The sequence below is a fragment of the Ranitomeya variabilis genome, chromosome 4 (genome assembly GCF_051348905.1).
Source record: "Ranitomeya variabilis isolate aRanVar5 chromosome 4, aRanVar5.hap1, whole genome shotgun sequence".
NCBI classification, from domain to species: Eukaryota; Metazoa; Chordata; class Amphibia; order Anura; family Dendrobatidae; genus Ranitomeya; species Ranitomeya variabilis.
The window spans coordinates 752941990-753085842 of NC_135235.1; the positions used below are offsets into that span (position 1 = coordinate 752941990).

Genomic DNA, 143853 nt, shown 5'->3' on the forward strand with positions numbered 1-143853 from the left:
CTTCTGTCTGCGCTGCTCTTCTGTCTGCGCCGCTCTTCTGTCTGCACCGTCCTCCTGTCTGTGCCGCTCTCCTGTCTGCTCCGCTCTTCTGTCTGCGCCTCTCTCCTGTCTGCTCCGCTCTTCTGTCTGCGCCCCTCTCCTGTCTGCTCCGGTCTCCTGTCTGCTCCGGTCTCCTGTCTGCTCCGGTCTCCTGTCTGCTCCGCTCTCCTGTCTGCTCCCCTCTCCTGTCTGCTCCGCTCTCCTGTCTGCGCTGTCCTCCTGTCTGCGGTATCCTTATTGCTGTAGATTTGCGGATTTCACTGACTTGACCTTAGTTGTCTTCATATTTAGGCTGCACATCCTGGTTTTACTGCTTTTTTTGCTCTTCATCATTTATATCTAACCGTACACTTTAGTCTTAAAGGGAAAATGTCATCATAAAATGATCTGTTATTTAAATCAGGATTTTGTATTAAATAGATTTTTTTTCATATTTTTTGGAATTTTATTTTCCCATATCACAACCTTTATTAACCCCTTTAAAAAAAATGCAATTCCGCCATTTTTTTTTTTTTGCGGTGTTCATTGCGTGGTAAAAATGACCTGGAAATATGATTGTCCACATCAATCTGATTACTGATACCTCCATTTTTTTCTCTATTTATCTAATGAAAAAAATTATTGAAATGTTGTAAAAAGTTTATTTTCTCTTTAGAACGTTCACCGATCGGAGGAATTAATTCATATTTTATTACACCGGATTTTACGAATGCAGCGATATGAAAAATGTTTATCTTTATTTTTCATGGGGGAACAGAATTAGAATTTTTATATATATTTTCTTTAAACTTTTACATTTTGAAAAACGTTTTTTTTTCTTGAATTTTTCCAATTTTTTTTAGATCACTCATACCATGTACTGCAATACGATGGTGGATCCTGAGTTATCAGCTGTGTTACCAGTCAGTATACTCCCGTCTGTGCTGATAAGTAGTCTGCTGAAAACTCTTCCTGAAAGTATCAGATTAAAATTAAAAATATTTTTGTTTTAATAAAGGTCTAGAAAAAAACATTGCCCCCAAAAAATTAAAGACAACCCCCCCCCCCCTGATTTAACAGTAGTTTTCTGATGATGGCTTCCCGGTAAGGACAGTCATCACTCGTGGCCTCATTGTACAAGAGACTGATGCTGTGTGAGTAAACTCATGATATCACTACCATAGATTTCCGTCTTTTGTGGTTTATTTGCGTCGATCTCTTGTGATAAATGAGGGAAAGTTTCTGTAGACCAGAGGTTACACGAGAAAAGACTCTCCAGAGAATACTAACTGATCAACTATCCAGAGGGTACTGACTGATCAACTCTCCAGAGGGTACTGTCTGATGAACTTTCCAGAGGATACTCACTGATCAACTCTGCAGAGGGTACTGACTGATGAACTCTCCAGAGGGTACTGGCTGACGAACTCTCCAGAGGGTACTGACTGATGAACTTTCCAGAGGATACTCACTGATCAACTCTGCAGAGGGTACTGACTGATGAACTCTCCAGAGGGTACTGACTGATGAACTCTCCAGAGGGTACTGACTGATGAACTTTCCAGAGGATACTGGCTGACGAACTCTCCAGAGGGTACTGACTGATGAATTCTCCAAAGGGTACTGACTGACCAACTCTCCAGAGGGTACTGGCTGACCAACTCTCCAGAGGGTACTGGCTGACGAACTCTCCAGAGGATACTGGCTGACGAACTCTCCAGAGGATACTGACTGACGAACTCTCCAGAGGGTACTGACTGATCAACTCTCCAAAGGGTACTGTCTGATCAACTCTCCAAAGGGTACTGACCGATCAACTCTCCAAAGGGTACTGTCTGATCAACTCTCCAAAGGGTACTGACCGATCAACTCTCCAAAGAGTACTGACTGATCAACTCTCCAGAGGATACTGGCTGATGAACTCTCCAGAGGATACTGACTGATGAACTCTCCAGAGGATACTGACTGATGAACTCTCCAGAGGATACTGACTGGTCACAGGGGTCTGATGACCCTCACCGATCCCCAGAGAATGGAGCATTGGCCCCAATGCATGGACCCCGATCCATTCCTTAAGGGGATTTTGTAGCCCATTATTGGGATTGTTGGGGTCAAGAAATTAACACTTGTCCTGTAAATAGGAGATGATTCGCCAGGGTGGGAATTATCAGCGCTCGTAACCTCCTCAATAAAAGGACCAGAAGGAAAAATCCTCCCCAAAATCCAGAAGGAACCAGAAGGTAAAAAAATTAGTGAAACAAGGGAGGGAAGGTGAAGGTGAGGAGACCGAGAGGAACCAGGAAGAAATCGGGTAGATGGAGGAAAAGGCCTGAAGGTGAGGAAACCACGGGAAGAAGAGGAGGTGAGGACCATAAGAGGAGGATGAGAAAGGAGGATAATAGAGGCAGAAACAGGGGAGGGGACTTCAAGTAATGAGGGAGTGATGGGAAGAAGGAGAGGAGTCTGGTCCTGGAGGGAAGAGGAAAATCAGCAGAAGGAGGAGAATCCAGAGAGGAAAGAGGAGAATATGGAGAGGGAGGAGGAACATCCAGAGAGGGAGGAGGAGAATATGGAAAGGGGGGGGGGGGAATCCAGAGAGGAAGGAGCATAATATGGAGAGTGAGGAGGAAAATGCAGAGAGGAAAGAGGAGAATATGGAGAGGGAGGAGGAGCATCCAGAGAGGGAGGAGGAGAATATGGAAAGGGAGAGAATCCAGAGAGGAATTAGCATAATATGGAGAGTGAGGAGGAAAATGCAGAGAGGAAAGAGGAGAATCCAGAGAGGAGAATATGGAGAGGGAGTAGAATATGGAGAGGGAGGAGGATCATCCGGAGAGGGAGGAGAATGCAGAGAGGAAGAAGAATCCAGAGAGGGAGGAGGATCATCCAGAGAGGCAGGAGAATATGGAGAGGAAAAAGAATCCAGAGAGGGAGGAGGATCATCCAGAGAGGCAGGAGAATATGGAGAGGAAAAAGAATCCAGAGAGGGAGGAGGATCATCCAGAGAGGGAGGAGAATATGGAGAGGGGGAAGAATCCATAGAGGGAGGAGCATCCAGAGAGGGAGGAGCAGAATATGGAGAGGGAGGGGAATCCAGAGAGGGGAGGAGAATCCAGAGAGGGAGGAGTAGCATCCAGAGAGGGAGGAGAATATGGAGAGGGGAGAGAATCCAGAGAGGGGAGGAGGATCATCCGGAGAGGGAGGAGAATGCAGAGAGGAAGAAGAATCCAGAGAGGGAGGAGGATCATCCAGAGAGGCAGGAGAATATGGAGAGGAAAAAGAATCCAGAGAGGGAGGAGGATCATCCAGAAAGAGAGAATATGGAGAGGGGGAAGAATCCATAGAGGGAGGAGCATCCAGAGAGGGAGGAGCATAATATGGAGAGGGAGGGGGAAAATGCAGAGAGGAAAGAGGAGAATCCAGAGAGGGAGGAGAATCCAGAGATGAGAATATGGAGAGGCAGGAGGATCATCCAGAGAGGGAGGAGAATATGGAGAGGAAGAAGAATCCAGAGAGGGAGGAGAATATGGAGAGGGGAGTGAATCCAGAGAGGGGAGGAGAATCCAGAGAGGGAGGAGAATATGGAGAGGGGAGAGAATCCAGAGAGGGGAGGAGAATCCAGAGAGGGAGGAGAATATGGAAAGGGGAGAGAATCCAGACAGGGAGAAGCATCCAGAGAGGGAGGAGAATATGGAGAGGGGAGGAGAATCCAGAGAGGGAGGATGAGCATCCAGAGAGGGAGGAGAATATGGAGAGGGGAGAGAATCCATAGAGGGAGGAGGAGCATCCAGAAAGGGGGAGGAGAAGCCAGAGAGTGGGGAGGAGAATCAGGAGAGGGAGGACAACATTGAGAGTGAGGAGGAGAATCCAGAGAAGGAGTGTTAACAGGTGTGAGAATGCAATAGCGCAGACAATGAGGAGACAGCGGGGCTTACACCAACAACTAATTATACTGGTCAACGCAATTTTTCTGGCAAAAGGTTTTAAAACATTTTAAGTCAAGTTTGGCTGCTGATTACGAATATGAACTCCGTTTTTGGCTATCACATCAGGATTTCGAGATATTTTCAATTTTTGATGAAAATTACTCCTATCTAATGTTTTATGATAAAAACACATGATTTTCAGTACTACATTGTATATTTTTAATCAAGGAATAACAAAGATTACAAAGTCTATGTACAGCAAATCAAATATACTTACAGAATTAAACTACAAAATATAAAAACACAGATGAATGGCAAATGGCAGTTATTGGAACTTTCTTTTCTTGGCTGATCTGTGATGTACGGCTTCTGGGTTGTCTCTCACCAAGCTCCAGCAATAGTCGGCCATCATATGTGAGTCCCACCGGCCTTGATGCCGTTCTTCCATTGTTTTAATGTCCTGATGAAAACGCTCCCCTTGATCCTCGCTCACATCCCCAAATAGTGAATCTTGATCCTCATTCTCCATCCCAGAATTCGCAGACTCAGTAGTAGCTCTTCCACAATCTCTTCATAGTTGTCGGCTTTCTTATCCCCTAGAAAATTCAGCACCACATTACAAAATGCATTCCAAGCTCTTTCTTCTGTCTCATTCATTGATGTGATAACATTTGGTCTCTCATAAGTGTTCTTATTTGAGGTCCATCAAATATTCCAGCCTTTTTCTTCTCTTCACTAAGACCAGTAAAAGTTGAACATATATAGTTAGCATTCTCCACTGTGATTGAGAGCTTTGACGAACTGCTTCATCAATCCAAGTTTTATGTGTAAGGGAGGAAAGACAATGTCCTTCCTATCCACTCATGGATCATGGATGACATTCTTATCGCCAGATGCCACACTCTGTCGCTGAGGCCACTCAGTTTTCACCCAATGCTCTGCTGTAGCTCTACTGTCCCAGTAGCACAGAAAACAAGGGTGTTATCATAACAAATGGGAATTATGCATGTTCAAAGGAAACAAAGATATTCTCACATTTATTGGGAGACTAAATGAAAACTAAATTTACCTTAGTGAACCGTATAAACCGCCACTTTTCATACACTACTTATATTTATCATGGAATTCTTGAAAATGGGCTATACACCTGTAGCGCAAAAACGTGACGTGATAGAGAAATTATTTGAATTCCGCACCCTCAAATTAGTCTAAAACTGTTCTTAAAGTCCATGCCAGAAATGTTGTTTTTTTTTGTAGACCAGTTTATCAGATTAATACAATTACAGGGGGTCCTCGGCACAATATCAGGGGGCAGCACAAATGGTGAAGATGTTCCTAGGAGAACACAGTAATTCCGATGAGCAGGATACTGACCCGTTAGTCCTAATATCCCGACCTAAAGGGCGTCACTGTCACTGCCGGGCCCGTCATCACTGTGTAAGCCGCCCACTGCACAGGCCCTAACAAGGGTCGCCGATATGACCAGCTCAGCCGCCAGTCCCAGGCAGGATTCCCTTGGCACAGCGGCCGCCTTCGCTCCCTGAAGAAAGGGCTCGGCCCCCACTTTGTACCGTCTACACTGGAAGCGACGGCTCACACGGACGTCCCTCCGCAGCGCCTAGTCGTCGCTCTCTGAGCTGGGTCTGCGCACTCCGCTCAGCTCTCGCAGCTCTGGTCTCTTTGGGTCTTTACTTGGATCCGGTCTCTTGTAACCAGCTCGCTGCAGCGCATCTCCGTCCTCCGACAAATTCAGGAGCTAACACCTCCTCTTCACTGCCCTCCTGGGCCTTTATAGCTACCACCTGGTGTCTCCTCTAACCTTTTCTCCAAGGGAACACACATTTCACTCTTCAGTTCCTACTAATGCAATTATTTCTGCTTTCGCCAGCAGATGGGGCACTCCGAGACAACTCTGTTAGGCATTAACCATGCGCGTCTTCTCACTTGTCTATCTCCTGGGAGGAGGAGATCCAGAAGAGGAAGGAGGGGGATCAGGAGAGAGAAAGGAGGATCAGGAGAGGCAGGAAGATAATCAGGAGAGGGAGGAAGGAAGAGAACCAGGAAAGAAAGGAGCTGAATCAGGAGACTGAGGAGAATCAGGAGAGCGAGGAGGAGGAGAATCAGGAGATGACGGAGAGGGAGGAGGAGAGAGAAAGGAGGAGGATCAGGAGAGGCAGGAAGATAATCAGGAGAGGGAGGAAGGAAGAGAACCAGGAGAGAAAGGAGCTGAATCAGGAGAGCGAGGAGGAGGAGAATCAGGAGATGACGGAGGAGGGGAATCAGGAGAGGGAGGAGGAGAGAGAAAGGAGGAGGACCAGGAGAGGCAGGAAGATAATCAGGAGAGGGAGGAAGGAAGAGAACCAGGAGAGGAAGGAGGAGAATCAGGAGAGGGAGGAAAATCAGGAGAGCGAGGAGGAGGAGAATCAGGAGATCACGGAGGAGGGGAATCAGGAGAGGGAGGAAGAGAGAGAAAGGAGGAGGACCAGGAGAGGCAGGAAGATAATCAGGAGAGGAAGAGAATCAGGAGAGGAAGGTGGGGATCAAGAGAGGGAGGAGAAGAATCAGGAGAGGGAGGAGAATCAGGAGAGGGAGGAGGAGAATCAGGAGATGAAGGAGGAGGGGAATCAGGAGAGGGAGGAAGAGGATCAGGAGAGGGAGGAAGAGGATCAGGAGAGGAAGAGAATCAGGAGAGGAAGGTGGGGATCAAGAGAGGGAGAAGAATCAGGAGAGGGAGAATCAGGAGAGGAAGGAGAATCAGGAGAGGGAGGAGGAGAATCAGGAGAGGGAGGAAGAGGATCAGGAGAGGGAGGAAGAGGATCAGGAGAGGAAGAGAATCAGGAGAGGAAGGTGGGGATCAAGAGAGGGAGGAGAAGAATCAGGAGAGGGAGGGGGAGAATCAGGAGAGGAAGGAGGAGAATCAGGAAAGGGAGGGGAGAACCAGGAGAGGAAAGAGGAGGATCTGCAGAGGGAGGAGGAGAATTATGAGAATCAAGAGAGAAGGAAAAGGAGGAGGAAAATCAGGAGGGAGGAGGAGGAGGATCAGGAAAGGGAGAGGGAGAATAATGGAAGAGAATCAGGAGAGGGAGGAGAATCAGGAGAGGGAGGAGAATCAGGAGAGGGAGGAGAAGAATCCAAAGTGGGAGAAGGAAAATCAGGAGGTGAAAGAAGAGAATTGGAAGAAGAGAATCAGGAGATGGGAGGACGAGGATCGGCAGATGAAAAAGGAAAATCAGGAGAGGGAGGAAGAGAATCAGGAGAGGAAGAAGCAGAATCAGGAGGGGAAACAGGAGGATCAGGAGTGGTAGGAGAAACGGAAGAGGAAAGAAAAGAATCAGAAGGAAGAAGAGAATCGGGAGGAAGTTCAGGAGATGGATAAGGAGAATTGGGAGAGGGAGGAGGAGAATCCACAGTGGGAGGAGGAGAATCATGAGAGGGAAGAACAGAATCAGACAGGGAGGAGAATCGGGAGAGGGAGGAGGATTGGGAGAGAAGTGAGTGAAAGAGAGGCGTGGGGCAGAGAGGAGAAGGGGATAGAGAAGGGAAGAGAGGGGAAAAGAGGACAGGAGAAGAGAGGGGATGAGGAGAGGTGGAGAGGAGAGGGGAAGAGAGGAAGAGATGAGAGGAGGAAAGGAGAAGAGAGGGGGAAGAGAGGAGAGGGGAGGAAAGCGAGGAGAGGGAAAGAGAGGAGAGGGGAAAAGAGAAGGGAAGAGAGGTGGAGAGGAGGGAAGGAGAAGAGAGGACAGGGGAAAAGAGAGGAGAGGAAGAAAGAGAGGATAAAAAAGAGGAGAGGGGAAGAGAGGATAAAAGAGGGGAGAGGGGAATGAAGGAGGAGGAGAGCGGGGAGCTCCGCGGACCAAGAGCACAGGAGGGAAGAACAGCAGCGCACTGAGCTCTCAGCTCCGGGAAGGAGGAGCTCGGCCAGAGTGGGCGGAGTAACGGGTGGGGAGGTGTCAAGGAAGAAGGCGGGGCACGTGTGGAGCTGACAGTGGGCGGTGCTACCCATGGCTCCGCCCCGCGCTGACGTCAGGCTGCTCCTAGCGGTGGCGGCGGCGGTGTCGGCTCCGGCCCGGGCAGCAGTCAGGCCGCGGACATGGAGCTGGAGGAGGGCGGCCTGGTGTACCAGGAGGAGGCGGGCGGCGCGGCGGGGGCCGTCATGTCGGATCGGGTGTCCGGCCTCGCCGCCTCCATCTACCGGGAGCTGGAGCGGCTGATCGGCCGCTATGAGGAGGACGCGGTGAAGCAGCTGATGCCGCTGGTGGTGGCCGTGCTGGAGAACCTGGAAGCCGTGTGCGCCGAGAACCAGGAGCATGAGGTGGAGCTGGAGCTGCTGCGGGAGGACAACGAGCAACTGCTCACCCAGTACGAGCGGGAGAAGGCGCTGAGGAAGCACGCGGAGGAGGTGAGGGGCCGGGGAGGTGAGGGGCCGGGGAGGTGAGGGGCCGGAGAGGTGACCACCAGTGCTGCCCCTACAGAGAGGAGACCCCCGGTGCTGCCCCCCCGGAGAGGAGACCCCCGGTGCTGCCCCCCCGGAGAGGAGACCCCCGGTGCTGCCCCCCCGGAGAGGAGACCCCCGGTGCTGCCCCCCCGGAGAGGAGACCCCCGGTGCTGCCCCCCCGGAGAGGAGACCCCCGGTGCTGCCCCCCCGGAGAGGAGACCCCCGGTGCTGCCCCCCCGGAGAGGAGACCCCCGGTGCTGCCCCCCCGGAGAGGAGACCCCCGGTGCTGCCCCCCCGGAGAGGAGACCCCCGGTGCTGCCCCCCCGGAGAGGAGACCCCCGGTGCTGCCCCCCCGGAGAGGAGACCCCCGGTGCTGCCCCCCCGGAGAGGAGACCCCCGGTGCTGCCCCCCCGGAGAGGAGACCCCCGGTGCTGCCCCCCCGGAGAGGAGACCCCCGGTGCTGCCCCCCCGGAGAGGAGACCCCCGGTGCTGCCCCCCCGGAGAGGAGACCCCCGGTGCTGCCCCCCCGGAGAGGAGACCCCCGGTGCTGCCCCCCCGGAGAGGAGACCCCCGGTGCTGCCCCCCCGGAGAGGAGACCCCCGGTGCTGCCCCCCCGGAGAGGAGACCCCCGGTGCTGCCCCCCCGGAGAGGAGACCCCCGGTGCTGCCCCCCCGGAGAGGAGACCCCCGGTGCTGCCCCCCCGGAGAGGAGACCCCCGGTGCTGCCCCCCCGGAGAGGAGACCCCCGGTGCTGCCCCCCCGGAGAGGAGACCCCCGGTGCTGCCCCCCCGGAGAGGAGACCCCCGGTGCTGCCCCCCCGGAGAGGAGACCCCCGGTGCTGCCCCCCCGGAGAGGAGACCCCCGGTGCTGCCCCCCCGGAGAGGAGACCCCCGGTGCTGCCCCCCCGGAGAGGAGACCCCCGGTGCTGCCCCCCCGGAGAGGAGACCCCCGGTGCTGCCCCCCCGGAGAGGAGACCCCCGGTGCTGCCCCCCCGGAGAGGAGACCCCCGGTGCTGCCCCCCCGGAGAGGAGACCCCCGGTGCTGCCCCCCCGGAGAGGAGACCCCCGGTGCTGCCCCCCCGGAGAGGAGACCCCCGGTGCTGCCCCCCCGGAGAGGAGACCCCCGGTGCTGCCCCCCCGGAGAGGAGACCCCCGGTGCTGCCCCCCCGGAGAGGAGACCCCCGGTGCTGCCCCCCCGGAGAGGAGACCCCCGGTGCTGCCCCCCCGGAGAGGAGACCCCCGGTGCTGCCCCCCCGGAGAGGAGACCCCCGGTGCTGCCCCCCCGGAGAGGAGACCCCCGGTGCTGCCCCCCCGGAGAGGAGACCCCCGGTGCTGCCCCCCCGGAGAGGAGACCCCCGGTGCTGCCCCCCCGGAGAGGAGACCCCCGGTGCTGCCCCCCCGGAGAGGAGACCCCCGGTGCTGCCCCCCCGGAGAGGAGACCCCCGGTGCTGCCCCCCCGGAGAGGAGACCCCCGGTGCTGCCCCCCCGGAGAGGAGACCCCCGGTGCTGCCCCCCCGGAGAGGAGACCCCCGGTGCTGCCCCCCCGGAGAGGAGACCCCCGGTGCTGCCCCCCCGGAGAGGAGACCCCCGGTGCTGCCCCCCCGGAGAGGAGACCCCCGGTGCTGCCCCCCCGGAGAGGAGACCCCCGGTGCTGCCCCCCCGGAGAGGAGACCCCCGGTGCTGCCCCCCCGGAGAGGAGACCCCCGGTGCTGCCCCCCCGGAGAGGAGACCCCCGGTGCTGCCCCCCCGGAGAGGAGACCCCCGGTGCTGCCCCCCCGGAGAGGAGACCCCCGGTGCTGCCCCCCCGGAGAGGAGACCCCCGGTGCTGCCCCCCCGGAGAGGAGACCCCCGGTGCTGCCCCCCCGGAGAGGAGACCCCCGGTGCTGCCCCCCCGGAGAGGAGACCCCCGGTGCTGCCCCCCCGGAGAGGAGACCCCCGGTGCTGCCCCCCCGGAGAGGAGACCCCCGGTGCTGCCCCCCCGGAGAGGAGACCCCCGGTGCTGCCCCCCCGGAGAGGAGACCCCCGGTGCTGCCCCCCCGGAGAGGAGACCCCCGGTGCTGCCCCCCCGGAGAGGAGACCCCCGGTGCTGCCCCCCCGGAGAGGAGACCCCCGGTGCTGCCCCCCCGGAGAGGAGACCCCCGGTGCTGCCCCCCCGGAGAGGAGACCCCCGGTGCTGCCCCCCCGGAGAGGAGACCCCCGGTGCTGCCCCCCCGGAGAGGAGACCCCCGGTGCTGCCCCCCCGGAGAGGAGACCCCCGGTGCTGCCCCCCCGGAGAGGAGACCCCCGGTGCTGCCCCCCCGGAGAGGAGACCCCCGGTGCTGCCCCCCCGGAGAGGAGACCCCCGGTGCTGCCCCCCCGGAGAGGAGACCCCCGGTGCTGCCCCCCCGGAGAGGAGACCCCCGGTGCTGCCCCCCCGGAGAGGAGACCCCCGGTGCTGCCCCCCCGGAGAGGAGACCCCCGGTGCTGCCCCCCCGGAGAGGAGACCCCCGGTGCTGCCCCCCCGGAGAGGAGACCCCCGGTGCTGCCCCCCCGGAGAGGAGACCCCCGGTGCTGCCCCCCCGGAGAGGAGACCCCCGGTGCTGCCCCCCCGGAGAGGAGACCCCCGGTGCTGCCCCCCCGGAGAGGAGACCCCCGGTGCTGCCCCCCCGGAGAGGAGACCCCCGGTGCTGCCCCCCCGGAGAGGAGACCCCCGGTGCTGCCCCCCCGGAGAGGAGACCCCCGGTGCTGCCCCCCCGGAGAGGAGACCCCCGGTGCTGCCCCCCCGGAGAGGAGACCCCCGGTGCTGCCCCCCCGGAGAGGAGACCCCCGGTGCTGCCCCCCCGGAGAGGAGACCCCCGGTGCTGCCCCCCCGGAGAGGAGACCCCCGGTGCTGCCCCCCCGGAGAGGAGACCCCCGGTGCTGCCCCCCCGGAGAGGAGACCCCCGGTGCTGCCCCCCCGGAGAGGAGACCCCCGGTGCTGCCCCCCCGGAGAGGAGACCCCCGGTGCTGCCCCCCCGGAGAGGAGACCCCCGGTGCTGCCCCCCCGGAGAGGAGACCCCCGGTGCTGCCCCCCCGGAGAGGAGACCCCCGGTGCTGCCCCCCCGGAGAGGAGACCCCCGGTGCTGCCCCCCCGGAGAGGAGACCCCCGGTGCTGCCCCCCCGGAGAGGAGACCCCCGGTGCTGCCCCCCCGGAGAGGAGACCCCCGGTGCTGCCCCCCCGGAGAGGAGACCCCCGGTGCTGCCCCCCCGGAGAGGAGACCCCCGGTGCTGCCCCCCCGGAGAGGAGACCCCCGGTGCTGCCCCCCCGGAGAGGAGACCCCCGGTGCTGCCCCCCCGGAGAGGAGACCCCCGGTGCTGCCCCCCCGGAGAGGAGACCCCCGGTGCTGCCCCCCCGGAGAGGAGACCCCCGGTGCTGCCCCCCCGGAGAGGAGACCCCCGGTGCTGCCCCCCCGGAGAGGAGACCCCCGGTGCTGCCCCCCCGGAGAGGAGACCCCCGGTGCTGCCCCCCCGGAGAGGAGACCCCCGGTGCTGCCCCCCCGGAGAGGAGACCCCCGGTGCTGCCCCCCCGGAGAGGAGACCCCCGGTGCTGCCCCCCCGGAGAGGAGACCCCCGGTGCTGCCCCCCCGGAGAGGAGACCCCCGGTGCTGCCCCCCCGGAGAGGAGACCCCCGGTGCTGCCCCCCCGGAGAGGAGACCCCCGGTGCTGCCCCCCCGGAGAGGAGACCCCCGGTGCTGCCCCCCCGGAGAGGAGACCCCCGGTGCTGCCCCCCCGGAGAGGAGACCCCCGGTGCTGCCCCCCCGGAGAGGAGACCCCCGGTGCTGCCCCCCCGGAGAGGAGACCCCCGGTGCTGCCCCCCCGGAGAGGAGACCCCCGGTGCTGCCCCCCCGGAGAGGAGACCCCCGGTGCTGCCCCCCCGGAGAGGAGACCCCCGGTGCTGCCCCCCCGGAGAGGAGACCCCCGGTGCTGCCCCCCCGGAGAGGAGACCCCCGGTGCTGCCCCCCCGGAGAGGAGACCCCCGGTGCTGCCCCCCCGGAGAGGAGACCCCCGGTGCTGCCCCCCCGGAGAGGAGACCCCCGGTGCTGCCCCCCCGGAGAGGAGACCCCCGGTGCTGCCCCCCCGGAGAGGAGACCCCCGGTGCTGCCCCCCCGGAGAGGAGACCCCCGGTGCTGCCCCCCCGGAGAGGAGACCCCCGGTGCTGCCCCCCCGGAGAGGAGACCCCCGGTGCTGCCCCCCCGGAGAGGAGACCCCCGGTGCTGCCCCCCCGGAGAGGAGACCCCCGGTGCTGCCCCCCCGGAGAGGAGACCCCCGGTGCTGCCCCCCCGGAGAGGAGACCCCCGGTGCTGCCCCCCCGGAGAGGAGACCCCCGGTGCTGCCCCCCCGGAGAGGAGACCCCCGGTGCTGCCCCCCCGGAGAGGAGACCCCCGGTGCTGCCCCCCCGGAGAGGAGACCCCCGGTGCTGCCCCCCCGGAGAGGAGACCCCCGGTGCTGCCCCCCCGGAGAGGAGACCCCCGGTGCTGCCCCCCCGGAGAGGAGACCCCCGGTGCTGCCCCCCCGGAGAGGAGACCCCCGGTGCTGCCCCCCCGGAGAGGAGACCCCCGGTGCTGCCCCCCCGGAGAGGAGACCCCCGGTGCTGCCCCCCCGGAGAGGAGACCCCCGGTGCTGCCCCCCCGGAGAGGAGACCCCCGGTGCTGCCCCCCCGGAGAGGAGACCCCCGGTGCTGCCCCCCCGGAGAGGAGACCCCCGGTGCTGCCCCCCCGGAGAGGAGACCCCCGGTGCTGCCCCCCCGGAGAGGAGACCCCCGGTGCTGCCCCCCCGGAGAGGAGACCCCCGGTGCTGCCCCCCCGGAGAGGAGACCCCCGGTGCTGCCCCCCCGGAGAGGAGACCCCCGGTGCTGCCCCCCCGGAGAGGAGACCCCCGGTGCTGCCCCCCCGGAGAGGAGACCCCCGGTGCTGCCCCCCCGGAGAGGAGACCCCCGGTGCTGCCCCCCCGGAGAGGAGACCCCCGGTGCTGCCCCCCCGGAGAGGAGACCCCCGGTGCTGCCCCCCCGGAGAGGAGACCCCCGGTGCTGCCCCCCCGGAGAGGAGACCCCCGGTGCTGCCCCCCCGGAGAGGAGACCCCCGGTGCTGCCCCCCCGGAGAGGAGACCCCCGGTGCTGCCCCCCCGGAGAGGAGACCCCCGGTGCTGCCCCCCCGGAGAGGAGACCCCCGGTGCTGCCCCCCCGGAGAGGAGACCCCCGGTGCTGCCCCCCCGGAGAGGAGACCCCCGGTGCTGCCCCCCCGGAGAGGAGACCCCCGGTGCTGCCCCCCCGGAGAGGAGACCCCCGGTGCTGCCCCCCCGGAGAGGAGACCCCCGGTGCTGCCCCCCCGGAGAGGAGACCCCCGGTGCTGCCCCCCCGGAGAGGAGACCCCCGGTGCTGCCCCCCCGGAGAGGAGACCCCCGGTGCTGCCCCCCCGGAGAGGAGACCCCCGGTGCTGCCCCCCCGGAGAGGAGACCCCCGGTGCTGCCCCCCCGGAGAGGAGACCCCCGGTGCTGCCCCCCCGGAGAGGAGACCCCCGGTGCTGCCCCCCCGGAGAGGAGACCCCCGGTGCTGCCCCCCCGGAGAGGAGACCCCCGGTGCTGCCCCCCCGGAGAGGAGACCCCCGGTGCTGCCCCCCCGGAGAGGAGACCCCCGGTGCTGCCCCCCCGGAGAGGAGACCCCCGGTGCTGCCCCCCCGGAGAGGAGACCCCCGGTGCTGCCCCCCCGGAGAGGAGACCCCCGGTGCTGCCCCCCCGGAGAGGAGACCCCCGGTGCTGCCCCCCCGGAGAGGAGACCCCCGGTGCTGCCCCCCCGGAGAGGAGACCCCCGGTGCTGCCCCCCCGGAGAGGAGACCCCCGGTGCTGCCCCCCCGGAGAGGAGACCCCCGGTGCTGCCCCCCCGGAGAGGAGACCCCCGGTGCTGCCCCCCCGGAGAGGAGACCCCCGGTGCTGCCCCCCCGGAGAGGAGACCCCCGGTGCTGCCCCCCCGGAGAGGAGACCCCCGGTGCTGCCCCCCCGGAGAGGAGACCCCCGGTGCTGCCCCCCCGGAGAGGAGACCCCCGGTGCTGCCCCCCCGGAGAGGAGACCCCCGGTGCTGCCCCCCCGGAGAGGAGACCCCCGGTGCTGCCCCCCCGGAGAGGAGACCCCCGGTGCTGCCCCCCCCCCGGAGAGGAGACCCCCGGTGCTGCCCCCCCCCCGGAGAGGAGACCCCCGGTGCTGCCCCCCCCCCGGAGAGGAGACCCCCGGTGCTGCCCCCCCCCCGGAGAGGAGACCCCCGGTGCTGCCCCCCCCCCGGAGAGGAGACCCCCGGTGCTGCCCCCCCCCCGGAGAGGAGACCCCCGGTGCTGCCCCCCCCCCGGAGAGGAGACCCCCGGTGCTGCCCCCCCCCCGGAGAGGAGACCCCCGGTGCTGCCCCCCCCCCGGAGAGGAGACCCCCGGTGCTGCCCCCCCCCCGGAGAGGAGACCCCCGGTGCTGCCCCCCCCCCGGAGAGGAGACCCCCGGTGCTGCCCCCCCCCCGGAGAGGAGACCCCCGGTGCTGCCCCCCCCCCGGAGAGGAGACCCCCGGTGCTGCCCCCCCCCCGGAGAGGAGACCCCCGGTGCTGCCCCCCCCCCGGAGAGGAGACCCCCGGTGCTGCCCCCCCCCCGGAGAGGAGACCCCCGGTGCTGCCCCCCCCCCGGAGAGGAGACCCCCGGTGCTGCCCCCCCCCCGGAGAGGAGACCCCCGGTGCTGCCCCCCCCCCGGAGAGGAGACCCCCGGTGCTGCCCCCCCCCCGGAGAGGAGACCCCCGGTGCTGCCCCCCCCCCGGAGAGGAGACCCCCGGTGCTGCCCCCCCCCCGGAGAGGAGACCCCCGGTGCTGCCCCCCCCCCGGAGAGGAGACCCCCGGTGCTGCCCCCCCCCCGGAGAGGAGACCCCCGGTGCTGCCCCCCCCCCGGAGAGGAGACCCCCGGTGCTGCCCCCCCCCCGGAGAGGAGACCCCCGGTGCTGCCCCCCCCCCGGAGAGGAGACCCCCGGTGCTGCCCCTCCGGAGAGGGGACCCCCGGTGCTGCCCCTCCGGAGAGGAGACCCCCGGTGCTGCCCCTCCGGAGAGGAGACCCCCGGTGCTGCCCCTCCGGAGAGGGGACCCCCGGTGCTGCCCCTCCGGAGAGGAGACCCCCGGTGCTGCCCCTCCGGAGAGGAGACCCCCGGTGCTGCCCCTCCGGAGAGGAGACCCCCGGTGCTGCCCCTCCGGAGAGGAGACCCCCGGTGCTGCCCCTCCGGAGAGGAGACCCCCGGTGCTGCCCCCCCGGAGAGGAGACCCCCGGTGCTGCCCCCCCGGAGAGGAGACCCCCGGTGCTGCCCCCCCGGAGAGGAGACCCCCGGTGCTGCCCCCCCGGAGAGGAGACCCCCGGTGCTGCCCCTCCGGAGAGGGGACCCCCGGTGCTGCCCCTCCAATACTGCAGCAGTGTGTGACACCCGGGGCCCCGCGCTCCTCACTGCTCCCCCAGTACAGGCCGGAGGAGGTGCGGAGGACGGAGTTGGGGGCTTTATCTTCCCAGACGGGGGCACCACGAGAATGGGTCACATCCAGCCCCGCACCCGTTACCTCACCGGCCCCCCAGGCCTGATGCCCCCGTGTACACGGAGGGGTCACCTCTGATAATGCCAGTGCCCCCCATAGCTATGTGCCCCCCAGTATACTGCCGTATCCGCCACTATACAGCTCCACATCCCCTGTCACTGTCTGCACCCCTGAAATAGTCAGTATAAGTACCCCGGACCCCCAAATCATGCCGCACAGCCAGTACAAGACCACCCAACCTGTGCTCAGTGTGTCGTCCTGTCGTGGTACAAGCCCCTCATAGCCCCATGTGCCCCCCGAGCCTGTCATGTAACGAGCTTGTGCCCCCCAACGTCATGGGTCCCCCTGTGATAATGACACTGCTGCTGCCACTCACTGGAGGGGGCTCTGCACTTACTGGGGTCCTCCATTATAGGGGGACAGGTGCACTTACTGGGGTCCTCCATTATCGGGGGACAGGTGCACTTACTGGGGTCCTCCATTATTGGGGGGCAGGTGCACTTAGTGGGGTCCTCCATTATTGGGGACAGGTGCACTTACTGGGGGCCTCCATTATTGGGGGACAGGTGCACTTACTGGGGTCCTCCATTATTGGGGACAGGTGCACTTACTGGGGTCCTCCATTATTGGGGGACAGGTGCACTTACTGGGGTCCTCCATTATTGGGGGACAGGTGCACTTACTGGGGTCCTCCATTATTGGGGGACAGGTGCACTTACTGGGGGCCTCCATTATTGGGGGACAGGTGCACTTACTGGGGTCCTCCATTATTGGGGGACAGGTGCACTTACTGGGGTCCTCCATTATTGGGGACAGGTGCACTTACTGGGGGCCTCCATTATTGGGGGACAGGTGCACTTACTGGGGTCCTCCATTATTGGGGGACAGGTGCACTTACTGGGGTCCTCCATTATTGGGGACAGGTGCACTTACTGGGGTCCTCCATTATTGGGGGACAGGTGCACTTACTGGGGTCCTCCATTATTGGGGACAGGTGCACTTACTGGGGTCCTCCATTATTGGGGGACAGGTGCACTTACTGGGGTCCTCCATTATTGGGGACAGGTGCACTTACTGGGGTCCTCCATTATTGGGGACAGGTGCACTTGCTGGGGGACAGGTCCACGTAGTGGGGTCCTCCATTATCGGGGGGATAGGTGCACTTAGTGGGGTCCTCCATTATTGGGGGGCAGGTGCACTTAGTGGGGTCCTCCATTATTGGGGGCAGGTGCACTTAGTGGGGTCCTCCATTATTGGGGGACACGTGCACTTAGTGGGGTCCTCCATTTTTGGGGGACACGTGCTCTTAGTGGGGTCCTCCATTATTGGGGGGCAGGTGCACTTAGTGGGGTCCTCCATTATTGGGGGCAGGTGCACTTAGTGGGGTCCTCCATTATTGGGGGACACGTGCACTTAGTGGGGTCCTCCATTTTTGGGGGACACGTGCACTTAGTGGGGTCCTCCATTATTGGGGGGCAGGTGCACTTACTGGCATCCTCCGTTATTGGGGTTCAGGTGCACTTACTGGGGTCCTCCATTTTTGGGGGGCAGGTGACCTTACTGGGGTCCTCCATTATTGGGGGCAGGTGACCTTACTGGGGGCCTCCATTATTGGGGGGCAGGTGCACTTACTGGCGTCCTCCATTATTGGGGGCAGGTGACCTTACTGGGGTCCTCCATTTTTGGGGGGCAGGTGACCTTACTGGGGTCCTCCATTATTGGGGGCAGGTGACCTTACTGGGGTCCTCCATTATTGGGGGCAGGTGACCTTACTGGGGTCCTCCATTATTGGGGGACAGGTGCACTTACTGGGGTCCTCCATTATTGGGGGACAGGTGCACTTACTGGGGTCCTCCATTATTGGGGGGCAGGTGCACTTACTGGCGTCCTCCATTATTGGGGGGCTGGTGCATCTCGTGGTCCTGGTGTATTGTGGCAGGCCGGAGGGCCCTCTTGGGACGTTTTTGTGGCCCCTGTTGATTCCGCTCTGAGGTCCATGTTGTCGCTTGTGTTGGGGGCTTTCTTCTCGGGACCCTCGCTCAGTAGTTTGGGCACATGAGCCGCTTTCATCCTCTGTGCTGCTGTGGTGACAAGAACGTTGGGCTGACTCCATATAAGCAGTAATATGGCCGCACAGTGGGGGAGGGTAAGGGGCGACTTATGGGAGCACACTGGGCGCAGACCACCTTATCTAGTAGAGGATCAGTACAGGAAGCACAACCCCCATCATCCCATCCTTCCTAAGGAAATCCCAGCAGCCGCACATTCCAGGCTCATCACAAGACTGTTCAGAGGAATGGCTGATAACAGGGAGCAATAGAGCGCACAGTAAATTGGGGCAGGGATGAGCAAGGAAAGTGGGGATGGGGACGATGAGATGGGATTGGCCACATGATGCCCCCTATATCCAGCAGCTCTGGAAGGAGCCCCCCAGAACCCCAACCTAAGGTGGGCAAGCTCCTAATGAGTCGCACGGGTCAGGGTGGGCTCATGCTGCACTTCAGGGGCTGAGGGTTTGTTACATTGTGTCTCCGGGGCCCAATACATAGTAACCGTTCAGGACAGAGGCCTTCACCTCCCAGCATCGTCTGGGCTGGATACAATGTAACAAACCCTCAGCTGTGACAAGGCTTCCAGCACAGTGTAGTTTTCAGCAGCGATCTGCTGGAGCGTGTCGGAACCTTGCTGAAGATGACGATTTCTAGCAATAAGTCTGTACCGGCCCTTTAATTAGCACTTGCTGTGCAATTATTCTGCCTTTTTCCTGTGACTCATGTGGGATCTGTCACCTCGCTGACCCGTCACCCCAACTCCACCCGAGGCCTCTCCCCACCGCTCCAGCTCTGCGCTGTGATCTGCCAGAGCCGCGTCCTGCACGGGACTCCTGATGTGGCACTGACGCCGTCACAGCTGCAGATCAGAGAGGGGCAGCAGTTCTACAAAGTCCTGTGCTGTCCACATATAGGAATATTCAGCAGGATTCTCTGCATAGTATCATACTAAGGAAGAGGCTGATAAGTCTTACAGCAAGGAACGGGTCCCCCCCCCCCCTGTGTGGGTCATACAGCCAATCATCTGCCCAGGTCATCTGTACTATACTCCAGAGCTGCACTCACTATTCTGCTGGTGTAGTCACTGTGTACATACATTACATTACTGATCCTCAGTTACATCCTGTATTATACTCCAGAGCTGCACTCACTATTCTGCTGGTGCAGTCACTGTGTACATACATTACATTACTGATCCTCAGTTACCTCCTGTATTATACTCCAGAGCTGCACTCACTATTCTGCTGGTGCAGTCACTGTGTACATACATTACTGATCCTGAGTAACATCCTGTATTATACTCCAGAGCTGCACTCACTATTCTGCTGGTGCAGTCACTGTGTACATACATTACTGATCCTGAGTAACATCCTGTATTATACTCCAGAGCTGCACTCACTATTCTGCTGGTGCAGTCACTGTGTACATACATTACTGATCCTGAGTAACATCCTGTATTATACTCCAGAGCTGCACTCACTATTCTGCTGGTGCAGTCACTGTGTACATACATTACATTACTGATCCTGAGTTACATCCTGTATTATACTCCAGAGCTGCGCTCACTATTCTGCTGGTGCAGTCACTGTGTACATACATTACTGATCCTGAGTAACATCCTGTATTATACTCCAGAGCTGCACTCACTATTCTGCTGGTGCAGTCACTGTGTACATACATTACATTACTGATCCTGAGTTACATCCTGTATTATACTCCAGAGCTGCGCTCACTATTCTGCTGGTGCAGTCACTGTGTACATACATTACTGATCCTGAGTAACATCCTGTATTATACTCCAGAGCTGCACTCACTATTCTGCTGGTGCAGTCACTGTGTATATACATTACATTACTGATCCTGAGTTACCTCCTGTATTATACTCCAGAGCTGCACTCACTATTCTGCTGGTGCAGTCACTGTGTACATACATTACATTACTGATCCTGAGTTACATCCTGTATTATACTCCAGAGCTGCACTCACTATTCTGCTGGTGCAGTCACTGTGTATATACATTACATTACTGATCCTGAGTTACATCCTGTATTATACCCCAGAGCTGCACTCACTATTTTGCTGGTGCAGTCACTGTGTACATACATTACTGATCCTGAGTTACATCCTGTATTATACCCCAGAGCTGCACTCGCTATTCTGCTGGTGCAGTCACTGTGTACATACATTACATTACTGATCATGAGTTACATCCTGTATTATACTCCAGAGCTGCACTCACTATTTTGCTGGTGCAGTCACTGTGTACATACATTACATTACTGATCCTGAGTTACATCCTGTATTATACTCCAGAGCTGCACTCACTATTTTGCTGGTGCAGTCACTGTGTACATACATTACTGATCCTGAGTTACATCCTGTATTATACCCCAGAGCTGCGCTCACTATTCTGCAGGTGCAGTCACTGTGTACATACATTACATTACTGATCCTGAGTTACATCCTGTATTATACCCCAGAGCTGTACTCCATATTCTGCTGGTGCAGTCACTGTGTACATACATTACATTACTGATCCTGAGTTACCTCCTGTATTATACCCCAGAGCTGCACTCACTATTCTGCTGGTGCAGTCACTGTGTACATACATTACTAATCCTGAGTTACATCCTGTATTATACTCCAGAGCTGCACTCACTATTCTGCTGGTGCAGTCACTGTGTACATACATTACATTACTGATCCTGAGTTACCTCCTGTATTATACTCCAGAGCTGCACTCACTATTCTGCTGGTGCAGTCACTGTGTACATACATTACATTACTGATCCTGAGTTACATCCTACATTATACCCCAGAGCTGTACTCCATATTCTGCTGGTGCAGTCACTGTGTACATACATTACATTACTGATCCTGAGTTACCTCCTGTATTATACCCCAGAGCTGCACTCACTATTCTGCTGGTGCAGTCACTGTGTACATACATTACTGATCCTGAGTTACATCCTGTATTATACTCCAGAGCTGCACTCACTATTCTGCTGGTGCAGTCACAGTGTACATACATTACATTACTGATCCTGAGTTACATCCTGTATTATACTCCAGAGCAGCACTCACTATTCTGCTGGTGCAGTCACTGTGTACATACATTACATTACTGATCCTGAGTTACATCTTGTATTATACTCCAGAGCAGCACTCACTATTCTGCTGGTGCAGTCACTGTGTACATACATTACATTACTGATCCTGAGTTACATCCTGTATTATACTCCAGAGCAGCACTCACTATTCTGCTGGTGCAGTCACTGTGTACATACATTACATTACTGATCCTGAGTTACATCTTGTATTATACTCCAGAGCTGCACTCAGTATTCTGCTGGTGCAGTCACTGTGTACATACATTACATTACTGATCCTGAGTTACCTCCTGTATTATACTCCAGAGCTGCACTCACTATTCTGCTGGTGCGGTCACTGTGTACATACATTACATTACTGATCCTGAGTTACCTCCTGTATTATACTCCAGAGCTGCACTCACTATTCTGCTGGTGCAGTCACTGTGTACATACATTACATTACTGATCCTGAGTTACCTCCTGTATTATACTCCAGAGCTGCACTCACTATTCTGCTGGTGCAGTCACTGTGTACATACATTACATTACTGATCCTGAGTTACATCCTGCATTATACCCCAGAGCTGTACTCAATATTCTGCTGGTGCAGTCACTGTGTACATACATTACATTACTGATCCTGATTTACTTCCTGTATTATACCCCAGAGCTGCACTCACTATTCTGCTGGTGCAGTCACTGTGTACATATATTACATTACTGATCCTGAGTTACATCCTGTATTATACTCCAGAGCTGCACTCACTATTCTGCTGGTGCAGTCACTGTGTACATACATTACTGATCCTGAGTTGCATCCTGTATTATACCCCAGAGCTGCACTCACTATTCTGCTGGTGCAGTCACTGTGTACATACATTACTGATCCTGAGTTACATCCTGTATTATACCCCAGAGCTGCACTCACTATTCTGCTGGTACAGTCACTGTGCACATACATTACTGATCCTGAGTTACCTCCTGTATTATACTCCAGAGCTGCACTCACTATTCTGCTGGTGCAGTCACTGTGTACATACATTACATTACTGATCCTGAGTTACATCCTGTATTATACTCCAGAGCTGCACTCACTATTCTGCTGGTGCAGTCACTGTGTACATACATTACTGATCCTGAGTTACATCCTGTATTATACTCCAGAGCTGCATTCACTATTCTGCTGGTACAGTCACTGTGTACATACATTACATTACTGATCCTGAGTTACATCCTGTATTATACCCCAGAGCTGCACTCACTATTCTGCTGGTGCAGTCACTGTGTACATACATTACTGATCCTGAGTTACATCCTGTATTATACTCCAGAGCTGCACTCACTATTCTGCTGGTACAGTCACTGTGTACATACATTACATTACTGATCCTGAGTTACATCCTGTATTATACCCCAGAGCTGCACTCACTATTCTGCTGGTGCAGTCACTGTGTACATACATTACATTACTGATCCTGAGTTACATCCTGTATTATACCCCAGAGCTGCACTCACTATTCTGCTGGTGCAATCACTGTGTACATACATTACTGATCCTGAGATACATCCTGTATTATACTCCAGAGCTGCACTCACTATTCTGCTGGTGCAGTCACTGTGTACATACATTACATTACTGATCCTGAGTTACCTCCTGTATTATACTCCAGAGCTGCACTCACTATTCTGCTGGTGCAGTCACTGTGTACATACATTACTGATCCTGAGTTACATCCTGTATTATACTCCAGAGCTGCACTCACTATTCTGCTGGTGCAGTCACTGTGTACATACATTACATTACTGATCCTGAGTTACATCCTGTATTATTCCCCAGAGCTGCACTCACTATTCTGCTGGTGCAGTCACTGTGTACATACATTACATTACTGATCCTGAGTTACATCCTGTATTATACTCCAGAGCTGCACTCACTATTCTGCTGGTGCAGTCACTGTGTACATACATTACATTACTGATCCTGAGTTACATCCTGTATTATACCCCAGAGCTGCACTCACTATTCTGCTGGTGCAGTCACTGTGTACATACATTACATTACTGATCCTAAGTTGCATCCTGTATTATACCCCAGAGCTGCACTCACTATTCTGCTGGTGCAGTCACTGTGTACATACATTACATTACTGATCCTGAGTTACATCCTGTATTATACTCCAGAGCTGCACTCACTATTCTGCTGGTGCAGTCACTGTGTACATACATTACATTACTGATCCTGAGTTACATCCTGTATTATACCCCAGAGCTGCACTCACTATTCTGCTGGTGCAGTCACTGTGTACATACATTACTGATCCTCAGTTACATCCTGTATTATACTCCAGAGCTGCACTCACTATTCTGCTGGTGCAGTCACTGTGTACATACATTACATTACTGATCCTGAGTTACATCCTGTATTATTCCCCAGAGCTGCACTCACTATTCTGCTGGTGCAGTCACTGTGTACATACATTACATTACTGATCCTGAGTTACATCCTGTATTATACTCCAGAGCTGCACTCACTATTCTGCTGGTGCAGTCACTGTGTACATACATTACTGATCCTGAGTTACATCCTGTATTATACCCCAGAGCTGCACTCACTATTCTGCTGGTGCAGTCACTGTGTACATACATTACATTACTGATCCTAAGTTACATCCTGTATTATACCCCAGAGCTGCACTCACTATTCTGCTGGTGCAGTCGCTGTGTACATACATTACATTACTGATCCTGAGTTACATCCTGTATTATACCCCAGAGCTGCACTCACTATTCTTCTGGTGCAGTCACTGTGTACATACATTACTGATCCTGAGTTACATCCTGTATTATACTCCAGAGCTGCACTCACTATTCTGCTGGTGCAGTCACTGTGTACATACATTACTGATCCTGAGTTACATCCTGTATTATACTCCAGAGCTGCACTCACTATTCTGCTGGTGCAGTCACTGTGTACATACATTACTGATCCTGAGTTACATCCTGTATTATACCCCAGAGCTGCACTCACTATTCTGCTGGTGCAGTCACTGTGTACATACATTACTGATCCTGAGTTACATCCTGTATTATACCCCAGAGCTGCACTCACTATTCTGCTGGTGCAGTCACTGTGCACATACATTACTGATCCTGAGTTACCTCCTGTATTATACTCCAGAGCTGCACTCACTATTCTGCTGGTGCAGTCACTGTGTACATACATTACATTACTGATCCTGAGTTACATCCTGTATTATACCCCAGAGCTGCACTCACTATTCTGCTGGTGCAGTCACTGTGTACATACATTACATTACTGATCCTGAGTTACATCCTATATTATACCCCAGAGCTGCACTCACTATTCTGCTGGTGCAGTCACTGTGTACATACATTACATTACTGATCCTGAGTTACATCCTGTATTATACCCCAGAGCTGCACTCACTATTCTGCTGGTGCAGTCACTGTGTACATACATTACATTACTGATCCTGAGTTACATCCTGTATTATACTCCAGAGCTGCACACACTATTCTGCTGGTGCAGTCACTGTGTACATACATTACATTACAGATCCTGGGTTACATCCTGTATTATACCCCAGAGCTGCACTCACTATTCTGCTGGTGCAGTCACTGTGTACATACATTACATTACTGATCCTGAGTTACATCCTGTATTATACCCCAGAGCTGCATTCACTATTCTGCTGGTACAGTCACTGTGTACATACATTACATTACTGATCCTGAGTTACATCCTGTATTATACCCCAGAGCTGCACTCACTATTCTGCTGGTGCAGTCACTGTGTACATACATTACATTACTGATCCTGAGTTACATCCTGTATTATACTCCAGAGCTGCACTCACTATTCTGCTGGTGCAGTCACTGTGTACATACATTACTGATCCTGAGTTACATCCTGTATTATACTCCAGAGCTGCATTCACTATTCTGCTGGTACAGTCACTGTGTACATACATTACATTACTGATCCTGAGTTACATCCTGTATTATACCCCAGAGCTGCACTCACTATTCTGCTGGTGCAGTCACTGTGTACATACATTACATTACTGATCCTGAGTTACATCCTGTATTATACTCCAGAGCTGCACTCACTATTCTGCTGGTGCAGTCACTGTGTATATACATTACTGATCCTGAGTTACCTCCTGTATTATACCCCAGAGCTGCACTCACTATTCTGCTGGTGCAGTCACTGTGTACATACATTACTGATCCTGAGTTACATCCTGTATTATACTCCAGAGCTGCATTCACTATTCTGCTGGTACAGTCACTGTGTACATACATTACATTACTGATCCTGAGTTACATCCTGTATTATACCCCAGAGCTGCACTCACTATTCTGCTGGTGCAGTCACTGTGTACATACATTACTGATCCTGAGTTACATCCTGTATTATACTCCAGAGCTGCACTCACTATTCTGCTGGTACAGTCACTGTGTACATACATTACATTACTGATCCTGAGATACATCCTGTATTATACTCCAGAGCTGCACTCACTATTCTGCTGGTGCAGTCACTGTGTACATACATTACATTACTGATCCTGAGTTACATCCTGTATTATACCCCAGAGCTGCACTCACTATTCTGCTGGTGCAGTCACTGTGTACATACATTACATTACTGATCCTGAGTTACCTCCTGTATTATACTCCAGAGCTGCACTCACTATTCTGCTGGTGCAGTCACTGTGTACATACATTACATTACTGATCCTGAGTTACCTCCTGTATTATACTCCAGAGCTGCACTCACTATTCTGCTGGTGCAGTCACTGTGTACATACATTACTGATCCTGAGTTACCTCCTGTATTATACTCCAGAGCTGCACTCACTATTCTGCTGGTGCAGTCACTGTGTACATACATTACATTACTGATCCTGAGTTACATCCTGTATTATACTCCAGAGCTGCACTCACTATTCTGCTGGTGCAGTCACTGTGTACATACATTACATTACTGATCCTGAGTTACATCCTGTATTATACTCCAGAGCTGCACTCACTATTCTGCTGGTGCAGTCACTGTGTACATACATTACTGATCCTGAGTTACATCCTGTATTATACTCCAGAGCTGCATTCACTATTCTGCTGGTACAGTCACTGTGTACATACATTACATTACTGATCCTGAGTTACATCCTGTATTATACCCCAGAGCTGCACTCACTATTCTGCTGGTGCAGTCACTGTGTACATACATTACATTACTGATCCTGAGTTACATCCTGTATTATACTCCAGAGCTGCACTCACTATTCTGCTGGTGCAGTCACTGTGTATATACATTACTGATCCTGAGTTACCTCCTGTATTATACCCCAGAGCTGCACTCACTATTCTGCTGGTGCAGTCACTGTGTACATACATTACTGATCCTGAGTTACATCCTGTATTATACTCCAGAGCTGCATTCACTATTCTGCTGGTACAGTCACTGTGTACATACATTACATTACTGATCCTGAGTTACATCCTGTATTATACCCCAGAGCTGCACTCACTATTCTGCTGGTGCAGTCACTGTGTACATACATTACTGATCCTGAGTTACCTCCTGTATTATACTCCAGAGCTGCACTCACTATTCTGCTGGTGCAGTCACTGTGTACATACATTACTGATCCTGAGTTACATCCTGTATTATACTCCAGAGCTGCACTCACTATTCTGCTGGTGCAGTCACTGTGTACATACATTACATTACTGATCCTGAGTTACATCCTGTATTATACCCCAGAGCTGCACTCACTATTCTGCTGGTGCAGTCACTGTGTACATACATTACATTACTGATCCTGAGTTACCTCCTGTATTATACTCCAGAGCTGCACTCACTATTCTGCTGGTGCAGTCACTGTGTACATACATTACATTACTGATCCTGAGTTACCTCCTGTATTATACTCCAGAGCTGCACTCACTATTCTGCTGGTGCAGTCACTGTGTACATACATTACTGATCCTGAGTTACATCCTGTATTATACTCCAGAGCTGCACTCACTATTCTGCTGGTGCAGTCACTGTGTACATACATTACATTACTGATCCTGAGTTACATCCTGTATTATTCCCCAGAGCTGCACTCACTATTCTGCTGGTGCAGTCACTGTGTACATACATTACATTACTGATCCTGAGTTACATCCTGTATTATACCCCAGAGCTGCACTCACTATTCTGCTGGTGCAGTCACTGTGTACATACATTACATTACTGATCCTAAGTTACATCCTGTATTATACCCCAGAGCTGCACTCACTATTCTGCTGGTGCAGTCACTGTGTACATACATTACATTGCTGATCATGAGTTACATCCTGTATTATACTCCAGAGCTGCACTCACTATTCTGCTGGTGCAGTCACTGTGTACATACATTACATTACTGATCCTGAGTTACATCCTGTATTATACCCCAGAGCTGCACTCACTATTCTGCTGGTGCAGTCACTGTGTACATACATTACTGATCCTCAGTTACATCCTGTATTATACTCCAGAGCTGCACTCACTATTCTGCTGGTGCAGTCACTGTGTACATACATTACATTACTGATCCTGAGTTACATCCTGTATTATTCCCCAGAGCTGCACTCACTATTCTGCTGGTGCAGTCACTGTGTACATACATTACATTACTGATCCTGAGTTACATCCTGTATTATACTCCAGAGCTGCACTCACTATTCTGCTGGTGCAGTCACTGTGTACATACATTACTGATCCTGAGTTACATCCTGTATTATACCCTAGAGCTGCACTCACTATTCTGCTGGTGCAGTCGCTGTGTACATACATTACATTACTGATCCTAAGTTACATCCTGTATTATACCCCAGAGCTGCACTCACTATTCTGCTGGTGCAGTCGCTGTGTACATACATTACATTACTGATCCTGAGTTACATCCTGTATTATACCCCAGAGCTGCACTCACTATTCTTCTGGTGCAGTCACTGTGTACATACATTACTGATCCTGAGTTACATCCTGTATTATACTCCAGAGCTGCACTCACTATTCTGCTGGTGCAGTCAATGTGTACATACATTACTGATCCTGAGTTACATCCTGTATTATACCCCAGAGCTGCACTCACTATTCTCTTGGTGCAGTCACTGTGTACATACATTACTGATCCTGAGTTACATCCTGTATTATACTCCAGAGCTGCACTCACTATTCTGCTGGTGCAGTCACTGTGTACATACATTACTGATCCTGAGTTACATCCTGTATTATACCCCAGAGCTGCACTCACTATTCTGCTGGTGCAGTCACTGTGTACATACATTACTGATCCTGAGTTACATCCTGTATTATACTCCAGAGCTGCACTCAGTATTCTGCTGGTGCTGTCACTGTGTACATACATTACATTACTGATCCTGAGTTACCTCCTGTATTATACTCCAGAGCTGCACTCACTATTCTGCTGGTGCAGTCACTGTGTACATACATTACATTACTGATCCTGAGTTACATCCTGTATTATACTCCAGAGCTGCACTCACTATTCTGCTGGTGCAGTCACTGTGTACATACATTACATTACTGATCCTGAGTTACATCCTGTATTATACCCCAGAGCTGCACTCACTATTCTGCTGGTGCAGTCACTGTGTACACACATTACATTACTGATCCTGAGTTACATCCTGTATTATACTCCAGAGCTGCACTCACTATTCTGCTGGTGCAGTCAATGTGTACATACATTACATTACTGATCCTGAGTTACATCCTGTATTATACTCCAGAGCTGCACTCACTATTCTGCTGGTGCAGTCACTGTGTACATACATTACATTACTGATCCTGAGTTACATCCTGTATTATACCCCAGAGCTGCACTCACTATTCTGCTGGTGCAGTCACTGTGTACACACATTACATTACTGATCCTGAGTTACATCCTGTATTATACTCCAGAGCTGCACTCACTATTCTGCTGGTGCAGTCAATGTGTACATACATTACTGATCCTGACTTACATCCTGTATTATACTCCAGAGCTGCACTCACTAGTGTTGGTAGCCTGCCTGTACCTCATGTGTTGGCCATTAATCACAATCTGTTGTCCTTATTTCGCCTCTTGGAGTTTCTGCTGTTAACCCTTCCCCGTCTGGAGCCTGCGGGTTAACCCTTCCCCGGCTGGAGCTTGCACTGTTAACCCCGTCCTCGGCTGGGGCCTGCGCTGTTTTTCCCTCAGACCTCCCTCCTTCCTACCGTTGAACGTCCCCATCATCTTCTGTCCTCCAAGGTGGGGGAACCTCGGCCTTGACCCATCATGTCTTCAGTGGTGGTAGGAGGGGTCCGCTGCTGTCAGAGACCACCCATTCTGTGAGATCAAAAGATCAGGCACAGCGACATCCAACATGCCCGACCCTTCTCTACCCGGGCGACCACAGAGAGGAGGGGGTGAGGACAAATTGAGGAGTTCCATATGACAACCCTTCCTGTCCACCGGTCCGGAATCTGTGATACCTGTCGGAGTGAAGGATCTTCCACCTCCGCAGCTTTACTATTCGCCTTGTGTTAATAATAGAGATGAACTGTTTTCTGTCTACAGCTCCTATGCAGAGCGGTGTGTGTCCATGGTTACAGACTGCAGTCACGTTACCCGAGCCCCAGGATAGCTCCATGGAGACGCATAGGACTGCAGAGGAGCTGTGGACACAAACTGGAGTTCTGCAAACACCATTGAATATACGTAATAACTATGCGAAAGTCTTCATCCCCCTGTATGTGACAGAGCGCACCAGTAGTGATCACAAACACTGTCAGCTGCCTGGGGAGGGGCTGCTGGGAGGGTCCCGCTTCCTGCTGTCATCTCCGCACTGTGCACAGCTCCCTGTCCCCCTTCCCTGCCAGTGGATGTCTCATGCTGCCGTCACTTGGTCATGGGCCGGGGGTGACGACCACATGGGACGCTTCCGCAGTCCAGGAAATCCCCACTTCAGGACTGAGGGGAGACTGGGGTGGGGGTTGGGACAGAGTGGAGTTTGGAGTGGGAGGTCTTGTGTGTCTGCATCGCTGTCTCGTGTTTGGCGGTCCATCTGCGTCGGTGTCCGGCGGTACGTCTGTGTCACGTGTCCGGTGGGCTGCTTGCGCTTAATAATCTGTACATATCGACGCTCTAGGATTGCACTTTTTCCCATTCTTCTACCCCAGAGTGACGATGGAGCCACTCACCTGTGCACCGACAGTCTCTCTTGTGTGCCGGCCGTCTCTCCTGTGCGTTTGCGGTCTCCTGTGCGCCGACGGTCTCTTCTTAGCGCCTTCGGTCATGGAGCCGGCCCTTCAGGTTCTCGGTGTGCCGTGTTTTCGGTGCCAGAACATTTTGTAGTTTATTTGGCCCTGGTGACAGCGACAGATTTGCTGCTGGGATAATACTGGACTCCTGGTGAAGTGAGGGGCGCAGCGGTGTGGGCCCGGGGGGCCGGCCAGGAATTTTCGCTCTGTCAGTTCCTATCACAATGGGTGGGATGACTGGCTCTGGGACTGCTGGTCTGGGACTTTCTAGAGCCCCGTGCAGGGGTCAGCGCAGGTTCATTGTGAGCAGTGACCCCCCGACCCCTGTGAGGGGCACCATACAAATAATTGACATTGCACTTCATATAATGCAATCACCCAGAGCTGCAATCAGAGTTCTGCTGCGATTCTGTTGGCTCTCAGGAGCTGTCACCTTCCGGTTCACAGCGTTGTGAGATGTTGGGTCATATTAACAAGCAGTAAAATACAGAAATAACATCACCCACAAGTTCTATGATTCCAGTAGATGGATTACCCAGTCATGTGACCGAGGGCGGATTGTGGGCCGCAAGGGCCGACAACGTGACAGTCAGAAGGCCTGTGCCTTGTGATGTGAACGCACGAGGTTCTGTGCAGAAGGGGCGAAGTTTGGAAGTTTCTGAGCCCAATATGGGGCTGAAGGGGTTAACCGATGCAGGAAATGACTGTGTATGGTCAGGAGCGTTATGCCCCCTAGTGGACAATCTGTATATGACACAGTTAACCCTGTGACACCCGCAGGGCTGCTCATTTAGGGGTGCAGGGGTTAATTATGATTTAATCGTCTTCTTTAACGAGTTTTCTTCTTTTCCTTCTCTGTAGAAATTCATCGAGTTTGAGGATTTGCAGGAGCAGGACAAGAAGGATCTGCAGCTCCGGGTGGAGTTATTGGAATCGCAAACCAGACAGCTGGAGCTGAAGGCGAAGAACTATGCGGATCAGAGTAAGAGCTACTATACGGGGCCATAACATTACTACCACCTGAGGCTCCACATTCCTCCACAGGTGTCCTGCGGTACGTGGTACGGCAGCAGGAGGTTCTGTGCACCCACCATTATGCCATGATGGGGCGCTGTGCAGTGTTGCTACGTGTCACCTCCACATCATACCAATTTGGGGTACAGTAGCTCTTCGATAGACTCGGACCAGACACCTTCCCTCTCAAGGCTCGCCGTGTGCCAGGAGTGCCCCTCCCCTATACCAGGCGCACCCCACAAGGTCTGCCATATACCAGACGCACCTTGCAAGACCTGCCTTGTATCAGGAGCACCTAATGAGGCTCGCCGTGTGCCAGGAGCACCCCTCCCCTATAACTGGAGCACATTGCAAGGCCTGCCGTGTACCAGGAGCACCCCTCCCCTATAACTGGAGCACATTGCAAGGCCCACCGTGTACTAGGAGCAGCTCTCCCCTATAACTGGAGCACATTGCAAGGCCTGCTGTGTGCCAGGAGCACCCCTCCCCTATAACTGGAGCACATTGCAAGGCCTGCCGTGTGCCAGGAGCACCCCTCCCCTATAACTGGAGCACATTGCAAGGCCTGCCGTGTGCCAGGAGCACCCCTCCCCTATAACTGGAGCACATTGCAAGGCCTGCCGTGTACCAGGAGCACCCCTCCCCTATAACTGGAGCACATTGCAAGGCCTGCCGTTTACCAAGGGCACTTCTCCCCTATAACGAGCACTTTGCAAGGCCTGCCGTGTGCCAGGAGCACCCCTCCCCTATAACTGGAGCACATTGCAAGGCCTGCCGTGTACCAGGAGCACCCCTCCCCTATAACGAGCTCATTGCAAGGCCCACCGTGTACCAGGAGCAGCTCTCCCCTATAACTGGAGCACCCCCCCCCCCTATAACTGGAGCTCATTGCAAGGCCCACCGTGTACCAGGAGCACCTCTCCCCTATAACTGGAGCACATTGCAAGGCCTGCTGTGTACCAGGAGTACCCCTCTCCTATAACTGGAGCACATTGCAAGGCCCACCGTGTACCAGGAGCACCTCTCCCCTATAACTGGAGCACATTGCAAGGCCTGCCGTGTACCAGGAGCACCCCTCTCCTATAACTGGAGCACATTGCAAGGCTTGCCGTGTATCAGGAGCACCCCTCCCCTATAACTGGAGCACATTGCAAGGCCCACCGTGTACCAGGAGCAGCTCTCCCCTGTAACTGGAGCACATTGCAAGGCCTGCTGTGTACCAGGAGCACCCCTCCCCTATAACGAGCACATTGCAAGGCCCACCGTGTACCAGGAGCAGCTCTCCCCTGTAACTGGAGCACATTGCAAGGCCCACCGTTTACCAGGAGCACCCATCCCCTATAATTGGAGCTCATTGCAAGGCCCACCGTGTACCAGCAGCACCTCTCCCCTATAACTGGAGCACATTGCAAGGCCTGCCGTGTACCAGGAGCACCCCTCCCCTATAACTGGAGCTCATTGCAAGGCCCACCGTGTACCAGGAGCAGCTCTCACCTATAACGAGCACATTGCAAGGCCTGCCGTGTACCAGGAGCACCTCTCCCCTATAACTGGAGCTCATTGCAAGGCCCACCGTGTACCAGGAGCAGCTCTCCCCTGTAACAAGCACATTGCAAGGCCCACCGTGTACCAGGAGCACCCCTCCCCTATAACTGGAGCTCATTGCAAGGCCCACTGTGTACCAGGAGCACCTCTCTCCTATAACTGGAGCACATTCCAAGGCCTGCCGTGTACCAGGAGCACCCTTCCCCTATACCTGGAGCACATTGTAAGGCCTGCCGTGTACCAGGAGCACCTCTTCCCTATAACTGGAGCACATTGCAAGGCCCACCGTGTACCAGGAGCACCCCTTCCCTATAACCGGAGCACATTGCAAGGCCCACTGTGTACCAGGAGCAACTGTCTCCTATAACTGGAGCACATTGCAAGGCCTGCCGTGTACCAGGAGCACCTCTTCCCTATAACTGGAGCACATTGCAAGGCCTGCCGTGTACCAGGAGCACCCCTTCCCTATAACTGGAGCACATTGCAAGGCCCACTGTGTACCAGGAGCACCCTTCCCCTATACCTGGAGCACATTGTAAGGCCTGCCGTGTACCAGGAGCACCTCTTCCCTATAACTGGAGCACATTGCAAGGCCTGCCGTGTACCAGGAGCACCCCTTCCCTATAACTGGAGCACATTGCAAGGCCTGCCGTGTACCAGGAGCACCTCTCTCCTATAACTGGAGCACATTCCAAGGCCTGCCGTGTACCAGGAGCACCCCTTCCCTATAACTGGAGCACATTGCAAGGCCCACTGTGTACCAGGAGCACCCTTCCCCTATACCTGGAGCACATTGTAAGGCCTGCCGTGTACCAGGAGCACCTCTTCCCTATAACTGGAGCACATTGCAAGGCCTGCCGTGTACCAGGAGCACCCTTCCCCTATACCTGGAGCACATTGTAAGGCCTGCCGTGTACCAGGAGCACCTCTCTCCTATAACTGGAGCACATTGCAAGGCCCACCGTGTACCAGGAGCACCCCTTCCCTATAACTGGAGCACATTGCAAGGCCCACTGTGTACCAGGAGCACCTGTCTCCTATAACTGGAGCACATTCCAAGGCCTGCTGTGTACCAGGAGCACCCCTTCCCTCTAACTGGAGCACATTGCAAAGCCCACTGTGTACCAGGAGCACCCTTCCCCTATACCTGGAGCACATTGTAAGGCCTGCCGTGTACCAGGAGCACCTCTTCCCTATAACTGGAGCACATTGCAAGGCCTGCCGTGTACCAGGAGCACCCCTTCCCTATAACTGGAGCACATTGCAAGGCCTGCCGTGTACCAGGACCACCCTTCCCCTATACCTGGAGCACATTGTAAGGCCTGCCGTGTACCAGGACCACCCTTCCCCTATACCTGGAGCAACCCCGTAAGCCCCGCCGTGTTACTCCTTCACCAGTTAGTGGTATTAATCTTGTGGCTGATGTGTGTGTGTGTGTATACAGACTACTTGCGCTCCCACCTTTCTTCTCCCCGCACTGACATTGCTCGCTTCTCGAGTCCTGTGATGTTCTCTGGATTTTCTCTTTTCAGTCAGTCGCCTGGAGGAGAGAGAAGCCGAGCTGAAGAAGGAGTACAACGCCTTGCACCAGCGCCATTCCGAGGTACGGCGGCCCCCGTGGCCCCTACACGTGCTCCTCACCGTCCCTGTACATTAGGAGTAGGCTCTCACTTTCTGTGTAGTATAGAATGGTGGGCTTCTAACAATCCCACCTCTTCCTGCAGATTATCCACAACTACATGGAGCACCTGGAGCGGAGCAAGCTGCAGCAGCTGCTGGGGGCCGAGCCGCTGGACCCCACCCTGCACAGCAAGATCAGGTACGGGGGAGGGGAGACAATGGCCCCAGTGTGTGGAAATCCCCCAACAATGCTGCGGCTGATGCAGAAAAGCCGGATGAATGATCGGAATTCATAGGGGCCGTCACCGGGGCACAATGCCGCCATTTAGGCTTCTTCTAAGAAGTTGTAAGTTGCAGGCTGTCAGTTTTATGCAGCCACAAGAGCGGCCCCGGGGCCCCTGTGTGCTATGTACAGGATGACGCCATCGCAGTGATGCCACCTGTATTGCCCAGAGTAACCAATCACAGTTCCAGTTTCATTTTGCTAGTGTAGCCAATCAGAGCTCAGGTGTCATTGCCCGTAGCCGCCAAACAGAACTCTGCTTTCATTTTACCCAATCAGAGCTTAGCTTTCATGTAGCCAGAGCAGCCTGTCAGAACTCAGGTTACATTGTCAAGGTTAGCCACTCAGAGCCCGGCTTTTATTGTCCAGAGCAACCAATCAGAGCCCAGCTTTCATTTTACCTCAGCAGTATAAGAGGTGACTGCGGCGGCCGACTTTTTCCTGTCAGTCGGAGTCTCCCTGCGGAGAGAGTGATGTGTGAGCACAACATGGCGTCCGGTGATGGTGGAGGCGATGGACACGCGGGGTCAGGGCCTGTGCGTGGCAGGGGCCCATGTGTGGCGGGGGCAGGGTGTGGCAGGGGCCCATGTGTGGCGGGGGCAGGGTGTGGCAGGGGCCCATGTGTGGCGGGGGCAGGGTGTGGCAGGGGCCCATGTGTGGCGGGGGCAGGGTGTGGCAGGGGCCCATGTGTGGCAGGGCATCTCTGCCTTTTTTTCTGGTGTTTTTGAATAGTTTTTGGAGGATTTCTAAGTCCTCTTTTTGTGGCTTTGCTGCCTCATAGCCCTACGTCCAGCCTGGTGTTTTGGAGTTGTAGTCTTGGAAGACATTGCCAGTCTTAACATACAATATCCTGGACAATGGGAGTGCGGTGAAATGACAGAAAATGACCTGATAACACGATTCTTCTTCTTCGGTGCTGTTACGTTGATAGACAGGTGAAGATTTGCTTTTTGCGTGGTGAGGTGATGTTCTTTCTGATACAAATGCAGCAGTACTATAAAGGATTATTTTTCTAATTGTTTTTCTTTTTTAATTTTTTATTTAATTTATATATCGTAATGTGTGTTTTGGGGGGGCACCGCACTGTGTGTGTGGGGGGGCCCATCATACTGTGTGTGTGTGGGAGGGCATCATACTGGGTATGGGGGCGCATCATACTGTGTATGTCGGGGGGGCCCATCATACTGTGTGTGGGTATGGAGGGGCGCATCATACTGTGTGTGTGTGGGGTCATCATACTGTGTGCGTGTGTGGGGGCTCATCATACTGTGTGCGTGTGGGGGGCCATCATACTGTGTGTGTGTGGAGAGGCGCATCATACTGTGTGTGTGTGGAGAGGCGCATCATACTGTGTGTGGAGAGGCGCATCATACTGTGTGTAGGGGGGCTGCATCATACTGTGTTTGGGAGCACATCATACTGTGTTTGGGGGCATCCTACTGTGTGTATGTGGGGGGGCGTATCATACTGTGTGTGGGGGGGCGTATCATACTGTGTGTGTGGGGGCACGTATCATACTGTGTGTGTGGGGGCGCGTATCATACTGTGTGTGTGGGGGCGCGTATCATACTGTGTGTGTGGGGGGGCGTATCATACTGTGTGTGTGGGGGGGCGTATCATACTGTGTGTGTGGGGGGGCGTATCATACTGTGTGTGTGGGGGGGCGTATCATACTGTGTGTGTGGGGGGGCGTATCATACTGTGTGTGTGGGGGGGCGTATCATACTGTGTGTGTGGGGGGCATCATACTGTGTGTGTGGGGGGGCGTATCATACTGTGTGTGTGGGGGGGCGTATCATACTGTGTGTGTTGGGGAGCCTCATACTGTGTGTGGGGGGATCATACTGTGTATGTGGGGGGGGCACATCATACTGTGTTTGGGAGCATCATGCTGTGTGTGGGGGGCTGCATCATACTGTGTGCGTATGGGGGGAGATTTGGATGTTTCGCACCCAGCAGTTCGCCCCCGGGTACATTTCTCCCTGTTTGTACCCTGTTTTGCCCCCAGAATTCTGTGTTTTTGAATGTTTCGCCAGTTTGTCCTTGTGGTTCATGAATTCCCATCCGTCATCAATCCACGTCACAAAAGTACTGTACAGAGTGCTGCACTTTTGTGACATGTTAAATCAACTGTTTCCACCTGACGTCACGTGGAACCGCTAGACTGCACTCCGTGACCCAAGGAGCTGCAGCTGCGATAGGTAAGTATCATCCTGGGGACCAAATGTGCGTGGCCGAAATGTACCTGGGGGCGAAACATCCTATAACTGTATGGGGGGGGGGGGGGGGGGGCGCGCATCATAATGTGTGGGGGGGTTGGAGGTAAACCCCGACCAGTTCAGGTATTTCATACGCTGTAGACAAGGCAGAAGAGTCGACGCCTTGGAAATGTGGAGCTGGGTAACGATATCATCAATACCATGTACAGCAAGAAGAAGAAATCAAGCCAGACATGTCACTGGAAGGATCATCTAGCTAGGACTAATGGACACATTATACGGAGAGAGCGATCACTGAAGATGACATGGTCGAAGACTAGAAGGAACAAGGTGAAGACGACCAGTGACCTGAAGGCTTTATACTATCAAGATACTGGCAGAGAAGACCCTGGTGGTCCTATCTAGGCTGTACAAGATCCATCTTCCTACAGAGCGTTCATCCATCATATCTCCATGGCTCAAGATCAAGCTGAAGGCTGCTAATAATAATAATCCCTGATGTAACTAATGATGTCCTTGATGCTGGAGACAATTGTGCTGTTATGTCGTTCCGTCCTGTGTTTTCTAGGATTCCATGACTTTTCTTTTGTGGTGTTACAGATGTATTACTGAGCACTGTTAGTCCCCGGTGCGCGGCGTTGCGTACCCCTGGTCCCTGACGCGCGGCGTTGCGTACCACTGGCCTGCTTTATGATGAGCATTTTGGTGCCCTGCGTGGTGACAGGTGTGATAGCAGCGGTCTGGAGGATGAGGTTTACAGTGCTCTGTGTGATGAGGGTTCTGTTGCTGTGCAATGGGCGCTCTGCGTGATGAGATGTTGCGATGCTCTGCACGATGAGGCATGTGGCACTCTGCTTTACGATGAGGCATGTGGTGCTCTGTGCTTTATGGTGAGGCATGTGGCGCTCTGTGCTTTATGATGAGGCATGTGGCGCTCTGTGCTTTATTATTATTATTATTATTATTATTATTGTTATAGCGCCATTTATTCCATGGCGCTTTACATGTGAGGAGGGGTATGCGTAATAAAAACAAGTACAATATTCTTAAACAATACAAGTCATAACAAGCTTTATGATGAGGCCTGTGGCACTCTGCTTTACGATGAGGCATGTTACATAGTTATTGAGGTTGAAGGAAGACTTTAAGTCCATCTAGTTCAACCCATAGCCTAACCTAACATGCCCTAACATGTTGATCCAGAGGAAGGCAAAAAAACCCATGTGGTAAGAGTAAAGGTACCTTCACACGAAACGACTTTGTAACGATATCGCTAGCGATCCGTGACGTTGCAGCGTCCCGGCTAGCGATATCGTTTCGTTTGACACGCAGCAGCGATCAGGATCCTGCTGTGATGTCGCTGGTCGCTGAATAAAGTCCAGAACTTTATTTGGTCGTCCGATCGCCGTGTATCGTTGTGTTTGAAAGCAAAAGCAACGATACCAGCGATGTTTTACACTGGTAACCAGGGTAAACATCGGGTTACCAAGCGCAGGGCCGCGCTTAGTAACCCGATGTTTACCCTGGTTACCAGCGTAAAAGTAAAAAAACCAAACAGTACATGCTCACCTGCGCGTCCCCCAGCGTCTGCTTCCTGACACTTACTGAGCGCCGGCCCTGCGCTTAGCAACCCGATGTTTACCCTGGTTACCCGGGGACCTCGGCATCGTTGGTCGCTGGAGAGCGGTCTGTGTGACAGCTCCCCAGCGATCAAACAGCAACGCTGCAGCGATCGGCATCGTGTGAAGGTACCTTAAGCTCCATCATGGGGAAAAAAATTCCTTCCCGACCCCACATACGGCAATCAGACTAGTTCCCTGGATCAACGCCTTAACAAGGAATCTAGTGTATATACCCTGTAACATTATACTTTTCCAGAAAGGTATCCAGTCCCCTCTTAAATTTAATTAATGAATCACTCATTACAACATCATACGGCAGAGAGTTCCATAGTCTCACTGCTCTTACAGTAAAGAATCCGCGTCTGTTATTATGCTTAAACCTTCTTTCCTCCAGACGTAGAGGATGCCCCCTTGTCCCTGTCTCAGGTCTATGATTAAAAAGATCATCAGAAAGGTCTTTGTACTGTCCCCTCATATATTTATACATTAACATAAGATCACCCCTTAGTCTTCGTTTTTCCAAACTAAATAGCCCCAAGTGTAATAACCTATCTTGGTATTGCAGACCCCCCAGTCCTCTAATAACCTTGGTCGCTCTTCTCTGCACCCGCTCCAGTTCAGCTATGTCTTTCTTATACACCGGAGACCAGAACTGTGCACAGTATTCTAAGTGTGGTCGCACTAGTGACTTGTATAGAGGTAAAATTATGTTCTCCTCATGAGCATCTATGCCTCTTTTAATACATCCCAAAATTTTATTTGCCTTTGTAGCAGCTGCCTGACACTGGCCACTGAATATGAGTTTGTCATTCACCCATACACCCAGGTCCTTTTCATTGACAGTTTTACCCAGAGTTTTAGAATTAAGCACATAGTTATACATCTTATTACTTCTACCCAAGTGCATGACCTTACATGTGGTGCTCTGTGCTTTACGGTGAGACATGTGGCGCTCTGTGCTTTACGATGACGCATGTGGCTCTGTGCTTTATGATGAGACATGTGGCTCTGTGCTTTATGATGAGACATGTGGTGCTCTGTGCTTTATGATGAGGCATGTGCCGCTCTGCTTTATGATGAGGCATGTGGCGCTCTGTGCTTTATGATGAGGCATGTGGCGCTCTGTGCTTTATGATGAGGCATGTGTCACTCTGTGCTTTATGATGAGGCATGTGGCGCTTTGTGATGAGGCATGTGGTGCTCTGTGCTTTATGATGAAGCATGTGGCGCTTTGTGATGAGGCATGTGGTGCTCTGTGCTTTATGATGAGGCCTGTGCCGCTCTGTGCTTTATGATGAGACGTGGTGCTCTGTGCTTTATGATGAGACATGTGGCTCTGTGCTTTATGATGAGGCATGTGGCGCTCTGTGCTTTATGATGAGGCATGTGGTGCTCTGTGCTTTATGATGAGGCATGTGGCGCTTTATGATGAGGCATGTGGCGCTCTGTGCTTTATGATGAGGCATGTGGCGCTTTATGATGAGGCATGTGGCGCTCTGTGCTTTATGATGAGGCATGTGGCGCTCTGCTTTATGATGGGGCATGTGGCGCTTTATGATGAGGCATGTGGCGCTCTGTGCTTTATGATGAGGCATGTGGCGCTTTATGATGAGACATGTGGCTCTGTGCTTTATGATGAGACATGTGCCGCTCTGTCCTTTATGATGAGACATGGTGCTCTGTGCTTTATGATGAGGCATGTGGCGCTTTATGATGAGGCATGTGGCGCTCTGTGCTTTATGATGAGGCATGTGGCGCTTTATGATGAGGCATGTGGCGCTCTGTGCTTTATGATGAGGCATGTGGCACTCTGTGCTTTATGATGAGGCATGTGGCGCTTTATGATGAGGCATGTGGTGCTCTGTGCTTTATGATGAGGCATGTGGTGCTCTGTGCTTTATGATGAGGCATGTGGCGCTTTATGATGAGGCATGTGGCGCTCTGTGCTTTATGATGAGGCATGTGGCGCTTTATGATGAGGCATGTGGCGCTCTGTGCTTTATGATGAGGCATGTGGCACTCTGTGCTTTATGATGAGGCATGTGGCGCTCTGTGCTTTATGATGAGGCATGTGGTGCTCTGTGCTTTATGATGAGGCATGTGGCGCTTTATGATGAGGCATGTGGCGCTCTGTGCTTTATGATGAGGCATGTGGCGCTTTATGATGAGGCATGTGGCGCTCTGTGCTTTATGATGAGGCATGTGGCGCTTTATGATGAGGCATGTGGCGCTCTGTGCTTTATGATGAGACATGTGCCGCTCTGTGCTTTATGATGGGGCATGTGGCGCTTTATGATGAGGCATGTGGCGCTCTGCTTTATGATGAGGCATGTGGCGCTCTGTGCTTTATGATGAGGCATGTGGCGCTTTATGATGAGACATGTGGCTCTGTGCTTTATGATGAGACATGTGCCGCTCTGTCCTTTATGATGAGACATGGTGCTCTGTGCTTTATGATGAGGCATGTGGCGCTTTATGATGAGGCATGTGGCGCTCTGTGCTTTATGATGAGGCATGTGGCGCTTTATGATGAGGCATGTGGCGCTCTGTGCTTTATGATGAGGCATGTGGCACTCTGCTTTATGATGAGGCATGTGGCGCTTTATGATGAGGCATATGGCGCTCTGTGCTTTATGATGAGGCATGTGGCGCTCTGTGCTTTATGATGAGGCATGTGGCGCTTTATGATGAGGCATGTGGCGCTCTGTGCTTTATGATGAGACATGTGCCGCTCTGTGCTTTATGATGGGGCATGTGGCGCTTTATGATGAGGCATGTGGCGCTCTGCTTTATGATGAGGCATGTGGCGCTCTGTGCTTTATGATGAGGCATGTGGCGCTTTATGATGAGACATGTGGCTCTGTGCTTTATGATGAGACATGTGCCGCTCTGTCCTTTATGATGAGACATGGTGCTCTGTGCTTTATGATGAGGCATGTGGCGCTTTATGATGAGGCATGTGGCGCTCTGTGCTTTATGATGAGGCATGTGGCGCTTTATGATGAGGCATGTGGCGCTCTGTGCTTTATGATGAGGCATGTGGCACTCTGTGCTTTATGATGAGGCATGTGGCGCTTTATGATGAGGCATATGGCGCTCTGTGCTTTATGATGAGGCATGTGGCGCTCTGTGCTTTATGATGAGGCATGTGGCGCTCTGTGCTTTATGATGAGGCATGTGGCGCTCTGCTTTATGATGAGGCATGTGGCGCTCTGTGCTTTATGATGAGGCATGTGGCGCTTTATGATGAGACATGTGGCTCTGTGCTTTATGATGAGACGTTGTGCTCTGTGCTTTATGATGAGGCATGTGGCGCTTTATGATGAGGCATGTGGCGCTTTATGATGAGACATGTGGCTCTGTGCTTTATGATGAGACATGTGCCGCTCTGTCCTTTATGATGAGACATGGTGCTCTGTGCTTTATGATGAGGCATGTGGCGCTTTATGATGAGGCATGTGGCGCTCTGTGCTTTGTGATGAGGCATGTGGCGCTTTATGATGAGGCATGTGGCGCTCTGTGCTTTATGATGAGGCATGTAGCACTCTGCTTTATGATGAGGCATGTGGCGCTCTGTGCTTTATGATGAGGCATGTGGCGCTTTATGATGAGGCATGTGGCGCTCTGTGCTTTATGATGAGGCATGTGGCGCTCTGCTTTATGATGAGGCATGTGGCGCTTTATGATGAGGCATGTGGCGCTCTGTGCTTTATGATGAGGCATGTGGCGCTTTATGATGAGGCATGTGGCGCTCTGTGCTTTATGATGAGGCATGTGGCGCTTTATGATGAGGCATGTGGCGCTCTGTGCTTTATGATGAGGCATGTGGCGCTTTATGATGAGACATGTGTCGCTTTGCTTTGATGAGGCATGTGGCGCTTTATGATGAGGCATGTGGCGCTCTGTGCTTTATGATGAGGCATGTGGTGCTCTGTGCGTTATGATGAGGCATGTGGTGCTCTGCGTTATGATGAGGCATGTGGTGCTTCATGACGAATGTTTTGCCTCTTTGCAGAATGGCGGTTGTGACAGTATGTGTGATGAGGTTTGCACCACTCGGGATGATACGGGTTCTGTTGCTCTGCACGGCGAGGGTCGCAGCGCTCTGCACGGCGAGGGTCGCAGCGCTCTGCACGGCGAGGGTCGCAGCGCTCTGCACGGCGAGGGTCGCAGCGCTCTGCACGGCGAGGGTCGCAGCGCTCTGCACGGCGAGGGTCGCAGCGCTCTGCACGGCGAGGGTCGCAGCGCTCTGCACGGCGAGGGTCGCAGCGCTCTGCACGGCGAGGGTCGCAGCACTCTGCACTGTATTCTGCTCCCCCCTCCCTCCTGCTCGCTCCCCTGACAGCTGATGTGCAGTGATTGGCTGCAGCCTGGCTCAGCCTCTCCTCAGCACTGAGGCGGGGGGATGATGTCATGGTCTGGGGCTGCTGCAGCGTCTGTCCATGGCATCGGCTGAATGACAGAGCCTCGGCAGAGCCCACGTACAACCCTTGTGTGCCGGGCGGCTTCCTTCATCCCGACGTGCCACCATGCCAGGGCAGGACCATGAGTCCCAGATGCATGCTTCTCTTTGTGTTTGGCTTTGTTGGCGGGGCGGTGGTCATTAATTCTGCCATCCTGGTGTCCCTGTCCGTCCTGCTGCTGGTGCACTTCTCCTTCTCTACGGGCCTGCCGGCCTTGACGGAGAACCTGCCGAGGATCCTCAGGTACCCAGACCTTGCCTGCTGCCGACGCTCACCCTTTCCACCCCATGCTGGCGTCTGCGGCTTGTGGCAGAGATCAGGGACTGATCTGCTCTGGGTTTTCCTGCAGTGTTTGGTTTCTGGATTTTCCCCAGGACGTCAGGTGCGATTTTCTGCTGGTGTCCGCGGGTGACGAGTGCTGCGTTCTCTTTTCCACATGCAGATGCTGGATTCTGCCTTTGTGCTGTCATGTTGGGAAGGTTTTGTGGTGTCACATAGTGGGGTGTATCGCGTGATGCCGGGGTCTGGGGGGGATCACTGGGTTTTCCTGCAGTGTTTGGTTTCTGGATTTTCCCCGGGACGTCAGGTGCGATTTTCTGCTGGTGTCTGCGGGTGACGAGTGCTGCGTTCTCTTTTCCACAGACAGATGCTGATTTCTGGATTCTGCCTTTGTGCTGTCATGTTGGGAAGGTTTTGTGGTGTCACATAGTGGGGTGTATCGCGTGATGCCAGGGTCCGGGGGGATCACTGGGTTTTCCTGCAGTGTTTGGTTTCAGGATTTTCCCCAGGACGTCAGGTGCGATTTTCTGCTGGTGTCCGCGGGTGACGAGTGCTGCGTTCTCTTTTCCACATGCAGATGCTGATTTCTGGATTCTGCCTTTGTGCTGTCATGTTGGGAAGGTTTTGTGGTGTCACATAGTGGGGTGTATCGCGTGATGCCAGGGTCCGGGGGGATCACTGGGTTTTCCTGCAGTGTTTGGTTTCAGGATTTTCCCCAGGACGTCAGGTGCGATTTTCTGCTGGTGTCCGCGGGTGACGAGTGCTGCGTTCTCTTTTCCACATGCAGATGCTGATTTCTGGATTCTGCCTTTGTGCTGTCATGTTGGGAAGGTTTTGTGGTGTCACATAGTGGGGTGTATCGCGTGATGCCGGGGTCTGGGGGGATCTGCCTGCCGTAGTCTGTGTACACAGAGGCTTTGTACTGTGCGATCTCGCGTCTTCGGGAAAGGACGAGACGTATATTGTTATACACAGCAGTGCAGCAGGGGACGACCCACGGGGGGCCCTGGGGGGCTGTTGGCTCCTGGAACCTCCCGTGGCCTCTTACACCATCACCGAGGGGCACTAACTTTTTGATAGTTTTGCAGCGTGATCAGTAAAACTATTTCTTCTGCTTAGATCTGACCTTGAGTTAAATGCCATCTTAAAGGGGTGGAGTGCTGGATCCAATAGAGGGGCAGGCAACTGACCTGAAATGCCTTTAAGGGTGTGTGTGTTGCAGTTGTAGATCTATTGATATATATTGGATAGGTGAACATTCCCCCTCGGGGGGGATTGATCCCGCACAACCAGTATCGCCTAGCTCCAGTCCTGGATGTTACATTTCACCGTTCTGGGGCATTGTGGGAGATCTGCTTGCACCAGTGCATTGTGGGGGATGTCCGCTGTGCTGGAGCGTTTTGGGGGTATGTCCTCTGTGCTGGAGAATTGTGGGAGATGTCTTCTGCACCATTGCATTGTGGGTGATGTCTGCTGAGCTGGTGCACATTTTGGATCTGTCCTCTGTGCCGGTGCGCACTAGGGGAGATGTTGGCGGCGATGGTGTGCTCTGGAGAGATGTATGTCCTGTCTGTGTGTTCTACGAGGGGATATCTGCCTTGCCAGTGCTCTCTGGGGGGCGAGATGTCTGCCATGGTGGTGCGCTCTGGAGGAGGGGGATGTCAGCTGTGCCGGTGTGCTGTGGGGGGGGAGAGATGTCTGCTGTGCCGGTGTGCTCTGGGGGAGGGGGGAGAGATGTCTGCTGTGTCGGTGTGCTCTGGGGGGGGGGGGGGAGGAGAAATGTCTGCTGTGCCGGTGTGCTCTGGGGGAGGGGGGAGAGATGTCTGCTGTGTCAGTGTGCTGTGGAGGAGGGGGATGTCTGCTGTGGTGGTGCGCACTGGAGGAGGGAGGTGTCTGCCTTGCCGGTGCGCTCTGGAGGAGGGGGATGTCTGCCGTGGTGGTGCGCTCTGGGGGGGTGTAAGACCCATTCTGGGTGGGTGGGTGGTGGTGAGCCGGGGCCGCTCTGGGGTTTCCATATTGTTAGATCATATCTGATCAGTACATGGTGCACTTTCCTCCCTTCTCGTTCGTCCCACCTGCTATGGATACACCGCCAGCAGGAGGCAACACAGACAGGATAAGGATTCAGGACGCTGGCGGCCCCCGCGCTCTGTCCACCCCCTGCCGCGCTCTGTCCACCCCCTCCCGCGCTCTGTCCACCCCCTCCCCTCCCGCGCTCTGTCCACCCCCTCCCCTCCCGCGCTCTGTCCACCCCCTCCCCTCCCGCGCTCTGTCCACCCCCTCCCCTCCCGCGCTCTGTCCACCCCCTCCCCTCCCGCGCTCTGTCCACCCCCTCCCCTCCCGCGCTCTGTCCACCCCCTCCCCTCCCGCGCTCTGTCCACCCCCCCGTCAAACCCCCGCTGTCTCCTGTAAGATGACGATTTGCATCAGTGACTGTAGACACATTGTCAGCTTCCTCCTCCTGCTGCAGCGGCTGCTCTGGATCCTGCTAGTCTGTCTGTGGCCGATTGTCTCCTTAGATGACACCTCCATACACAGCCCTGCTCTCAGGATCAGTTGTTGGGGATAAGACGAGGGCCCTTTCATCCCTTCTTGTGGTCAGTGAATGGGGACAGTTCTGATTGTATGAGGTCTACCCCGACCCGGTCCTGTTCCTACACCTGAGGGTTTGTTACCGTTGTATCCAGACTAGACGAGCAGAACACGTCGGCACAAATCGCTCTCTGGTCCTGGTAGTTTGGCACAATGTGTCAGTCTGCGGTGATTATCTGGAGGAGACTGGATGCAATTGTAACAAACCATCAGCTGTGACGTCTCCACTGACCCGTTGTGAGCCTGTATATAGCCCAACGTGGCACTAATGGCCGCTGTCTCTTGTCCCTATAAGGAAGGAGCGTCCCATCTCTTTGGGGATCTTCCCGCTGTCTCCTGGAGACTCCTTAGTCCTACCAGAAACCCGCGGAGCAGAGACGCCCGGAAATGGCCCCTGGAAGCTTCCAGATCCGGCTCACGCCCGCTGCAACGCCAGTCTGAAGGTGGTCACCTATAACGGCCCGGGGCGTAATACTGGAGGGTTGGCGACCCTGTATAACAGGGATGTCGGCTTTCATCTTTTCCCGCAGGACGAATTCTTCAATTTCAGCCAGACGGGGGCAAAGCCCACCGGCCCGGACCCCGACAACATGGTGCAAAAGGAACAAAAGGACGAGGTCATCATGAAGGCGAACCTGAAGAACAACAACGTCCAGAACGCCCAGAAGAACGAAGACGTCCAGGTGAACCAGGAGACCAGCACCGCCGCCACGGGTAGGTCCCACCTCAATATACCGCTGCTCGTGTTCATTGTCAGCGACTAACATTGTCTTCTCACAGCTGAGGGTCTGCTACAGTGTGGGCAGTGCAGACAGTCACATTTAATGTAAGGCTTCTCCCCAGCAGAGTGATTATCCAAGAGGATGCGCTCATTGACCGGCTCAAGGTCGCGGGCCACACACGGAGGTCGTGCTCGTCTGCGGCTTCCTTAATGCCTGATCTTTTAATGGATGGTGCACTATCGATTACATCTGCAGGAGGCGCCGCTGCGTCTGGCACAGGATGGAGAGGGCACACGTCCCAATTACTGACCGGGCTCATACCTGAGATGTTGGGAGTTGTAGTGGACTCTTGCCAAGGCTCCGCGCAGATAATTCTGCCCCCTTCTGGCGGAGCCGCGTCTTTCCATGCATATTGGTCTCTTTAAATGTTGCCTTTGCAAATATGGACAGCCCCTCTAAAACCTTCATTTTGTCAGGAAATGTCACCGTGTCCGTGTTTTACAGATACCAATGACAACGAGGAGAAATCTGAGGTGCAGTCCATCATCGAATCCACCCCGGAGCTGGACATGGACAAGGAGCGAGCCTATCAGATGACGAGGTGAGATGCTGTGTAACGGTATGGCGCAGGACACCAGGGGGCGACGTCATCGGGGCTGCCGCCATAGTGCGCTAACCCGTCCGCCGTCTCTTCCCAGCACTCCATCCAGAGGCATCGAGAACAAAGCGTTCGACCGCAACACGGAGTCGCTCTTCGAGGAGTTGTCCTCCGCGGGGACCGACCTGATCGGAGACGTGGATGAAGGGGCCGACCTGCTGGGTAATAATCTGTCATGTCAGCTTTCCTGCACCGCATATTACATGACATTTATGACTCCGATTGAGAACAACCAGAAGTGTTGTCTTAGGGACTCTGGCAGCGAGTGGGCTGTGATGTGCCTTAACCCTTTGATAATCCGGCCATTTTTGTTGCAGGGATGGGACGGGAGGTGGAGAACCTGATCCTGGAGAACACGCAGCTTCTGGAGACCAAGTACGTAGGCCGGGACCTACATTCACCCCGTCTGTATCCTCTCCCCACGTATAACCTCCTGTCCTGTGATAGGAACGCCCTGAATGTGGTGAAGAACGACCTGATCGGCAAGCTGGACCAGCTGATGTGCGAGAAGGACGTGCTGCAGGGCGAGCTGGACGCCGTGAAACAAGCCAAACAGAAGCTCGAGGAGAAGAACAAGGAGCTGGAGGAGGAGCTGAAGAAGTAAGTGCCCGCTTATTAATAAGTCATGTTATAGTCTGGGCGGGTGAGGCTCAAAAATGAATGATGCAAGTTACAGAAATCGGCTGATTTTTTTTTTTTCTTCCAGGGCTCGAGCAGAAACCGAGGAAGCGAAACAGAAATCAAAAGACGAAGACGATGTAAGTGTCTGATTCTGGGGGGCGCCATCTAACTTTGTAGTGTTCTCGCCTCCGCTGATCGATGCCCCTTCTCCCGGCGCAGAGCGACGTACCCACAGCTCAGAGAAAGCGATTCACGCGGGTGGAGATGGCGCGAGTACTGATGGAGCGGAACCAGTACAAGGAGCGACTGATGGAGCTACAGGAAGCCGTGAGGTGGACGGAGATGATCAGGTACGGAGCCATGTGGGCCTCAACCCCAGGGGAGATCAGGACCACCATGCTTGTGATACCACACACAGCCTGTATACAGGGGCGGCACTGTTTATGGAGAATCATCATGGCAGAGATGATCTTGGGGATTTTTTTTTTTTTGTCTTTTAGGGCATCGAGAGAAAATCCTGCCATGCAGGAGAAGAAGCGCTCCAGCATCTGGCAGTTGTGAGTAGCGGGTCCGTGCCCGCCATCAGTTGGCAGTCCCAGCCCGCGTGCGGCATTGTCCCACTAACGCCCTTCATTCCCGTTCTCAGCTTCAGCCGCCTCTTCAGTTCCTCCGGCACAACCACCAAGAAACCGGAGCTTCCCGTTAATGTCAAGTACAACGCGCCGACCTCGCACATCACGCCTTCCATCAAGAAGAAGAGCAGCGCCCTGGCCAAACTGCCCAGCGACAAGTCCAAAGCCTTCGACTTCCTCAGCGACGAGTGAGCAGCGAATACGGCTCGTAGACGTTGCATTGCTTATTGTGAAATCTCCCAGCATTCCCTGCTTGCTCTGGTGACTTGCATGCTGGGAAATGTAGTCTTTACACCTGGCTGTGTAGAAGAAACTAACTGCCCCCCTGCATTATAGGACCTCCACTAAGTATCTGTCCACCAACTTGCTGACGGTTTCCAGTGACCGCGTCGTAGCATTTTATCTCTTCTCTTTCAGCCTCTCGGGTGGCAGCGAGGCGTCTTCAGCCTCCAGGCGGGAGCAGAAGCGGGAGCAGTACCGGCAGATGAAGGCGCACGTCCAGAAGGAGGATGGCCGTGTGCAGGCGTTCGGCTGGAGTCTTCCTCAGAAGTACAAGCAGGTAATGGCTGACCCCGCTCACCACTTCTGGGCTGTGAAGACGTGGATGCCATCAATACACGGGTGTCATCTTATTGTAGGCGACCAACGGCGGCCAGAGCGACGGCAAAATGAAGAATTTACCCGTCCCAGTGTATCTCCGGCCCCTGGATGAGAAGGACACGTCCATGAAGGTGATTTCATATGCTCTAGTCCCATCCGGAGCTGCACTCACCCTTTTTTTTTGCGACTGATCGCCATGTTTTTTCGGTCACAGCTGTGGTGCGCCGTCGGCGTTAACCTTTCTGGTGGAAAGACCAGGGACGGCGGCTCCATTATCGGAGCAAGCGTCTTTTACAGTGACCTTGCCGGGTCAGAGACGGAGAGCCAAAAACCCAGAAGCGAATCCCAGAGCAGCCTGGAGAAACTGGAGCAAGAGCTGAAGGTAGAGCTCGTACTGTCCCCCCGCAGTTCAGTCCCCGGCCACCGGCAGCGCCGTTCTGATATACTGAGTCTTAAAGGAGCCATCCCTGTCATCGTGCAGGTGCAGCAGAAGGAGCTGCGGCATCAGGACGAGCTGTCCAGTCTGGTGTGGATCTGCACCAGTACCCATTCCTCCACCAAGGTCATCATCGTGGATGCCAACGAGCCGGGAAACATGCTGGACAGCTTTATCGTCTGCAACTCCCACGTGCTGTGCATCGCCAGCGTGCCAGGTGAGATGCCACCTAGTAATGCACAGATCCCGCCTGACCTCGGGGCTTGTTACAGGATGTCATTGTAACAAACCTTCAGCTGTGCAGGAAGTGATAACTTTCCTCATTAGGGGTGATGGAGACTGACTACCCATCAGGAGATTCCTCCAAGCTGGACGCCGACTCTGCTCAGACAGACAAGTCCTCCTTATCGGAGAGCCTGGCGAGCAGCAGCTCCTCCGGTGACGTCACTGGCGTCCGCGTAACCATCGCCTCCGCTGAAGACGCCGAGCCCATGGTATGCCAAACGCCAAGTGTTATCTCCCCAGAGTTGGAGAGTAAGCCAGGTAGGTGGGTAAGCCGGAGGGGCACCAGGTAATGCAGAGCCGCCCTGGTCAGGGTGCACGTGGTCCTCACTCTCGTCATGTCTGACAGACCCCGACTCCAGCAGTCCTGAGCTGGATGATAACGTGCCCACGGCAGAGGAGGCCACCGAGGCTACCGAGGCCGGCGACAGCCCCACAGACGACGTGGCCGACATCACGCAGGCGGGAATCTACACAGAGCATGTGTTCACGGACCCCCTGGGTGTACAGAACACGACGGATGACACCAGCTGCCCGGACAGGTAAGGGTTACACAGCGTGAAGGTGTCCGTGATCTAACGGCTATGCGGGGAGGATAACTCTCAGTATCCGTCCCCCCCAGTAACGAGTCCAACCTCTATAAAGACGGCGTGGCCACTTTACCCACCGAACAGGATCTGATGAGAGAGGAGGCCCAGAAGATGAACAGCCTGTTACCCACCATGTGGCTGGGGGCGCAGAACGGACAGTAAGTACCTTTCTTCTGTAGGGGGCGCCGCGGGACCACACCATTCTCGCATTCTCCAGTCTCAGTCGCATTAACCCCTTAACCTGTTTTCAACTTCCTGACCGGGCCATTTTTTTTCAATTCTGACCATTGTCACTTTTTGAGGTCATAACTGTGATTTTCTTGTGACATATTGTACTTCATGATAGCGGTAAAATTTCTTTGATATAACTTGCGTTTATTTGTGAAAAAAACGGAAATTTGGAGAAAATTTAGAAAATTTCGCAATTTTCAAACAGTTTTTATGCCCTTAACCCCTTCACCCCCAAGGGTGGTTTGCACGTTAATGACCGGGCCAATTTTTACAATTCTGACCACTGTCCCTTTATGAGGTTATAACTCTGGAACGCTTCAACGGATCTTGGCGATTCTGACATTGTTTTCTCGTGACATATTGTACTTCATGTTAGTGGTAAAATTTCTTCGATATAAGTTGCGTTTATTTGTGAAAAAAACGAATATTTGGCGAAAATTTTGAAAATTTCGCAATTTTCCAACTTTTAATTTTTATGCCCTTAAATCACAGACATATGTCACGCAAAATACTTAATAAGTAACATTTCCCACATGTCTACTTTACAGCAGCACAATTTTGGAACCAAAATTTTTTTTTGTGACGGAGTTATAAGGGTTAAAAGTTGACCAGCAATTTCTCATTTTTACAGCACCATTTTTTTTTAGGGACCACATCTCATTTGAAGTCATTTTGAGGGGTCTATATGATAGAAAATACCCAAGTGTGACACCATTCTAAAAACTGCACCCCTCAAGGTGCTCAAAACCATATTCAAGAAGTTTATTAACCCTTCAGGTGTTTCACAGGAATTTTTGGAATGTTTAAATAAAAATGAACATTTAACTTTTTTTCACACAAAATTTATTTCAGATCCAATTTGTTTTATTTTACCAAGGGTAACAGGAGAAAATAGACCCCAAAATTTGTTGTACAATTTGTCCTGAGTATGCTAATACCCCATATGTGGGTGTAAACCATTGTTTGGGCGCAGGGCAGAGCTTGGAAGGAAAGGAGCGCCATTTGACTTTTCAATGCAAAATTGACTGGAATTGAGATGGGACGCCATGTTGCATTTGGAGAGCCCCTGATGTGCCTAAACATTGAAACCCCCCACAAGTGACACCATTTTGGAAAGTAGACCCCCTAAGGAACTTATCTAGATGTGTGGTGAGCACTTTGACCCAACAAGTGCTTCACAGAAGTTTATAATGCAGAGCCGTAAAAATAAAAAATCATATTTTTTCACAAAAATGATCTTTTCGCCCCCAATTTTTTATTTTCCCAAGGGTAAGAGAAGAAAATTGGACCCCAAAAATTGTTGTGCAATTTGTCCTGAGTACGCCGATACCCCATATGTGGGTGTAAACCATTGTTTGGGCACAGGGCAGAGCTCGGAAGGGAAGGAGCGCCATTTGACTTTTCAATGCAAAATTGACTGGAATTGAGATGGGACGTCATGTTGCGTTTGGAGAGCCCCTGATGTGCCTAAACATTGAAACCCCACACAAGTGACACCATTTTGGAAAGTAGACCCCCTAAGGAACTTATCTAGATGTGTGGTGAGCACTTTGACCCAACAAGTGCTTCACAGAAGTTTATAATGCAGAGCCGTAAAAATAAAAAATCATATTTTTTCACAAAAATGATCTTTTCGCCCCCATTTTTTTATTTCCCCAAGGGTAAGAGAAGAAATTAGAGCACAAAAGTTGTTGTGCAATTTGTCCTGAGTACGACGATACCCCATATGTGGGGGTAAACCACTGTTTGGGCGCATAGCAGAGCTCGGAAGGGAAGGAGCGCTATTTTACTTTTCAATGCAAAATTGACTGGAATTAAGATGGGATGCCATGTCGCGTTTGGAGAGCCCCTGATGTGCCTAAACATTGAAACCCCCCCACAAGTGACACCATTTTGGAAAGTAGACCCCCTAAGGAACTTATCTAGATGTGTTTTGAGAGCTTTGAACCCCCAAGTGTTTCACTACAGTTTATAACGCAGAGCCGTGAAAATAAATTCTTTTTTTTTTTTCACAAAAATGATTTTTTAGCCCCCAGTTTTGTATTTTCACAAGGGTAACAGGATAAATTGGACCCCAAAATTTGTTGTCCAATTTGTCCTGAGTATGCTGATACCCGATATGTGGGGGGGAACCACTGTTTGGGCGCATGACAGAGCTCGGAAGGGAAGGAGCGCCATTTGGAATGCAGACTTAAATGGATTGGTCTGCAGGCGTCACGTTGCATTTGCAGAGCCCCTGATGTACCCAAACAGTACAAACCCCCCACAAGTGACCCCATATTGGAAACTAGACCCCCCAAGGAACTTATCTAGATGTGTTGTGAGAACTTTGAACCCCCAAGTGTTTCACTACAGTTTATAACGCAGAGCCGTGAAAATAAATTCTTTTTTTTTTTCACAAAAATGATTTTTTAGCCCCCAGTTTTGTATTTTCACAAGGGTAACAGGATAAATTGGACCCCAAAATTTGTTGTCCAATTTTTCCTGAGTATGCTGATACCCGATATGTGGGGGGGAACCACTGTTTGGGCGCACGGCAGAGCTCGGAAGGGAAGGAGCGCCATTTGGAATGCAGACTTAAATGGATTGGTCTGCAGGCGTCACGTTGCATTTGCAGAGCCCCTGATGTACCCAAACAGTACAAACCCCCCACAAGTGACCCCATATTGGAAACTAGACCCCCCAAGGAACTTATCTAGATGTGTTGTGAGAACTTTGAACCCCCAAGTGTTTCACTACAGTTTATAACGCAGAGCCGTGAAAATAAATTCTTTTTTTTTTTTTCACAAAAATGATTTTTTAGCCCCCAGTTTTGTATTTTCACAAGGGTATCAGGATAAATTGGACCCAAAAAGTTGTTGTCTAATTTGTCCTGAGTATGCTGATACCCCATATGTGGGGGGGAACCACTGTTTGGGCGCATGACAGAGCTCGGAAGGGAAGAAGCGCCATTTGGAATGCAGACTTAAATGGATTGGTCTGCAGGCGTCACGTTGCATTTGCAGAGCCCCTGATGTACGCAAACAGTACAAACCCCCCACAAGTGACCCCATATCGGAAATTAGACCCCCCAAGGAACTTATCTAGATGTGTTGTGAGAACTTTGAACCCCCAAGTGTTTCACTACAGTTTACAACGCAGAGCCGTGAAAATAAAAAATCTTTTTTTTCCCACAAAACTTATTTTTTGGCCCCCAGTTTTGTATTTTCCCAAGGGTAGCAGGAGAAATTGGACCCCAAAAGATGATGTCCAATTTGTCCTGAGTACGCTGATACCCCATATGTTGGGGTAAACCCCTGTTTGGGCACACGGGAGAGCTCGGAAGGGAAGGAGCACTGTTTTCCTTTTTCAACGCAGAATTGGCTGGAATTCAGATCGGATGCCATATCCCGTTTGGAAAGCCCCTGATGTGCCCGAACAGTGGAAACCCCCCAATTATAACTGATACCCTAATCCAAACACACCCCTTACCCTAATCCCAACAGTAACCCTAACCACTCCTCTAACCCAGACACACCCAACCCTATTCCCAACCGTAAATGTAATCCAAACCCTAACCCTATCTTTAGCCCCAACCCTAACTGTAGCCCCAACCCTAGCCCTAACCCTAGCAATAACCCTAGCCCTAACACTAGCCGTAACCCTAGCCCCAACCCTAGCCCCAACCCTAGCCCCAACCCTAGCCCCAACCCTAGCCCCAACCCTAGCCCCAACCCTAACCCTTGCCCTAACCCTAACCCTAGCCCTAACTCTAGTCCTAACTCTAGCCCTAACCCTAACCCTAATGGGAAAATGGAAATAAATACATTTTTTAATTTTTTTATTTTTCCCTAACTAAGGGGGTGATGAAGGGGGGTTTGATTTACTTTTATAGCGGGTTATTTAGCGGATTTTTATGATTGAGAGACGTCACACACTGAAAGACGCTTTTCATTGCAAAAAATATTTTTTTTGTTACCACATTTTGAGAGCTGTAATTTTTCCATATTTGAGTCCACAGAGTCATGTGAGATCTTGTTTTTTGCGGGACGAGTTGACGTTTTTATTGGTAACATTTTCGGACACGTGACATTTTTTGATCGCTTTTTATTCCGATTTTTGTGAGGCAGAGTGATCAAAAACCAGCTATTCATTAATTTCTTTTGGGGGAGGCGTTTATACCGTTCCACGTTTGGTAAAATTGATAAAGCAGTTTTATTCTTCGGGTCAGTACGATTACAGCGATATCTCATTTATATCTTTTTTTTATGTTTTGGCGCTTTTATACGATAAAAACTATTTTATAGAAAAAATAATTATTTTGGTATCGCTTTATTCTCAGGACTATAACTTTTTTATTTTTTTGCTGATGATGCTGTATGGTGGCTCGTTTTTTGCGGGACAAGATGACGTTTTCAGCGGTACCATGGTTATTTATATCAGTCTTTTTGATCGCGTGTTATTCCACTTTTTGTTCGGCGGTATGATAATAAAGCGTTGTTTTTTGCCTCGTTTTTTTTTTTTTTTTTCTTACGGTGTTTACTGAAGGGGTTAACTAGTGGGCCAGTTTTATAGGTCGGGTCGTTACGGACGCGGCGATACTAAATATGTGTACTTTTATTGTTTTTTTTATTTTATTTAGATAAAGAAATGTATTTATGGGAATAATATATTTTTTTTTTTTCCATTATTTTGGAATTTTTTTTTTTTTTTTACACATTTGGAAAATTTTTTTTTTACTTTTTTACTTTGCCCCAGGGGGGGACAATACAGATCGGTGATCTGCCAGTTTGCATAGCACTCTGACAGATCACCGATCTGCGAGAAGTGCAGGCTGCTTCACAGTGCCTGCTCTGAGCAGGCTTCTGTGAAGCCACCTCCCTCCCTGCAGGACCCGGATCCGCGGCCATCTTGGATCCGGGTCTGGAGCAGGCAGGGAGGGAGGTAAGACCCTCGCAGCAACGCAATTACATCGCGTTGCTGCGGGGGGCTCAGGGAAGCCCGCAGGGAGCCCCCTCCCTGCGCGATGCTTCCCTGCACCGCCGGCACATCGCGATCATGTTTGATCGCGGTGTGCCGGGGGTTAATGTGCCGGGGGCGGTCCGTGACCGCTCCTGGCACATAGTGCCGGATGTCAGCTGCGATATGCAGCTGACACCCGGCCGCGATCGGCCGCGCTCCCCCCGTGAGCGCGGCTGATCGCGTATGACGTACTATTCCGTCCTTGGGAAGTAGGGCCCACCCCACATGGACGGAAAAGTACGTCTAATGACAGAAAGGGGTTAAATTAGAGAGTCATATCACACAAAATAGTTAATAAATAACATTTCCCACATGCCTGCTTTACATTAGCACAATTTTGGAGACCTATTTATTTTTTTGTTGACCAGCGATTTCTTATTTTTACAATTTAACAAAATTTGCAAAACCATTTTTTTTTAGGGACCACCTCACACTTGAAGTGACTTTGAGGGGCCTATATGACAGAAAATGCCAAAAAGTGACACCATTCTAAAAACTGCACCCCTCAAGGTGCTCAAAAACACATGTAAGAAGTTTATTAACCCTTCAGGTGCTTCACAGGAATTTTTGAAATGTTTAAAAAATAAAATAAAATGAACATTTAACTTTTTTTCACAAAAATATTACATTAGACCCACATTTTTTCATTTCCCAAGGGTAATATGAGAAATTGGACCACAAAAGTTGTTGTACAATTTGTCCCGAGTACGCTGATACCCCATATGTGGGGGTAAACCACTGTTTGGGCGCACGGCAGAGCTCAGAAGGGAAGCAGCGCCAATTGGCTGGAATTGAGATTGGACACCATGTTGCGTTTGGAGAGTCCCTGATGTGCCTAAACAGTGGAAACCCCCCACAAGTGACTCCATTTTGGAAAGAAGACCCCCTAAGGAACTTATCTAGATGTGTGGTGAGCACTTTGAAGCCCCCAAGTTTGATGTAGTGCCATAAAAAAAAATCTTATTTGTTTCACAAAAATGATATTTTCGCCCCAAATTTTTTATTTTATCAAGAGTAACAGGAGAAATTGGACCCCAAAAGTTGTTGTCCAATTTGTCCTGAGTGCGCTGATACCCCATATGTGGGGGGGAACCACCGTTTGAGCGCATGGCAGAGCTCAGAAGGGAAGGAGCGCTGTTTGGAATGTAGACTTAGATGGAATGGTCTGCAGGCATCACGTAGCATTTGCAGAGCCCCCAATAGAAGCCCCCCACAAGTGACCCCATATTGAAAACTAGACCCCACCCAGGAACTTACTAGATGTGTTGTGAGAACTTTAAACCCCCAAGTGTTTAACTAAAGTTTATAAAGTAGAGCCGTGAAAATAAAACATTTTTTTCCACAAAAAATGATTTTTTTTTAGCCCCAAAATTTTTATTTTTACAAGGGTAACAGGAGAAATTGGACCCCAAAAGTTGTTGTGCAATTTGTCCTGAGTACGCTGATTCCCCATATGTGGGGGGACCACCATTTGGGCGCACGGCAGAGCTCGGAAGGGAAGGAGCGCCGTTTTTCAACGCAGAATTGGTTGGAATTGAGATCAGACACCATGTCGCGTTTGGAGAGCCCCTGATGTGCCTGAACAGTGGAAATCCCCCAATTCTAACTCCAACCCTAATCCAAACACATCCCTAACCCTAATCTCAACCATAAATCTAACCACACCCCTAACCCTGACAAACCCCTAACCCTAATCCCAACCGTAAATGTAATCCAAACCCTAACTTTAGCCCCAACCCTAACTTGAGCCCCAACCCTAACCCTAACTTTAGCCCCAACCCTAACCCTAATGGGAAAATGGAAATACATTTTTTTAAATTTTATTATTTTTCCCTAACTAAGGGGGTGATGAAGGAGGGTTTGATTTACTATTTATAGCAGGGTTTTTTTAGCGGATTTTTATGATTGGCAGCTGTCACACACTTGCGTCTCCACATTTTGAGAGCTATAATTTTTCCATATTTTGGTCCAGAGAGTCATGTGAGATCTTGTTTTTTGTGGGACGAGTTGACGTTTTTATTGATACCATTTTCGGGCACATGACATTTTTTGATTGCCTTTTATTCCAATTCTCAAATTTTTGTGGGGCAGAATGACCAAAAACCAGCAATTCGTGAGTTTCTTTTGGTGGGGGGGGGGGGGCGTTTATACCGTTTAGGCGTGTGGTAAAATGGATAAAGCAGTTTTATTCTTCGGGTCAGTACGATTACAGCGATACCTCATTCATAGCATTTTTTTATGTTTTGGCGCTTTTACACAATAAAAACTATTTTATATAAAAAATAACTGTTTTTGCATCGCTTTATTCTGAGAGGTAGGATTTTTTTTTATTTTTCTGCTGATGGAGCTGTATTGCAGCTTTTTTTTGTTTTTTGCGGGACAAGATGACGTTTTCAGCAGTACCATGGTTATTTATATCCGTCTTTTTGCACGGCGGTGTGATAATAAAGCGTTGTTTTTTTTTCCCTTAGTTTTTTTAATGGTGTTCACTGAAGGGGTTAACTAGTGGGATAGTTTTATAGAACCGGGGACAGCGATAATAATGTGTGCAAACTGTAAAGCGCTGCGGAATATGTTAGCGCTATATAAAAAGATTATTATTACAGGACGGGTCGTTACGGACACGGTGATACCAAATATGTGTACTTTTATTGTTTTATTTTTATTTGCATAAATGGATTTATTGGAAAAATATTTATTTTTTTCTTTATTTGGGGATTTTTTTTAATTTTTTTTTATACATTCTAATTTTTTTTTAACTTTATAACATTGTCCCAGGTTGGGACATTACTATATAAAGTCAGATCGCTGATCTGACACTTCGCATAGCACTGTGTCAGATCAGCGATCTGACAGGCAGCATAGGAGGCTTGCAGGTGCCGCAAGCCACCTCAGTAAGGGACCTGGAAGGACCCCGTGGCCATTTTGGTTACGGGGTCTCCATGGAGACCACTGGAACAACGTGATTGCATCGATGCCGCGGTTCCCGTAGAGCAGTACTAGTACGGCGCATGTCAGGAAGGGGTTAATGTTATGATCAGAAGGTGCTCAGTTCCTCTACAGCACTCCCGCAGGAGAAATGAGGTATTACACGGTTGTCTGTGCTCGGTCCTCCAGGTTCTCACTGTTTAGCTGCTCTGGTGCATTGCAGGACGTAGTGTTGGGGATTTCTGCAGCTGACGGACGGCCCCATACACATCTGACCTCTGGCTTTCTCCTGCAGCCTCTACGTCCATTCCTCCGTCACCCAGTGGAAGAAATGTCTCCTGCAGATCAAACTGAAGGACTCCATCCTGAGTATAGTGTGAGTACGGAGGGCGTGTGTATAATATATATATCTCTATATACAGTGGGGAAAATAAGTATTTGATACGCTGTCGATTTTGCAGTTTTCCCACCTACAAAGAATGAAGTGGTCTGTAATTTTTATGACCTGATAAAAATCCAAATTGTAGGATTCTTACACAATTACTTTGCATTTTATTGCATGAAATAAGTTACAGAGGTCAGACGTTTCCTGTAGTTCTTGACCAATTTTGCACCTGGCTGTGTGTTTTGGGTCATTGTCATCCTGGCAGACCCATCTTCAATGCCCTTACTGAGGGAAGGAGGTTGTTGGCCAAAATCTCACGATACATAACTCCATCCACCCTCCCTTCAATATGGTGCAGTCATCCTGTCCCCCTTTGCAGAGAAGCCGCTGGAAGGTTACAGGCGGCCGATCAGGCTTTGAGGTCGTCAGTGTCACCAGACGGGGGTCTCGGACAGTGACCCGGATCCTCCTGTGAGCGGCCGCCCATGCTGTCTCTACTGTCCCGTGTGCTTCGGGGCTCAGGCCAGAAGCCTGTCACTGCTGCCCGTGTTTTTGTGGCATCACGCAGCTAGGCAGACTTTGCATCTGAAGCAACATTTGACATCAAGAAATGTGACGTACACAAACTGGAGGAGGCCCCACCGACCACCGCTGACTCGCGAGGAGGGTCTGCAGTACTACAGGCCAATGCAGATCATCCGGCGCATGGACCTGAAGTCAGATCCGCTCTACAAGCAGAAGATTATTCACGGGTTCTGTCATCTTTATCATGGGCAGGAAGCTTGTTGTGTCGGTCTAGAATCTGGTATAAACTCCACAGATCACCTCTTCACAGCCTACCGAGAACATGGGTACACCTATACCCGCAGAGTCTCCGTGAAGGAAATCCTGGCCAAGTTTGCTGCTAATCACTGCAGATCTGGGAAAGGGGCCTATTCTGATGGAGCTTCAGACATACCGTTACCATGGACATAGTATGAGTGACCCTGGAGTTACCGAACAAGAGAAGAAATTCAGGAAGTGAGGAGTAAAAGTGACCCCATCACTCTGCTGAAGGACAGGATGCTCAACAACAACAACCTGTCCAATGTGGAGGAACTGAAGGAAATCGATGTTTAAGTGCGAAAAGAAATTGGGGAAGCCTCCCAGTTTACCACCACTGACCCAGAGCCCCCTCTGGAGGAACTAGGATATCACATTTATCACAACGAACCTACTTTTCAAGTGCGAGGTGCAAATCACAAATCTGTCAGCTAAACCTTCCATTTAGACCCACTTGCAATTGTTACCATCCACCTCTCGTGTCTCCCCTTTTCCTCATAGATTGTAAGCTTGCGAGCAGCAGGGCCCTCACTCCTCTCGGTATCTGTTTTGATCTGTGTTTATGGTTATGCTGTAATGTCTATTGTCTCTACAAGTCCCCTCTATAATCTAAAGCTCTGCGGAATATGTTGGCGCTATAGAAATAAAATTATTATTAAAAGCGGCTCTAACGTGGGATGTTTCCCCCCACCATGCTTCACGGTTGGGATGGTGTTCTTGGGGTTGTACTCATTCATCTTTTTTCTCCAAACATGGCAAGTGGAGTTGATACCAAAAAGGTCTATATTGGCGTCCTCTGACCACATGACCTTCTCCCATGGCTCCTCTGGATCATCCAGATTGTCATTGGCAAACTTCAAACGGACCTGGACATGTGCTGGTGGTAGCAGGGGAACCTTCTGAGCCCTGCAGGATTTTAATCCATGACGGCGCAGTGTGTTACTATCAGTAATGTTTGAGACTGTGGTCCCAGCTCGCTACAGGTCACTGACCAGGTCCTCCCGTGTAGTTGTGGGCTGATTCCTGACCTTTCTCAGAATCATTCTTTCCCCATGAGGCAAGTTTTTACATGGAACCTCAGACCGATGAAGATTGACAGTCATCTTGTGTTTCTTCCATTTTCTAATAATTGTGACAACAGCTGTTGCCTTCTCACCAAGCTGCAGAGGTGGAGGGGGCTGTAGGAGGGCAACAACCCAGCAGCAGGACCGCTGCTACCTCCTCCTTTGTGCAAGGAGCACTGCCAGAGCCCTGCAAAATGAACTTCAGCAGGCAGATATGTAGAATGTGGGATGTTAGTGTTCCCTTTATTTTTCGAGCTATGTGTGTATATATCAGTGTGTACAGATCTGCACTTCGTATCCGATCACCCTCACTCCTCCATTACAGACACGTGAAGGGCATCGTGCTGGTGGCCTTGGCTGACGGGACGCTGGCAATCTTCCATCGAGGCATTGGTAGGTATAATGCATGAGTCATCTGCTCCTTATTTGACCTGTCCCACATCCTGCGATGAATTGCAGCTGCATCCTATGCATCGGATCAGATTTTACCGTGTCCATCTGTGATTTACAAGAAATTTTTTTTTTCTTGTTGCAGACGGTCAGTGGGATTTATCGAACTACCACCTGTTGGACTTTGGCCGCCCGCACCACTCCATCCGCTGTATGACGGTGGTACACGAGAAGGTCTGGTGCGGGTACAGGAACAAGATCTACATCGTACAGCCCAAGACCATGAAGATAGAGGTAGGAGGCACCAATACCTGCCCGGTTACTGAGGGAAGGTAGAGGTGGTGTTGTTGGCTGAATCAGTGGAGGTAGCAGAAGTGACGGAAGGGGGGGTAGTGACGGTGATAGAAGGGGTGGAGGTAGAAAGGGAGGAAGTACTGGTGGCTATGGAGGTGAAGCCAGTAGAAGTGGGGGTTGACGAGATAGAAGTTGGGGTTGGTGCAGGTGGAAGTAGGCATAAGGGTATTGATGGTGAAGGTTGGGGTGGCAGGAGTTGATGCTCGCTGATTACCTGTAATCTTGGAGTAGAGGTCGGGTTGGGGGATGGTGTGGAGGGCTGGTTGGATGTTAGGGTGGAGGTCAGTTTGGAAGTTGGCGTGGCAGGAGCTTATACTCTGTGATCAGCTGTATATCTTGGGGTGGGTTGCGGGATTGATGTCGGGGTGGCAGGAGTTTATACTCGCTGATCAGCTATACATCTTGGGGTGGATTGTAGGTTTAATGTTGGGGTGGCAGGAGTTGATACTCGCGGATCAGGTGTACATCTTGGGGAGGATGTTGGGGTGGGTTGCGGGATTGATGTTGGGGTGGCAGGAGTTTATACTCGCTGATCAGCTATACATCTTGGGGTGGATTGTAGGTTTAATGTTGGGGTGGCAGGTGGGTTGGAGGTTGGGGTGGCAGGAGTTGATACTCGCGGATCAGGTGTACATCTTGGGGAGGATGTTAGGGTGGGTTGCGGGTTTGATGTCGGGGTGGCAGGAGTTTATACTCGCTGATCAGCTATACATCTTGGGGTGGATTGTAGGTTTAATGTTGGGGTGGCAGGAGTTGATACTCGCGGATCAGGTGTACATCTTGGGGAGGATGTTGGGGTGGGTTGCGGGATTGATGTCGGGGTGGCAGGAGTTTATACTCGCTGATCAGCTATACATCTTGGGGTGGATTGTAGGTTTAATGTTGGGGTGGCAGGTGGGTTGGAGGTTGGGGTGGCAGGAGTTGATACTCGCGGATCAGGTGTACATCTTGGGGAGGATGTTAGGGTGGGTTGCGGGTTTGATGTCGGGGTGGCAGGAGTTTATACTCGCTGATCAGCTATACATCTTGGGGTGGATTGTAGGTTTAATGTTGGGGTGGCAGGAGTTGATACTCGCGGATCAGGTGTACATCTTGGGGAGGATGTTGGGGTGGGTTGCGGGATTGATGTCGGGGTGGCAGGAGTTTATACTCGCTGATCAGCTATACATCTTGGGGTGGATTGTAGGTTTAATGTTGGGGTGGCAGGAGTTGATACTCGCGGATCAGGTGTCCATCTTGGGGAGGATGTTGGGGTGGGTTGCGGGTTTGATGTCGGGGTGGCAGGAGTTGATACTTGGTGATAGCTGGACATTTTTTCCTCCAGAAATCCTTTGACGCTCATCCTCGGAAGGAGAGCCAGGTCCGGCAGCTGGCCTGGGTGGGTGACGGTGTTTGGGTCTCCATCCGGCTGGACTCCACGCTGCGCCTCTACCACGCTCACACCAATCAGCATCTACAGGATGTGGACATAGAACCATATGTCAGTAAGATGCTCGGTGAGTCCCGGCCCCGCTTGGGACATTTCGGGTCGATGTGATGAGTTTTGTTGATTTCCGCTCCTGTTTTCTGACCGGTGTGTGTGTGATCTCCTTTTTCCAGGCACCGGGAAGCTCGGCTTCTCCTTCGTTAGAATAACCGCCTTGATGGTGTCTTGTAACCGCCTGTGGGTGGGCACCGGCAATGGTGTCATTATCTCCATACCCCTGACTGAAAGTAAGTGCCCCCTCCCTGACAGTGTGAAGCATTATATACACAAATGGATATAATGTCATCGGGAGAATAGTCCGTATCAGCCTTTGGGTGGGAACAGCACGTTTCCATTCGCTGACGGTGAGAATTGTAGCACAGCCTGTTAGTTGTAGCTTCTTATTCGGGTATTTGGGCTGAGTATAGAGGAAGATATCCGATAGGAGAGAGGCACGTGCCGCGCTCATCCATCTCCTTCTATGTTCGGGACCTGGTGGTGGTTACTTTCTCTGCTGCCGTTCTTCTGCCCCATGCAGGGTGAAATATGGCGTAGTGTTACACCTGAATGGTGACCTCTGGTTCTCACCCTTCTCCTCCCCTTACTGTCTCACTATAGCGGTAATTCTGCACCAGGGACGGTTACTTGGGTTAAGGGGTAAGTGACAGCACATCGCTCCGGCTTCTCCGAGTAGCCACTGGCTGTATAGATCACCCTCCTTTGTATGTTCCTGACATCTTCTTCTGGACGTCTCCTCCTCCCCCTTAATTGGCAGCAATCTTACGTATTACTAAACGGCTGGACGGTCTATTGTCCTCATGTGGCAGCTAATCCCGTAGTCGCTGTGTGTACACTGGTCACCACATCGTCATCTGCTGGCGCTTCTCATCCCGCACACCGCTCTCCTCTCAGATCTTCTCCCACTCTCATCGTTTCCTCATTCTAATGGATGTGTCTTGTCAATCTAGCATGTCTTCAGCTAGCGAAATCCTGCAGCACGCGGGGCGTGGGGGATGGCTGAAAATGGGGGATGAGGGATGGTGTGGATGGCGGAAGGTGAGAATCAGGGAAGGGTGGGGGATGAGGGGTGGCAGAAGGTGGGTGATGAGGGATGGCGTAATGTGGAGCTGAGGCGAGGATGAGGGATGGCCGAAGGTGGGGACGAGGGATGGCGGAAAGTGGGGAATGAGGCAAGGATGGGGGATGAGGGATAGCAGAAGGTGGGGTTGAGGAATGAGGTAAGGGGAGGGGTGGGTGGGGACGAGGGATGGCGGAAGACGGGAATGAGGGGTGGGTGAGGACGAGTGATGACGGAAGACTAGTGATGAGCTACTATACTCGTTCGGGTTTTCCCGAGCACGCTTGGGTGATCTGAGTATTTGACTACTCGGAGATTGTTTTCCTTGCCACAGCTGAATGATTTGTGGCTGCTAGACAGCTTGAATATATGTGGGGATTCCCTAGCAACCAGGCAACCCCCACATGTAATCAAGCTGGCTAGTAGCTGTAAATCTTACAGCTGCTGCAAGAAAAACAATTTCCAAGCAGTCCTAAATACTCGGAGACCCCCCGAGCAACGAGTATACTCGCTCATCACTACAGAAGACGGGAATGAGGGATGGGTGAGGATGAGGGATGAGTGGGGATGAGGGATGGTGGAAAGTGAACGAGGGAAGGGTGGGGACGAGGGATGGCAGAAACCAAGAATGAGGGAAGGGTGGGGATGAGGGATGGTAGAAAGTGAGAATGAGAGAAGGCGGGGATGAAGGATGGCAGAAGCGAGAAAGAGGGAAGGCGAGAATGAGGGATGGGATGGTGGGGAATAAAGATGGCGGAGAACTGAAATCAGGATGAAAACGGGTGAGGATGAGAAATGGTGAAGGAATTGGGTTGAGGAACAAGTGAGGATGTATGGTGAAGTGGCATGGCAGAGGGTGAACATGGTGATGAAAGGTTGAAGTGATGGTGTTTGCAGAAGGTGAGGTTGAGAGTGGGACTGTGGAGAAGGCCGTTTGGCTGAGGGTGGAGGACAGAATTGAGGCATGGTGGCAGATGAGAATGACCGATGGTGGTGGGTGAGGAGGAGGTCTATTACCTGGATGGCGTTTCATTCATCACAGCTCCAGGAATCTAGGCGTTTCTAGAAAAGCTCCTCACAAGATCTCTGAAGAGACCTCTGGCCGCTCATGCCATGGACCTTGCATGACCACTTTCCCACCAGTCGTCTGTCAGGCAGCTTGTGACCAGGACTGAGGCTGTGACGTCTCACACATTAAATCTTGATGGAAGAACGTAACCTCAGACCCACAGGGAGATTGAAGAAGGACGGATACGTAATGGTCTCCAAGCCTTGCACACATACCAGCTGTAGTCCCCTCACCTGTCCCGCCTCAGATGGTCGCTGTTGGCTTAGGCACCACATCACCAGTGTGGACACTGGTACCCAGACTAGTAGTAGACCAGTGCTAGATGAACAAATCACACATTCATTCCCTCCTTGCCTCTGCTCTCAGCATGCCCTTCTCATGATTTCAAGCTATGTCTTGAAATACTTAATGCCGACTGTTTCCCTCCAGCAGCGCTCCTCGAGGGCGATACCAGGTGTATTGATAGCGGAATGTTCCCTGCCTTGTGACAATTTACCCTTTTTGTTTTCTTTATATTCTAAAGCCAATAAAGCTCTGTCCGCCTCCGGCAATCGTCCAGGGAGCGTCATCCGCGTCTACGGTGACGAGAACAGCGACAAAGTCACGCCGGGAACCTTCATACCGTACTGCTCTATGGCGCACGCTCAGCTCTGCTTCCACGGGCATCGGGACGCCGTGAAATTCTTTGTGTCAGTGCCAGGTACTGATCCTGATATATTGGAGGAGGATGGGGGTAAAAAGGTAGAGCTCCTGTAATGGTGGCGCCATCTTATCTTCCAGGTCAGGTGATCCCACCGGCTGGCGGTAGCTCTCCAGATCTGACTGCAGACAAGGGCGCTGTGTCCCAGCAGGACGCCGCCGCACAGAAGTTCATGCTGGTGATGAGCGGTGGAGAGGGCTACATCGACTTTAGAATGGGTAAGGACGTACCACGGAGGGGCACCCCGACTGTAGGGCTGTATTTGTACCCTGCATCTGGTGGCATTTCCTCCTGACTCATGTCCTCTCCGCAGGTGACGACGGCACCGAATCCGAAGGCTTAGACGATTCCTTACAGTTTGAGCCCTCCATGGCCAAAATGGAGAGGAGTCACCTCATAGTCTGGCAAGTCATGTGCGCCAGCAGCGACTGAAGCCCCCCGACACCCCGTGCATGATGTGTATAGCTGCCGCATTATTTTTTTTTCCCCTCACTTTTATCTGATATTTTAACACTTCAATGACTGTAAAAACAGAACGCAAACAATGCGATCGCTGCGGCCCAACAACATGCATCAAATCGGGAGCATTCTGTCCTGGCACCCTGCGGGCGCTCCGAGACCCTGCGGACGCTCCGAGACCCTGCGGACGCTCCGAGACCCTGCGGACGCTCCGAGACCCTGCGGACGCTCCGAGACCCTGCGGACGCTCCGAGACCCTGCGGACGCTCCGGGACCCCCCAACCTGGATTTGATCTGCGCTGCCCTGTACTGTCCACCATATTCTCCGGTGTAAATGGTCTCGCGCCTCCATGAAACCTGACACCAACCTGCTTTATACTTTGAATATAATTTGAATTTTTAGTTTTTCATTCTTTTTGCTCGGACTCGATGGTTGAAAGTTTCGTTTATCGACCAGTCGTGGAGTTTTGTATTTGGTGGACAGAGCAGAGATGCGGTTGCTGCGTTCGGGTTTCCATGTAATATCAGACACCTTCCCAACACTGCTGCTTTCGCTCGAGAGCATGGAGGCGGACGATCCATGAGAGTCAGTCTCGTCATTCACCAGTGCGGTCTCCCTTTATGTATACATCCCACCATTGCTGCCATGCAATGATAAAATGCTGACTACGGTGGCCACCACTAGAGGGAGCTGAGGAGTAAGCTGGGAACTCTGCATTGCCTTGAGCTCCCTCTAGTGGTGGCTACAGGGAACGCATTGCCTTGAGCTCCCTCTAGTGGTGGCTACAGGTACTGTCTTGTATGTCAAGGCAGAGCATTTGGAGCTTTGTATCAGAAAAAATTGAGCTGAAAGAGGGAAGTGCAGAAACACAGGAGGGAGGGAGGTGGTCAGCAGACATCCATCACAATTGTACACCCGCCTGTAATCTGTAGCCACTAGATGATCGCGATCACGCGGGGGCGCTACGTCTTCCTTGATTTTGCTGCTAGAAAAAAAAAACTTAAGTTCCATTTTTTTTTTATTGAATATTCTATATATTTTTGTTTTAAGCCTATTGTGCGGTGTAACATAAAAGTAAAAAAAAAAAAAAATCTGACCCAGAATTACCAAAAATAAGTCTCAGAAAAAAAAAAAAGTTTCTATTTTCTTAATAGTTTTGCATAAAACTGCAAAATAAATCCGTCAGTATAGATTCCGTGCAGTATTGTCCGCGCTGCGTCCAGCACTTTACACGCCTTGTATATAAGACGCCTCCCTGGCTCATATCTTCCGGGGTGATGGACGGTCTCCATCTTTGTGTGTCGGTTCTTTTCTTCCAGTCCTGCGCACATTTTTATGACGCGAGTTCTGCCTGTATTTTATATATAAGATATTAACCTTTTATATACCAGCCTGAGACACTAACCCGTGTACAGACCTACAGACCCCGCACTCATTAACTCATTTTTTTGTTTTTATTATCCGAGTTGTGTCCACGTTGGCAGAAAAAAGGTAGATATTTATTGCGGTGAAATTCCAAAACGTACCAAAGGATAAAACGGAGCGCGGCACCACACGTCATCATTACAAATGAGAACATTATCACAGCTGCCTATCTAGTCTTCTCCGCCAATGTTAGCGCTCCGGCGGTGTGCCGTGGTCGGCACTGTCTCCAGCGGTGTGACGTGGTCGGCACCCTGTGTCTCCAGCGGTGTGACGTGGTCGGCACCCTGTGTCTCCAGCGGTGTGCCAGGGTTGGCGCCCCATCTCTTCACCTTTGTAGCCAGCGTTACCTTTTGTATTGTAGGGACATATTTATTTCCACGGTCGGCCCCTCGGGGTTAGAATGTAGCTTTGTACATGAGATGTATGTGTGTAAATATATATATCTATAAATATGTATATGAAATGATTCACAGCCACGACTCCGCTCTTCACTTGCTTTAGTCTCATTTCTTCCAAAAAAGAAAAGTAATTTTTTTTTATTTTTTTACAAATATTAAAATAATAATGGTGAAAGCCTCTGCTCGCCATCAGTGAGAGGGAAGGGTGAGATCCTGTCCTAATAGCATAATGTTTCCATTTAGTGGGGTAAGATGGGGACTATGACAATACTTCCTGGCCAGTGATGTATAAAGGGGTGGAGTGACATTGAATTTATCTATTTTTGGGGGGGTTGAGAGAATAAACAGCGACCTCCGCACCTTCTAGCGCACAGGCTCCTCCATGCTGAAGGCCAGAACCCAGGCAGGAAGTGTTGTCATAGGGGCTCAAGCTGCAGATACTGACGCTAGACGTAGGGGGTAAAAAGTCTGTCCTAACCGGTGCGCGAGCCAAGGTGGCTGCGGTGACGTGTTCCAGAAAAGGCCGCTCCCGGCTGTGCACAGACCTTTTATTATTGGTTACCATCCGCTATAAAAACAAGCTTTTTACATAAAGCCCCCCGCGTCTGCAGGCCCCCAGGGTCACAGCCGCTGCTTCTTACTGTGCATTGTCCGCTGGTGCAGCTCCAGTTCGTATTTATCGGGGAAGGTGATGTCGCAGAGGTGGCAGCGGGGGTCCGACTCCGTCATCTTCAGGGGCAGCTCCGCTAATAAGATGGTGGTGCCCGACAGGCTGACCGGACACTGGATCCTGCCCGCGTGTTTACCGTACTTAAAGCAGTTTCTTCCTTTGGGCCTGGGGTCGTCCTGCGGGATCCACGTGGAAGAAGTGGTGCCGTCCTGCGCGATCCACAGCTCCGAGCTGGAGGGCTCGTCCATGGCGTCTGTGGGAACATGGGAGAAGTGAGGGGTGCGTGGGGCACGGGGCGTGCGGCATCACACCAGGACGGACCCTCCCCATACAACACACATTACCTGAGGGCGGCTCTGGAACTTTAGGGGGCTCCGGCGCTCGCTCATCTGCACAGAAAAGCATCAGAGGGTGAGATAAGATCGGGGTCTCGCCGGCCCCCCATCATGTGTTACCTGGGGGCAGATCTGGAGTCTCCTCCTCCTCTTTGTTGCTGGTGTCACTATCCTCGCCATCATCTTTTCTTATTTCTTTCTGTTTCTCTGAAATAAAAGATGGCATGGAGGTTCCCGCTGCTGTGATCAGACCCCACGTCGGCGCTCTGCCGCTTGCACAGTACATAGAGGGGACGTCAGTCATCGACCTGGATCACCAGAGTTTCAATGTCTCCCCTCCCTTACATTCTATGTAGAGCGCGCTGGCCCTTTAATTGTGAATTGTCATCACTGGTGATTTCAGAGCGTCTCACCTATCGGTGGCGGGGGGCTCTGGAGATCATCGGGGTGGTCCTCATCAGCCTTATCTCCTGTAAGATAGAGGGTGTGATAGGAATAACTACTTCACCCAGTGTCCCCCTCCTGCAGTTGGTACAGCCCACGCTTGTCAGCAGCTTTATACCTGAGGAAGAATCTATTCTTTCGCTCTGGGGGGGTTCAGACAACGGTTCAATAAATTCATCTGCACAGAGAAGCGGCGAAAGTTAGAAACCGTCCGAACAATCACTGGAGTGACCGCTGCCACCGATCGTTACCTGAGGAGCAGCTCATCTCCAGGACCTCCATGTCTTGACAGCTGATCGCAACCTCTTTATCTGAGTGGAAACGGAAGACGAGAAGATCAGTGAGGGCCGACGCCGCCTGCACCGACCCCTCCACCAGTGCTCACCTGTGTGCGAAGGGGGCGCCGTGGGGGTCCGCACGTAGTCCAGGTGATCCTCGAAATCTGTGTCACCTATCAGTCACAGAGCAACACATTAAAGACATTTACTGTCCCCGACACCAGGGGGCGCCGCTCAGAGAACAGGTAAACCCCCGCTAACTGCTGCACCGACCACTGCTCCCCCTAGTGGAGGCTGCAGGATCAGACAACACCGACACATTGGTCTGCACAGGAGCTGCAAACACGACACGGGACTGGGCTGTCCGTCCTCTAATGGCCGCATCTGCAGGATTTGTGACGGAGCTCAGTACCGTCCAGGCTTGTGTACACAGACAGGGGCACCAGAGAGCACAGGGGAAGAACAGCGCCATTGTGACCCGCGCCTTCACTTACTGAAGCTCGGTCCCTGTTCACTCTGGGGCTCCGGCAAAAATTCACATTTCGTCCCATCTAGAATGACAAAACAAAAGCTGTAATCCCAGAAGGACCCCCAACCGACAGTGCTACAGAGGGCGCCGCGCACCGTGACCCCTCCCTACAGAGGGCGCCGCGCACCGTGACCCCTCCCTACAGAAGGCGCCGCGCACCGTGACCCCTCCCTGCAGAGGGCGCCGCGCACCGTGACCCCTCCCTACAGAGGGCGCCGCGCACCGTGACCCCTCCCTACAGAGGGCGCCGCGCACCGTGACCCCCTCCCTACAGAGGGCGCCGCGCACCGTGACCCCCTCCCTACAGAGGGCGCCGCGCACCGTGACCCCCTCCCTACAGAGGGCGCCGCGCACCGTGACCCCCTCCCTACAGAGGGCGCCGCGCACCGTGACCCCTCCCTACAGAGGGCGCCGCGCACCGTGACCCCTGCCTACAGAGGGCGCCGCGCACCGTGACCCCTCCCTACAGAGGGCGCCGCGCACCGTGACCCCTCCCTACAGAGGGCGCCGCACACCGTGACCCCTCCCTAGAGGGCGCCGCGCACAGTGACCCCTCCCTACAGAGGGCGCCGCGCACAGTGACCCCTCCCTACAGAGGGCGCCGCGCACAGTGACCCCTCCCTACAGAGGGCGCCGTGCAGCATCATACCTGAACTCCCGTTGAGCTGTAAGCTCTTAGGTTCTTCCACCATCACGTGCTTATACTGCTCCTCGTGGTCCTCGATGTAATCCCACTCATCCATGGAGAAGAACACCGCCACGTCTCCCACCTTAATGGGGACCTGAAACGCAGAGTTTACCCAGCTCACCTCCAAAAGACCAAGCCCCCGACCGCCCACCTGGCGGCCCACCCACCTCTCGTATCATGTTGTAAAACTTGCTGATGTGCGAGTTCTTCTTCACCACCGTCCACTCCTGCGAAACGCAAGAAAATGGCACCTGAGAGGTTCAGCTCACATACATGGACCCAAACGCCCCAAATACCCCCGGCCCATCATCACCCCGACCCCCCCGGGCCCGTCTCACCTCCCCGGTCAGCACCGACACGATCTCTGCGGTCTGGTTCAGCAGGCGAGTGGTCTTCTGCTTCTGGGATCGGGAGGTGAGAGGAGCCTCTGCCAAATGCTGCAGGAGGGAAACCTGGAACATGGAAAAAAAGTCATTGACCTGCAGTCCTGGGAGGGGTCCGACGCCGAGGACCCCAACACTCAAGATCTTAGGATCAGCGGCGGCCAACAGCTGCTCATATCTACAGAGATAATCGTCCTATGTCTGTTACCAGCGCCAACTGCCCCGAGGGCCGCCCCCTACCCAGGCCGCGTCTCTGCCTGTCGCCCGCACCCTACCCAAGCGCGTCTCTGCCTGTCGCCCGCCCCCCACCCAGGCCGCGTCTCCGCCTGTCGCCCGCCCCCCACCCAGGCCGCGTCTCCGCCTGTCGCCCTCCCCCCACCCATGCCGCGTCTCCGCCTGTCGCCCGCCCCCCACCCAGGCTGCGTCTCCGCCTGTCGCCCTCCCCCCACCCATGCCGCGTCTCCGCCTGTCACCCGCCCCCTTACCCGGGCCACGTCTCCGCCAATCGCCCACTTTTCCAGGCCTGTGTCTCTGCCTGTCGCCCACCCCCTACCCATGCCACGTCTCTACCTGTCGCCCACCCCCTACCCAGGCGCGTCTCCGCCTGTCACCCGCCCCCTTACCCGGGCCACGTCTCCGCCTATCGCCCACTTTTCCAGGCCTGTGTCTCTGCCTGTCGCCCACCCCCTACCCAGGCCGCGTCTCCGCCTGTCACCAGCCCCCTTACCTTGGCCATGTCTCCACCTATCGCCCACTTTCCCGGGCCTGTGTCTCTGCCTGTCGCCCACCTCCTCACCCAGGCCGCGTCTCCGCCTGTCACCCGCCCCCTTACCTTGGCCATGTCTCCACCTATCGCCCACTTTCCCGGGCCTGTGTCTCTGCCTGTCGCCCACCTCCTCACCCAGGCCGCGTCTCCGCCTGTCACCCGCCCCCTTACCTTGGCCATGTCTCCACCTATCGCCCACTTTCCCGGGCCTGTGTCTCTACCTGTCACCCACCCCCTACCCAGGCTGCGTCTCCGCCTGTCACCCACCCCCTTACCCAGGCCATGTCTCCACCTATCGCCCACTTTCCCGGGCCTGTGTCTCTGCCTGTCTCCCACCTCCTCACCCAGGCCGCGTCTCCTCCTGTCGCCCTCCCCCTTACCCAGGCGTCTCAACACCTCCAAGTTCAATCCTACAAGTAAAGCAGAGGATGCTGTACGCTATATCCAGTCTTTACTCTACTCACATCCGGAGCTGCATGCAGAGCAGATGTGAGTGCAGCTCCGGATGTGGCCAGTGCACACTGATGTTACTGGCTCACCAGCACGTTCTCCAGGGAACACAGCGCGCGTCTGTTCTCCTCGTTGATGTTGGCCGGAATTGGTAAGGACCAGTTGCAGCTGAGTTGGTCGGGTTTGGATTTGGGGTCTTTGTGCCCGGACTCCTTGCTGACGCTCGTGTGCCGACCATTGACGTCTAAGAGCCGCTCCTGTGCGGGCCCCTGGCTCCGGCCCTGCTTGGCACCTTGGCTCCGGTGCGCTCCTTCCCGCAGCCTCTTAGTACCGTCCATGGGGTCCTCCTTTTTCTGGGTGGGGGCTTTCACCATTGAGGCGTCCATATTGTTACTGTTAGCAGTGGTCCCGGACGTCTTGTCCTGTGCAGAGAGCGGCTTCCAGTCCGGCGGGGGTCTCGTGTAAATCCCAGGGAACAGGGTGGGGATGGCGTCAGGTTTCAGCACAATCCTGCTCCCCTGCGAGGTGTAACTGCCCGGCGCAAAGTGGGCAGAGCAAATGCGATACTTCCCTGTTCTCGCCTCAGTAAACACCTTGGTCGCAAAATTGTCGAGGTCCCCGAAATTCTGCCCGATCTGCTGGAGCCAGAGCTTAATGCGGCTGAGCTCCCGGGGGAAGACGTGCATGGAGAGCAGGGGGTTGGAGGCCTTCATCCCGGTGTAGTGGGTGCAGCCCTTCACAATGCAGCTCGGCATGGCCCCCACCTGGAGGAAGAGAGGAGACGTCAGTGATCGGGGAAGACCCGTTATAGCCAACCCCCCAGAGGGAAGGAAATGGGAGTCCACAGGCAATGCTACGCCACCACCTGAGGTCTCCCCCAAAAATCTACCAATGTCGCAACTGATAGTGATGGACTCTGCCGAGACAGGTAATCGGGGTATAGAGCCGTGATCAGGGAGCGCAAAGGGGCGGTAGGACGAGGAGAGGGGCGCAAAGGGGCAGAGGGACGAGGACAGGGGCGCTATGGGGCGGCGGGAAGAGGAGAGGGACACAAAGGAGCGGCAGGAAGAGGAGAGGGGCGCAATGGGGCAGCGGGAAGAGGAGAGGCACAAAGGGTCAGCAGGAAGAGGAGAGGGGCGCGATGGGGCGGCGGGAAGAGGAGAGGGGCACAAAGGAGTAGGCAGGAAGAGGAGAGGGGCGCAATGGGGCAGCGGGAAGAGGAGAGGGGCACAAAGGAGTAGGCAGGAAGAGGGGCGCAATGGGGCAGCGGGAAGAGGAGAGGCGCAAAGGGTCAGCAGGAAGAGGAGAGGGGCGCGATGGGGCGGCGGGAAGAGGAGAGGGACACAAAGGAGCGGCAGGAAGAGGAGAGGGGCGCAAAGGGGCGGTAGGACGAGGAGAGGGGCGAGGACAGGGGCGCAATGGAGCGGAGGGAAGAGGAGACGGGCGCAAAGGGACGAGGACAGGGGCGCAATGGAGCGGAGGGAAGAGGAGACGGGCGCAAAGGGACGAGGACAGGGGCGCGATGGGGCGGCGGGAAGAGGAGACGGGTGCAAAGGGGCAGCAGGACGAGGAGAGGGGGCAATGGGGCAGCAGGAAGAGGAGACGGGCGCAATAGGGCAGCAGGAAGAGGGGCGCAACGCGGCGGGAAGAGGAGAGGGGCGCAATGGGGCAGAGGGAAGAGGAGAGGGGCGTAATGGTGCAGCGGGAAGAGGAGAGGGGTGCAATGGGGCGGCGGGAAGAGAAGGGCGTGATGGGGAGGTGGGAAGAGGAGAGGGGCACAAAGGAGCGGCGGGAAAAGGAGAGGGGCACAAAGGAGCGGCGGGAAGAGGAGAGGGGCACAAAGGAGCGGCAGGAAGAGGAGAGGGGCGCAGTGGGGCAGCAGGAAGAGGAGAGGGGCACAAAGGAGTAGGCAGGAAGAGGAGAGGGGCGCAATGGGGCAGCGGGAAGAGGAGAGGCGCAAAGGGGCAGCAGGATGAAGAGAGGGGCGCAATGGGGCGGCGGGAAGAGAAGGGCGTGATGGGGCGGCTGGAAGAGGAGAGGGGCACAAAGGAGTAGGCAGGAAGAGAAGGGTGCAGTGGGGCGGCGGGAAGAGGAGAGGGGCGCAATGGAGCGGAGGGAAGAGGAGAGGGGAGCGATGGGGCGGCGTGAAGAGGAGAGGGGCGCAATGGAGCAGAGGAGAGGGGTGCAATAGGGCAGCGGGACGAGGAGAGGGGCGCAAAGAGGCGGCGGGAAGAGGAGAGGGGCACAAAGGAGTAGGCAGGAAGAGGAGAGGGGCGCAATGGAGCGGAGGGAAGAGGAGACGGGCGCAAAGGGACGAGGACAGGGGCGCGATGGGGCGGCGGGAAGAGGAGACGGGTGCAAAGGGGCAGCAGGACGAGGAGAGGGGGCAATGGGGCTGTGTCGAGGAGAGGGGCGCGATGGGGCAGCAGGAAGAGGAGACGGGAGCAATAGGGCAGCAGGAAGAGGGGCGCAACGCGGCAGCAAAAAGAAGGGCGGCGGGAAGAGGAGAGGGGCGCAATGGGGCAGCGGGAAGAGGAGAGGGGCGCAATGGGGCAGCGGGAAGAGGAGAGGGGCGCAATGGGGCAGCGGGAAGAGGAGAGGGGGGCACAAAGGAGCGGCAGGAGAAGGAGAGGGGCGCAGTGGGGCAGCGGGAAGAGGAGAGGGGCGCAATGGGGCGGCGGGAAGAGAAGGGCGTGATGGGGCGGTGGGAAGAGGAGAGGGGCACAAAGGAGCGGCAGGAAGAGGAGAGGGGCGCAGTGGGGCAGCGGGAAGAGGAGAGGGGCGCAATGGGGTGGCGGGAAGAGAAGGGCGTGATGGGGCGGCTGGAAGAGGAGAGGGGCACAAAGGAGTAGGCAGGAAGAGAAGGGCGCAGTGGGGCGGCGGGAAGAGGAGAGGGGCGCAGTGGGGCGGAGGGAAGAGGAGAGGGGCGCAGTGGGGCGGAGGGAAGAGGAGAGGGGCACAATGGGGCGGCGGGAAGAGAAGGGCGTGATGGGGCGGTGGGAAGAGGAGAGGGGCACAAAGGAGCGGCAGGAAGAGGAGAGGGGCGCAGTGGGGCAGCGGGAAGAGGAGAGGGGCAAAGGGGCAGCAGGATGAGGAGAGGGGCGCAATGGGGTGGCGGGAAGAGAAGGGCGTGATGGGGCGGCTGGAAGAGTAGAGGGGCACAAAGGAGTAGGCAGGAAGAGAAGGGCGCAATGGGGCGGCGGGAAGAGGAGAGGGGCGCAGTGGGGCGGCGGGAAGAGGAGAGGGGCGCAGTGGGGCGGAGGGAAGAGGAGAGGGGCGCAGTGGGGCGGAGGGAAGAGGAGAGGGGCGCAGTGGGGCGGCGGGAAGAGGAGAGGGGCGCAGTGGGGCGGAGGGAAGAGGAGAGGGGCGCAGTGGGGCGGAGGGAAGAGGAGAGGGGCGCAGTGGGGCGGAGGGAAGAGGAGAGGGGCACAAAGGAGTAGGCAGGAAGAGAGGGGCGCAATGGGGCAGTGGGAAGAGGAGAGGCACAAAGGGTCAGCAGGAAGAGGAGAGGGGCGCGATGGGGCAGCAGGAAGAGGAGAGGAGCGCAGTGGGGCAGCAGGAAGAGGAGAGGGGGCAAAAAGGAGCAGCGGGAGGAGGCAAAGGGCGCAAAGAGGGGGCGAGGGGAGCAAAGCAATAAGAGTTGCTACAAGCCACACAGAGGAGGCGCAATGATATCACGTGTAGTGATGCGGCCACAGAACCTGCGTTATTACGGGCACTGAGCTGCACACGTGACAGGCACTTGTCACCCGCCACAGAGAGAGCAGGCATGCTGAGACTTGTAGTTCCGTGTGATGACAGACCTGACCGTGGAGGCAGCAGCAGACGCAGGACTCGGTGCAGCAGCGGATAATTCCCGGAGACCGCAGGCGGGAGACAGGAGGAGGCGCAGCGGCCGCCCAGATGGACTCACAGCTCGGCCCTAATAGAACCACATCACCTGACATAAAGCAGCCAATGAACAGCCAGCTCCTGTCACGTGCTTAGAGAAAGCCAAGAAAAAAGAAGAATGAAAACAATTATAAAAGTGAAGGGAACCGGACTCCAGAAAAATGGCCGCCGACTGTAATACCAAAGAATGAACAGCAGATGGCGACAATGGGCAAAGCTGTCTACAGCGACTGAAGCCGGAGACACATCGTGCGCACACACGGCAGATGTATTGTAATAGCTGATGATGACCAGCAGGGGGAGACGATACCACACACTGTAATAGATGGTGATGACCAGCAGGGGGAGACGATACCACACACTGTAATAGATGGTGATGACCAGCAGAGGGAGCCGATACCACACACTGTAATAGATGGTGATGACCAGCAGGGGGAGCCGATACCACACACTGTAATAGCTGATGATGACCAGCAGAGGGAGACGATACCACACACTGTAATAGATGGTGATGACCAGCAGAGGGAGCCGATACCACACACTGTAATAGAGGATGATGACCAGCAGGGGGAGACGATACCACACACTGTAATAGATGATGATGACCAGCAGGGGGAGCTGATACCACACACTGTAATAGATGGTGATGACCAGCAGAGGGAGCCGATACCACACACTGTAATAGATGGTGATGACCAGCAGAGGGAGACGATACCACACACTGTAATAGATGGTGATGACCAGCAGGGGGAGCCGATACCACACACTGTAATAGATGATGACCAGCAGGGGGAGACGATACCACACACTGTAATAGATGGTGATGACCAGCAGGGGGAGACGATACCACACACTGTAATAGAGGATGATGACCAGCAGGGGGAGACGATACCACACACTGTAATAGATGATGATGACCAGCAGAGGGAGACGATACCACACACTGTAATAGATGATGATGACCAGCAGGGGGAGCCGATACCACACACTGTAATAGAGGATGATGACCAGCAGAGGGAGCCGATACCACACACTGTAATAGATGGTGATGACCAGCAGGGGGAGACGATACCACACACTGTAATAGATGATGATGACCAGCAGAGGGAGACGATACCACACACTGTAATAGATGATGATGACCAGCAGGGGGAGCCGATACCACACACTGTAATAGAGGATGATGACCAGCAGAGGGAGCCGATACCACACACTGTAATAGATGGTGATGACCAGCAGAGGGAGCCGATACCACACACTGTAATAGATGGTGATGACCAGCAGAGGGAGACGATACCACACACTGTAATAGATGGTGATGACCAGCAGGGGGAGCCGATACCACACACTGTAATAGATGATGACCAGCAGGGGGAGACGATACCACACACTGTAATAGATGATGATGACCAGCAGGGGGAGACGATACCACACACTGTAATAGATGGTGATGACCAGCAGGGGGAGACGATACCACACACTGTAATAGATGATGATGACCAGCAGGGGGAGACGATACCACACACTGTAATAGCTGATGATGACCAGCAGGGAGAGACGATACCACACACTGTAATAGCTGATGACCAGCAGAGGGAGATGATACCACACACTGTAATAGATGATGATGACCAGCAGGGAGAGACGATACCACACACTGTAATAGCTGATGATGACCAGCAGGGGGAGACGATACCACACACTGTAATAGATGATGATGACCAGCAGAGGGAGACGATACCACACACTGTAATAGATGATGATGACCAGCAGGGGGAGACGATACCACACACTGTAATAGATGATGATGACCAGCAGGGGGAGACGATACCACACACTGTAATAGATGATGATGACCAGCAGGGGGAGACGATACCACACACTGTAATAGATGATGATGACCAGCAGGGGGAGACGATATCACACTCTGTAATAGCTGATGATGACCAGCAGGGGGAGACGATACCACACACTGTAATAGCTGATGATGACCAGCAGAGGGAGACGATACCACACACTGTAATAGATGATGATGACCAGCAGAGGGAGACGATACCACACACTGTAATAGATGATGATGACCAGCAGAGGGAGCCGATACCACACACTGTAATAGAGGATGATGACCAGCAGGGGGAGACGATACCACACACTGTAATAGATGATGATGACCAGCAGGGGGAGACGATACCACACACTGTAATAGATGGTGATGACCAGCAGGGGGAGACGATACCACACACTGTAATAGATGATGATGACCAGCAGAGGGAGACGATACCACACACTGTAATAGATGATGATGACCAGCAGGGGGAGACGATACCACACACTGTAATAGGTGATGATGACCAGCAGGGGGAGCCGATACCACACACTGTAATAGCTGATGATGACCAGCAGGGGGAGACGATACCACACACTGTAATAGATGATGACCAGCAGGGGGAGACGATACCACACACTGTAATAGATGATGACCAGCAGAGGGAGACGATACCACACACTGTAATAGAGGATGATGACCAGCAGAGGGAGCCGATACCACACACTGTAATAGCTGATGATGACCAGCAGAGGGAGCCGATACCACACACTGTAATAGAGGATGATGACCACCAGGGGGAGACGATACCACACACTGTAATAGAGGATGATGACCAGCAGAGGGAGACGATACCACACACTGTAATAGAGGATGATGACCAGCAGAGGGAGACGATACCACACACTGTAATAGATGGTGATGACCAGCAGAGGGAGACGATACCACACACTGTAATAGATGATGATGACCAGCAGGGGGAGACGATACCATACACTGTAATAGATGATGATGACCAGCAGGGGGAGACGATACCACACACTGTAATAGATGATGATGACCAGCAGGGGGAGACGATACCACACACTGTAATAGAGGATGATGACCAGCAGAGGGAGCCGATACCACACACTGTAATAGATGATGATGACCAGCAGGGGGAGACAATACCACACACTGTAATAGATGATGATGACCAGCAGGGGGAGACGATACCACACACTGTAATAGCTGATGATGACCAGCAGGGGGAGACGATACCACACACTGTAATAGATGATGATGACCAGCAGGGGGAGACGATACCACACACTGTAATAGATGATGATGACCAGCAGGGGGAGACGATACCACACACTGTAATAGATGGTGATGACCAGCAGGGGGAGACGATACCACACACTGTAATAGATGATGATGACCAGCAGGGGGAGCCGATACCACACACTGTAATAGCTGATGATGACCAGCAGGGGGAGACGATACCACACACTGTAATAGATGATGATGACCAGCAGGGGGAGACGATACCACACACTGTAATAGATGATGATGACCAGCAGGGGGAGACGATACCACACACTGTAATAGATGATGATGACCAGCAGGGGGAGACGATACCACACACTGTAATAGATGATGATGACCAGCAGGGGGAGACGATACCACACACTGTAATAGATGACGATGACCAGCAGGGGGAGACGATACCACACACTGTAATAGCTGATGATGACCAGCAGGGGGAGATGATACCACACATGTAATAGATGATGATGACCAGCAGGGGGAGATGATACCACACACTGTAATAGAGGATGATGACCAGCAGGGGGAGACGATACCACACACTGTAATAGATGATGATGACCAGCAGGGGGAGACGATACCACACACTGTAATAGATGATGATGACCAGCAGGGGGAGACGATACCACACACTGTAATAGCTGATGACCAGCAGGGGGAGACGATACCACACACTGTAATAGAGGATGATGACCAGCAGGGGGAGACGATACCACACACTGTAATAGATGATGATGACCAGCAGAGGGAGACGATACCACACACTGTAATAGATGATGATGACCAGCAGGGGGAGACGATACCACACACTGTAATAGAGGATGATGACCAGCAGGGGGAGATGATACCACACACTGTAATAGAGGATGATGACCAGCAGGGGGAGACGATACCACACACTGTAATAGATGGTGATGACCAGCAGGGGGAGCCGATACCACACACTGTAATAGATGGTGATGACCAGCAGGGGGAGACGATACCATACACTGTAATAGATGATGATGACCAGCAGAGGGAGACGATACCACACACTGTAATAGCTGATGATGACCAGCAGGGGGAGACGATACCACACACTGTAATAGCTGATGATGACCAGCAGGGGGAGACGATACCACACACTGTAATAGATGATGATGACCAGCAGGGGGAGACGATACCACACACTGTAATAGATGATGATGACCAGCAGAGGGAGCCGATACCACACACTGTAATAGATGATGATGACCAGCAGGGGGAGACGATACCACACACTGTAATAGATGATGACCAGCAGGGAGAGACGATACCACACACTGTAATAGATGATGATGACCAGCAGGGGGAGCCGATACCACACACTGTAATAGCTGATGATGACCAGCAGGGGGAGACGATACCACACACTGTAATAGCTGATGATGACCAGCAGGGAGAGACGATACCACACACTGTAATAGATGATGATGACCAGCAGGGGGAGACGATACCACACACTGTAATAGATGATGATGACCAGCAGGGGGAGACGATACCACACACTGTAATAGATGATGATGACCAGCAGGGGGAGACGATACCACACACTGTAATAGCTGATGATGACCAGCAGGGGGAGACGATACCACACACTGTAATAGAGGATGATGACCAGCAGGGGGAGACGATACCACACACTGTAATAGATGGTGATGACCAGCAGGGGGAGACGATACCACACACTGTAATAGATGATGATGACCAGCAGGGGGAGACGATACCACACACTGTAATAGATGATGATGACCAGCAGGGGGAGACGATACCACACACTGTAATAGCTGATGATGACCAGCAGGGGGAGACGATACCACACACTGTAATAGAGGATGATGACCAGCAGGGGGAGACGATACCACACACTGTAATAGCTGATGATGACCAGCAGAGGGAGCCGATACCACACACTGTAATAGATGATGATGACCAGCAGGGGGAGACGATACCACACACTGTAATAGATGATGATGACCAGCAGAGGGAGCCGATACCACACACTGTAATAGATGATGATGACCAGCAGGGGGAGACGATACCACACACTGTAATAGATGATGACCAGCAGGGAGAGACGATACCACACACTGTAATAGATGATGATGACCAGCAGGGGGAGCCGATACCACACACTGTAATAGCTGATGATGACCAGCAGGGGGAGACGATACCACACACTGTAATAGCTGATGATGACCAGCAGGGAGAGACGATACCACACACTGTAATAGATGATGATGACCAGCAGGGGGAGACGATACCACACACTGTAATAGATGATGATGACCAGCAGGGGGAGACGATACCACACACTGTAATAGATGATGATGACCAGCAGGGGGAGACGATACCACACACTGTAATAGCTGATGATGACCAGCAGGGGGAGACGATACCACACACTGTAATAGAGGATGATGACCAGCAGGGGGAGACGATACCACACACTGTAATAGATGGTGATGACCAGCAGGGGGAGACGATACCACACACTGTAATAGATGATGATGACCAGCAGGGGGAGACGATACCACACACTGTAATAGATGATGATGACCAGCAGGGGGAGACGATACCACACACTGTAATAGCTGATGATGACCAGCAGGGGGAGACGATACCACACACTGTAATAGAGGATGATGACCAGCAGGGGGAGACGATACCACACACTGTAATAGATGATGATGACCAGCAGAGGGAGACGATACCACACACTGTAATAGAGGATGATGACCAGCAGGGGGAGATGATACCACACACTGTAATAGAGGATGATGACCAGCAGGGGGAGACGATACCACACACTGTAATAGATGGTGATGACCAGCAGGGGGAGCCGATACCACACACTGTAATAGATGGTGATGACCAGCAGGGGGAGCCGATACCACACACTGTAATAGATGGTGATGACCAGCAGGGGGAGACGATACCATACACTGTAATAGATGATGATGACCAGCAGAGGGAGACGATAACCACACACTGTAATAGATGATGATGACCAGCAGAGGGAGACGATACCACACACTGTAATAGCTGATGATGACCAGCAGGGGGAGACGATACCACACACTGTAATAGCTGATGATGACCAGCAGGGGGAGACGATACCACACACTGTAATAGATGATGATGACCAGCAGAGGGAGCCGATACCACACACTGTAATAGATGATGATGACCAGCAGAGGGAGACGATACCACACACTGTAATAGATGATGATGACCAGCAGGGGGAGCCGATACCACACACTGTAATAGCTGATGATGACCAGCAGGGGGAGACGATACCACACACTGTAATAGATGGTGATGACCAGCAGGGGGAGCCGATACCACACACTGTAATAGATGGTGATGACCAGCAGGGGGAGCCGATACCACACACTGTAATAGATGGTGATGACCAGCAGGGGGAGACGATACCATACACTGTAATAGATGATGATGACCAGCAGAGGGAGACGATACCACACACTGTAATAGATGATGATGACCAGCAGAGGGAGACGATACCGCACACTGTAATAGCTGATGATGACCAGCAGGGGGAGACGATACCACACACTGTAATAGATGATGATGACCAGCAGAGGGAGACGATACCACACACTGTAATAGATGATGATGACCAGCAGGGGGAGCCGATACCGCACACTGTAATAGCTGATGATGACCAGCAGGGGGAGACGATACCACACACTGTAATAGATGATGATGACCAGCAGAGGGAGACGATACCACACACTGTAATAGCTGATGATGACCAGCAGGGGGAGACGATACCACACACTGTAATAGCTGATGATGACCAGCAGGGGGAGACGATACCACACACTGTAATAGATGATGATGACCAGCAGAGGGAGCCGATACCACACACTGTAATAGATGATGATGACCAGCAGAGGGAGACGATACCACACACTGTAATAGATGATGATGACCAGCAGGGGGAGCCGATACCACACACTGTAATAGCTGATGATGACCAGCAGGGGGAGACGATTCCACACACTGTAATAGATGATGACCAGCAGGGGGAGCCGATACCACACACTGTAATAGATGATGACCAGCAGGGGGAGACGATACCACACACTGTAATAGATGATGATGACCAGCAGAGGGAGACGATACCACACACTGTAATAGAAGATGATGACCAGCAGAGGGAGACGATACCACACACTGTAATAGATGATGATGACCAGCAGGGGGATACGATACCACACACTGTAATAGATGATGATGACCAGCAGGGGGAGACGATACCACACACTGTAATAGCTGATGATGACCAGCAGGGGGATACGATACCACACACTGTAATAGAGGATGATGACCAGCAGAGGGAGACGATACCACACACTGTAATAGCTGATGATGACCAGCAGAGAGAGACGATACCACACACTGTAACAGCTGATGATGACCAGCAGGGGGAGATGATACCACACACTGTAATAGATGATGATGACCAGCAGAGGGAGACGATACCACACACTGTAACAGCTGATGATGACCAGCAGGGGGAGACGATACCACACACTGTAATAGATGATGATGACCAGCAGAGGGAGACGATACCACACACTGTAATAGATGATGATGACCAGCAGGGGGAGCCGATACCACACACTGTAATAGCTGATGATGACCAGCAGGGGGAGACGATACCACACACTGTAATAGATGATGATGACCAGCAGGGGGAGACGATACCACACACTGTAATAGATGATGATGACCAGCAGGGGGAGACGATACCACACACTGTAATAGATGATGATGACCAGCAGAGGGAGACGATACCACACACTGTAATAGAGGATGATGACCAGCAGGGAGAGACGATACCACACACTGTAATAGATGATGATGACCAGCAGAGGGAGACGATACCACACACTGTAATAGATGATGATGACCAGCAGAGGGAGCCGATACCACACACTGTAATAGATGGTGATGACCAGCAGGGGGAGACGATACCACACACTGTAATAGATGATGATGACCAGCAGAGGGAGACGATACCACACAGTGTAATAGACGATGATGACCAGCAGGGGGAGACGATACCACACACTGTAATAGATGGTGATGACCAGCAGGGGGAGACGATACCACACACTGTAATAGATGATGATGACCAGCAGAGGGAGACGATACCACACTCTGTAATAGATGATGATGACCAGCAGGGGGAGACGATACCACACACTGTAATAGAGGATGATGACCAGCAGGGGGAGACGATACCACACACTGTAATAGATGATGATGACCAGCAGGGGGAGACGATACCACACACTGTAATAGATGATGATGACCAGCAGGGGGAGACGATACCACACACTGTAATAGAGGATGATGACCAGCAGGGGGAGACGATACCACACACTGTAATAGATGATGATGACCAGCAGGGGGAGACGATACCACACACTGTAATAGATGATGATGACCAGCAGGGGGAGACGATACCACACACTGTAATAGATGATGATGACCAGCAGAGGGAGACGATACCACACACTGTAATAGATGATGATGACCAGCAGGGGGAGACGATACCACACACTGTAATAGATGATGATGACCAGCAGAGGGAGACGATACCACACACTGTAATAGATGGTGGTGACCAGCAGAGGGAGACGATACCACACACTGTAATAGCTGATGATGACCAGCAGAGGGAGACGATACCACACACTGTAATAGATGATGATGACCAGCAGGGGGAGCCGATACCACACACTGTAATAGCTGATGATGACCAGCAGAGGGAGACGATACCACACACTGTAATAGATGATGATGACCAGCAGAGGGAGACGATACCACACACTGTAATAGATGATGATGACCAGCAGGGGGAGACGATACCACACACTGTAATAGATGATGATGACCAGCAGAGGGAGACGATACCACACACTGTAATAGAGGATGATGACCAGCAGGGGGAGACGATACCACACACTGTAATAGATGATGATAACCAGCAGAGGGAGACGATACCACACACTGTAATAGAGGATGATGACCAGCAGGGAGAGACGATACCACACACTGTAATAGATGATGATGACCAGCAGAGGGAGACGATACCACACACTGTAATAGGTGATGATGACCAGCAGGGGGAGACGATACCACACACTGTAATAGAGGATGATGACCAGCAGGGGAAGACGATACCACACACTGTAATAGAGGATGATGACCAGCAGGGGAAGACGATACCACACACTGTAATAGATGATGATGACCAGCAGGGGGAGACGATACCACACACTGTAATAGAAGATGATGACCAGCAGAGGGAGACGATACCACACACTGTAATAGAGGATGATGACCAGCAGGGGGAGCCGATACCACACACTGTAATAGCTGATGATGACCAGCAGGGGGAGACGATACCACACACTGTAATAGAGGATGATGACCAGCAGGGGAAGACGATACCACACACTGTAATAGAGGATGATGACCAGCAGGGGGAGACGATACCACACACTGTAATAGCTGATGATGACCAGCAGAGGGAGACGATACCACACACTGTAATAGATGATGATGACCAGCAGGGGGAGACGATACCACACACTGTAATAGATGATGATGACCAGCAGGGGGAGACGATGCCACACACTGTAATAGAGGATGATGACCAGCAGAGGGAGACGATGCCACACACTGTAATAGCTGATGATGACCAGCAGGGGGAGACGATACCACACACTGTAATAGAGGATGATGACCAGCAGAGGGAGACGATGCCACACACTGTAATAGCTGATGATGACCAGCAGGGGGAGACGATACCACACACTGTAATAGGTGATGATGACCAGCAGGGGGAGACGATACCGCACACTGTAATAGATGATGATGACCAGCAGGGGGAGACGATACCACACACTGTAATAGATGGTGATGACCAGCAGGGGGAGACGATACCACACACTGTAATAGATGATGATGACCAGCAGAGGGAGACGATACCACACACTGTAAGGCTACGTTCACATTTGCGTTGTGCGCCGCAGCGTCAGCGCCGCAGCGCACAACGCAAACGAAAACGCGGCAAAACGCACGCTAAAACGCTGCGTTTTGCGCCGCATGCGTCCTTTTTGGCCGAAAGTTGGACGCAAAAAAAATGCAACTTGAAGCGTTTCTTGCGTCCAACGCTTGCGGCCATGCGGCGCAAAACGCAGCACAACGCATGTCCATGCGCCCCCATGTTAAGTATAGGGGCGCATGACGCATGCGGCGCCGCTGCGGCGCCCGACGCTGCGGCGCTGACCGCAAATGTGAACGTAGCTTAATAGAGGATGATGACCAGCAGGGGGAGACGATACCACACACTGTAATAGATGATGATGACCAGCAGAGGGAGACGATACCACACACTGTAATAGAAGATGATGACCAGCAGAGGGAGACGATACCACACACTGTAATAGATGATGATGACCAGCAGAGGGAGACGATACCACACACTGTAATAGAAGATGATGACCAGCAGAGGGAGACGATACCACACACTGTAATAGCTGATGATGACCAGCAGGGGGAGACGATACCACACACTGTAATAGAGGATGATGACCAGCAGAGGGAGACGATACCACACACTGTAATAGAGGATGATGACCAGCAGGGAGAGACGATACCACACACTGTAATAGATGATGATGACCAGCAGAGGGAGACGATACCACACACTGTAATAGGTGATGATGACCAGCAGGGGGAGACGATACCACACACTGTAATAGAGGATGATGACCAGCAGGGGAAGACGATACCACACACTGTAATAGAGGATGATGACCAGCAGGGGAAGACGATACCACACACTGTAATAGATGATGATGACCAGCAGGGGGAGACGATACCACACACTGTAATAGAAGATGATGACCAGCAGAGGGAGACGATACCACACACTGTAATAGCTGATGATGACCAGCAGGGGGAGACGATACCACACAGTGTAATAGATGATGATGACCAGCAGGGGGAGACGATACCACACACTGTAATAGCTGATGATGACCAGCAGGGGGAGACGATACCACACAGTGTAATAGATGATGATGACCAGCAGGGGGAGACGATACCACACACTGTAATAGATGATGATGACCAGCAGGGGGAGCCGATACCACACAGTGTAATAGATGATGATGACCAGCAGGGGGAGACGATACCACACACTGTAATAGATGATGATGACCAGCAGAGGGAGACGATACCACACACTGTAATAGATGATGATGACCAGCAGAGGGAGACGATACCACACACTGTAATAGAGGATGATGACCAGCAGGGGGAGACGATACCACACACTGTAATAGCTGATGATGACCAGCAGAGGGAGACGATACCACACACTGTAATAGATGATGATGACCAGCAGGGGGAGACGATACCACACACTGTAATAGATGATGATGACCAGCAGGGGGAGACGATGCCACACACTGTAATAGAGGATGATGACCAGCAGAGGGAGACGATGCCACACACTGTAATAGCTGATGATGACCAGCAGGGGGAGACGATACCACACACTGTAATAGAGGATGATGACCAGCAGAGGGAGACGATGCCACACACTGTAATAGCTGATGATGACCAGCAGGGGGAGACGATACCACACACTGTAATAGGTGATGATGACCAGCAGGGGGAGACGATACCGCACACTGTAATAGATGATGATGACCAGCAGGGGGAGACGATACCACACACTGTAATAGATGGTGATGACCAGCAGGGGGAGACGATACCACACACTGTAATAGCTGATGATGACCAGCAGGGGGAGACGATGCCACACACTGTAATAGAGGATGATGACCAGCAGAGGGAGACGATGCCACACACTGTAATAGCTGATGATGACCAGCAGAGGGAGACGATACCACACACTGTAATAGAGGATGATGACCAGCAGGGGGAGACGATACCACACACTGTAATAGAGGATGATGACCAGCAGGGGGAGACGATACCACACACTGTAATAGAGGATGATGACCAGCAGGGGGAGACGATACCACACACTGTAATAGATGATGATGACCAGCAGAGGGAGACGATACCACACACTGTAATAGATGATGATGACCAGCAGAGGGAGACGATACCACACACTGTAATAGATGGTGATGACCAGCAGGGGGAGATGATACCACACACTGTAATAGCTGATGATGACCAGCAGGGGGAGACGATACCACACACTGTAATAGATGATGGTGACCAGCAGGGGGAGACGATACCACACACTGTAATAGATGATGGTGACCAGCAGAGGGAGACGATACCACACACTGTAATAGAGGATGATGACCAGCAGGGGGAGACGATACCACACACTGTAATAGATGATGATGACCAGCAGGGGGAGACGATACCACACACTGTAATAGAGGATGATGACCAGCAGGGGGAGACGATACCACACACTGTAATAGATGATGATGACCAGCAGGGGGAGACGATACCACACAGTGTAATAGCTGATGATGACCAGCAGGGGGAGACGATACCACACACTGTAATAGATGATGATGACCAGCAGGGGGAGCCGATACCACACACTGTAATAGATGGTGATGACCAGCAGAGGGAGACGATACCACACACTGTAATAGCTGATGATGACCAGCAGGGGGAGCCGATACCACACACTGTAATAGATGGTGATGACCAGCAGAAGGAGACGATTCCACACACTGTAATAGATGATGACCAGCAGAGGGAGCCGATACCACACAGTGTAATAGATGATGATGACCAGCAGAGGGAGACGATACCACACACTGTAATAGATGATGATGACCAGCAGAGGGAGACGATACCACACACTGTAATAGGTGATGATGACCAGCAGGGGGAGACGATACCACACACTGTAATAGATGATGATGACCAGCAAGGGGAGACGATACCACACACTGTAATAGATGATGATGACCAGCAGAGGGAGCCGATACCACACACTGTAATAGCTGATGATGACCAGCAGGGGGAGACGATACCACACACTGTAATAGATGGTGATGACCAGCAGGGGGAGACGATACCACACACTGTAATAGATGATGATGACCAGCAGAGGGAGACGATACCACACACTGTAATAGAGGATGATGACCAGCAGGGGGAGACGATACCACACACTGTAATAGATGATGATGACCAGTAGGGGGAGACGATACCACACACTGTAATAGATGATGATGACCAGCAGGGGGAGACGATACCACACACTGTAATAGATGATGATGACCAGCAGGGGGAGACGATACCACACACTGTAATAGAGGATGATGACCAGCAGGGGGAGACGATACCACACACTGTAATAGATGATGATGACCAGCAGGGGGAGACGATACCACACACTGTAATAGATGATGATGACCAGCAGGGGGAGACGATACTACACACTGTAATAGATGATGATGACCAGCAGAGGGAGACGATACCACACACTGTAATAGATGATGATGACCAGCAGAGGGAGACGATACCACACACTGTAATAGATGATGATGACCAGCAGGGGGAGACGATACCACACACTGTAATAGATGATGATGACCAGCAGAGGGAGACGATACCACACACTGTAATAGATGATGATGACCAGCAGGGGGAGCCGATACCACACACTGTAATAGCTGATGATGACCAGCAGGGGGAGACGATACCACACACTGTAATAGATGATGATGACCAGCAGGGGGAGACGATACCACACACTGTAATAGATGATGATGACCAGCAGAGGGAGACGATACCACACACTGTAATAGATGATGATGACCAGCAGGGGGAGCCGATACCACACACTGTAATAGATGATGATGACCAGCAGAGGGAGACGATACCACACACTGTAATAGAGGATGATGACCAGCAGGGAGAGACGATACCACACACTGTAATAGATGATGATGACCAGCAGAGGGAGACGATACCACACACTGTAATAGATGATGATGACCAGCAGAGGGAGACGATACCACACACTGTAATAGATGATGATGACCAGCAGGGGGAGACGATACCACACACTGTAATAGATGATGATGACCAGCAGAGGGAGACGATACCACACACTGTAATAGAGGATGATGACCAGCAGGGAGAGACGATACCACACACTGTAATAGATGATGATGACCAGCAGAGGGAGACGATACCACACACTGTAATAGGTGATGATGACCAGCAGGGGGAGACGATACCACACACTGTAATAGATGATGGTGACCAGCAGGGGGAGACGATACCACACACTGTAATAGATGGTGATGACCAGCAGGGGGAGCCGATACCAAACACTGTAATAGAGGATGATGACCAGCAGGGGAAGACGATACCACACACTGTAATAGATGATGATGACCAGCAGGGGGAGACGATACCACACACTGTAATAGAAGATGATGACCAGCAGAGGGAGACGATACCACACACTGTAATAGCTGATGATGACCAGCAGGGGGAGACGATACCACACAGTGTAATAGATGATGATGACCAGCAGGGGGAGACGATACCACACACTGTAATAGCTGATGATGACCAGCAGGGGGAGACGATACCACACAGTGTAATAGATGATGATGACCAGCAGGGGGAGACGATACCACACACTGTAATAGATGATGATGACCAGCAGGGGGAGCCGATACCACACACTGTAATAGATGGTGATGACCAGCAGGGGGAGACGATACCACACACTGTAATAGATGATGATGACCAGCAGAGGGAGACGATACCACACACTGTAATAGATGATGATGACCAGCAGAGGGAGACGATACCACACACTGTAATAGAGGATGATGACCAGCAGGGGGAGACGATACCACACACTGTAATAGATGGTGATGACCAGCAGGGGGAGACGATACCACACACTGTAATAGATGATGATGACCAGCAGAGGGAGACGATACCACACACTGTAATAGATGATGATGACCAGCAGAGGGAGACGATACCACACACTGTAATAGCTGATGATGACCAGCAGGGGGAGACGATACCACACAGTGTAATAGCTGATGATGACCAGCAGGGGGAGACGATACCACACACTGTAATAGATGATGATGACCAGCAGGGGGAGACGATACCACACACTGTAATAGATGATGATGACCAGCAGAGGGAGCCGATACCACACACTGTAATAGATGATGATGACCAGCAGGGGGAGACGATACCACACACTGTAATAGATGGTGATGACCAGCAGGGGGAGACGATACCACACACTGTAATAGATGATGATGACCAGCAGAGGGAGACGATACCACACACTGTAATAGAGGATGATGACCAGCAGGGGGAGACGATACCACACACTGTAATAGAGGATGATGACCAGCAGGGGGAGACGATGCCACACACTGTAATAGATGATGATGACCAGCAGAGGGAGCCGATACCACACACTGTAATAGAGGATGATGACCAGCAGAGGGAGGCGATACCACACACTGTAATAGAGGATGATGACCAGCAGAGGGAGGCGATACCACACACTGTAATAGATGATGATGACCAGCAGGGGGAGACGATACCACACACTGTAATAGATGGTGATGACCAGCAGAGGGAGATGATACCGCACACTGTAATAGATGATGATGACCAGCAGGGGGAGCCGATACCACACACTGTAATAGATGATGATGACCAGCAGGGGGAGCCGATACCACACACTGTAATAGATGATGATGACCAGCAGAGGGAGACGATACCACACACTGTAATAGATGATGATGACCAGCAGGGGGAGCCGATACCACACACTGTAATAGATGGTGATGACCAGCAGGGGGAGACGATACCACACACTGTAATAGATGATGATGACCAGCAGGGGGAGACGATACCACACACTGTAATAGAGGATGATGACCAGCAGGGGGAGACGATACCACACACTGTAATAGATGATGATGACCAGCAGGGGGAGACGATACCACACACTGTAATAGATGATGATGACCAGCAGGGGGAGACGATACTACACACTGTAATAGATGATGATGACCAGCAGAGGGAGACGATACCACACACTGTAATAGATGATGATGACCAGCAGAGGGAGACGATACCACACACTGTAATAGATGATGATGACCAGCAGGGGGAGACGATACCACACACTGTAATAGATGGTGATGACCAGCAGGGGGAGACGATACCACACACTGTAATAGATGGTGATGACCAGCAGGGGGAGACGATACCACACACTGTAATAGATGATGATGACCAGCAGGGGGAGACGATACCACACACTGTAATAGATGATGATGACCAGCAGGGGGAGACGATACCACACACTGTAATAGATGATGATGACCAGCAGGGGGAGCCGATACCACACACTGTAATAGATGATGATGACCAGCAGGGGGAGACGATACCACACACTGTAATAGATGGTGATGACCAGCAGGGGGAGACGATACCACACACTGTAATAAATGATGATGACCAGCAGGGGGAGACGATACCACACACTGTAATAGATGGTGATGACCAGCAGAGGGAGACGATACCACACACTGTAATAGCTGATGATGACCAGCAGAAGGAGACGATTCCACACACTGTAATAGCTGATGATAACCAGCAGGGGGAGACGATACCACACTCTGTAATAGATGATGATGACCAGCAGGGGGAGACGATACCACACACTGTAATAGATGATGATGACCAGCAGGGGGAGCCGATACCACACACTGTAATAGATGATGATGACCAGCAGAGGGAGCCGATACCACACCGTGTAATAGCTGATGATGACCAGCAGGGGGAGACGATACCACACACTGTAATAGATGATGATGACCAGCAGGGGGAGACGATACCACACACTGTAATAGATGATGATGACCAGCAGGGGGAGCCGATACCACACACTGTAATAGATGATGATGACCAGTAGGGAGCCGATACCACACACTGTAATAGATGGTGATGACCAGCAGGGGGAGACGATACCACACACTGTAATAGATGATGATGACCAGCAGGGGGAGACGATACCACACACTGTAATAGATGATGACCAGCAGGGGGAGACGATACCACACACTGTAATAGAGGATGATGACCAGCAGGGGGAGACGATACCACACACTGTAATAGATGGTGATGACCAGCAGGGGGAGACGATACCACACACTGTAATAGATGATGATGACCAGCAGGGGGAGACGATACCACACACTGTAATAGATGATGATGACCAGCAGGGGGAGACGATACCACACACTGTAATAGATGATGATGACCAGCAGGGGGAGACGATACCACACACTGTAATAGATGATGATGACCAGCAGAGGGAGACGATACCACACACTGTAATAGCTGATGATGACCAGCAGGGGGAGACGATACCACACACTGTAATAGATGATGATGACCAGCAGAGGGAGACGATACCACACACTGTAATAGATGATGATGACCAGCAGAGGGAGACGATACCACACACTGTAATAGCTGATGATGACCAGCAGAGGGAGACGATACCACACACTGTAATAGATGATGATGACCAGCAGAGGGAGACGATACCACACACTGTAATAGATGATGATGACCAGCAGAGGGAGACGATACCACACACTGTAATAGATGATGATGACCAGCAGGGGGAGACGATACCACACACTGTAATAGATGGTGATGACCAGCAGGGGGAGCCGATACCACACACTGTAATAGATGGTGATGACCAGCAGGGGGAGACGATACCACACACTGTAATAGATGGTGATGACCAGCAGGGGGAGACGATACCACACACTGTAATAGATGATGATGACCAGCAGGGGGAGACGATACCACACACTGTAATAGATGGTGATGACCAGCAGAGGTAGACGATACCACACACTGTAATAGATGATGATGACCACCAGGGGGAGACGATACCACACACTGTAATAGATGATGATGACCAGCAGGGGGAGACGATACCACACACTGTAATAGAGGATGATGACCAGCAGGGGGAGCCGATACCACACACTGTAATAGATGATGATGACCAGCAGAGGGAGACGATACCACACACTGTAATAGATGATGATGACCAGCAGAGGGAGACGATACCACACACTGTAATAGATGGTGATGACCAGCAGGGGGAGACGATACCACACACTGTAATAGATGATGATGACCAGCAGGGGGAGACGATACCACACACTGTAATAGAGGATGATGACCAGCAGGGGGAGCCGATACCACACACTGTAATAGATGATGATGACCAGCAGAGGGAGACGATACCACACACTGTAATAGATGATGATGACCAGCAGAGGGAGACGATACCACACACTGTAATAGAGGATGATGACCAGCAGGGGGAGCCGATACCACACACTGTAATAGATGATGATGACCAGCAGAGGGAGACGATACTACACACTGTAATAGATGATGATGACCAGCAGGGGGAGACGATACCACCCATGTAATAGATGATGATGACCAGCAGAGGGAGACGATACCACACATGTAATAGATGATGATGACCAGCAGGGGGAGACGATACCACACACTGTAATAGATGATGATGACCAGCAGAGGGAGACGATACCACACACTGTAATAGATGATGATGACCAGCAGGGGAGACGATACCACACACTGTAATAGCTGATGATGACCAGCAGGGGGAGACGATACCACACACTGTAATAGATGGTGATGACCAGCAGAGGGAGACGATACCACACACTGTAATAGATGGTGATGACCAGCAGAGGGAGACGATACCACACACTGTAATAGATGATGATGACCAGCAGGGGGAGACGATACCACACACTGTAATAGATGATGATGACCAGCAGAGGGAGACGATACCACACACTGTAATAGAGGATGATGACCAGCAGGGGGAGACGATACCACACACTGTAATAGATGGTGATGACCAGCAGGGGGAGACGATACCACACACTGTAATAGATGGTGATGACCAGCAGAGGGAGACGATACCACACACTGTAATAGAGGATGATGAGCAGCAGAGGGAGACGATACCACACACTGTAATAGATGATGATGACCAGCAGGGGGAGACGATACCACACACTGTAATAGCTGATGATGACCAGCAGGGGGAGACGATACCACACACTGTAATAGAGGATGATGACCAGCAGAGGGAGACGATACCACACACTGTAATAGATGGTGATGACCAGCAGGGGGAGACGATACCACACACTGTAATAGATGATGGTGACCAGCAGGGGGAGACGATACCACACAGTGTAATAGAGGATGATGACCAGCAGAGGGAGACGATACCACACACTGTAATAGATGATGGTGACCAGCAGAGGGAGCCGATACCACACACTGTAATAGATGATGGTGACCAGCAGAGGGAGACGATACCACACACTGTAATAGAGGATGATGACCAGCAGAGGGAGACGATACCACACACTGTAATAGATGATGATGATGACCAGAAGGGGGAGACGATACCACACACTGTAATAGAGGATGATGACCAGCAGGGGGAGACGATACCACACACTGTAATAGATGGTGATGACCAGCAGGGGGAGACGATACCACACACTGTAATAGATGGTGATGACCAGCAGGGGGAGACGATACCACACACTGTAATAGATGATGATGACCAGCAGGGGGAGACGATACCACACACTGTAATAGCTGATGATGACCAGCAGGGGGAGACGAAACCACACACTGTAATAGATGATGATGACCAGCAGGGGGAGCCGATACCACACACTGTAATAGAGGATGATGACCAGCAGAGGGAGACGATACCACACACTGTAATAGAGGATGATGACCAGCAGAGGGAGACGATACCACACACTGTAATAGAGGATGATGACCAGCAGAGGGAGACGATACCACACACTGTAATAGATGATGATGACCAGCAGGGGGAGACGATACCACACACTGTAATAGCTGATGATGACCAGCAGGGGGAGACGAAACCACACACTGTAATAGATGATGATGACCAGCAGGGGGAGCCGATACCACACACTGTAATAGAGGATGATGACCAGCAGAGGGAGACGATACCACACACTGTAATAGAGGATGATGACCATCAGAGGGAGACGATACCACACACTGTAATAGAGGATGATGACCAGCAGAGGGAGACGATACCACACACTGTAATAGATGATGGTGACCAGCAGAGGGAGACGATTCCACACACTGTAATAGATGATGGTGACCAGCAGGGGGAGACGATACCACACACTGTAATAGATGATGATGACCAGCAGGGAGAGACGATACCACACACTGTAATAGATGATGATGACCAGCAGAGGGAGACGATACCACACACTGTAATAGATGATGATGACCAGCAGAGGGAGACGATACCACACACTGTAATAGATGGTGATGACCAGCAGGGGGAGACGATACCACACACTGTAATAGATGGTGATGACCAGCAGGGGGAGACGATACCACACACTGTAATAGCTGATGATGACCAGCAGAGGGAGACGATACCACACACTGTAATAGCTGATGATGACCAGCAGGGGGAGACGATACCACACACTGTAATAGATGATGATGACCAGCAGGGGGAGACGATACCACACACTGTAATAGATGATGATGACCAGCAGAGGAAGACGATACCACACACTGTAATAGATGATGATGACCAGCAGAGGGAGACGATACCACACACTGTAATAGATGATGATGACCAGCAGGGGGAGACGATACCACACACTGTAATAGATGATGGTGACCAGCAGGGGGAGACGATACCACACACTGTAATAGATGATGATGACCAGCAGGGGGAGACGATACCACACACTGTAATAGATGATGATGACCAGCAGGGGGAGACGATACCACACACTGTAATAGATGATGATGACCAGCAGAGGAAGACGATACCACACACTGTAATAGATGATGATGACCAGCAGAGGGAGACGATACCACACACTGTAATAGATGATGATGACCAGCAGGGGGAGACGATACCACACACTGTAATAGATGATGGTGACCAGCAGGGAGAGACGATACCACACACTGTAATAGATGATGATGACCAGCAGGGAGAGACGATACCACACACTGTAATAGATGATGGTGACCAGCAGGGGGAGACGATACCACACACTGTAATAGATGATGATGACCAGCAGGGAGAGACGATACCACACACTGTAATAGATGATGATGACCAGCAGAGGGAGACGATACCACACACTGTAATAGATGATGATGACCAGCAGAGGGAGCCGATACCACACACTGTAATAGAGGATGATGACCAGCAGGGGGAGCCGATACCACACACTGTAATAGATGATGATGACCAGCAGGGGGAGACGATACCACACAGTGTAATAGATGATGATGACCAGCAGGGGGAGCCGATACCACACACTGTAATAGCTGATGATGACCAGCAGGGGGAGACGATACCACACACTGTAATAGATGGTGATGACCAGCAGGGGGAGACGATACCACACACTGTAATAGATGGTGATGACCAGCAGGGGGAGACGATACCACACACTGTAATAGATGATGATGACCAGCAGAGGGAGACGATACCACACACTGTAATAGAGGATGATGACCAGCAGAGGGAGACGATACCACACACTGTAATAGAGGATGATGACCAGCAGGGGGAGACGATACCACACACTGTAATAGAGGATGATGACCAGCAGAGGGAGACGATACCACACACTGTAATAGAGGATGATGACCAGCAGAGGGAGACGATACCACACACTGTAATAGATGATGATGACCAGCAGGGAGAGACGATACCACACACTGTAATAGATGATGATGACCAGCAGGGGGAGACGATACCACACACTGTAATAGATGGTGATGACCAGCAGAGGGAGACGATACCACACACTGTAATAGCTGATGATGACCAGCAGGGGGAGACGATACCACACACTGTAATAGATGATGATGACCAGCAGGGGGAGACGATACCACACACTGTAATAGATGATGATGACCAGCAGGGGGAGCCGATACCACACACTGTAATAGATGATGATGACCAGCAGGGGGAGACGATACCACACACTGTAATAGGTGATGATGACCAGCAGGGGGAGACGATACCACACACTGTAATAGATGATGATGACCAGCAGGGGGAGATGATACCACACACTGTAATAGATGATGATGACCAGCAGAGGGAGACGATACCACACACTGTAATAGCTGATGATGACCAGCAGGGGGAGACGATACCACACACTGTAATAGAGGATGATGACCTGCAGGGGGAGACGATACCACACACTGTAATAGGTGATGATGACCAGCAGAGGGAGACGATACCATACAATGTAATAGATGATGGTGACCAGCAGGGGGAGACGATACCACACACTGTAATAGATGATGATAACCAGCAGAGGGAGACGATACCACACACTTTAATAGATGATGATGACCAGCAGAGGGAGACGATACCACACACTTTAATAGATGATGATGACCAGCAGAGGGAGACGATATCACACACTTTAATAGATGATGATGACCAGCAGAGGGAGACGATACCACACACTGTAATAGATGATGATGACCAGCAGAGGGAGACGATACCACACACTGTAATAGATGATGGTGACCAGCAGGGGGAGACGATACCACACACTGTAATAGATGATGATGACCAGCAGAGGGAGACGATACCACACACTGTAATAGATGATGATGACCAGCAGAGGGAGACGATACCACACACTGTAATAGATGATGATGACCAGCAGAGGGAGACGATACCACACACTGTAATAGATGATGGTGACCAGCAGAGGGAGACGATACCACACACTGTAATAGATGATGATGACCAGCAGGGAGAGACGATACCACACACTGTAATAGATGATGATGACCAGCAGGGGGAGACGATACCACACACTGTAATAGATGATGATGACCAGCAGGGGGAGACGATACCACACACTGTAATAGCTGATGATGACCAGCAGGGGGAGACGATACCACACACTGTAATAGCTGATGGTGACCAGCAGGGGGAGCCGATACCACACACTGTAATAGCTGATGATGACCAGCAGGGGGAGACGATACCACACACTGTAATAGATGATGATGACCAGCAGGGGGAGCCGATACCACACACTGTAATAGATGATGATGACCAGCAGGGGGAGCCGATACCACACACTGTAATAGATGATGATGACCAGCAGAGGGAGCCGATACCACACACTGTAATAGATGATGATGACCAGCAGAGGGAGCCGATACCACACACTGTAATAGAGGATGATGACCAGCAGGGGGAGACGATACCACACACTGTAATAGATGATGATGACCAGCAGGGGGAGACGATACCACACACTGTAATAGATGGTGATGACCAGCAGGGGGAGACGATACCACACACTGTAATAGATGATGGTGACCAGCAGGGGGAGACGATACCACACACTGTAATAGATGATGATGACCAGCAGAGGGAGACAATACCACACACTGTAATAGATGATGATGACCAGCAGGGGGAGCCGATACCACACACTGTAATAGATGATGATGACCAGCAGAGGGAGACGATACCACACACTGTAATAGATGATGGTGACCAGCAGGGGGAGACGATACCACACACTGTAATAGAGGATGGTGACCAGCAGGGGGAGACGATACCACACACTGTAATAGATGATGGTGACCAGCAGGGGGAGACGATACCACACACTGTAATAGATGATGATGACCAGCAGAGGGAGACGATACCACACACTGTAATAGATGATGATGACCAGCAGGGGGAGACGATACCACACACTGTAATAGATGATGATGACCAGCAGAGGGAGACGATACCACACACTGTAATAGATGATGATGACCAGCCAAGGACTTTAACGTTTTCTTGGCTGAATTGGTCTAATTATAATGCCCTGTATTTTATGCGGATACCCCACATGGACAGCCTGCGTTGGCGCATTTTTTGGCAAGCATACATTAACTATGCGTACAATGTACCGTAGTGCTGGACTCTGCGGCGCTTTATTTTGTGCAGGCGCCTGATAGTTGTCTTGCGCTCTATTCTATGCAGGCGCTTCATGGGGCCCAGTTTACGCAGGCACACTTTCACGCTCGGTGAGCATGTACTGATAATGTGCAACTATGTACAAAGACGCTGGATTCTGCTGCGCTGTACCCTGTGCAGGAGCCTTGAGTGGACCCGCGTCCCAGCATCTGCGCAATGGCGCTGGACTTTGTTGCGCTCCACTTCACGCTGGCGCCCTTTTCCTTGATGGGCATGTTATTGTGCACGTTAGGTTTGCAGAGTTGCACCACGCAGCCCCATGAGTCAGTAGGTCTGACATTGGGCACTATAACGTCTACTTTTTTTTTTCTGAGTGGATTGATTCTTATCTGGTTTTAATTATGTTTTAATATTTTGTGTGGTGTACCAATAAAATATACTAAAAATAAAAAGAAACACTGGCGCTACAGGCAGTTCCTGGGGAAGGAGCGATTGCTTTATGTAGAATGCGGCTGGTGAACACAACAGGTTCCGTGTGGACCTGTTAAATGTGTAGTGTAAATACTTGGAAAAAAATGATAGCGTTTCACCTGCGCTGTCTACAATACATGAGCAATAAAAAATAAATCTGTGTAATGGAGAGGATATAAATTCAAGAGCACTTACTCATTAAGGCCGGTTTCACACGTCAGTGGCTCCGGTACGTGAGGTGACAGTTTCCTCACGTACCGGAGACACTGACACACGTAGACCCATAAAAATCAATGCATCTGTGCAGATGTCATTGATTTTTTGCGGACCGTGTCTCCGTGTGCCAAACACGGAGACATGTCAGTGTTCGTGGGAGCGCACGGATTACACGGACCCAATAGAGTCAATGGGTCCGCGTAAAACACGGACCTCACACGGACATTCTCCGTCTGGGGTCCGTGTGCGTGCCGGAGACAGCGCTACAGTAAGCGCTGTCCCCCCCACATGGTGCTGAAGCCGGTATTCATATCTTCCCTGTAGCAGCGTTTGCTATAGAGAAAATATGAAGAATAGTGTTAAAAATAAAGATCCATGTGTCCGCCGCCCCCCCACCCCCTGTGCGCCCCCCCGCTGGTCAGAAAATACTTACCTCGCTCCTTCCTGGTCTGGCCGCGCCTCCTACTGTATGCGGTCACGTGGGGCCGATTATTTACAATCATGAATAGTCGGCTCCGCCCCTATGGGAGGTGGAGCCACATATTCATGACTGTAAATGATCGGGCCCACGTGACCGCATGCAGGAGAAGCCGCGGCCAGACCAGGAAGCAGCGAGGGAGGCGGGTAAGTATTTTCTGACCAGCGGGGGGGCGCACAGGGGGTGGGGGGGCGGCGGACACCTAAATCTTTATTTTTAACACTATTCTTCATATTTTCTCTGCAGCAAACGCTACTGCAGAGAGGATATGAATCGCAGCTTCAGCACCATGCAGAGTGGGTACCACACGCTCCGTGTGGTACCCACTCGCCATACGGGCGGCACACGTGTGCCGCACGTATGGCCTCCGTGAGTTCCCAGGCACACGGACACGGATAACTCCGGTACCGATTTATTCCGGTACCGGAATTATCTGGACGTGTGGGACAGCCCTAAGTAATCGTTGATGATGAGGTAGACTTTTTGATAAATCCTTATAGGTGCTAGTAGAGTAGAAAAAAAAGAAGCGAATGCTTTCATATTAATCAAATTCATAAATGTAGTAGAACAATGGGATATGGCATTTTTTACTCACACGGGTATGCGGTTGGAAAACGCAATTGCTTTGTGTCCACAATTATTGCTGGTGTCATGATGACTTTACAAGTGTGGTTTTATTGTATGTGATCTGGTTCTCACAATGCTGAGTGTACTTACTACTGATATCGTCAGGAGTAGAGCAGGGTTTCGTTGGTGGTGACCTGACGATATCAGTAGTAAGAAGCACAATCCTGCTCAGGCAGGGGAACAATGGCAAACTTCTGGGACAGTTTTCTCAGACACTCCCATCGTGACGGCACAAAGGCAAGGGGTGCTGTCACAAGAAGTGCAATGTTTGGGAAGATGCCGAGGGAGTACCTTGCAGATCGTACAAACGTCCTCCGTGATTCCTCTGTGCCTTTTAATTATTCGGTATCCAAGCTGGACACGTAGCATGAACTGGCTCCCTATGCCTTGGAGGTCCTGGCCTGCCCTGCTGCTAGCGTTCTGTCAGAGAGGGTTTTTAGCGCCGCTGGCGGAATTATAACTGATAAGCGCATCCGCCTGTCAACTGAAAATGCTGACTCTTATAAAACAAGGGCCGGATTGGGCAGGATTTCTGTACACCACCAAGAGAAAACAGCAAAACATAACCTCAAATACATTGTCTTTTTTGTGGAGGTTTATGGTCATGCACGTCTCCCCAACTACACATGGCTATCCGCTTCCTGATTTCGTCTGTTTGGTGTTTTCCTCCTTATCCTCATGCTCATCATCCACAACCAGCACAATACCAGGGTCAACGTATTCCGTGATGCAAAAGTCACTCAAGTTTTGTGCAAGGGTGTTTTTCAGATGCCCGTTACTAATTAGAAACCAAAATTTACTCCCCCAGGAGGAACTGTCATCAAAATGAGATGTACGTATATTTTTCCCATTTGCTCTTATATATTCCAGCTTTAATATCTCTGCACTGTCCTTTTATGGCCCAGTATATACCTCTACAATATGAAAATATTGAAATTCTATTATATATATATATATATTTTTTTTTAGATCCCTGTCTCTGAGCTGTTGCTAGGGACAAACATATCTCGTCGGACACAATCTGGCATTATATATATATGTGTATATATATATATATATATATATATATATATATATATATATATATATATATATATATACACCTGTGTTTGCCCCTCCCTTTTGTTATGTACTTCCATCGGTGGATTCACATGCTTTTTTTCAGTATGATTTATCTTTGTCTCCTCATTCTCCACCACTAGATCACCAGGCTTAACATCTTCTGTGCCACTACAGGCAGTCCATTTTTTGACAAGGGTGTCTATATGATGCCCATAGTATATTTTTAAAAAATGTATCCCCCTTGGGGAAATGTTTGTCAGCCCATGCACTGCGTGTATGGGCATTACAAGTCTATGAGTCACGCTCCTTTACATAGGGCCTATTTTTTCATGAGGCCTTCAGCAACGTCTCCTCATTCTCCACCACTAGATCACCACGCTTAACGTGTTCTGTGATGCTACAGGCAGTACAATTTTTACCAAGCCTGTCTATGATGTCCATTAAAGATTAAAAAATGTATCCCCCATGGTGAAATGTTTCTCAGCCCATGCACTTCGTGTATGGCCGTTACAAGCCTAGTAGACCCGCTCCTTTTCATTAGGCCTAGTTTTTAATGAGGCCTTCCTCCACCTCTCATCATTTTCCACCACTAGATCACCAGGGTTCACTTGTTCTGTGCTGCTACAGACAGTCAATATTTTGGCAAGGGTGTCTGTGGTCCCAATTAAATATTTTTTTACAAAAGTATCCCCCATGGGGAAATGTTTGTCAGTCCGTATGGGCATTACAAGTCTAGGAGACACACTCCTTTGTAATGGGACAGTTTTTTTTTTTATGAGGCCCTCCTCCATGTTTCTTCCAAAGGGGAATGGTGGAGTGCAAAATTGGGTCAAGGCAGAACTTGCATTCAAATGCATAAGGAAACAGTATGGCAGGACGCCACCAAAATGGCGTGAAACTCTGACAACATTGCTTACAGCTGTGACTTTGGAGTCAGAAATGCCTCCAGGGGCAATTCCCCATGATGTTCCCATGTCATTTGAGCAGTGTTTCCATGATTTTCAGACGTTTTTAGACCTTAAAAGGACCCCTGGGAAGGATCGCGGTACAAATACTTGGGTTTCCCATAGACTTACATTGGGCTCGTTGCTCGGGTCGAGTACCTGAGTATTCCAATTTGCTCGACCTGAGCAACGAGCACCCAAGCATTTTATTGCTCGCTCATCACTAGGTGTAATTCATCCCCTTAGGATCTAGGTCTAAGGTGAAAATATAGTAAATGAGTCACCCGCCAGGGCCGTGGGGTACTCGGTACCGGGTCCAGTACTTAAGGGGATGTGTCGCGGTGGCGACCTGGTCCGTGGCCCTGGGTGCCCATGTAAAAAGCAAATTGAATAAAGTTTGTGTTCGTGACACCACATGTGGTATTCGGTTAGTAGGGACCGACGCTGCTTAAAGGGGTCCCCTGGGGTGATGTTATGGCAGCTAGATGGTATAACTTTCCACAGGTGAAGTTGGTTCCCCAGGGCTCCCGATGTATAGATGATGATGGTGAGCAGTGCAGTAAAGAACGGAGCAAATAGATCAATGGCTGCACTCAGCTGTACTAAAGCAAGGAAATGTGCGATACATGAAATATGAATAACATAATAGCTTGTGAAATCTATGAAAAAACACATGAGATGCTTAGCACAAGATTTGGCCAAAAATTGTGAGCCCATCCACCAAACGTCAAGGTAATCTCATGGATCGGATGGGTCCCTGACCTGACTGCCTAGTGTGAACACTTACCTATGGCTAATAACATGGTAAAGCCTGCATTTATAGGAAGGTCGGAACCAACTGTGTTTGGATGTAATTAAAATCACAGCATGGTGAAGGGCGGGGCGTTCAAGTCAGAAAAAATAGTACATTGTGGGCTCAAAATTTTTGGCCAAATCTTGTGCTAAGCATCTCATGTGTTTTTTCATAGATTTCACAAGCCATTAAGCTATTCACATTTCATGTATCGCACATTTCCTTGCTTTAGTACAGTTGAGTGCAGCCATTGATCTATTTGCTATGTAAGACTTTTTTGGTTATGCACCAGTTCAGACTAGATTGCTGTTCAGTCAGTTTACTTATATTTACTAAGTAAAGAACGGAGGACACATGTTTGCAGTCTCTTTACCTGGTTTACTGTAGACGTCAGGCAACTGCAGTCCAGGGCACCAGATAACAGGTAAAAGCAGGGTCCGGCCGGCTTGGAAGCGAATTCAGAGACCCTTTTACCAGGTGGAGTTAAAAGCCTTCCTATTAGCGCGGTGATGTTGTAGTCCCTTACTGCCTATGGCTTCTGGCAAGGTCCTCACAGATTTCTCTGTCCTCCATAAAGGTTAGGACACAAACCCGTATGACAGGTGGATCGAGCCTTTTTATAGGGTCTCTATCACGACCCGGGCTCTATATGCCACTGTGCATCCTGGGTATTAGGGCGGACAGGTTACTTTAAATAATCCAGCTGTCCTGCCGGTTTCTGTTATGCCTATTAGAGTCCGACCCAGCATCGGTCTTCCGGCATCTGCGCCCGGCCAGGGAGGTAGCCCGAATGCTGCTATGCTCCCCTGGTGTCACTCTCTTGTGCTTCCCTCTCCTGCATGCTCACTAACACTGTTCTTCCTTCAGTATCTCTCAATCCTGGAGCTGCAGCAACTCTGGCTGCACGGCCCCTAACACCTCTCTCTGCCTCAGACTGTTCCAGTCTGCTGCCTGGCACCAGCTAACTAACTTTCCCTCCAAGCCAGAATCTATTTTAGGGAAGTTCCCCTTAATCTGGGTTCAGAGCTCCCCCTTCTGGCCTGGAGTGTGAACATGTTGTGTGCATTGTGTTTACCTGATAAAAGGAATCCTTCATCGCTTCCAAGCATGACATCACTCTCCACATGAGGAAAGCAATGCCACTGTAATAACCAGGACCCTGGGGTGTTACATAAACATGCTTTTTTAAACGCAAAAAAATCCTGCCATTTACCAGAAAAAAACTCAGGTAATCCTACCTTTGGTTCTTCAGAGCGTGTTCCAGGGCAATTACTCACGTGCTGCTGTATGGCGGCTACTTCCAAAGTTAACCCTTGCAAGCGTTGAGCAAGTTCTTGGACGCTGTTCATATTGCCGGAATCCGGAAGAGGGATTTTTTTTCTTTTTTTATGTGGCTGGACAAACTGTTATGGATCTGCAACTCAGGACTAGGGTAGAAGGGGAAACAGCTGACCCTGTACTAGGACTAGGCTGAAACCCTAAGATGGAGTGGGCGACCTGTTCCTTGTGAATAGGCCCACCGACGTTTCCAAGGCTAAACTCAAACGAAGATCTACAGGTAGGGGGGAAGGGTGTCCCTGAATGATCTAGGGACTGGGAACAAAAACAGGTAACCTCCTAGTAGGAAAATAGAGGAAGCTGCAGAACCGAATGGAAAACCAAAAACAAAACTGACAGAACTAGAGATCCCAGAACTGCACAATATCTAACACAGAAAGCTAACAAGGCACCAAGCCAGAACACTACCAGATTAACACTGTTGTCCAGCAAGGACTGGGAGGAAGGTGCTGGGTAATAAAGGGTGATGCAATCACCTGACCTAGGACAAACCCAGCACCAGAGGAAAAAGATCAGCAGCCTGAAAACCACAACAACATGGCGGATGGTCAAAACGAAATATATAATTGTTAGAATCTTTCTTTCTCTGGCCGTCTTTCTGCGCTGGCTATCGCCTCTCCTGCCCTGTGCCCGCCAAACAGTGTGCTAAGCCAGCAGCCACGGATCCTGCTGGGCGGTGAGTGCTAAGTCCTCCCTGAATCCTATACGACTGCCTTTTCAGCAAATGTGTGCAGATGTGACTGTGCTTCTTAGTTTCTCCAATAGTTTGACGGCTGGTCACTCACTGCAACCTGGCCCCTCCACCTGATGATGGATACGAGTGTTAGGGTGGACTTCTCACTACCCATGCCTCTAGGACCCTTGCCTTCGGTTCTTTCTGTCGTTTCACTTTTCTTCAGTTCACTCACTTTATGGGAATTCCTTTCTTTCTGACAGGAGCTGCAGACGCCCATGTCTGATCAGCTCCACTTCTCTCTCAATCTCCACCTAAGCTGATGTTTCTACAAGCTCCTCCCCTACTCTACCTACCCCACCCACTCCTCCAACACCCTTTCCTATCCAGTCTGGCCCTGACTGAATTGTCTAGTGTTGGATGCAGGTGTAGGGTTCCGGGCTGTGCCCCCTCCTTACCTGAGAGCAGAATCCCACACCTCTGGGTGAGGTGCAGTTCTCTATGGCGACCGGACCCTCAGGATCGCCACATGTGAATTTAGTATTGTGGCCTGTGGGGTGTTGGCTGCGTATTTCCGCTTGCGTTCCAATGACTGGGGTAAGGACAACTGAAGGCTGAGCTAGGACAAGGACATGGATGTGCTTGATGATGGTGCTAGTGGGGTGTGGGCAACGATAGGTGCAGGGCCGGCGGCATCTTCGCATGCACCGTCTACAGGGGATTGGCTTACACACACAACAGTGGAAGAAGCAGTGGTGTCACCTGCAGACAGTGTTCCTGGAGTCTGTGTTTGAGCCCACAAAGTTGGGTGCTTTGCTGTCATGTGCCTGATCATGCGGGTGGTGGTCAGACTGGTAGTTTTACTACCCCTCCTGGCAGGTGGTGCAAATGGCCTATTTGGGGTTATCGGCAGAGTCTTTAAAAAACAACCAAACTCGGGAAGACCTAACAGTTGGACTGGCAATTTCCATCATGTTGGTGTTTCGGGAAATGGTTGCCTGCCTTCCGTCTGCAGCCACCACACTGCTTCTTCCTGCCTGTTGGGGTGCTATGCCTCCTGTTATAGACCTGGTGGTTAGGAGCAACCGGAATGACCTGATGAGTAAACTCAAAATCGGGACTAGCTCTGGGGAAGTGGGAACTCTGCTGACCGCAAACCCTACTCCTATCACACACACTAGAAATAGCCGTGGAGCGTACCTAACTCTCCCTAGACGCCTCTTCACAGCCTAAGAGCTAACTACACCTAAAGATAGAAATAGAAGCCTTACCTTGCCTCAGAGAAATTCCCCAAAGGTAAAGGCAGACCCCCACATATATTGACTGTGAGTTAAGAGGAAAGTCACAAACACAGGAATGAAACAGGTTTTAGCAAGGGAGGCCAGATTTCACTAAATAGTCAGAGGAAAGAAAAGGTGTTGTGAAATTGGATTTTGGGCTCCCCCGGTGGCCACTGGTGGAATTGAACTGGTGTGCATCATCCTCTCTGTTCACCTGTTTCCATCAGGATGTGGGAGTCGCTATTTAGCCTTGCTCCTCTGTCACTTCCATGCCGGTCAACATTGTAATCAGAAGCCTTTCTGTGCATGTTCCTGCTGCTAGACAACTCCCAGCTAAGTTGGACTTTAGTCCTTGTTTGTTTTTGCATTTTGTTCCAGTTCACAGCTGTAGTTTCGTTTCTGTGTCTGGAAAGCTCTTGTGATCTGAAATTGCCACTCTGATGTTATGAGTTAATACTAGAGTCTTAAAGTAATTTCAGGATGGTGTTTTGATAGGGTTTTCAGCTGACCATGAAAGTGCCCTTTCTGTCTTCCTGCTATCTAGTAAGCGGACCTCAATTTTGCTAAACCTATTTTCATACTACGTTTGTCATTTCATCTAAAATCACCACCAATATTTGTGGGGGCCTCTGTCTGCCTTTCGGGGAAATTTCTCTAGAGGTGAGCCAGGACTATATTTTCCTCTGCCAGGATTAGTTAGTCCTCCGGCCGGCGCTGGGCGTCTAGGGATAAAACGCAGGCTACGCTACCCGGCTACTGTTAGTTGTGCGGCAGGTTTAGTTCATGGTCAGTTTAGTTTCCATCCTTCCAAGAGCTAGTTCTTATGTTTGCTGGGCTATGTTCTCTTGCCATTGAGAACCATAACAGTTTGACCGGCCCAAAAGGGTTAAATTAATTGACAGAGAAAGGAGAGAAAAGAGAAGTCTGCTGAAGATTTTTTTTTTTTTTTTCAGTTCTGAGTGTGCTTGTAATTGAATCTCTTGCAAGTCTGCCTATATTGCAGCCTTTCTCTCTCTCTCTCCTTCTAATCCTGGAATGGCTCTGTGTTCACCTGTTTAAAATGGATATTCAGAGTTTAGCTGCAGGTTTGAATAATCTCACCACGAAAGTTCAACATTTACAAGATTTTGTTGTTCATGTTCCTATATCTGAACCTAGAATTCCTTTGCCTGAATTTTACTCAGTGGAATGAGTGCGCCCTGGCGGCGAATTTCAGAGAGGGTCTCTCTGATGCCATTAAGGATGTTATGGTGGGGTTCCCTGTGCCTGCGGGTCTGAATGAGTCCATGACAATGGCTATCCAGATCGATAGGCGTCTGCGGGAGCGCAAACCTGTGCACCATTTGGCGGTGTCTACTGAGAAGACGCCAGAGAATATGCAATGTGATAGAATTCTGTCCAGAAGTGAACGGCAGAATTTTAGACGAAAAAATGGGTTGTGCTTCTATTGCGGTGATTCAACTCATGTTATATCAGCATGCTCTAAGCGTACTAAGATGCTTGATAAGTCTGTTTCAATTGGCACTTTACAGTCTAAGTTTATTCTATCTGTGACCCTGATTTGTTCCTTATCATCTATTACCGCGGATGCCTATGTCGACTCTGGCGCCACTTTGAGTCTTATGGATTGGTCCTTTGCCAAACGCTGTGGGTATGATTTGGAGCCTCTTGAAACTCCTATACCCCTGAAGGGGATTGACTCCACCCCATTGGCTAGCAATAAACCACAATACTGGACACAAGTAACTATGCGGATTAATCCGGATCACCAGGAGATTATTCGCTTTCTTGTGCTGTATAACCTACATGATGTGTTGGTGCTTGGATTGCCATGGCTGCAATCTCATAACCCAGTCCTTGACTGGAAAGCTATGTCTGTGTTAAGCTGGGGATGTAAGGGGACGCATGGGGACGTACCTGTGGTTTCCATTTCATCATCTATTCCCTCTGAGATTCCTGAATTCTTGACTGAATATCGTGACGTTTTTGAAGAACCTAAGCTTGGTTCATTACCTCCGCACCGGGAGTGCGATTGTGCCATAGATTTGATTCCGGGTAGTAAATACCCTAAGGGTCGTTTATTTAATCTGTCTGTGCCTGAACATGCTGCTATGCGAGAATATATAAAGGAGTCCTTGGAAAAGGGACATATTCGTCCTTCGTCATCTCCCTTAGGAGCCGGTTTTTTCTTTGTGGCTAAGAAAGATGGCTCTTTGAGGCCGTGCATTGATTATCGGCTTTTGAATAAAATCACGGTTAAATATCAATATCCGTTGCCACTGCTGACTGATTTGTTTGCTCGCATAAAGGGGGCCAAGTGGTTCTCTAAGATAGATCTCCGTGGGGCGTATAATTTGGTGCGAATTAAGCAGGGGGATGAGTGGAAAACCGCATTTAATACGCCCGAGGGCCACTTTGAGTATTTGGTGATGCCTTTTGGTCTTTCAAATGCCCCTTCAGTCTTTCAGTCCTTTATGCATGACATTTTCCGTGATTATTTGGATAAATTTATGATTGTGTATCTGGATGATATTTTGATTTTTTCGGATGACTGGGACTCTCATGTCCAGCAGGTCAGGAGGGTTTTTCAGGTTTTGCGGTCTAATTCCTTGTGTGTGAAGGGTTCTAAGTGCGTTTTTGGGGTTCAAAAGATTTCCTTTTTGGGATATATTTTTTCCCCCTCTTCCATCGAGATGGATCCTGTCAAGGTTCAGGCTATTTGTGATTGGACGCAACCCTCTTCTCTTAAGAGTCTTCAGAAATTTTTGGGCTTTGCTAACTTTTATCGTCGATTTATTGCTGGTTTTTCTGATGTTGTTAAACCATTGACTGATTTGACTAAGAAGGGTGCTGATGTTGCTGATTGGTCCCCTGCTGCTGTGGAGGCCTTTCGGGAGCTTAAGCGCCGCTTTTCTTCCGCCCCTGTGTTGCGTCAGCCTGATGTTGCTCTTCCTTTTCAGGTTGAGGTCGATGCTTCTGAAATCGGAGCTGGGGCGGTTTTGTCGCAGAGAAGTTCCGATTGCTCCGTGATGAGACCTTGTGCTTTTTTCCCGCGTAAATTTTCGCCCGCCGAGCGGAATTATGATGTTGGGAATCGGGAGCTTTTGGCCATGAAGTGGGCTTTTGAGGAGTGGCGTCATTGGCTTGAGGGGGCTAGACATCAGGTGGTGGTATTGACTGACCACAAAAATCTAATTTATCTTGAGTCCGCCAGACGCCTGAATCCTAGACAGGCGCGCTGGTCGTTGTTTTTCTCTCGGTTTAATTTTGTGGTGTCCTACCTGCCGGGTTCTAAGAATGTTAAGGCGGATGCCCTTTCTAGGAGTTTTGAGCCTGACTCCCCTGGTAATTCTGAACCTACAGGTATCCTTAAGGATGGAGTGATATTGTCTGCCGTTTCTCCAGACCTGCGGCGGGCCTTGCAGGAGTTTCAGGCGGATAGACCTGATCGTTGCCCACCTGGTAGACTGTTTGTTCCTGATGATTGGACCAGTAAAGTCATTTCTGAGGTTCATTCTTCTGCGTTGGCAGGTCATCCTGGAATCTTTGGTACCAGGGATTTGGTGGCAAGGTCCTTCTGGTGGCCTTCCCTGTCTCGAGATGTGCGAGGCTTTGTGCAGTCTTGTGACGTTTGTGCTCGGGCCAAGTCTTGTTGTTCTCGGGCTAGTGGATTGTTGTTGCCCCTGCCTATTCCGAAGAGGCCCTGGACGCACATCTCGATGGATTTTATTTCGGATCTTCCTGTTTCTCAGAAGATGTCTGTCATCTGGGTGGTGTGTGATCGTTTCTCTAAGATGGTCCATTTGGTTCCCCTGCCTAAGTTGCCTTCTTCTTCCGAGTTGGTTCCTCTGTTTTTTCAAAATGTGGTCCGTTTGCATGGTATTCCGGAGAATATCGTTTCTGACAGAGGTACCCAATTCGTGTCTAGATTTTGGCGAGCATTCTGTGCTAGGATGGGCATAGATTTGTCTTTCTCGTCTGCTTTCCATCCTCAGACTAATGGCCAGACCGAGCGGACGAATCAGACCTTGGAGACATATTTGAGGTGTTTTGTGTCTGCAGATCAGGATGATTGGGTTGCTTTTTTGCCTTCAGCGGAGTTTGCCCTCAATAATCGGGCCAGCTCTGCCACCTTGGTGTCTCCCTTTTTCTGTAATTCGGGGTTTCATCCTCGATTTTCTTCTGGTCAGGTGGAATCTTCGGATTGTCCTGGAGTGGATGCTGTGGTGGAGAGGTTGCATCAGATTTGGGGGCAGGTAGTGGACAATTTGAAGTTGTCCCAGGAGAAGACTCAGCTTTTTGCCAAACGCCGGCGTCGGGTTGGTCCTCGGCTTTGTGTTGGGGACTTGGTGTGGTTGTCTTCTCGTTTTGTCCCTATAAGGGTTTCTTCTCCCAAGTTTAAGCCTCGGTTCATCGGCCCGTACAAGATATTGGAGATTCTTAACCCTGTGTCCTTCCGTTTGGACCTCCCTGCATCTTTTTCTATTCATAATGTTTTTCATCGGTCATTATTGCGCAGGTATGAGGTACCGGTTGTGCCTTCCGTTGAGCCTCCTGCTCCGGTGTTGGTTGAGGGCGAGTTGGAGTACGTTGTGGAAAAAATCTTGGACTCCCGTGTTTCCAGACGGAAACTCCAGTATCTGGTCAAATGGAAGGGATACGGTCAGGAGGATAATTCTTGGGTGACTGCCTCTGATGTTCATGCCTCCGATTTGGTCCGTGCCTTTCATAGGGCTCATCCTGATCGCCCTGGTGGTTCTGGTGAGGGTTCGGTGCCCCCTCCTTGAGGGGGGGGTACTGTTGTGAAATTGGATTTTGGGCTCCCCCGGTGGCCACTGGTGGAATTGAACTGGTGTGCATCATCCTCTCTGTTCACCTGTTTCCATCAGGATGTGGGAGTCGCTATTTAGCCTTGCTCCTCTGTCACTTCCATGCCGGTCAACATTGTAATCAGAAGCCTTTCTGTGCATGTTCCTGCTGCTAGACAACTCCCAGCTAAGTTGGACTTTAGTCCTTGTTTGTTTTTGCATTTTGTTCCAGTTCACAGCTGTAGTTTCGTTTCTGTGTCTGGAAAGCTCTTGTGATCTGAAATTGCCACTCTGATGTTATGAGTTAATACTAGAGTCTTAAAGTAATTTCAGGATGGCGTTTTGATAGGGTTTTCAGCTGACCATGAAAGTGCCCTTTCTGTCTTCCTGCTATCTAGTAAGCGGACCTCAATTTTGCCAATTTTGGGGAAATTTCTCTAGAGGTGAGCCAGGACTATATTTTCCTCTGCCAGGATTAGTTAGTCCTCCGGCCGGCGCTGGGCGTCTAGGGATAAAACGCAGGCTACGCTACCCGGCTACTGTTAGTTGTGCGGCAGGTTTAGTTCATGGTCAGTTTAGTTTCCATCCTTCCAAGAGCTAGTTCTTATGTTTGCTGGGCTATGTTCTCTTGCCATTGAGAACCATAACAAAAAGGGAACTATGCGGTCAGCACAAAAGACTACAAAAAACCACGCAGAGTAAGCAAAAAGACTCCCCACACCGACTCACGGTGTGGAGGTGCCACTCTGCACCCCCAGAGCTTCCAGCTAGCAAGGGAATATCATGATAGCAGGCTGGACTAGAAATTAGCAGTACTAAGAAATATATTCAGGAAGCAGTAACAACAAATGAACTAGCAAAGACTTAGCTTCTGCTGGAGTAGACAGGTCCTCAGAGAAGTCCAAGAGAGATCTGAACCAATTCTGAGACATTGACAGCTGGCATGAAGTAACGATCTGAGTGGAGTTAAATAGGGAAGCCAGCATAACAATAAACGAGAGCAGCTGATAAAGCCAACCTCAGTGACCAGCAGTTCCGCTCGAAGCCACCAGAGGGAGTCCAAGAGCAGAACTAACCAAAGTACCATTCATGACCACAGGAGGGAGTCCGAGAACGGAATTCACAACAGTACCCCCCCCCTTGAGGAGGGGTCACCGAACCCTCACCAGGGCCCCCAGGCCGATCAGGACGAGCCAAATGAAAGGCACAAACTAAATTGGCAGCATGGACATTGGAGACAACAACCCAGGAATTATCCTCCTGACCATAGCCCTTCCACTTAACCAGGTACTGAAGCTTCCGTCTCGAAATACGAGAATCCAAAATTTTTTCCACCACATACTCCAACTCCCCCTCAACCAACACCGGAGCAGGAGGATCAACGGAGGGAACCATAGGCGCCACGTACCTCCGCAACAACGACCTATGGAACACATTATGGATGGCAAAAGAAGCTGGAAGGACCAAATGAAATGACACAGGGTTGAGAATTTCAGAAATCTTATAAGGACCAATGAAACGAGGCTTAAACTTAGGAGAAGAAACCTTCATAAGAACATAACGAGAAGACAACCAAACCAAATCCCCAACACGAAGTCGGGGACCAACGCAACGACGGCGGTTAGCGAAACGTTGAGCCTTCTCCTGGGACAACGTCAGATTGTCCACTACGTGAGTCCAAATTTGCTGTAACCTGTCCACCACAGAATCCACACCAGGACAGTCAGAAGGCTCAACCTGCCCCGAAGAAAAACGAGGATGAAAACCAGAATTGCAAAAAAAAGGCGAAAGCAAAGTAGCCGAACTAGCCCGATTATTAAGGGCGAACTCAGCCAATGGCAAGAAGGTCACCCAATCATCCTGATCAGCAGAAACAAAGCATCTCAGATAGGTTTCCAAAGTCTGGTTGGTTCGTTCGGTTTGGCCATTTGTTTGAGGATGGAAAGCCGAAGAAAAAGACAAATCAATGCCCATCTTAGCACAAAAGGACCGCCAAAACCTAGAGACAAACTGGGAACCTCTGTCCGACACAATGTTCTCCGGAATGCCATGCAAACGAACCACATGTTGAAAAAATAATGGCACCAAATCAGAGGAGGAAGGTAATTTAGGCAAGGGTACCAAATGGACCATCTTAGAAAAGCGATCACAAACCACCCAGATGACAGACATCCTTTGAGAGACAGGAAGATCTGAAATAAAATCCATGGAAACATGCGTCCAAGGCCTTTTCGGGACTGGCAAGGGCAAAAGCAACCCACTGGCACGAGAACAGCAGGGCTTAGCCCGAGCACAAGTCCCACAGGACTGCACAAAAGAACGCACATCCCGTGACAAGGAAGGCCACCAAAAGGACCTAGCCACCAAATCTCTGGTACCAAAAATCCCAGGATGACCAGCCAACACCGAGCAATGAACCTCAGAAATAACTCTGCTAGTCCATCTATCAGGGACAAACAGTTTCTCCGCTGGACAACGGTCAGGTCTATCAGCCTGAAACTCCTGCAGCACCAGCCGCAAATCAGGGGAGATGGCAGACAGAATTACCCACTCTTTGAGAATACCAGCCGGCTCAGGGACTCCCGGAGAATCAGGCACAAAACTCCTAGAAAGGGCATCCGCCTTCACATTCTTAGAACCTGGAAGGTATGAGACCACAAAATCGAAACGGGAGAAAAACAGCGCCCATCGAGCCTGTCTAGGATTCAACCGCTTGGCAGACTCGAGATAAGTCAGATTTTTGTGATCCGTCAAGACCACCACGCGGTGCTTGGCTCCCTCAAGCCAATGTCGCCACTCCTCGAATGCCCACTTCATAGCTAGCAGCTCCCGATTGCCAACATCATAATTACGCTCAGCAGGCAAAAACTTTCTTGAAAAGAAGGCACATGGCTTCATCACAGAGCCATCAGAACTTCTTTGAGACAAAACAGCCCCTGCTCCAATCTCAGAAGCATCAACCTCGACCTGAAAAGGGAGCGAAACATCTGGCTGACGCAACACAGGGGCCGAAGAAAAACGACGTTTCAGCTCCTGAAAAGCCTCAACGGCCGCAGAGGACCAATTCACCACATCAGCACCTTTCTTTGTCAAATCAGTCAAAGGTTTAACCACACTAGAAAAATTAGCGATGAAGCGACGGTAAAAATTAGCAAAGCCCAGGAAATTCTGGAGGCTCTTCACAGATGTAGGTTGAGTCCAATGATAAATGGCCTGAACTTTAACAGGATCCATCTCGATAGTAGAAGGGGAAAAAATGAAGCCCAAAAAGGAAACCTTCTGAACTCCGAAGAGACATTTAGACCCCTTCACAAACAAGGAATTAGCATGAAGGACCTGGAATACCATTCTGACCTGTTTCACATGAGACTCCCAATCATCCGAAAAGACCAAAATATCATCCAAATATACAATCATGAATCTATCCAGATACTTTCGGAAGATGTCATGCATAAAGGACTGAAACACAGATGGAGCATTTGAAAGCCCGAATGGCATTACCAGGTACTCAAAATGGCCCTCGGGCGTATTAAATGCTGTTTTCCATTCATCGCCCTGTTTAATACGCACAAGGTTATACGCCCCTCGAAGATCTATCTTGGTGAACCAACTAGCCCCCTTAATCCGAGCAAACAAATCAGACAGCAGAGGCAAAGGGTACTGAAATTTGACCGTGATTTTATTGAGAAGGCGGTAATCTATACAGGGTCTCAGAGAACCATCCTTCTTGGCCACAAAAAAGAACCCTGCTCCCAACGGTGATGAAGACAGGCGAATATGCCCTTTCTCCAAGGACTCCTTTATATAACTCCGCATAGCGGCGTGCTCTGGCACAGATAAATTGAAAAGTCGGCCCTTAGGAAACTTACTACCACTTCCCTATGAGGGGGTAGGACACTGGATTTGGGCTCATCAAATACATCCTGGTAATCAGACAGAAACTCAGGGACTTCAGAAGGAGTGGAAGCAGAAATTGACACCAACGGAACATCGCCATGTACCCCTTGACAACCCCAACTAGACACAGACATTGATTTCCAATCCAATACTGGATTATGAACCTGTAGCCATGGCAAACCCAACACGACCACATCATGCAAATTATGCAACACCAAAAAGTGAATATCTTCCTGATGTGCAGGCGCCATGCACATGGTCAACTGAGTCCAGTACTGAGGTTTATTCTTGGCCAACGGCATGGCATCAATTCCCCTTAATGGAATAGGATACTGCAAAGGCTCCAAGAAAAAACAACAGCGCCTGGCAAACTCCAAGTCCATCAAATTCAGGGCAGCGCCTGAATCCACAAATGCCATAACCGAGTAGGATGACAAAGAGCAAATCAGAGTAACAGACAAAAGAAATTTAGGCTGTACAGTACCAATGGTGACAGACCTAGCGAACCGCTTAGTGCGCTTAGGACAATCAGAGATAGCATGAGTGGGGTCACCACAGTAAAAACACAGCCTATTCTGACGTCTGTGTTCTTGCCGTTCAGTTCTGGTCAAAGTTCTATCACATTGCATAAGCTCAGGCCTCTGCTCAGAGGACACCGCCAAATGGTGCACAATTTTGCGCTCGCGCAAACGCCGATCAATTTGGATGGCCAAGGACATTGATTCATTCAGACCAGCAGGTGTGGGGAATCCCACCATAACATCCTTAAGGGCTTCAGAAAGACCCTTTCTAAAAATTGCTGCCAGAGCACACTCATTCCATTGAGTAAGCACAGACCATTTTCTAAACTTCTGACAATATATCTCCGCTTCATCCTGACCCTGACACAAAGCTAGCAAGATTTTCTCTGCCTGATCCACTGAATTCGGTTCGTCATAAAGCAATCCAAGCGCCAGAAAAAACGCATCTACATTAAGCAATGCAGGATCTCCTGGCGCAAGAGAGAATGCCCAGTCTTGAGGGTCGCCACGCAACAAAGAAATAATAATTTTTACTTGCTGAATGGGGTCATCAGAGGAGCGGGGTTTCAAAGCAAGAAACAGTTTACAATTATTTTTGAAATTCAGAAACTTAGATCTATCCCCAGAAAACAAATCAGGAATTGGAATTCTAGGCTCTAACATCGGATTCTGAACTACATAATCTTGAATGCTTTGTACCCTTGCAGTGAGATGATTCACACAAGAGGACAGACCTTGAATATCCATATCTACACCTGAGTCCTGAACCACCCAAAGGTTAAGGGGAAAAGAGAGACAAAACACACTGCAAAGAAAAAAAAATGGGTTCAGAACTTCTCTTATCCCTCTTTTGAGATGCATTAACACTTTATGGCCAGCTGTACTGTTATGGACCTGGTGGTTAGGAGCAACCGGAATGACCTGATGAGTAAACTCAAAATCGGGACTAGCTCTGGGGAAGTGGGAACTCTGCTGACCGCAAACCCTACTCCTATCACACACACTAGAAATAGCCGTGGAGCGTACCTAACTCTCCCTACACGCCTCTTCACAGCCTAAGAGCTAACTACCCCTAAAGATAGAAATAGAGCCTAACCTTGCCTCAGAGAAATTCCCCAAAGGTAAAGGCAGACCCCCACATATATTGACTGTGAGTTAAGAGGAAAGTCACAAACACAGGAATGAAACAGGTTTTAGCAAGGGAGGCCAGATTTCACTAAATAGTCAGAGGAAAGAAAAGGGAACTATGCGGTCAGCACAAAAGACTACAAAAAAACACGCAGAGTAAGCAAAAAGACTCCCCACACCGACTCACGGTGTGGAGGTGCCACTCTGCACCCCCAGAGCTTCCAGCTAGCAAGGGAATATCATGATAGCAGGCTGGACTAGAAATTAGCAGTACTTAGAAATATATTCAGGAAGCAGTAACAACAAATGAACTAGCAAAGACTTAGCTTCTGCTGGAGTAGTGTTATGACCCCAGTGGACAGGGTCTCAGAGGTACGTGTAAGTCTGCGAGATACAAAAATCCAGCTCATAGGGCAGTGGTAACTGGGTTGACCAAATATCTACTCCTAACGCCAACACTAGAAGTAGCCGGGGATCATGCCTACGGTGATCGCTAGATGACTCGCGCCAGCCGGAGAATCTAACTACCCCTAGGAGAAGAAAACAAAGACCTCTCTTGCCTCCAGAGAAAGGGACCCCAAAGCAAGATACAAGCCCCCCACAAATAATAACGGTGAGGTAAGAGGAAATGACAAACACAGAAATGAACCAGGTTCAGCAAAGAGAGGCCAGCTTGCTAATAGCAGAATAAAGCAAGATAACTTATTTGGTCAACAAAAACCCTATAAAAATCCACGCTGGAGATTCAAGAACCCCCGAACCGTCTAACGGTCCGGGGGGAGAACACCAGCCCCCTAGAGCTTCCAGCAAAGGTCAGGATACAGATTGGAACAAGCTGGACAAAAATACAAAACAAAACAAAAGCAAAAAGCAAGGAAGAGACTTAGCTTTAACAAGCAGGAACCAGGATCAGTACACAAGAGCACAACAGATTAGCTCTGATTTCAACGATGCCAGGCATTGAACTGAAGGTCCAGAGAGCTTATATAGCAACGCCCCTGAACTAACGGCCCAGGTGAGCATATAGGAGAAGACAGAAGCTCCAGAGTCAAATCACTAATGACCACTAGAGGGAGCAAAACGCAAATTCACAACAGTACCCCCCCCTTAGTGAGGGGTCATCGAACCCTCACCACGACCACCAGGGCGATCAGGATGAGCGGCGTGAAAGGCACGAACTAAATCGGCCGCATGAACATCAGAGGCGACCACCCAGGAATTATCTTCCTGACCATAGCCCTTCCACTTAACCAGGTACTGAAGCCTCCGCCTGGAGAGACGAGAATCCAAGATCTTCTCCACCACGTACTCCAACTCGCCCTCAACCAACACCGGAGCAGGAGGCTCAGCAGAAGGAACTACAGGCACAACGTACCGCCGCAACAAGGACCTATGAAACACGTTGTGGATAGCAAACGACACAGGAAGATCCAGACGAAAGGATACAGGATTAAGGATTTCCAATATCTTGTAAGGACCAATAAAACGAGGTTTAAATTTGGGAGAGGAAACCTTCATAGGAACAAAGCGGGAAGAAAGCCACACCAAATCCCCAACACGTAGTCGGGGACCCACACCGCGGCGGCGGTTGGCAAAGCGCTGAGCCCTCTCCTGTGCCAACTTCAAGTTGTCCACCACAAGATTCCAGATCCGCTGCAACCTATCCACCACAGAATCCACCCCAGGACAGTCAGAAGGTTCCACATGACCCGAAGAAAAACGAGGGTGGAAACCAGAGTTGCAGAAAAACGGCGAAACCAAAGTGGCGGAACTAGCCCGATTATTAAGGGCAAACTCAGCCAACGGCAAAAAGGTCACCCAATCGTCCTGATCAGCAGAGACAAAACACCTCAAATAAGCCTCCAAAGTCTGATTAGTTCGCTCCGTCTGTCCATTAGTCTGAGGATGGAAAGCAGACGAAAACGACAAATCAATGCCCATCCTACTACAAAAGGATCGCCAGAATCTGGAAACGAACTGGGATCCTCTGTCTGACACAATATTCTCAGGGATGCCGTGCAAACGAACCACGTTCTGGAAAAACACAGGAACCAGATCGGAAGAGGAAGGCAGCTTAGGCAAAGGAACCAAATGGACCATCTTGGAGAAGCGATCACATATCACCCAGATAACAGACATGCCTTGAGACACCGGAAGATCAGAAATGAAATCCATGGAGATATGTGTCCAAGGTCTCTTAGGGACAGGCAAGGGCAAGAGCAACCCGCTGGCATGAGAACAGCAAGGCTTAGCTCGAGCACAAGTCCCACAGGACTGTACAAATGACCGCACATCCCTTGACAAGGAAGGCCACCAAAAGGATCTGGCCACCAGATCTCTGGTGCCAAAAATTCCTGGGTGACCTGCCAACACCGAGGAATGAACCTCGGAAATGACTCTGCTGGTCCACTTATCAGGCACAAACAGTCTGTCAGGTGGACAAGAATCAGGCCTATCAGCCTGAAATCTCTGCAACACACGTCGCAGATCTGGAGAAATAGCTGACAAGATAACTCCATCCTTAAGAATACCAACAGGTTCAGCGACTCCAGGAGCATCAGGCACAAAGCTCCTGGAAAGAGCATCGGCCTTCACATTCTTTGAACCTGGTAAATACGAAACAACGAAGTCAAAACGGGAGAAAAACAATGACCAGCGGGCCTGTCTAGGATTCAGGCGTTTAGCAGACTCGAGATACATCAGATTTTTGTGATCAGTCAAGACCACCACACGATGCTTAGCACCCTCGAGCCAATGACGCCACTCCTCAAATGCCCATTTCATGGCCAACAACTCCCGATTGCCCACATCATAATTTCGCTCAGCAGGCGAAAACTTCCTAGAGAAAAAGGCGCAAGGTCTCATAACAGAGCAACCAGGGCCTCTCTGCGACAAAACGGCCCCTGCTCCAATCTCTGAAGCATCCACCACAACCTGAAAGGGAAGCGAGACATCAGGCTGGCACAAAACTGGCGCCGAAGTAAACCGACGTTTCAACTCCTGGAAAGCCTCCACGGCAGCAGGAGCCCAATTAGCCACATCGGAGCCCTTCTTGGTCATATCCGTCAAAGGTTTCACAATGCTAGAAAAATTAGCGATAAAACGACGGTAGAAGTTAGCGAAACCTAAGAACTTCTGAAGACTCTTAACTGACGAGGGCTGAGTCCAATCAAGAATAGCTCGAACCTTGACTGGGTCCATCTCCACAGCAGAAGGAGAAAAAATGAACCCCAAAAAGGGAACCTTCTGTACACCAAAAAGACACTTTGAGCCCTTGACAAACAGAGAATTTTCACGCAAAATTTTAAAGACCATCCTGACCTGCTCCACATGCGAGTCCCAATTATCAGAAAAAACCAGAATATCATCCAGATAAATGATCAAAAATTTATCCAGATAGTTACGAAAAATGTCATGCATAAAGGACTGAAAAACTGAAGGGGCATTAGAGAGCCCAAAAGGCATCACCAAGTACTCAAAATGACCTTCGGGCGTATTGAATGCGGTTTTCCATTCATCACCTTGCTTAATGCGCACAAGGTTGTACGCACCACGAAGGTCTATCTTGGTGAACCACTTGGCACCTTTAATCCGGGCAAACAAGTCAGACAACAGCGGCAAAGGATACTGAAATTTGACAGTGATCTTATTTAAAAGCCGATAGTCAATACAAGGCCTCAAAGATCCGTCCTTTTTAGCCACAAAAAAGAATCCCGCACCAAGAGGGGAAGAAGACGGACGGATGTGTCCTTTCTCCAGAGACTCCTTGATATATGAACGCATAGCGGTATGTTCAGGTACCGACAGATTAAACAGTCTTCCCTTAGGAAATTTACTGCCTGGAATCAAATCTATTGCACAGTCACATTCCCTATGAGGAGTGTTATGGTTCTCAATGGCAAGAGAACATAGCCCAGCAAACATAGAACTAGCTCTTGGAAGGATGGGAACAAAACTGACCATGAACTAAACCTGCCGCACAACTAACAGTAGCCGGGTAGCGTAGCCTGCGTTTTATCCCTAGACGCCCAGCGCCGGCCGGAGGACTAACTAATCCTGGCAGAGGAAAATATAGTCCTGGCTCACCTCTAGAGAAATTTCCCCGAAAGGCAGACAGAGGCCCCCACATATATTGGCGGTGATTTTAGATGAAATGACAAACGTAGTATGAAAATAGGTTTAGCAAAATTGAGGTCCGCTTACTAGATAGCAGGAAGACAGAAAGGGCACTTTCATGGTCAGCTGAAAACCCTATCAAAACGCCATCCTGAAATTACTTTAAGACTCTAGTATTAACTCATAACATCAGAGTGGCAATTTCAGATCACAAGAGCTTTCCAGACACAGAAACGAAACTACAGCTGTGAACTGGAACAAAATGCAAAAACAAACGAGGACTAAAGTCCAACTTATCTGGGAGTTGTCTAGCAGCAGGAACATGCACAGAAAGGCTTCTGATTACAATGTTGACCGGCATGGAAGTGACAGAGGAGCAAGGTTAAATAGCGACTCCCACATCCTGATGGGAACAGGTGAACAGAGGGGATGATGCACACAAGTTCAATTCCACCAGTGGCCACCGGGGGAGCCCAAAATCCAATTTCACAACAGTACCCCCCCCTCAAGGAGGGGGCACCGAACCCTCACCAGAACCACCAGGGCGATCAGGATGAGCCCTTTGAAAGGCACGGACCAGATCGGAGGCATGAACATCAGAGGCAGTCACCCAAGAATTATCCTCCTGACCGTATCCCTTCCATTTGACCAGATACTGGAGTTTCCGTCTGGAAACACGGGAGTCCAAGATTTTTTCCACAACGTACTCCAACTCGCCCTCAACCAACACCGGAGCAGGAGGCTCAACGGAAGGCACAACCGGTACCTCATACCTGCGCAATAATGACCGATGAAAAACATTATGAATAGAAAAAGATGCAGGGAGGACCAAACGGAAGGACACAGGGTTAAGAATCTCCAATATCTTGTACGGGCCGATGAACCGAGGCTTAAACTTAGGAGAAGAAACCCTCATAGGGACAAAACGAGAAGACAACCACACCAAGTCCCCAACACAAAGCCGAGGACCAACCCGACGCTGGCGGTTGGCAAAAAGCTGAGTCTTCTCCTGGGACAACTTCAAATTGTCCACCACCTGCCCCCAAATCTGATGCAACCTCTCCACCACAGCATCCACTCCAGGACAATCCGAAGATTCCACCTGACCAGAAGAAAATCGAGGATGAAACCCCGAATTACAGAAAAAAGGAGACACCAAGGTGGCAGAGCTGGCCCAATTATTGAGGGCAAACTCCGCTAAAGGCAAAAAAGCAACCCAATCATCCTGATCTGCAGACACAAAACACCTCAAATATGTCTCCAAGGTCTGATTCGTCCGCTCGGTCTGGCCATTAGTCTGAGGATGGAAAGCAGACGAGAAAGACAAATCTATGCCCATCCTAGCACAGAATGCTCGCCAAAATCTAGACACGAATTGGGTTCCTCTGTCAGAAACGATATTCTCCGGAATACCATGCAAACGGACCACATTTTGAAAAAACAGAGGAACCAACTCGGAAGAAGAAGGCAACTTAGGCAGGGGAACCAAATGGACCATCTTAGAGAAACGGTCACACACCACCCAGATGACAGACATCTTCTGAGAAACAGGAAGATCCGAAATAAAATCCATCGAGATGTGCGTCCAGGGCCTCTTCGGGATAGGCAAGGGCAACAACAATCCACTAGCCCGAGAACAACAAGGCTTGGCCCGAGCACAAACGTCACAAGACTGCACGAAGCCTCGCACATCTCGAGACAGGGAAGGCCACCAGAAGGACCTTGCCACCAAATCCCTGGTACCAAAGATTCCAGGATGACCTGCCAACGCAGAAGAATGAACCTCAGAAATGACTTTACTGGTCCAATCATCAGGAACAAACAGTCTACCAGGTGGGCAACGATCAGGTCTATCCGCCTGAAACTCCTGCAAGGCCCGTCGCAGGTCTGGAGAAACGGCAGACAATATCACTCCATCCTTAAGGATACCTGTAGGTTCAGAATTACCAGGGGAGTCAGGCTCAAAACTCCTAGAAAGGGCATCCGCCTTAACATTCTTAGAACCCGGCAGGTAGGACACCACAAAATTAAACCAAGAGAAAAACAACGACCAGCGCGCCTGTCTAGGATTCAGGCGTCTGGCGGACTCAAGATAAATTAGATTTTTGTGGTCAGTCAATACCACCACCTGATGTCTAGCCCCCTCAAGCCAATGACGCCACTCCTCAAAAGCCCACTTCATGGCCAAAAGCTCCCGATTCCCAACATCATAATTCCGCTCGGCGGGCGAAAATTTACGCGAGAAAAAAGCACAAGGTCTCATCACGGAGCAATCGGAACTTCTCTGCGACAAAACCGCCCCAGCTCCGATTTCAGAAGCGTCGACCTCAACCTGAAAAGGAAGAGCAACATCAGGCTGACGCAACACAGGGGCGGAAGAAAAGCGGCGCTTAAGCTCCCGAAAGGCCTCCACAGCAGCAGGGGACCAATCAGCAACATCAGCACCCTTCTTAGTCAAATCAGTCAATGGCTTAACAACATCAGAGAAACCAGCAATAAATCGACGATAAAAGTTAGCAAAGCCCAAAAATTTCTGAAGACTCTTAAGAGAAGAGGGCTGCGTCCAATCACAAATAGCCTGAACCTTGACAGGATCCATCTCGATGGAAGAGGGGGAAAAAATATATCCCAAAAAGGAAATCTTTTGAACCCCAAAAACGCACTTAGAACCCTTCACACACAAGGAATTAGACCGCAAAACCTGAAAAACCCTCCTGACCTGCTGGACATGAGAGTCCCAGTCATCCGAAAAAATCAAAATATCATCCAGATACACAATCATAAATTTATCCAAATAATCACGGAAAATGTCATGCATAAAGGACTGAAAGACTGAAGGGGCATTTGAAAGACCAAAAGGCATCACCAAATACTCAAAGTGGCCCTCGGGCGTATTAAATGCGGTTTTCCACTCATCCCCCTGCTTAATTCGCACCAAATTATACGCCCCACGGAGATCTATCTTAGAGAACCACTTGGCCCCCTTTATGCGAGCAAACAAATCAGTCATCAGTGGCAACGGATATTGATATTTAACCGTGATTTTATTCAAAAGCCGATAATCAATACACGGCCTCAAAGAGCCATCTTTCTTAGCCACAAAGAAAAAACCGGCTCCTAAGGGAGATGACGAAGGACGAATATGTCCCTTTTCCAAGGACTCCTTTATATATTCTCGCATAGCAGCATGTTCAGGCACAGACAGATTAAATAAACGACCCTTAGGGTATTTACTACCCGGAATCAAATCTATGGCACAATCGCACTCCCGGTGCGGAGGTAATGAACCAAGCTTAGGTTCTTCAAAAACGTCACGATATTCCGTCAAGAATTCAGGAATCTCAGAGGGAATAGATGATGAAATGGAAACCACAGGTACATCCCCATGCGTCCCCTTACATCCCCAGCTTAACACAGACATAGCTTTCCAGTCAAGGACTGGGTTATGAGATTGCAGCCATGGCAATCCAAGCACCAACACATCATGTAGGTTATACAGCACAAGAAAGCGAATAATCTCCTGGTGATCCGGATTAATCCGCATAGTTACTTGTGTCCAGTATTGTGGTTTATTGCTAGCCAATGGGGTGGAGTCAATCCCCTTCAGGGGTATAGGAGTTTCAAGAGGCTCCAAATCATACCCACAGCGTTTGGCAAAGGACCAATCCATAAGACTCAAAGCGGCGCCAGAGTCGAAATAGGCATCCGCGGTAATAGATGATAAAGAACAAATCAGGGTCACAGATAGAATAAACTTAGACTGTAAAGTGCCAATTGAAACAGACTTATCAAGCTTCTTAGTACGCTTAGAGCATGCTGATATAACATGAGTTGAATCACCGCAATAGAAGCACAACCCATTTTTTCGTCTAAAATTCTGCCGTTCACTTCTGGACAGAATTCTATCACATTGCATCTCTGGTGTCTTCTCAGTAGACACCGCCAAATGGTGCACAGGTTTGCGCTCCCGCAGACGCCTATCGATCTGGATAGCCATTGTCATGGACTCATTCAGACCCGCAGGCACAGGGAACCCCACCATAACATCCTTAATGGCATCAGAGAGACCCTCTCTGAAATTCGCCGCCAGGGCGCACTCATTCCACTGAGTAAGCACAGCCCATTTACGGAATTTCTGGCAGTATATTTCAGCTTCGTCTTGCCCCTGAGATAGGGACAACAAGGCCTTTTCCGCCTGAAGTTCTAACTGAGGTTCCTCATAAAGCAACCCCAAGGCCAGAAAAAACGCATCCACATTGAGCAACGCAGGATCCCCTGGAGCCAATGCAAAAGCCCAATCCTGAGGGTCGCCCCGGAGCAAGGAAATCACAATCCTGACCTGCTGAGCAGGATCTCCAGCAGAGCGAGATTTCAGGGACAAAAACAACTTGCAATTATTTTTGAAATTTTGAAAGCAAGATCTATTCCCTGAGAAAAATTCAGGCAAAGGAATTCTAGGTTCAGATATAGGAACCTGAACAACAAAATCTTGTAAATTTTGAACTTTCGTGGTGAGATTATTCAAACCTGCAGCTAAACTCTGAATATCCATTTTAAACAGGTGAACACAGAGCCATTCCAAGATTAGAAGGAGAGAGAGAGAGAAAGGCTGCAATATAGGCAGACTTGCAAGAAATTCAATTACAAGCACACTCAGAACTGAAGGGAAAAAAAAAAAAAAAAAATCTTCAGCAGACTTCTCTTTTCTCTCCTTTCTCAGTCAATTAATTTAACCCTTTCGGGCCGGTCAAACTGTTATGGTTCTCAATGGCAAGAGAACATAGCCCAGCAAACATAGAACTAGCTCTTGGAAGGATGGGAACAAAACTGACCATGAACTAAACCTGCCGCACAACTAACAGTAGCCGGGTAGTTTTATCCCTAGACGCCCAGCGCCGGCCGGAGGACTAACTAATCCTGGCAGAGGAAAATATAGTCCTGGCTCACCTCTAGAGAAATTTCCCCGAAAGGCAGACAGAGGCCCCCACATATATTGGCGGTGATTTTAGATGAAATGACAAACGTAGTATGAAAATAGGTTTAGCAAAATTGAGGTCCGCTTACTAGATAGCAGGAAGACAGAAAGGGCACTTTCATGGTCAGCTGAAAACCCTATCAAAACGCCATCCTGAAATTACTTTAAGACTCTAGTATTAACTCATAACATCAGAGTGGCAATTTCAGATCACAAGAGCTTTCCAGACACAGAAACGAAACTACAGCTGTGAACTGGAACAAAATGCAAAAACAAACGAGGACTAAAGTCCAACTTATCTGGGAGTTGTCTAGCAGCAGGAACATGCACAGAAAGGCTTCTGATTACAATGTTGACCGGCATGGAAGTGACAGAGGAGCAAGGTTAAATAGCGACTCCCACATCCTGATGGGAACAGGTGAACAGAGGGGATGATGCACACAAGTTCAATTCCACCAGTGGCCACCGGGGGAGCCCAAAATCCAATTTCACAACAGAGGAGGCAATGCACTGGACCTGGACTCGCTAAAGACATCCTGATAATCAGACAAATACTCCGGAACTTCCGAAGGCGTAGAAGAAGCAATAGACACAGGCAGGGAATCCTCATGAATACCACGACAGCCCCAACTTGACAATGACATAGCCTTCCAGTCCAGGACTGGATTATGGGTCTGTAACCATGGCAGCCCCAAAACAACCACATCATGCATTTTATGCAAAACTAGAAAACTTATCACCTCGCGGTGTTCAGGAGTCATGCACATGGTAACTTGTGTCCAATACTGCGGTTTATTTTCTGCTAATGGCGTAGCATCAATACCCCTAAGAGGTATAGGATTTTCTAATGGTTCAAGAATAAAACCACAGCGCTTAGCAAATGAGAGATCCATAAGACTCAGGGCAGCACCTGAATCTACAAACGCCATGACAGGATAAGATGACAGTGAGCAAATCAAAGTTACAGACAGAATAAACTTAGGATGCAAATTACCAACGGTGACAGGACTAACAACCTTAGTTATACGTTTAGAGCATGCTGAGACAACATGTGTAGAATCACCACAGTAGTAGCACAAGCCATTCCGGCGTCTATGAATTTTCCTCTCATTTCTAGTCAGGATTCTATCACATTGCATCAAATCAGGTGTCCGTTCAGACAACACCATGAGGGAATTTGCGGTTTTTCTATCACATTGCATCAAATCAGGTGTCCGTTCAGACAACACCATGAGGGAATTTGCGGTTTTGCGCTCCCGCAACCGCCGGTCAATTTGAATAGCCAGGGCCATGGTATCATTCAGACCTGTGGGAATAGGAAAACACACCATAACATTCTTAATGGCTTCAGAAAGGCCATTTCTAAAATTAGCAGCCAGTGCACACTCGTTCCAATGTGTCAGCACGGACCATTTCCGAAATTTTTGGCAATACACTTCAGCCTCGTCCTGGCCCTGAGACATAGCCAGCAAAGCTTTTTCTGCCTGAATCTCAAGATTGGGTTCCTCATAAAGTAAACCGAGCGCCAGAAAAAACGCATCAATATCAGCCAATGCCGGATCTCCTGGCGCCAACGAAAAAGCCCAATCTTGAGGGTCACCCCGTAAGAATGAAATAACAATTTTTACTTGTTGAGCAGAGTCTCCAGACGAACAGGGTCTCAGGGACAAAAACAATTTACAATTATTCCTGAAATTCCTAAACTTAAATCGGTCTCCTGAAAACGGTTCAGGAATCGGTATCTTGGGTTCAGACCTAGGATTTCTGATAACATAATCTTGTATACCCTGCACACGAGCAGCAAGCTGGTCCACACTTGTAATCAAGGTCTGGACATTCATGTCTGCAGCAAGCTTAAGCCACTCTGAGGTAAAGGGGAAAAGAAAAAAAAAAAAAAAAAAAATAATGAGAGAGGGAAAAAAAAAACTCAAAATTTTCTTTCTTATAATCCCACTTCTGCAATGCATCAAACATTCAATACTGGCCTGGCATACTGTTATGACCCCAGTGGACAGGGTTTCAGAGGTACGTGTAAGTCTGCGAGATACAAAAATCCAGCTCATAGGGCAGTGGTAACTGGGTTGACCAAATATCTACTCCTAACGCCAACACTAGAAGTAGCCGGGGATCATGCCTACGGTGATCGCTAGATGACTCGCGCCAGCCGGAGAATCTAACTACCCCTAGGAGAAGAAAACAAAGACCTCTCTTGCCTCCAGAGAAAGGGACCCCAAAGCAAGATACAAGCCCCCCACAAATAATAACGGTGAGGTAAGAGGAAATGACAAACACAGAAATGAACCAGGTTCAGCAAAGAGAGGCCAGCTTACTAATAGCAGAATAAAGCAAGATAACTTATTTGGTCAACAAAAACCCTATAAAAATCCACGCTGGAGATTCAAGAACCCCCGAACCGTCTAACGGTCCGGGGGGAGAACACCAGCCCCCTAGAGCTTCCAGCAAAGGTCAGGATACAGATTGGAACAAGCTGGACAAAAATACAAAACAAAACAAAAGCAAAAAGCAAGGAAGAGACTTAGCTTTAACAAGCAGGAACCAGGATCAGTACACAAGAGCACAACAGATTAGCTCTGATTTCAACGATGCCAGGCATTGAACTGAAGGTCCAGAGAGCTTATATAGCAACGCCCCTGAACTAACGGCCCAGGTGAGCATATAGGAGAAGACAGAAGCTCCAGAGTCAAATCACTAATGACCACTAGAGGGAGCAAAACGCAAATTCACAACAGAGTAGACAGGTCCTCAGAGAAGTCCAAGAGAGATCTGAACCAATACTGAGACATTGACAGCTGGCATGAAGTAACGATCTGAGTGGAGTTAAATAGGGAAGCCAGCATAACAATAAACGAGAGCAGCTGATAAAGCCAACCTCAGTGACCAGCAGTTCCGCTCGAAGCCACCAGAGGGAGTCCAAGAGCAGAACTAACCAAAGTACCATTCATGACCACAGGAGGGAGTCCGAGAACGGAATTCACAACAGCCTCCCCCCCCCCTGTGTGCTGCTGTCATAGCTCTGCATGTCCTCCTGCCAGATTGGGTCAGTTACTATATCATGCACCACCTCGTCTTCCACTTCTGCACCCTTGTCCTCCTCCTGACCTTTTGGTAATTATGTATCATCATCGTCCACCTCTTGTGACACGTTCCCACTGTCGCCTTCGTGTGATCGTGGCTGCTCAGATATTTGAGTATGCCTACATGGAATCTCATCTTGTCCCGCTTCAAGTGGACCGGGCGAGAGGCCTGAATCTATAAATGGAAAAGTGAGCAGCTCTTCAGAGTGTTCAAGTGTGGGATCAGTTGTCTCTGGGCACTCAGCATGGTGGGAGGAAGGAGGATCAGGGTGAGGAATATGCAAAAAAGGTGAATGGAAGCCTCAAATGCCACAATTTGTAGCCTATAGATAGATGAGGCGTGTCACGGAGATACCACACTGTAAAATATGTGGCCTGTATTTTTATTTTGTACAGCAAAATTGTGTATAGAAATAGGGTAAGACACAGCAAAAAAAGTTCAATGGAAGCCTCAAATGCCACAATTTGTAGCCCACAGATAGATGAGGCATGTGACAGATAGCCCACTTTCAAATATCAGGCCTGTATTTTTTTGTTTTGGCCAGGAAAATTGTGTCAATAAGTAGACAATGGCACAACAAAAAAAAAAATTCTATGGAGCCCTGAAATGGCACAATTTTGAGCGCAATAATATGCAATCTGAGAGGCGTACAAAACTCAGTTTAAAATATTTGACCTGTTGCCAAATGTTTTTTTGGCAGCTAAACATTTTTTGGGCAGAAAAATCGTGTCAAGAAATTGGATAAAACACTCCAAAATTTTTTTACAGTACCACACAAATTGGCAGAATTTTCTGCGCACTCAGATATGATCGCTGGGACGGGCAAACCCGTGTAAAATAGCTGGATTTTTATGCTGAACTATGAAAAGGATCTGGCTGTAGTCTGCAGCATCAACAAGCAAATGGAGCTGGAACCCACTCCAACCAGCCTCTGCCAAACTCGGTCGGGACGTGACTGACTGACTGACTGACTATCTCCTACTCCCTCCAGTCAGCTTCTGTCTAACTTCCTATCCAACCCACCAGTTTTACCTAAGTGTGAGGAGTGCCCTAATAGATAGAAGCTTAGCTCCCCCTGGTGGACTGGAGTGTGAAGTGTGTTTTGTGGTTGTGATACCTGGACAGAAGAATCTCCTTCCTTGCCCTCAGACGCAACATAACTCCCCCTGGTGGAAGAATAACATTACTGCAACGACCAGGACTCTGGGGCGCTGCAAAAACCCTCCACAACTGACCCGATCTCCGCAGAAGCTCTCCCTACACTGTCTGAATCCGGAGATCAATGTGACGAGCAGGGCGATGCCAGGTCTCTTATAGACCTGATGATGCTGTGCGGCCAGCCAATCACTGTAATGCCACAACCAACATGGCTATGGCATTAGGCTATGTGCACACGTTGCGGATTGAGGTGCAGAATTTTCTGCACAAAATCCGCATCTCCTGGCAGAAAACGCAGGTGCAGATTTGACGCTTTTTTATGCGGATTTTGTGCGTTTTAGTTGCGGATTTTGTGTGGATTTTCAGCGTTTTTTACCCTGCGGATTTCTATAATGGAAGGGTTCAGAAACGCTGCAGTTCCACACAAAAGTGACATGTTACTTCTTTTGATCCGCATCGGTTTTCATGCGGATTTTTCCTCACCATTAGCACAGCATTTTTTTTTTCAATTGATGTACATTGTACTGTAAATCACTTTGCGGAACTGCAGCGTTTCTGTGCGGAAAAAAACGCTGCGGATCCGCACTAAATCCGCATCTTGTGCACACAGCCTTACAGTGCGTGGCAGACAATCCCTGCATGTTTATTGGCTCTCTAAGGCTAGTTTCACATTTGCGTTTAAAAACGCAGCGTTTAAAACGCAAACGCAGGTGGTGAAAAAACGCATGTAAACGCGTGCAAGCGCTGCGTTTTTTAGACGCATGCGTTTTCTCATGCGGTAAAAAAACACGGCGTTTTGACGCGTTTACATGCGTTTTTCCTGCGTTTGCGTTTTTGAAACGCATGCTGAGAAGTGTGTGACAGCTGCCAATCATCAAAATTATCTAGAAAACCCACTATTTATAGAAATAGCTAGGGTTGGGGTTAGGGTTAGGGGTAGGGTTAGGGTCCCTTTATCACCTTTATGGTGGGGGGTGGCTTATCAGGGTTAGGGTTAGGGGTAGGGTTAGGGGTAGGGTTTGGATCCCTTTATCATCTTGATGGTGGGGGGTGGCTTATCAGGGTTAGGGTTAGGGTTAGGCTTAGGATCCCTTTATCACCTTGATGGTGGGGGGTGGCTTAGGGTTAGGGTTAAGGTTAGGGTTTGGATCCCTTTATCACCTTGATGGTGGGGGGTGGCTTATCAGGGTTAGGGTTAGGGTTTGGATCCCTTTATCACCTTGATGGTGGGGGGTGGCTTATCAGGGTTAGGGTTAAGGTTAGGGTTTGGATCCCTTTATCACCTTGATGGTGGGGGGTGGCTTATCAGGGTTAGGGTTAGGGTTTGGATCCCTTTATCACCTTGATGGTGGGGGGTGGCTTATCAGGGTTAGGGTTAGGGTTTGGATCCCTTTATCACCTTGATGGTGGGGGGTGGCTTATCAGGGTTAGGGTTAAGGTTAGGGTTTGGATCCCTTTATCACCTTGATGGTGGGGGGTGGCTTATCAGGGTTAGGGTTAGGGTTTGGATCCCTTTATCACCTTGATGGTGGTGGGTGGCTTATCAGTGTGTATTATTGTTTTTTTCTATTAAAACGCAACCAAACGCATGTCCTTAAAAACGCATGCGTTTACAAAGACAGCAATATGTTTTTTTGCGGCAAAAAAACGCCTCTAGAAATTACTGCATGTTGCATTTCTGCAACAAAACGCAAGCATAGAAAAGACGCATGTGTCGTCAAACGCGGCAAAACGCATACAAAAAAAACGCATTCGTTTTTAATGTTAAATATAGAAAAAAAACGCATGCTTTTTTTGCGCTAAAACGCAGCGGCAAAAAACGCAAATGTGAAACCAGCCTAAAGAGCACCAAATATGCAGCGCGGGGACCCGAACTCCCGCCGAGCAAACCCGGAAATGCTCGGTGCTCGCCGAGTACAGTGATGCTGGGCCAGTAACGACCATTACCGAGTATGCTCGCTCATCACTAGTGTAGTTCGTTCCCCAGTTTTCGTTGTCTCTGGCATCCAGAGTGCTCCTCCAATGGATCCTCCATTCTGTAGCCTGAGTGATCAGCCGACGCTCTTTGTATCGCATTATTCCCCTCATCAACACCTCCCTCATTTTCCCTTACTCCCATTCACTACACATTCTATCAGCTTCCACCATAGTAGCTGACCCCGATACATGCTGCTCACTAGGTTTATGTCTCCTGTCACCAGAACAGCCACGATCAGGAACCAACACGCGCTCTTCGAATAGACAGCCGTCACATACAAGATTCAGTCACATTCTTGTGTTGTCAGCACTTCCATTTCTCACTATGTAACACCCCAGGCTGACATTCATTCTTATTACTTATTAACCATTGGGTTACGGATTTGTCTTCTGCTTCAGTGGATTCTTTTCCAATAATCCTATTGTCACAGGGCTACCACGACAGAGAGGTTCCAGAGAACCGCAGCGCTCTGGGCCTCGTTCACACACAGTGAACAGAAGCTCTTCTCCTGTTTCTGACCTGGCTGCTTTGTGCCAGCAGTGCAGGAGTTAACCTTATTGCTGAGTTGCTGAGAGCTGGATCTCTCAGCTGAAGGGGATTTTGTAATCTGATCCTCTATATAGACTCAGTCCTGACTTCAGCTATTGTCAGTGATCAGTTTTACTGCCTGGCTTGAAGGAGCGTAGTGTGGGAGTTGGAGGTTAATTTAGAGATTGGTGTCTGCTGTTTTGGTTGCATGTTAAACCTGTTTTCCTTCCTAGTTTTTTCCCTTCCCTTCTCTGTGGTTGTGTGAGCATTTGGTGAGTTTGAGACTTTTAGTTACCTTGTCTGTATACCCTGTTATTTGTTGTATTATTACACTGGTGCAGTCCACCTCTCTTGGGGGGGAGAGGGGGTCACTGATAGGGTCTGCACAGGAGACAGGGATACGCTGGCGGCTCAGGTCTCCTAACCATCATAGGTATCCCTGGGATAAGGGAAAGCCAAGGCCCCATTATTACAGTGGCAGGGACAGGTGCGGGTCCCAGTACGCCGTCCTGCCCCTTTATCGCCGTTAACGGCGTGACAGTATCACTGACCATAAAAATTTTCTTGGTCCAATATGGACCCCATTGCTGCTTTAGCTGGACAAATGCAGCAACTCAGCCTAGAGGTGGCTGACCTCCGCTCGTCAGTTGTACAGCGCACTCCAGTGGCTACTGCAGGGGTTGCTACACCTCCACAAGCTTCGCTGGAGCCGAAGATTGCGTTACCTGACAGGTTCTCAGGGGGGCGTGACAAATTTGTTACATTCAGGGAGGCCTGTAAATTGTATTTTAGGTTGCATCCTCACACTTCAGGTTCAGAGGAGCAGAGGGTTGGAATTGTAGTATCGCTCCTACAAGGTGATCCTCAGGCCTGGGCATTTTCACTTCCCGCTGACGCTTTGCCGTTACGGACTGTGGAGGAGTTTTTTCGAGCCTTAGGTCAAGTGTATGATGATCCTGACTGCGTCTCCCTCGCTGAGTCCACAATACGCCATCTTACACAGGGAGACTGGCCAGTAGAGGAGTACTGCTCTGAGTTTCGGAGATGGGCTACTGACACAATGTGGAATGACCCTGCACTCCGCAGTCAATTTTATCAGGGCCTATCTGATAATATAAAAGATGCCTTCGCCCTACAGGAGACACCAACTACACTGGAGGCAGCCATATCTCTTGCGATCCGTGTGGACCGCCGCCTGCACCAGAGACTTAATGAATCGCCGCTATTCAAGGGTAATTCAGATTTGGACTCACCAGAATCTGAGTCTCTAGAAGAACCTATGCAGTTGGGTGGCGCTTCTCGTTCTAAGGGGGCTGCAGTAGTACGGTGTAAGGGGGGTGCATGTTTTTTTTTTTGTGGCAGAAGGGGTCATTATGTGAATGTGTGTCCTTCTAGAAGACAACCGCCGGAAAACTATTGAGCCCGGGTTGCGGGGTGGTTGGCAACTCGGGTGTACTAGTTTCCTCCTTAGGTAAACCACAGTTTTTCCTACCAGCCGAGATTCGTCTTGGTGAAAGTAGGCTCAATATCTCTGCCTTTCTGGACTCTGGGGCAGGGTTTAATTTAATAGATGCTGGGTTTGTTCAGGCACATGGGTTTAAGACTCAAGAGTTGTCTAGACTCATACCTATAATTGCCATTGATTCTGCACCTTTGAGCCAGGGGACTTTCACTCAGATCGTCCGTGGGGTGAGCCTAGAAATAGTGGCGTTGCACTCTGAGTCATTAGATTGTTATGTATTGGGGAGTTTGCCGTCGCCTATAGTTCTCGGTTTACCATGGCTCACGTTACACATCCCGGTGTTAGACTGGCAGACTCGGGAGATTACTAGATGGAGTGAGTTTTGTCAGGAACATTGCCTAGGCACTCGGCTGGCTGGGTTGAGTTCTCAGGTTCTGCCAGAGTTCATCTCAGATTTTGAGGATGTATTCTCTGAGGAGGGGAGTCGAGAGCTACCTCCACACCGTCCTTATGATTGCGCCATATGTCTCATTCCTGGTGCTAAACTGCCTAAGAGTAGGCTATACAACATCTCTGCCCCAGAGAGACAGGCCATGAAGGACTATATCACGGAGAGTCTGGCCAAGGGTCATATCAGACCCTCATCATCACCCATTGCTGCCGGGTTCTTCTTTGTTAAGAAGAAGGACGGGGGTTTACGCCCATGCTTAGACTTCCGTGAATTAAATCAAATTACGGTCCGGGATTCTTTCCCGCTCCCTCTTATTCTGGACCTCTTTAATCAAATTGTGGGGGCTAAATGGTTCTCCAAATTGGATCTCAGGGGGGCATATAATCTAATTCGGATGAAGGAGGGGGATGAATGGAAGACGGCGTTTAATACTCCAGAGGGACATTACGAGAACTTGGTTCTGCCTTTTGGGTTAAGTAATGCTCCTGCTGTGTTTCAACACACTGTCAATGATATACTTGGTCACTTAATAGGTAGGTTTGTAGTGGTATATGTCGATGACCTCTTAATTTATTCCCCTGATCTCGAGTCTCATCAGGATCATGTACGGTAGGTCCTTCAGGTACTCAGGGACAATAAACTGTTTGCCAAACTTGAGAAATGCATGTTCGCGGTCAAAGAGATTTCGTTTTTGGGTTATTTCTTATCCTCCACAGGTTTTCGTATGGATCTGGCTAAGGTCAGGGCGGTCTTGGAGTGGGATCCTCCTGAGGACCTTAAGGCTTTACAGAGGTTTTTAGGTTTTGCAAATTTCTATCGCAAATTTATTAAAGACTTTTCAGTGGTGGCCAAACCATTGACAGACATGACCAAGAGAGGCACGGATTTCTCTGTATGGTCCAGTGCGGCCTGTAAAGCTTTTGAAACTTTGAAAAAGTGTTTTTCTACTACACCCTTATTAATACAGCCTGACATCACTCAGCCATTTGTGGTAGAGGTGGATGCCTCTGAGGTAGGGGTGGGAGCTGTATTGTCTCAGGGGATTTCTCCGAGTAAGTGGCGTCTGTGTGCATTTTTCTCGAGAAAATTATTTTCTACGGAGAAGAATTATGACATTGGTAACAGGGGGCTGTTGGCAATTAAATGGGCATTTGAGGAATGATGTCATTTTTTGGAGGGAGCACTTCACCCTGTCATGGTGATCACACATCACAAAAATCTGTTGTGTTTAGAATCTGCAAAGCATCTTACACCTAGGCAGGCAAGGTGGTCTCTGTTCTTTGCCAGGTTCAATTTCTACATTGCGTACAGGCCAGGAAATTAGAATGCCAAGGCTGATGCGTTATCCCGTTGTTTCCCGGGGGGTGGGGATAATTGTGAACCAGGTCCTATACTGCAGAAGGAGGTAGTAGTCGCCGCAATTAATTCTGATCTTGAGAGAGAGGTGGTAGAGGCACAGGGGGATGCCACAGCAGCCTGTCCATTAGGTAAACTTTTTGTTCCAGCTAATCTCCGTTTCAGGGTCGTAAATGAGCATCATGACTCGGTTTTGGCCGGACACCCTGGAAGTTATTTTACCGCGGACCTACTCACTTGGCGTTTTTGGTGGTCTGGGGTAAGACATGATGTACAGGAATATGTCGCTGCCTGCAGTGTGTGTGCGCGTTCCAAGTCCTCTCGTTCTCGCCCGTCTGGGTCTCTCCAACCTTTAGAGATTTCCAATAGACCTTGGACTCATTTGTCAATAGATTTCATCACTGACTTACCGGTTTCGGAGGGTAATACAGTTATTTTAGTCGTAGTTGATAGATTTAGCAAGATGTCTCATTTCATTGCGCTCTCCACATTACCAAATGCTAAGACTCTGGCACAGGTCTTTATCAAGGAGGTTGTGAGACTGCATGGTATTTCTTTAGATATTGTCTCAGATCGGGAGGTGCAGTTTATTTCCAAGTTTTGGAGGGCTTTCTGCAGCCGGCTGGGGACTCATTTGTCGTTTTCTTCAGCTTTTCATCCTCAATCCAATGGTCAGACTGAACGCGTAAATCAAAATCTTGAGACTTATCTCCGGTGTTTCATCTCAGAGAATCAGGAGGACTGGGTTAAGTACTTACTGTTAGAAGAATTTGCTATAAACAATCGTACTCATGAGTCTACTGGTAAGTCCCCGTTTTTCGGGGCATATGGTTTTCATCCTTAATTTAGTTCATTTAATAGGAGGGATTCCTCAGGTGTTCCTGAAGAGGAGAGGTTTTCTTCATCCATCACGTCCGTATGGCAAGGGGTTCTTGATAAATTAAAGAGGATGGGTTCCAGGTATAAGAATGCGGCTGATCGGAGACGTGTGGAAGGTCCAGACCTGTGTGTGGGTGATTGGGTTTGGTTGTCCTCGAAAAATATTAAGCTGATGGTTTCCTCGTGGAAATTGGGCCCTAGGTTCATTGGCCCATATAGGATTGTGGCCGTCGTGAATTCCGTTGCTTTTCGGCTGGCTTTGCCTCAGTCATTTAAGATCCATAATGTTTTTCATCGCTCCTTACTCAAAAAGGTTGTGGCGTCAGCCAATCAGTCCTCTTCACCTCCATCTCCGGTCCTTGTTGATGGAAATCTCGAGTTCCAGATTTCCAGGGTCATGGATTCTCGTTTAGTTCATCGATCCCTACAATATCTGGTACACTGGAGAGGGTACGGTCCTGAGGAGAGGATGTGGGTACCTGCTGCTGATGTCCATGCGGTTAGGTTGGTTCGGGCATTTCATACAGCTCATCCTGAGAAACCTGGTCCTGAGGTCCCTCGTAGAAGGGGGGGTACTGTCACGGGGCTACCGCGACAGAGAGGTTTCAGAGAACCGCAGCGCTCTGAGCCTCGTTCATACACAGTGAACAGAAGCTCTTCTCCTGTTTTCTGACCTGGCTGCTTTTTGCCAGCAGTGCAGGAGTTAACCTTATTGCTGAGCTGGATCTTTCAGCTGAAGTGGATCTTGTAATCTGATCCTCTATATAGACTCAGTCCTGACTACAGCTAGTGTCAGTGATCAGTTCTACTGCCTGGCTTGGAGGTTGAAGGAGCGTAGTGTGGGAGTTGGAGGTTTATTTAGAGATTGGTGTCTGCTGTTTTGGTTGCATGTTAAACCTGTTTTCCTTCCTAGTTTATTCCTTCTCTACCCTTCTCTGTGTTTCCTCTGTGGTTGTGTGAGCATTTGGTGAGTTAGAGACTTTTAGTTACCTTGTCTGTATACCCTGTTATTTGTTGTATTGTTACACTGGTGCAGTCCAACTCCTTTTGGGGGAGAGGGGGCCACTGATAGGGTCTGCACAGGAGACAGGGATACGCTGGCGGCTCAGGTCTCCAAACCATCATAGGTACCCCTGAGATAAGGGAAAGTCAGGGCCCCATTACAGTGGCAGGGACAGGTGCGGGTCCCAGTATGCCGTCCTGCCGCATTATCGCCGTTAACGGCGTGACATCTATTTCCTCAGTCCAATGCTGATCCATCAAGTTCACTAGTGGTGCACAGCTTTACACCACTATACCTGTGACTTCAGAACCTTCCAGAACACCAGGTCACATCTCATATAGGAAACTACTGACACAACTCAATAACACCATTTATAAATGATTTATTTACTGGCAAGAACTTTCTCATTCATATCACATACATGTTTATTCATTCTTTTAGGTGACCTCACTTAATTCATAAGTACTTTTTAATATAATTAATGTATGTACCGCATATACTCGAGTATAAGCCGAGCTTTTCAGCCCACGTTTTTGGGCTGAAAGTCCCCCTCTCGGCTTATACTTGAGTCATACCCAGGGGTCGGCAGGGGAGGGGGAGCGGGGGCTGTCTAATAATACTCACCTACTCCAGGCGTGGTCCCTGGCTTCCCCGGCGCCGGCAGCAGCAGCTTCTTCCTGTACTGAGCAGTCACATGCTACCGCACATTACAGTAATGTCAGAGGGCGCGGTGACGTGGTTAGTGTCATGCTGCAGCAATGCAGGTAAGTGCAGACTCCATGAAGGAGAGTGGGTGACAGAAAAAAGGGTCACACTTACCACACCACAGCCCAGTGCATGCTGCACTGCGCCACCAGGTGGTGACAGAGAGTGGTCAAAACAAGCCGAGTCCGTAACAGTCGGTAAGAGTATAATTTAAAGGGAAAAACAGAACTTGTGGTCAATTAACAAGCCGAGGGTTCGAACCAGCCAGGAGCAAAGATACCAGAGACATGAGACAGAGAACGGAGTCAGAGTAAGCCAAAAGGTCAAAAAGCCAGACAGACGTGTGGTAACAGAAGCGGGAAGCAGGAGACAAAGTCAGAGTCTTAGCCGGGTCAAAAACGGAGGGGATACACAACTGAGACAACCTAGGTCGGGTACAGGAGACAGGTCAGGTACAGGTAAGGGAGGTCAGAGGCAAAAGGAACACAGGGGTATCACAGGTAGCAGTCTCAGCAAGCCAAAAACTATCACTGACACAAGCTGCCAGCAAGAGAACCAATAAATAGCCACTCCCAAATCAAAGAGAGGCAGGATAGTTAACCCCACCATGACCAGGCCGGAGCAGGGGAAAAATAGCAAACTCCGACCCGGATCATGACAGTTAGTGCGCACCCTCTGCTGAACGTCAGTGCTGAACATGGAGCTGCACTGGAACGAGGAGCAGGTGACCATTGAAAGTGTCGGGGCCTGAGCGACGGAGAGGTGAGTATGTGATTTATTTTTTTTATCGCAGCAACAGCAAATGGGGCAAGTGTCTGTATGGAGCATCTATCGGGCCATAACGTTTGTGCAGCACTATATGGGGCCATAACGTATGTGCAGCACTATATGGGGCCATAAACTCTGTGCAGCACTATATGGGGCCATAACTTTTGTGCATTACTATATGGGGCCATAACGTTTGTGCATTACTATATGGGGCCATAACGTTTGTGCATTACTATATGGGGCCATAACGTTTGTGCAGCACTATATGGGGCCATAACGTTTGTGCAGCACTATATGGGGCAAGTATTTTGTATGGCGCATCTATGGGGCCATAAGGTTTGTGCAGCACTATATTGGGCCATAACGTTTGTGCAGCACTATATGTGGCAAGTGTTTGTATGGAGCATCTATGTGGCCATAACGTTGTGCAGCACTATATGGGGCCATAACGTTTGTGCAGCACTATATGGGGCAAGTGTCTTTATGGGGCCATAATTAACGTTTGTGGAGCATTACGGTATATGGGGCAAGTGTCTGTATGGAGCATCTTATAGGGCCATAATCAAGGTTTGTGCAGCACTATATGGGGCAAATATCTTTATAGAGCATCTTATGGGGCCATAATCAGCATTTGTGCAGCATTATATGGGGCAAATGTGTCTATGGAGCATCTTATGGGGCCTTTATTAACCTTTATGCAGGATTATATGGGGCATATTTTAATATGGAGCATCTTATGGGGCCATCATAAACTTTCTGGAGCATTATATGGGGCTCCTGATTCAATATGGATATTCAAAAACACTTAACCTACTGATGTCTCAATTAATTTTACCTTTATTGGTATCTATTTTTACTTTTAACATTCACCGGTAGCTGCTGCATTTTCCACCCTAGGCTTATACTCGAGTCATTAAGTTTTCCTACTTTTTGTGGCAAAATTAGGGGGGTCGGCTTATACTCGGGTCGGCTTATACTCGAGTATGTACGGTAAATGTTTTTTTTTTTTTTTTCATCAACCATAATTTATCTTTGTTTGATGGACTTTCTCATGAACTCTGACATATTGTGCCTTTGTTTTGCTTTTTTTTTTTCCCTCAAAAAGACTGCATATAAAACATTCATCTGCTATCAGGTTTTGTCCTGAGGAAGAGGTCCTGTAAAATGCGTTGACTTTGAAAACCCATTTGAATAAACGTTTTTAAGGAAATCTCCATATCTGATAGTCTTCATCAGCAGTGCAGGTACAGACACATTATACCCGGATCAGCTCTTCTGCTCGGTCTTTGGCCCCGGGTCCTGCAGCAGCTGATTTATGCATTGAACATGTTGCTGAGGTGCCGCTCTATCAGGTGAGAGTAATACTCCTCTATTCTCATCTTGTTATCAGATAAGACCCTATTTTTCGCTGGTTTGTTCCTCAGTATCTCGACTACAAGAAATCTCTGTAACGCTTTCAGGTTACTTGGTTAGAAGCAATCAAGGACTGCTTGGACCTTAACCGGGTCCATCTGAAACCCCAATGCAGAAGCCAAATGTCCTGAGAACTGGACCTGCTGTACCACAAATTGCCATTTCTTCAGGTTAGCAAATAAATAGTTGTCACGTAGAACCTGGAGAACCTGTCTGACATGATCACCATGCTCCTCCAGAGGACGTGAGGAACTCAATATATCATCCAGGAAAATTACCAGAAATCTACCAATCAGTGAGAAAAAATATAATTAATGACATTTTCACAGACTGCCGGAGCATTGGTTACCCTGAATGGCAGCATCAAATGTTCAATCTGCCCCTCAGGTGTATTGTGTGCGGTCTTCCATCCGTCACCATGGCGATACGTATAAGGTTATATGCCCCTCTCACGTTAAGTCTGTAAAACCATTTATCTCCAGGTAATTGGCTAAACAGGTCAGGTGTAAGGGGTAAAGGACAGGGAAGGTGAGCTGTGATTTTATTACTCTCTCTGAAGTCCAAGCATGGACGCCGCCCTCCATCCTATTACCAAAACCCCCACAGCGACTGGAGAGGGGCATGGCC

At 50.9% G+C, this 143853-nt stretch overlaps 3 protein-coding genes across 5 annotated transcripts in view; 2 read left to right on the plus strand and 1 right to left on the minus strand.

Moving 5' to 3' along the window:
* LOC143768267 (uncharacterized) overlaps window positions 1-1194 on the plus strand; it is a 10089-nt gene extending 8895 nt beyond the window's left edge. Inside the window, exon 3 of the mRNA XM_077256960.1 lies at window positions 1-1194. This exon is cut by the window's left edge and continues 3441 nt beyond it. The gene's annotated coding sequence lies outside the window, so the exon portion shown is untranslated.
* Window positions 1195-7904: 6710 nt separating this feature from the next.
* SPAG9 (sperm associated antigen 9) lies at window positions 7905-68410 on the plus strand. Of its 3 annotated transcripts, XM_077254760.1 has the most exons (30): window positions 7905-8343; window positions 31250-31370; window positions 34480-34550; window positions 34672-34766; window positions 46321-46468; window positions 46556-46739; window positions 47252-47348; window positions 47446-47567; window positions 47723-47780; window positions 47853-48005; window positions 48112-48163; window positions 48246-48376; window positions 48527-48583; window positions 48673-48846; window positions 49076-49217; window positions 49297-49389; window positions 49473-49640; window positions 49740-49911; window positions 50022-50237; window positions 50326-50518; window positions 50599-50724; window positions 59022-59102; window positions 61323-61390; window positions 61533-61681; window positions 63066-63237; window positions 63341-63454; window positions 63825-63863; window positions 65877-66053; window positions 66134-66271; window positions 66367-68410. In XM_077254760.1, exons 1-30 carry the CDS (start codon window positions 8035-8037, stop codon window positions 66483-66485), a joined length of 3939 nt encoding a protein of 1312 aa, XP_077110875.1. In that variant the 5' UTR covers window positions 7905-8034; the 3' UTR covers window positions 66486-68410. The 3 variants fall into 3 exon arrangements, with proteins under 3 accessions (XP_077110875.1, XP_077110876.1, XP_077110877.1); XM_077254761.1 differs by lacking the exon at window positions 63825-63863 and having other exon boundaries at window positions 7908-8343; XM_077254762.1 differs by lacking the exons at window positions 7905-8343; window positions 31250-31370; window positions 34480-34550; window positions 34672-34766 and adding an exon at window positions 43107-43397.
* LOC143766802 (uncharacterized) lies at window positions 68396-76841 on the minus strand. Its single transcript, XM_077254764.1, has 13 exons — window positions 76683-76841; window positions 72969-73643; window positions 71619-71732; window positions 71448-71507; window positions 71242-71374; window positions 70558-70614; window positions 70171-70236; window positions 70037-70096; window positions 69904-69963; window positions 69755-69811; window positions 69462-69548; window positions 69351-69395; window positions 68396-69259 (listed from the first exon to the last, which is right to left on the minus strand). The coding sequence occupies exons 1-13, from the start codon at window positions 76824-76826 to the stop codon at window positions 68958-68960; spliced, it is 1860 nt and encodes a 619-aa protein (XP_077110879.1). The 5' UTR covers window positions 76827-76841; the 3' UTR covers window positions 68396-68957.
* Window positions 76842-143853: the final 67012 nt, after the last annotated feature.

Excerpts from the sequence above, each read along its gene's own strand:
- SPAG9 (XM_077254760.1), top strand. The coding sequence starts at position 8,035 with ATGGAGCTGGAGGAGGGCGGCCTGGTGTACCAGGAGGAGGCGGGCGGC. Across the intron at positions 49,218-49,296 it reads TTCCTCAGAAGTACAAGCAG|GCGACCAACGGCGGCCAGAG; the intron begins GTAATGGCTGAC and ends ATCTTATTGTAG. Across the intron at positions 61,682-63,065 it reads CCAAGACCATGAAGATAGAG|AAATCCTTTGACGCTCATCC; the intron begins GTAGGAGGCACC and ends TTTTTCCTCCAG.
- LOC143766802 (XM_077254764.1), bottom strand. The coding sequence starts at position 76,826 with ATGTCAGGTGATGTGGTTCTATTAGGGCCGAGCTGTGAGTCCATCTGG. Across the intron at positions 70,097-70,170 it reads GGCGCCCCCTTCGCACACAG|ATAAAGAGGTTGCGATCAGC; the intron begins GTGAGCACTGGT and ends GTTTCCACTCAG. Across the intron at positions 69,812-69,903 it reads AAGAATAGATTCTTCCTCAG|GAGATAAGGCTGATGAGGAC; the intron begins GTATAAAGCTGC and ends TCTATCTTACAG.